At 57.5% G+C, this 121896-nt stretch overlaps 2 protein-coding genes across 4 annotated transcripts; one reads left to right on the top strand and one right to left on the bottom strand.

The window, feature by feature from the left end:
* Nucleotides 1–1058: 1058 nt before the first annotated feature.
* On the top strand, nucleotides 1059–16764 carry Ptp4a3 (protein tyrosine phosphatase 4A3). Of its 3 annotated transcripts, none has more exons than XM_047566888.1 (6): nucleotides 1059–1206; nucleotides 9572–10440; nucleotides 12550–12642; nucleotides 14296–14426; nucleotides 15119–15193; nucleotides 16272–16764. In XM_047566888.1, exons 2-6 carry the CDS (start codon nucleotides 10336–10338, stop codon nucleotides 16387–16389), a joined length of 522 nt encoding a protein of 173 aa, XP_047422844.1. In that variant the 5' UTR covers nucleotides 1059–1206; nucleotides 9572–10335; the 3' UTR covers nucleotides 16390–16764. The 3 variants fall into 3 exon arrangements, with proteins under 3 accessions (XP_047422844.1, XP_047422850.1, XP_047422838.1); XM_047566894.1 differs by lacking the exon at nucleotides 1059–1206 and adding an exon at nucleotides 4241–4396; XM_047566882.1 differs by lacking the exon at nucleotides 1059–1206 and adding an exon at nucleotides 6755–6868.
* A 2424-nt stretch (nucleotides 16765–19188) lies between these two features.
* Nucleotides 19189–87827, bottom strand: LOC124959439 (maestro heat-like repeat family member 5). The gene is made up of 31 exons (XM_047517900.1): nucleotides 87584–87827; nucleotides 82709–82892; nucleotides 69055–69236; nucleotides 68136–68281; nucleotides 67445–67573; nucleotides 63186–63345; nucleotides 62421–62473; nucleotides 56692–56799; nucleotides 56295–56411; nucleotides 55685–55804; nucleotides 54530–54682; nucleotides 53912–54034; nucleotides 52794–52873; nucleotides 51493–51675; nucleotides 50767–50905; nucleotides 49545–49649; nucleotides 48249–48384; nucleotides 47800–47972; nucleotides 45591–45740; nucleotides 44754–44908; nucleotides 32019–32178; nucleotides 30661–30842; nucleotides 25271–25408; nucleotides 24809–24923; nucleotides 23979–24122; nucleotides 21029–21205; nucleotides 20381–20536; nucleotides 19947–20069; nucleotides 19750–19852; nucleotides 19511–19585; nucleotides 19189–19289 (listed from the first exon to the last, which is right to left on the bottom strand). The coding sequence occupies exons 1-31, from the start codon at nucleotides 87825–87827 to the stop codon at nucleotides 19189–19191; spliced, it is 4314 nt and encodes a 1437-aa protein (XP_047373856.1).
* Between the last annotated feature and the right edge of the window lie 34069 nt (nucleotides 87828–121896).

Genomic DNA, 121896 nt, shown 5'->3' with positions numbered 1-121896 from the left:
AAGCTGTCCCTGGCCTCCAGGCCATTGGCCATTTGTGCATAATGATCCTCGGAGATTTGAAGCTTCCACTGGAGTGATACAAAAGGGATTGGGTGTGGCCTTGCTTCTGGTGGGTCATCCAGACAGACTTGCTTCATGACAAGGGGAGGTTCATGAAGGGGAGGGTTGCAAGAGGTGGTCCAGCAAGAGGAAAGGCCAGGTGGCAGAGTGTCATTGTGCCTGGCAGGGGCCTTACGTGCCCTGAGGGGCAGAGAGGTGGAAGGGCTGGGCATTAAGGAGGGCTTCAGGCACTGACCAAGGTGCTAGGGAGCCTGGTCCAGGGCCCTTGGGAGAGGCCTCTATCTGGGGTGGACTGTGGGCAGTGGGCAGGCAGCATGTAGGGAGACAGGCCGTGTGGCTGGGGTGCCCTTGCAGGGGTGGTGCAGTTATAGGGCAGCTGCTGTCTTGGTGACAGGGGCGAGGCCAGGTCTGCAGCTGGGAGTAGTCCTGTGGACTCCTTGGTGGCCCCTCTGCTCCAGGGAGCACAGTTCTGGGGCTGGCCTGGTCTGAGATACCTCGCCCCAGGATCTCCCTGCTTCAGGCGACTGGGCCCCATCCTGATGGGAGGAGCGAGAGGCTGGTGGAGGCAGGAACACCCCCTTCCCCGCTGGTGGGGTTCCCACTTCCCACGGAAGGAACTCGGTGAGAGCTGGGGGAGGCGGTGGGCCTGGGTCTGGCGGGAGAGCAGCCCTGCCATCTCTTCTTTCACAGAGGAAGTGCTGTCCCCAGGATGAACTGCGAACGCCAGAGTGGGCTTGGGGCCAAACCCAGGCTGCTGCCTGCAAGGGCGATCCCTGGCCCCTGAGAGTTTCTCGGTGGGAGTGGTGGGGTGCAGTGAGTTCCTCGCAGGGGGTACCGGCCCCGGCCCGGGCCCTGTTCCCAGCGGCAGCCGGTGGGGCCGGCGACCCTGGGCTGCGCACGCCCTGCAGGGGCCGCGGTGGTGGGGCGGGGTTGTCCAGCCCCTGGGGCCGCCCCGCGCCCCGCCCCGCGTGGGAGGGGCTCTGTAGCCTCGCCAGGGTGCCCGCGGGGCCCTGGGACCCCGCGTCCCAACCTGGCTCGGGCCGCCCCGATCCTGGGGACTGCCCTGCCTGCGCCCTCCCGCCCCGGCCTTTGCCGCGGAGGCATAAAGCCGGCGCAGCGCTGGTTGGAGCGCAAAGGAGCGGCCGGGTGAGTGTCGCCGCCTGGTGGACCTGGGTAGGGGCGGACCCCGGCGGGCGCCGGCTGCCAGGCAGGAGCCCGCGTGGCCCGGGCCTCAGGTTTTGCCAGGAGCGGGCGGGGAGGGCGCCGCCCTGGTGGCTGGAGGGGAACCGTCTCCGTCCCGAAGCCGGGCTGGCCGCGCTGCGGAGCCTCTGCGTTGTGCAGCCCTTTGCTTGCTGTGAGGAGCCCAAGCCTCGCCCCACCTGGCACCGGCCTCGGGGGCTGCAGCTGTGTGTCCTGAGCACTGAGGCTCCACTTCGCCAGCTGCACGTGGGAGGTGGGACGGGACCCGTGGTAGCTCAGGGACTGGGCTTTCGTGGGTGGGGTCCAGCCTGGCTCTTCTGCACTTCGGGCAGTTCCTGGCCCCATGGTCTCTCCCTGGTCACTGTCCCTTCACTAAGGGAGGTGCTGTGAACAACCACTCCGGTACAGCTGCTATGAAGGGGCTGTCCTGGGTCACCCTGGTCACGGTTTACACATGAAGGCTCCTGGGACTAAACCGGCCTGGATCTGGAGTTGGCATGGTCATCAAGTGAGGGGCTGGCTGTGACCACGCCCTCTGCAGCTGGGTCGTGGCCCCCACAGCCCCAGAGGCTGGTGAGCCCTCTTTCCAGGGTGGCTCAGCAGGGGTGAGAGCTGCAGACCCCTCCCGCCTCCAGTCAATGGACTCCTTAGGACGCTTGACCTGTTGGGCTTTAGGCTCTGTGGAGGTGCTGGGTAAGGGGGAGGAATATTCACCATGCTTTATGGCACTGCTGTCACCGTGGGTAAGAGGTGGTTCCCTCCGAGGTCCTGCAGTGTGGCTGGCTTTCCAGGTTGGTCATAGCTGTGTGCGGAGCGAGAGCCCCTGGGCTCCGAGTGGCTCAGCATCCTGCAGCGGCCTTGGGGCCTGGCTGCTCTGCACCTCCTGGTGCATTTGAAACCTCCCCGGGTCTGCATTCTGGGCAGAGGAGGCTGCGTGATTCACTGGGTGGGAGAGAGGAAGGACATGGGTGTGGAACCTGATGGCCAGGTCTCAGCAGCCCTACCCTCCGTGGGCCGCCGTGTCAGAGGGGCCTCCTCAGTCTTGACGGCGGTGGAGATGTTTGCGGGTCACTGCAGTCATGGAGACACGGGGCAGGAGGGCCTCTGTGAGCGGCCATCAGGGCAGACACTGGTGTGTGCGGTTGTTTTGGACTCTGGAAAGTCTGTGTGTCCTCCACATGCCTGGGGTGTGGGCCCACTGTCTGCCTGAAGACCACCTCCTCAGAGAGGTCCCATGAATCTCCCCTCCTGTGGTGACTTTCTGCGGTCCAGCCTTCCCTCTGCTGACGTCCCTCGCCTGGTGACTGTGGGTCTCCCACTGACCTCCACCTGGCCATGTTCCCTGAGGTGGGTCATGGCCGTTCACTCACCCCTGACTCCAGCCAGTGACCACGTGGGCCTGGAGCCCAGAGGTGCTCAATAGGTGAACACGGGAGTGGGACTTGGTGGGGGAGGCGGAGGTGCAGGCGCGGAGGTCACATGCAGGCTACTGGGAACAGGGCCCTGGCTTCGTCTTAAGTGTGCAGGGCTGTGTCTGGGCCTCTAGGTAGAGAGAACAGGGTGCCTGGAGAGGTGAGTCCTATGACCCTTTCTTGCCTTCTCACTGAGGGGCACTGAGCCAGGCTGAAAAGCCCAAATTTGGTTTTATAGGCCACAGGGAGCCATGGAAGGCATGTGAGCAGTGGTAGAGCCAGAGCCACCATCTATCTGCAGCCCTGGTCCAGGCTTTACTCTGTGGGCGGTGGCTTGCTGGGTGGGCTGGCAGAGGACATGGGCCCTTGATCCCCTATCTGGTGTGGACTGGAAGTGGCAAGCGTACTTACCAAACCCAGCTTGACCTGCCCTTGGCAGCACGGGCACATGGGTGCACGTCTTGATACCTGCCTTGGTGGGAGGGCTGGTCGGCTGAGTGCATGGACTTCTGATGACTCCAAGAGCGAGTTTCTGTGCACATCACGTTGTACAGATGAGGAAACAGAATTGGAGAGGACCTGTGGTTAGGCGGGCTCTCCCTGGGGAGAGCTGTTTGAAGCACATGGAAGAAATGGGTCCTGGTAGGGCCACAGGCCGGAGGCAGGAGGGGCTGCGCAGGAGCCACAGGAGTGCCAGGCCAGCGGGCAGGGAAGCTGACCCTGCAGCGGGGTGAGGGTGGGGTCAGCGGAGGCCCTGGACTCCAGCTGGAGCCATGTAGCCCTGTGAGGGGCGCACTGGTCCAAAGCCACCTTCTAACCCTGCACGGCAGGCTGGGAAATGGAGGCATGGGTGGAGTGGGGTCTCAGCCGAGCCAGCCCCAGGGCCTGGCTCTGTGGGAGTCTGGGGCACAGGAGGGCTGGGCAGGCTCCCATTAGTCCTGTCCCCTTCCTTTCCTGCCTCTGCCACGCTCAGCCGTGCACCTGGGATGGAGCTCAACACGAATGGAACGGGATGAATGGAGGAACGCTCCCTCCCCGGGGTCCTGAGGCCTGGGACAGGAGCAGGGGTGACTGGAGGGAGCAGAAGACGCCCCACCAGTGCTGACCTTGGGGAGGGCAGGGGGCAGGTGGGAGTGGGATGTCCTGGTCAGTGGTGGATGGTTGTCTCTACTAGGGGTCAGGTTCACCTGATGCCACTGGAGGCCAGGGAGGTGCAGGGTGGCCTGGCAGGGCCTGAGAGGCCACAGGTTTGAGACCCATGGTAACTGGGCCTCACCAGCTGCTTATCCCGATGCTCTGTGCTGGCCTAAGGATAGCCGGTGGGGCCCAGTGGCCTTGCCCGTGATTAAGCTGGGTGCCCATCTGCCTGCCTGCCCACAGGAGTGACAGTTGCTTCCCTGGTCTGGTGGAGGAGTGGTGTCTGGGCAGTGCTGGTGGCTGGTGACACTGAGGGTGGCCTTGGGGAGGGGTCCCCTTGGTTGGCAAGTCAGTGCTATGCCCCACTGAGCACTGCTAAAATACATGTGTGACTGTCCTTGCAGCCGGCAGGTCTCAAGGTCCTTGCAGGGAAGACAGGTGCCTGTCCCCGGGGAAACCCAGGCTGGCTCCCAGCAACTGTTCCCAGGTCACAGCGCAGGCATCCCATGACCAGCTGGCACCACTGTGGAGGTGGCTTCCTCACTGGCAGTGTCTCCATCTGTAGAGGAAGCCAGGGACCCAAGAGGGTGAGTGCACAGGGAATCGGGGTGGCAGGTCAGGCCCTGGTGGTGTGGCTCCAGGCATCAGGAGCATGCCCATCTGGCCCTCTGGCCAGCTCTTCCCTGACCACCTGCCCTACGGCGCACCTGCCAGTGGGGTTTCTGTGCAGGGGCTTCCTGCAGCCCCATGCCAGCCTTGGTCCCCGGGAGCACACCGATAACTTGGGAGCTGTCTGAAGGCAGAAGCCTCAGACCTGCCAATGAGTAGGGAGCGCTCTGTCCCAGGAGGTGTGCAAGCTGGGGTTGGGTGGTGTGGGCGACCTTTGAGACCTTCAGACCTTGAGCACTGAGATCCTGTGATGGATTCTGGACGTTTCCCCGATCTGGACCTCTGTCCAGAACGTCGGGTCATTTTTCCCTCCACAAATAAGCGGGAGCCCTCTTGGTGCCAGGGCCTGTGTGGGCGGTGAGAGGTGGGGTGGAACTAAGGACCTCTCTGCCCCTCCTGTTAGGCCGTCTCCTGGGACTGGGACATAGTGCTCTAAAAGGCCTGAGGCCAAGGGAGAGGGCACAGCAGGGGGAGGGGGCAGAGCCTGATCAGTGAGGGCGCCATGCTGCAGGATGCAGGGCCTGGGCCCTTCCTGGGGGTGGGTGGGGGCTGGCCTGCTTGGGTCTCCCCTCCTGGCCCCCAGCCGCGGGCAGACTTGGGCTCGCTCTGGGAGGGTTCCAGGAACGGCTCCTGCCACGATATAAATAGACTTCTCCGAAAGGCTTGGTGCTATGCCAGCTGAGCAGGTGCCCCCCCAGGCCTGGCCAGAGGCCCCCAGGCAAGGGGTGGGGCACAAGGTGGGGACAGCATGCCCGCCATATCTGCAGCCCTAGCAGCACGGTGGACACTGTGGTCACAGCCCTGAGAACTCACTGGACCTGTCTTTCACTAAGAGAGCCCTTGTCCAGTGAGGAAACGAGGGGCAGGCAGCGTGCCCTGTGTTCTCTCAGAGGGCTGGGGCCAGAGGAGCAAGGCCTGGAGCCAGCTCTGGTCCTTCTGCCTCCTGGCTGGGTCACTTGGGCAAGTCTGCTGTTTGGTTGATACAGTGTGGCCAGTGTTGGTACCTGCAGGTGAGGGCAGTGGCTGGCATAGTGTCCCACAGAAAATGGTCAAGGTAGGAGATGGGGGGCAGTGAGTGCCCAGGGCTGACCTGTCCCTGCCTTGGGGCCTCCCCAAGAGATGCTGTGGCAGTGGAGAGCTGAGAGCCAGCTGTGGGAGTCAGAAGCCAAGGCCTGCCTCTGTGCTTAGTGAACCCAGGAGGCCGGGAGCCCTTGCCAGGAGTGCTCAGCCCAGGGACTCCTGAGCTGGTGGGCAGTGCTGCCTGGCTGGGTGGGGGCCGTCCAGCTTGGACACAGCCACCCACCCACTGACTGCTCACCCAGATGGGGGTGGCAGGAGCCTGAGTTGCAGGCCCGGCTGATGGGATGCTCTCTGGGCGGAGGGTGCTGGGCGGAGCGCCTGGGGAATGGTGTCCACTGGGCCCTGGTCAGCCTTCCCTGCCCAGCCCCTCCTCCTTGCGCTGACTGTTGATTGCAGGGGCCAGGCTGTCTGTCTGGGAGCCAGGCTGGGAGCAGGGTTCCCAGCAAGGCAAGGCCTCTGGGGACCTGCGTGCTGGGGGCTACACACGCCCTGTTCCACATCCATCTGAGGGCCTCTGGGGGCCAGGGCAGGCATGGTGTTGACCATGATGCTAGGCTCCACTCTGGGGCCCAGAGTCTTGGAGCACATGAGTTCTTGGCTGCGGTGCTCTTGGAGGCAAAGCCAGGACCCTGTTGCGGGGAGCCGGCGGGGAACCCAGGGTAGGGTTTTGGGGGGCATCTGCACAGAACCTGGAGATGGGTGGGGCACGGAGACAGCTCCCTGCTGAATCTTGCCTGCCTGGTGTGACCCTGAGACGCTCCCAGGATCTGTGCCACAGGTTCCTTAGCCATAAGCTGGGGTGCTGGTGGTGAGTGGCCAGCCCGCAGGGAGCGGTAGTGCGCGGCACACGGTGGGTGCTATGGATGAGTAGTCTCTGGGTGTACACCTGGAGGGCAGGGCAGGGACCTGCGAGGTTGGGAGGCCGTGGGCCTGGCCAGTTTCTCCGGTCCCTCCAGAAGGGGACCCTGTGCAGCCCTCCTCTGCTGGGAATCCTTGCTGGCTGATGGGGCCACCGGAGCCCGAGGTTCCAGCGAGGCGCTGGCGCCACACCTAGGCTTCCGCTTCCCGCGCCGGCTGGCCCTTTGTCCTCCGCGGGCGGGGGCCGCAGCTATCTTTAGGCGGCAGGTGCGCAGAGGCGGGAGCCGGGTCGCCGGCGGGTCACCGCCCCCCACGTGACCCGGGCGCTATAAATAGCGGGCGGCAGCCGGGCCTCCGCCCGAGCCGGCGCCACTGCAGGAGGGCGCCCGCGCGGGTCTGGGCGCCGCTCCGCGGCCCTGCGCATGGAGGCGGCGGCTCGCCAGCGGGCGCGGGTGAGCGGTGGGGCGGGCGGCGGGACCCCGGCCCTCCGAGACCCCAGTCCCGCCCAGAGAACCAGGCGATCGCGGCTCCGCAGGCGGAAAAGCTCCTGGACTTGCCCTCGCCCATGACCCCCTGGGCCTCCTGGGCACCCTGGCCTGCTCAGCCTTGTCCAGGATGAGGCCCCACGTCTCTCGGGCCCACCCTCAGTATCACACAGGTCCCATGTGTGCAGGGACCCCTGAAGCCTGATAGATTCAAACTCAGTAAGGCTGTTCTACCTGAGTGAAGTGGTTGCTTCCTGAACCTCAGGCTTCTCTTCCCTGTGCTGGGCTTTAGTGCTTTGCGTCCTAGACTTGAGGCTGAGAAAACCCAATTAGCTGGGCACCTAGACTACCCAGGCCCCAGGAATGTCCTTCCATCTCTCCCTGGCCTCTTTCCTCATCTGGCAAACAAGGACAAAGATGGGCCTCCTGTAGAGTGTCTTGGAAAGATAGCAGTTCTGGAAGCGTAGCAGAGGGCTCAGGGGCGCTGAGCAGGTCCCAGGAAAGAGAGGACCAGAGGGAAGGAGGGCTTGTGCTCAGCAGGGCTCCTGGGCCTGGGTGGAGGCAGGGTGGGTGTGGTGGCTGGGCCAGCAGAGAGGCTCTGGTGGAGGCTGGTGCACAGCCACTTGGCACAGAGGTGGTCCGTGCCTTAGCAGAGGGCAACTGAGGCTCGGCCATGGGTGTGCTTCCTGCCGGTCCCCGGGGGGGTCCTGCCTCTGCCAGATCTGGAGTTACTGGCACTGGCGGGTGGTAGGTGGGCTGTGGCTGCCCACATGGGGCCGCAGGCCTTGGGTCAGTCCTGCTGGGGGCTGCAGGGTTCTGATGGCCAGTTGCCCCTTCCTTCAGGTCCCCTGAGCCTTTGCTCTCACACATGACCAGAGGATGTGGCTGGGGTGTGTCCCCCAGGCAGGACTGGGCCAGGTGGTTGCCCGGGCAGGGAACTGCACCTCACTGCCCTGCTCTATCTGTGTGTGGGGCCGAGTGACTTGTGTGGCAAGAAACCAGTCCAGTCTGGTCCAACCTGGACCTGGACCAGTGACCCCATCCTAGCCTGGACTCTGACCCCCGGCCCCTGGCCCAGCCCAGCCCAGTGCAACCCCTGATCCTGTAGACCTGGGACACTGAACCCTGCAGTGCTGGGCAGCTCATGCCTTCCGCCCAGAGACCCCAGCCCTGAGTGCCTGAGGGGTCTGGGCTGCGGAGCAGGCCAGGGGCTGCTGTTCAGGGTCTCCGGTACTCAGCCGCTGAGGGTGCTCCAGGCCTGCCCCGGGGAGAGGCCCTGGACTCTGTGGCCTCTTTGGCCTTTCCCCTCCTTTCCTGTTGCCAACAGGAGTGTGACTCGGCACACACGTGTCCCAGGGGCCCCGTTTGTGTGAGGTTGCAACAGCGCGTCCCTCGCTTGGCTTAGGATGGATGCTTGCTCTGAGGGTGCACGCTGGCACTGCCTGAACCAGGACGGGTTCCTTCTTGCTGCCTTGCCCGCTTCTGGGGTTGCTTCTCCCACAGTTTTGATCCTCCTGGGGCCCAGGTGAGGGGCAGGGTGAGAGTCCCAGCTCCTGCCTTGAGCCTGGGAGTGTGGGACCCCTGCGCCCGGGCGTGGAGGGGCGAGGAGTCTGCACCCCTCCCGTGCAGCCAGAGTTCCGGACAGTAAGGCTGTGCCCACAGCCTGGGCAGACGTGGCAGAGTGACGCTTCTGAGTCCAGGTCCCAGGCTGGACTCGTGCTGCACTCAGCCTGAGGCTCCGGGGGCCCAGTCTGCCGGGTGGGCTGGGGAAGAGGTGCTGGGTGGGGGCAGAGGTAAGAGGCAGGTTGTGTGGCCGGAGGACTCTGCCCGCCGAGGGGCCTGTGAGGGCCCTTTTCTTGGGCGAGGCAGAGGCCATGGGTAGGTAAGCATGGTGGGGCGGATGTGGCTGGAGGGTTCTGCTAACCACAGGTCACAGCCAGAGGCTCTGTGCAGGACCTTGTTTGGCTCCTCACTGTGAGATGGGGCAGCTGAGGCTGAGAGGCCATTGACAGGCCTGGGGGGTGGGAGGGAGCTAGGTGCCCCTGGGGACCTCTAGCCTAGGCGTCTGGAGCTGTTAGACCCTGAGCGTTGTGCTGGCTTCGTGTCCCCCAGCAGTACCCTTCCCCACAGTGTGACCCCACACCTGGCCACCTGGGCTGTCACCAGTGTGGTATGGGCCTGGCCACTGGCCCTTTGGCCTGGGGTCTGGCCTGCTCTCAGAGTGCCTGCAGCAGAGCTTGTTTACCCGCTGTGCCTGGCTGGCCCTAAGACCGCCCGGGGTGGAGACGGCAGGAATCCTGAGGGGCGACCGAGGTAGCTCATGGCCTTGATGGCCTACCCCCGCCACTGAACCCCGCACACCCACTGTGTCCTGCCATCGTCCCCTCTGGAACCATCTGGGCTGCAGCATTCACCAGTGGCCGGCAATCCCGGGAGGAGACCACAGCTGCTCTGGGGTGGGGCGTGGTCTCTGTTGCACAGGTGGACCTGTGACCCACCCAGTGTGCTTCTGGGCCTTTTCTGCTTTCCTCCCTCCCCATGTTCTCCACCCTGTCCTGGCGTGTGGTTGCACTGTCACCCCAGGGCCCTGGCAGGAGCTATCCTTTCCCGTGTCCTCACACAGGGAAACCGAGGCCTGAGGAGAACTCTCATCCTTCCTCTCCTCCCCAGACCTTCCCTGCAGGGGCCTAGCCTGTGCTGATGGAGAGGCCCTCGGGAGTCAGCTCTGTGTCCTGCCGTGCCCAGAGTCACCACCAGGCCTGCCGCTGAGGAGCCCCTGCTCTGGCCCCCACCGCTGCCCCTGCCTTCCCATGGCCTGTGCTGCCAGGCCTGGGGCCATTGCTGCCGCCTGAGCCCCCTGCCTGCCTCCAGGATTCGCTGTGCCCCAATGGGGTAACGTGACAGAGGCCCCGCACACCAGGAGCTGCCACCCCCACCCCGGGGCTGCTGGAGCTGGTTCAGTCCAAGTTCATTGACCTTTGGTCCTTGGGAGTTTGGGGCCACCTTTGAGCGAGGGGGCTCTTCACCACCCACGGATGCAGAGCGTCCCCAGCGTCGGCACAGTGCCGGACGCTGCCCGCAGCCGGACTCACCGGGGGTTTCGACAGCGTGCCGAGTGTTTGGTGGTGGTGGTGATTTTTGCCCCCTTATGATCCGGCTCTGAGACTCAGGGGTGTGGAGTTGCCTGTTTACTTTGGGGGTGTTTGGTTCCTCTTATTTTTTAAGGACTGGGCTTTCTCTTTTTTAATTATCCACGTACTGGGAGCTTCCTTCCTCCTGGAGTGTTTGCACAATATTTGTGCTGGACGTGGGGTTTTTAAGAAATCCTTTATTTCTCTCAGACAAGTACAGGGATCTCATCCTGCCTTGCATTGGGGGCTGGTGGGGCTTCTCTGGTGGGCGTCCTGGCCCTCTGTCCCTCCTGGGGAGGAGGCATGGCGCGCATGAACCGGCCCGCCCCTGTGGAGGTGAGCTACAGGAACATGCGCTTCCTCATCACGCACAACCCCACCAACGCCACCCTCAGCACCTTCATCCAGGTGAGTGGGCCGGGGTGGGTGGTGGGCAGGTGTTAGGGAGCCTGGCCAGCTGCGCCCAGAGGTGTGGACAGGCCAGAGCTGGAGGATGGACTGTGGCCGTCAGCACCGTTATGGGACCTGGAGGGGTTTATAAGGGTGTTCTGGGCTTGGGTGTGAGGCGTTGGGCCAGCTGGGTTCCCGGGGGGACACAGGGTGGGTTAGGGTAAGGGCTCTGAGCAAGGGACATCACCTCATCTAGAGCTGAGCTGGCCATGGGAGGAAGGGACCACTGCACCCTGGAGTGAGACGGGCAGAGGTGCCCACTGCCCAACCCTAGTGTTTGTGCTTAGGTGTGTCCGTGGGCCCTGTCCTGGGAACTGATTCCGGAGCCGTCAGCATAGCCTCCTGGAGGAGCCTGGCCTCTGCAGGACTCCCTGCTGCGTGCAGACCCAGGGCCTTTCCTACAGGAACATACAGGGCTGTTTATGAAGCCTGTCACTGTGCAAGGCTTTCTGCATACCTCGGTCTCAGTCCTTCCCTTTGTGACATGAGAGGAGCTCTGATAGGCTTGTCATAATCAAATAGGGATATGGGTGCGAGAGAGCATTAGAAATTAGAGGGAGGCCGTGGATACCCTGCCTTCAGGGACACTGGGCTCGGACCCTGAGCAAGGTGCCCTGTAGAGGATGGCTGCCCCTCTCACAGCTGAGACCCTGAGATCATGGCAGGGTCTGGGGAAGAACTGGTAAGTGCTACACTGAGAGTTACTAGGGTGAGGGCTCAGTATGTGAGCAGGACAAGGGCTCAGCATGTGAGCAGGTTGAAGGCTCAGTGTGTGAGCAGGACCAGGGCTCAGCATGTGAGCAGGTTGAAGGCTCAGTGTGTCATGTCAGTGGGACCAGGGCTCAGAATATGGGCAGGATGAGGACTCAGTGTGTGAGTGGGACCAGGGCTTAGCATATGGGCAGGATGAAGACTCAGTGTGTGAGTGGGACCAGGGCTCAATGTGTGAGTGGGACCAGGGCTCAATGTGTGAGCAGGACGAGGACTGTGTGTGTGAGTGGGACCAGGGCTCAGTGAGTGGGACCAGGGCTCAATGTGTGAGCAGGACGAGGACTGAGTGTGTGAGTGGGACCAGGGCTCAGTGAGTGGGACCAGGGCCCAGTGCGTGAGCAGGATGAGGGCTGAGTGTATGGGCGGGACCAGGGCTTAGTGTGTGAGCAGGTTGAAGACCCCATGTGTGGCCAGAAGCACAGCTATGTGTGATCATGGTCACAGTGTGATCAGGGCACAGTGTGAGACCAGGATAATGGTTTGGAGGGTGATCAGGTGAGCTGGGTAGTGGCTTCCTTCACTGAAGTTGTACCTGTGGCCTTTGAGGCCAGCATCCTCTTCTACTTCTTGTGTTCTCAGAATAGTTGGGTCCAGGACTTGCTGTGTCTGGTGTCCCCATCGCATGACCAGCAAAGTCCAGTGATTCCTTACCACTCCCAAAATATCTTCTGGGAGCAGGTGGGGAGGGTGTTGGCCTTGCGTGTGGCCCTGGATATAAATACCCATGCCTGGCTCTGAGCTGCCGTGGCCTCTTCGCCGGCTGTGCGGTCTTCCCCGCTGGTGTGCAGGGCCTGGCTCCCCTCCTGCCTGCTCTCAGGCGCCTGGTGCTGAAGCCGGCCTCTCCCTGCACTGGACCTGTCCCTGCAGCCCAGGCTGGAGGGCTGCTCACATGTGGGCTGGAGGTCCTGCTCTGCTAGGGGAAACCAGCAGGTCTGCCTGGGATGTGGGGCCTTGCTGGTGAGATCAGGGGTCCTGAGCTCCAGAGGGGACGCTAATGTTCAGGGGCTGTGGTGCAGCTGCTGGGCATGGGTCACAGTGAGTGTGGATGGGAATGCCTTCCCTCCCCAGGGAGCCAAGGGACCCGTGACTGGAAGCATCAGGAAAGGCCACCTTCCAGTCACTGAACCTCAGAGTCCACCCCCTGTCCACCTCCTGTCTTGCTGGGGGACCCAGCCCCACTCTGGGTCTAAGGGAACACAGCCCTGCAAGGGGACCCCAGGGAGTGCAGTGCTGCCCTGGTCAAGGGGTCCTGGGTCCTGAGCCCCGCAGCCCCTGCCCATCTCCTCCTCCCGCCAGGACCTGAAGAAGTACGGGGCCACCACTGTGGTGCGTGTGTGCGAGGTGACCTATGACAAGGCCACACTGGAGAAGGATGGCATCACTGTGATGGTGAGGACCGTGTGGTGCTGGGGCATGGGGCTGCCATGGGGCAGGGCCGGTGGTGGCTTTGGTGTCCTCAGTAAGGGCTGGCACGCGGCCTCTAGGGAGCTCCCCGGGTTGTTTATGCCTCAGCCACAGGCATGCGGGCACCTGGAGGGAGGCCAGGCTGTTGGGACACGTGCCCTTGAGGAGGGGGGCTGGCGGGTCCCAGCAGCCCCACACGTTGCAGCCCCTGCAGCCCCTGCTGCCCGAGAGGCGTGCGGATCCCTGGTCACATGATCAGGTTGCTCCTGCCTGCAAAAGCGCTGCCAGGGGCTGACCTGAGCCCAGCGGCCTGTCTGGGAGGATGGGGCCTCAGCCCTGAGGGGAGACAAGGCCCCGCAGGCTCCTGCCCAGGCTCCCCAGCAGCTGGGCTCCTCTGCCGGGGCCTGTCCCGGGGCCTCGTCTCGGCTGCCCACTACCTGGTGCTGGGCCCTGGAGGGACCTCTGCAGAGACAGCGCTCGGGCTGTTTCCTGGCTTCTGAAGCCCTGGAGATCCAGCTAGCTGGAGGCTCTGGCCACCCTGCTGCCATGGGCCTGTGGGTGGCCTGCAGGGCCGTGTCCCGGAGCCAGTCCTGGCGGTCACCCCAGCCTGGTGGACAGCAGCTCCCGGGAGCAGGGCCTCCCCTCCTGGTGCAGGCCTGCCCCGTGCCACAGCCTCCTGTCCTCAGCCAGCCTTCCCGGGGTCTCTCCCTCACGAGAGCACCAACATTGACAGGCGTGGCTGTGCGTGGGGCCTGCCACTTGGAGATCCGAGTGGCGGGAAGTCGCACTGTGGGTCAGACGGGTGTGGACTGAAGTCCGCTGCTGCCCTGCCTCACCACGGGACCCTGCAGCGTCCTTTCTGTGCACAAGGTGGCTGAGCACCAGCCCCTAGCACAGGGTGCCGGCCCTGCCCCCAGCAGGAGGGGATCTGGGTCAGACTTCGACAGCCACTGCTCTGGGGGCCTCCGGGAGTTGCCCTGCCTGGCTGTGGTGGTGGGCGAGATGGCCCTGAGGGCCACCTTCCAGCAGCCCCAGTGAGCCCATGTGGCTTCACCCTGGCACCAGTGGGGGCCGGCCCTTGGCCTGGGCACCTCACCTGGGCGCTCACCTCAATGTCCATGCCCCAGCTCACCGTAGGGCGCCGGGCTCTGGCTTCAGCCCAGGGTGCTGGGGATGGCGGGAAGCAGCCCTGGTCTTCCTCAGCAGAGGGAACTCCGGGAGTGGCACCAGAAATGGGCCTCCGGCCAGCCTTCTCTCCCTTCCATCCACCTGTTGCCCTGGGGCTGGGGGTGGGCAGGCATGCGGCTGCACACTCCTGTGCTGCTGCAGGGGACGGAACTCCTTGGCCTGTAACCCTGGGCCTCTTGGGTTGCCACTGGAACACAGGTTGCCCCAGGACCATGGGGCACAGGGCCATGGGGCTCCCAGGAGGGTGTACTCAGGGGTGTGGGGGCCCAGGGCAGCTTCCTGGAGGAGGGGTCAGTGCATGGTAGGTTCTTGCGGCCCTGATGGGTCCCTCCATGTGCCTCACGAGCTGCCATCCTTCTCCCTGTCCCCCCCTTGGCAGGCAGCCTGAGCCCCGGGCCGCCTGGCCACCCGCTCCAGGCCTGTCCTCATGGCTGTCTCCCTTGTCTGCAGGACTGGCCTTTTGACGATGGGGCGCCCCCGCCTGGCAAGGTGGTGGAGGACTGGCTCAGCCTGCTGAAGGCCAAGTTCCTTGGTGACCCAGGCAGCTGTGTGGCCGTGCACTGTGTAGCGGGCCTGGGACGGTGAGCAGCGGGCAGGGCTCACGGCACCAGGGGTGCTCTGAGTCTCAGCCTGAGCTTGAAATCTTACAGTCTGACTGTCGGACTTTCCGATATGGGCCACGACCATGTGACCTTCCCAGAGGGTGGATGCCCCAATTCCTCTTACAGCCTGGCAGGGAGGAAGTCCTTCTCAGAGTCTGACCTGACTCCCTCCTGCTGTGGTCGAAACTGTCCCTGCACCTGTGCAGGGAGAAGAGCTGCCACCTCACCCCTCCCTAGTTACGAAGACATCTCCTCTTAACGGGGCTGTAGGACTCTTCTTGAAGGAGGTATAGCAGCCTGGATTGGATTGAAATGACGCAGGCACAGGGCTCAGAGGCCGGACCCCGATTGGGGTAGAGAACCAGTGTGCCAAGCTTGTAGCCCAGGTCGGATCTGAGCTCGGCACTTCACTTGTGCTTTCTAGCTTGACCTCTGCCCACATGCTTTACATGCCTGAGGCACAGAGAGTTCGTCTGAATTACCTGAGGTTGCACAGTAGATGGGAGGGGCCTGGATTTGGACCCAGGCGCTTCAGCTGTTCTGAGTCTATGCCCTCCATGGGAGCTTAGGGTACCCCTCTCGGTCCCCCATGCCCTATCTCCAGCAGGCAGCCTGTCGGGGAGGCCGGGGTGCAGAGGCTCAGATAACCCCAGCCCTCTGTCTGCCCGCAGGGCTCCCGTTCTGGTGGCGCTGGCCCTCATTGAGAGCGGAATGAAATATGAAGATGCCATCCAGTTCATCCGGCAGTGAGTGGCCTGCTGTGGGGACGTGGTGGCAGCACTGGGATCCTGGCTGCCCCGGGCGAGGGCTGGCCTGTGGCGCGAACTCTCCCCCCCTGGGGTTCGCTGATGGGATCCCTTGGCCTTAGGCCACATGGGCCGGCATGGGCCATGTGGGTCCCCCTGAGCTGGCTCTGGACAGTCGGGGGCCAGGCCCTGCAGCAGTGACCTGTGTGTCTGCTCTATTCCCCGCCTGCCACAGTGGAGGGACACAGCTGGGGCTGTAGTGCAGTGCCCACCTCCTGTGCTGGCAGACACGTCTCCTTGTGCCCCAGCACCCCTCACTGTTCGGAGATGGACCCCAGGAAGTGGGTCCTGCCTCAGTGGGAAACAGCCCAGGCCTCCCGCAGTGCCCACTTACCCCAGGGACACCGGCACATGCTGGTGTCTGAGCTGCCCTGGGACCTGGCCCATGGTCCTGGCCACCCCTGTCCTCCCAGGGTCCAGCTGCCCCCAACCTGTTGTCCTTTGCTTGGCCCCTCTCTGCCCTCCTTGGAGGTTTACAAGCCAGCTGCTTGTGGCTTGGTGGCTTCCCCTGGAGGGCTGCCCGCTCAGCCAGGCAGGGGTGCGGTGTTCAACGTGCACACACTCTTGGTGGGGTGCTCTCAGCTGCCCCGTGCCTGCCGTCAGAGCACGGCCACCTCTTCCCAGGCAGCTGCTTACCACCGTCACCACCCCTTGGGTGCACGCAAGTGCCTGGGCCTGCAGGGGTCCTTAGGGGGCTGGACACAGGCCCCCTGCACACACCCATGCACAAGGGCACGTGCTCAGGCACTCAGTGGGCACACTGCATGGGCACTCACGTACACACGCACTGGTGTTCTCGCCCTGTGCACTAGTGCCCCCAGGGCCTGGCTGCCAGGGCCAGAGCCAGCCTTGCCGAGCCCTCCTTGCCCACGCCTGCTGAGCCCAGCTGCATGGTGCAGGACAGGAGGGCTCTGCTGCCATGGGGACCACACCAACCCACTGACCTGTGGGCCCAGGCTCCCTAGGGTGCAGGCAGGTGGCCAGGCAGACCCGATGACCTTTCTGTCCCTTCTCCCAGGAAGCGCCGTGGGGCCATCAACAGCAAGCAGCTCACCTACCTGGAGAAGTACAGGCCTAAACAGAGGCTGCGCTTCAAAGACCCCCACACACCCAAGACCAGATGCTGCGTCATGTAGCTCAGGACTTCACCAGGCTGGGGCTCCTGTCCTGACAGCCTCTGCCCGCCTTTCTCCCTGTGCCTCTGCCTGCCTGTGTCCAGGGAGTCCGATGGCCCCATGGCCCTCGCTTTCCCCCGTCTCAGTGTCTGCCCCGTGCCCTCTCCCGTGCCCTGGGGCTGCCACTCTGAGGCCCCCGTCCCTGGACCTCCCTCCAGCACCTCCCCACCACCCCTGCCTCAGCTCCCCTCCGCCCTGCCTTTTGTGGGGCTGGTGAACTTTTGAAGCACTGGCCTGGCCTCTGCGGCGGCACTCACCTGTGCTCAGCACTTAAGTTATTGGATTCCGGGGTGGTCGGTGCTCTGGACACTCAAAGGCAATAAAGAGCGAGTCGCAGCTGTGTGTGGAGTGAGCCTGGGACCAGGTGGGGGTGGGCGGAGGCCGAGGGGTCCTGGGAAGCCGTGTCCCACGGTGCCCCTGCTGGTCGTGCTGGGCCTTGCACCCTGGCTTGGGCCTGCTGCCCTCAGTTACCAGGGAGCAGAGGCTGGGGGCGCTGCCTGGGTATGCTTCTGGGGTGGGGCACCAGTGTTTCCTTCTGAAGAACTTGGTGGCGTTCGCTTGGCAGTTCTTTAGGCCCCATGCCCCGTGGGGCAGCCTCGCTGTCCCACCCCAGCCAGGTGTCTGTGGCTAAGCCCAGGCCCAGAGAAGGGAGCCCAGCAGAGGGTGCCGGGGGCACTGGCACTGTGGCTGCCCCGGGGCGGGTGGAGGGAGGCTCCATGCCCAGCTGGGGGAGGCGAGGGGGCCAGCGAGGTGGGCGGGGCCTGCCGCCTGGGCCTCCGGTGGTGCTCGGTGGTGCTCCTGCCTTCTGCACGGAGGCTCCCGAGCTGGGGGCTGGCCTTCCCCGGGCTGGGGAGGCGAGTAGGGAAGACACCGCCGTGATGCTGCCCAGGGCCTTTGCCGATCCCAGGTCACCCCATCTGCATCTGCTGCCCTCCCTGCCTGGCCTTTCCCTCCTCAGGGTCCCTGCCTGACCTGCCCTCCTCCTGCCCCGTACCCACTCTGGGATAGGTCTCCCAGAAATCTGTCCCCAGGAGGGCCAGCGTGTGCCTAGGTGGCGCAGAGCGGTGCTCATTGCCGTGTGGGTGCCCTATACTCAGAGTAGAGCCCAGGTGTCCTGGCAGGGCCCGCACCTCTTCTGGGCCTGGCAGGAGGTTCCAGGGGCTGCAGGCCCCACTCCTTCATCCTCTGGCGGCTCTGCCGCTTGGCATTGAACTGCTCTCACCATGGGTGCCATGATGCAGCACCTACTGTATGCCAAGTTCTGAAGGCCTGCTTGTCCCCCGCAACCTGGCAGTGCCCACCCTTTTCCAGAGGAGGGACACATTCAGAGCCCCAGGGACCCGTCTAGTTCCTGTTGGCTCCAGAAGCCCACTCAGTCCAGGCCCGCCCAACCCCACCGTCTCCCTAAGCAGGATTTCCCAGAAGGCCAGGTGTGCCCTGGGGAGCTGCAGGGCAGCCGAGCAGGCAGCCAGCAGGCCCACCCCCGAGGGACACTGCTGACTTGCTGAGGGGCCTGCTGCTCCCGCAACCCACCAGGCTGCAGCCATGGGGACCCTCCCTGGCCAGGGGCTCAAGCAGAGAAGGGCTCAGAGAAGGGTAGGTGCCTGTGAAGTCGGGGGACGAGATGGGGCTGCGGCCTGCTGTCCCTGGGCTCCTGGTAAAGTGGGGCCAGCAGCTCTACCAGGTGGCTCTTCTCTTTCTTTGAACATGGGTGTGAACTCAACTACATCTGTGGCCCATTTGGGACGGTCACTGTATTCTTTCAAATTTTGGGCCTCTACTCAGGCCCTGAGCAGCACAGCTCTTCTTGGGCACAGGCGAGTGGGGCAGAGGACAGGCTGCAAACCCGCCTGGAGCCAGGTGGGGGTTCAGCTGGGGAGGGGCTGGGCTGGGCTCCCTGCAGCAGGGGCTCCTTCTCCTGACTTGGCATGGTGTGTGGAGGCAGGGGAGGTACCGTTGAGGGCAGGGGTGTGCGGGTGGGCCCGGAGGGGCAGGTGGGCAGCCGCAGCTGATCTGGCAGGGGATCCTGAGAGCCTGCGTGTGAGGCCCCAGGAAGAGCGCTGGACCCACAGGCAAGGGACAGGTCTTATCTTCCCCTTTCACACATGGGGAAACTGAGGCTGGGGAGGAAGGGCCTGGATGAAAGAGGTGGGGTCTCCAGAGGCTGTCTGGGAGTCGGGGGTCCTCCTCTGGATTCAGCCCTCTAAGAGGGTCTTGGAGGGAAGGTCTTCTGACCCATTTTACAGAAGGAACAACCAAGGCTCGGAGAGACAAGGCCTTTGCTTCAGGCTGCGTCCCTCATCCAGTGCTAGCTGGGCTCCCTGGGGAGGTATGACTTGGGGTCTGGCCGACCCTGACCGGACTTAGCAGCAGGGAGGCGGGGAGACCTTGGCCCCAGCTGAGGGAGGCTGACCAGGAGGCCTTCTGCACCATCGGCTGGGCAGGGGGGCAGCCGTGGGTGCCATGGGAACCTGAGGGCTGAGCTGCCCACGCAGGGCCCTCTCGTGCCCAGGACTCCTGGGATCAGGTCGCGGGGAGCGGCTCTTTGCAGGGTCTGTCACAGACCTCCCGGTTTGGCCCTGCCCCCGAGTCCTGCCAGCGTGCCCTGGGGTTTGGCCACGGTGGAGGCCCCTGGGATGAGAGCCGGGAGCCACAGGGTAATGCCGCTTTGTTGAATCTAGACCTTTCTTTCAAATGAAAAGCGTTATGCAACCAAGCTCTGTGGGATGGGGGCTCGCGCCATGTGGCAGGAGGTGCTGGTCACTGCTGGCGTCCCTCCGACACCTCCCGAAGGAAGGAGAGCTGCCTGCTGGCAAATTCCCGGACGCCAGGCTCTGGGTCCTTCTTGAGGTCTTCGAAAGCTCCAGGAAAGAAGGGGCACGTCAGCTGCCCCCTGGCCTGGCAGCAGCCCTCCTTGCACCAGCGGGCAGGTCACCCCCCTGCCTGTCCCCAGAGGGTCCCGCCCACTCCGGGAGCCTGTGTCCTGTGGGGCTGTGGGGTGGGAAGGGCCACTGCAGCCGGGAGGCAGGGTTGGGGGATCTGCTCTGGAGGCCTGGCACGGGGTGGGGCAGGGGCTGCTTACTGCAGAACAGCAGGTTGGTGTCCACCTCGCTCACCATCCGGGACACGGCCTGGGGGTGGTAGATGATGGTGTAACCTGTGCAAGATGGGGTGCAGCTGGCCAGAGGCTGGGCCGTCTCCTGGGCCAGACCCACTGCCCCTCCTCCCCCCAGGCCCTCCCTGCCCTTCCTCTCCTGTGGGGGGGTCAGGGCTGGGGGCCAGGGCGGGCCTGGGTGGCCGGCCTGGCCGCCCTCTGCCCACCTATGAAGAGTGCAGCCCAGGTCTTCATGTGCTGGTGGTGGCTGTGCAGGTAGCTGAGGGCCTGCGCCAGGTGGATGCTGAACTCCTCGGAGCTGCTGCGCATCTGCCAGGAGACCCTCCGTCACCACCCGGGCCACTCCGGCCCTGCCCGCCCCAGCCTGCCCCAGCCCTCAGCAAGAGGCTGCTTCCGGCCTCACCAGGCAGGTCCAGAGGAAGTGGCGGGCGCTGAGGCCGCGCTCCCAGGCCAGTGTGCAGAAGAGCGTGTGGCGTGGCCGCCACCCCAGCAGCAGGGCGCAGCGGTAGAAGGCGAACTTGGCCTGCTGTGGGACAGCCAGGGAGGTTGGGCCCTTCCTCCCCAGGTGGGCAGCGGGGGCAGAGGGCCGCTGGACCGTGTGCAGCTGTCTCAGGGCATCGGGGCTCCATCCACATCCCAGCAGGTGCAGTGTGCAACCTGGGTCCTGCCACTGACCGGGCTCTGGGGCCCGCGGGGAGGGGAGTGCTCGGTCCTGCCCGCGGTCAGCGCAGCTGGGGCGTGCGTGTGCCTGCGTGTGAGGCGGGAGGGCGGCCTGGGAGGGCAGAGTGGGTGGCCTGGGGCCCCTGGCCCTCGTCTCGCCTGGGGGCGGGCACTGACCGTGACGACCTTCGGGCACGTGTCCTTCAGGTGCAGCAGCAGGGGCACCATGCTCTGGTACACCTGGGTTCGGAGGCCGCTCAGCTCCCTGCCCACCATGGTTGCCACCAAGTCCCCAAACAGAGCCATGGCTGCCGCTCGAATCCTGTCCCGCTCCTGCAAGGCGGAGGCTCAGCGGGGTCCCGCTCTTCCCGACTCGGGAGCCCCCCATTTGGTTTCCTCAGTGGGCCTTTCAGCCAGGTGGGGCGGCCCCACCCCCAGACGAGGCTCCAGGCAGGGGTGCGCCTCCCTCTGGGCCGCGTCCAGCGCTGCTGGGCCTCCCCCTTAGGCCGGGCCTTGGCCTTGTCCCAGGCGGTCCTCTCACAGCCACAGTTGCAGCCTGAGAGCCAAGAGTGTGGCCGGGGGTGGGCTCGTCCCTCTTCCCACTGAAGGGAAGCCTGTGCTAGACACGGTGGCATGTCATCAGGTTGGGAGGCTGTGGTCCCGAGGGAGGGTGGGTGGGAAGACTGGACTTGGTGCCAGTCCGCCTGCAGGCTGGGCACAGAGGAGCAGCTGCCCTGGGCCAGCTCTCCATGTCCATAATCACAGGGCAGCTGGGTCCTGGGAGCCCAGCGAGAGGCACCCCACCCTGCCTTGCCCCCCACTCACATCGTCGAAGAAGGAGCGAGCGTTGATGGCCACGCTGAGGCTCTGGGCGCCTGCACCCTGAGAGCCCAGGCGGTGCAGCACCTCAGACACGGTGCCCATGATGTCCACCACCACAGACTCGCTGTTCTGGAAGAAGCCATTGAGGAAGGGCGGCAGCTGCCCTCGGAGCAGCCTTCCCTGCGGGCGGTGGGGCAAGGGGGCTGTGGGTGCAGGGCCCAGCCTGCCCTGCCTGGGCTCCGCACAGGGGCCCTGTTCTCCCACTAGCTCTGCCCTGGTTGTGGGTGGCTCAGCTGGGACCCCCTGCTCCGCCTACAGGAGCCCTGTGGCTCTGCACAGGACTCCCCTCTTGGAGTCTCCTGGGGTCCTCATGGTGCTGAGGGAGAGGTGGACACAGAGGCCTCAGCACTAGTTGGGCCCCAGCTCCTGCCTCCTCCCTGTCCTGGGGCCACCCTTTCCCTCAGCACCCACCCTGCCTTCACCCCCATTTCCAGCCTCGCTTCAGGCCAGTTGGGATGTGGGGCTGGACCAGGAAGAGTCCCATCAGGTGCCCATGCTGAAACCACTGGATTTTGTGTGCACCAGGTGGCGGTTTCAGAACTTCCATGTTGCCAGTGACTGATTATGTTCCATTTCTACCCTTTCTTTAAAGATTTTAAATTCTTTTCCAGCTGATTCTGTCTGCTCCCCTCGTGTGCAGTGCCTTCCTGGATTCTCTAAGTGAATTGTCAGAAAACCACGCAATGTCTCTGTCCGGGCCCTTATCCTGACATGTGTGCAAACCAGGGTGATTTTTTTACGACTTTAAAATGAGTTCTAAGCAAACTTTGCTGGCTTCCTGACCTCTGTTTGGTTTTGAAATACTAAATTCACTTTCGCCAAGTGAGTTATGTGATGTCAACACACTTGCTGGGCACCTATGATTGTAACGGGTGGGAGGCTTGGGATTACAGGCAGCCTGGAATTCCCATGGAAAGGGCCAGGAAGGAAACAGAGTTGCACAATGTGTGTGTGCCTGCTCCGGCCACCTGCCTCCACCTGTCCCCTCCTGGGCCACTGCCCCTGGGTCTGCCTGCCCCGCCCTTGCCGTGGCTGCTGTGGAGGAACGTCCCTCCTCCCTCGGACCCAGCCCTGCTGGTCTAGCAGGCCCTGGTCTGCCTTCTCCATTCCCCACAGAGCCCTGCCCACCGCTGGGGTTGAAGGCCTACGGAGACTTCCCACGCTTTGCCTCCCTGGGAGGAGAGCTGGAGAACGTGCAGAGATAACAGCGCTGATGGGTCAGTCAGTGAGAGGATGAGGCAGCAAGCATAATGGATTGCGCGAACGAGGAAATAAGTCATGCGTCAAAGGGAGGACCCAAGGAACAGATGGATGGGTGGGTGCATGGATGGGCGGATGGGTGGACAGCAAGCACTAGGTAGTCTCCATCTGCCATTATTAGGCACCTGCTGTGTGTCATGTGAAGTGTGAAGGGCTTCGCCAACTATGGTGACCCTAATGGAGGTTTCCTCTTAACCCCATGGGACCTAAGGGTGTAGCAGAATTGGAGTGAAGTAGGCCCGTGGTCAAATGGCTTTGGGATCTTGTCATGGCTTGGATATGAGGTGCCCCCAGAGCTCATGTGTGAGACAAGGAAGGAATGTTCAGAGGTGGAAGATCAGATCATGAGAGCTGTGACCTAATCAGTGGATCAGCCCACAGACATGGATCAGTAATTCGGACAGACTGCTGTGCTGGGTGGTAAGAGGTGGGGCGTGGTGGAGGAGGTGGGTCGCTGGGGCATGACTTTGGGGTGTGTCTTGTCTCTGGCACCTGGGCCTCTCTCTGCTTCCTGGCTGCCATGAGCTGACAGCTTTCCATGGTGCTCTTTCCCACCTCAGGCCTAGAGCAATGGAGCCAGCTGGCCATGGACTGAGCCTCTGAAACTGAGCCCAAATAAACCTCCCTCCTCTAAGTTGTTCTTGCCAGGTGTTTTGGTCTCAGTGAAGAAACGCTGACTAACCAAGATCTCTTTGGAAAGTTTCCCTTCTCTGGCTTCCTGTGACCACACTCTCCCCCCGGAAGCCCTGAAGAACCTCACGTTCCTGACGGCCTTCCCTGAAAGCACCAGTGGGCACAGGACGAGGCCTCCACAAGCCTCTGGGGTGAACCAGGTAAAGCAAAGCCCCCGCCCTTCCAGATCACGAGAGAATGACTTTGTCCACTTCAGCACTTTTACCAGATGGGGTCAGCCCCTGGCAGGGCCCATGCTGGGCCATAAGGACACTGGTGCTTCTTGTGACAGCAGATGACTTGAGGGCTCTCCACAGACTGGCATTAGTCTGCAGCCACCCATGGCCTGCCTACCATACCAAGCAGGTCTTACTTCCACGCCCATTCTACAGATGTGAACTCTGAGGCCCGAGAGCCGGACTTGCCAGCTCCAGTCTGGAGTGTCTGGAGTGAGTCCTGGTCCAGGGTCTCAACTCTTCATACTGTGCCCCCAAACCTGCAGCAATGCCAGGGGTTCACTGCCTGAACTGGGGCTGGAGACAGGTAGGGCCTCCCCACGGTAGAGCTGCAGACCTGCTCTCCTCGGCTGCTCACTGGGAGTGGTGGGTTGCTACGGCGATGGGTGGACATGGTTGGGAGTGGAGAAGGTAAGTCAGCGGTAGATCTGGGGGCTTATCCACAGGACACTCAGGGGATGGTCTCCCTGGGCCAGGCTTGACTTCTCAGAGAGGCCTGGGGTGCGCAACAGGATTTGTCTCTTCTCAGTGTGGAGACCACCCTGTCCCTGGGGAAGAAACACTGTCCCCTCTCAAAACCCTGGCCCTTTCTGCTGATGAGGAAACTGCGGGTCAGAGAGGAGGAGTCAGGGTCCCAAGTCGCACTATTGGAAGTGACAGAGTCAGGCTTCTGACCCAGTGGGCCTTGCCCACCCCTGGTGACCATGCCCTCAGTGTGTCCTTACCTTCTCTGGGTGGAAGAGGATGTTTCCAAGGCCCTGCAGGCTAGCCACACGGACCTCAGGGCTGTCATCCCGGAGGCCCTGAGCCAGCAGGGTCAGGGCAGATTGCTTGGGCAGCACTTCCAGCAGGACAGGGCTGTAGAGGAACTGGGGGCCCAGGGGGAAGGGAGTCAGGTCTGGCACCCTCTGCATCCAGCTCTGGGGCCAGTGTCTGGGGAGGGCTTCGGGAGGCTGATTGGCCAGTGTTCCCTGGGTATCCTGGTCAACAAGTACTTGGATCTACCTGTCCCACCCCGGGGAAGCAGACCCGGGGGGCAGGGCCTTGCCTGAGCTCACGCAGCAAGGCTGACTTGCAGCAGTGGCCGGCTCGTGGGGCACTGGTGGCAGGGCTCCGGTGGAAGGTGCCAGACCTTCCTGCTGTTGGGCTGGGTGCTGGTGCAAGGCTTTGGCCAGGTGTCAGTTATGGAAGCGAGCCCCCACCCCAGTGCTGCCACTGCCCAGAGCCCACAGTCCCAGACCTGGCTGAGCCCGGTCCTGGGCAGGGACCCGAGACACACCAGGCTGGCATTTGAGTGTGGGTCTACCCGTTGCCCTTCTACTCTGCAGGGGTCTTTGTAGGGAGGGAGGAGGGAGAGACAGGTCCCTCGAAGCCAAGGGCTGAGGGGCTGAGGGGTGGGGGGCCCTGCGAGGAGCCCCAGCGTGCAGACACCCTGCAGAGCTGGAGCTGAGGACAGGTGTGAGAGCTCTCTGGACGGCTTCCCCAGTCAGGCCCGGGTCTGGTGGGGGTCCTGCTGGAGTTGAGGCTGCCAGGTGAGGAGGCTGGGCCTCACTACCTCAGTGAGGACAAGGATGGCCGCCTTCCTCTCTCGCTCCTCCTGGCTCTGCACGCGGCGCAGCAGCCAGCTCAGCACTGCCTTGATCTGCCAGCAGCAGTTCTGCACCATGGCCCTGGGGGCAGGCCTGGGCTGTGGTCACTGCCCGAAGCCCACCATCCCCCACCCAAGCCAGCTGGGGCCAGGAGCCTCCTGACATGAGTGTGCGTGCACCTGAGTGTCCCCCTCCCTTTGAACCTCCACTGCCCACTTTGTGCCAGGCCTTGGGGGAAGCTGGCGCTGACAGCCCTCGCCCAGGGTCTCAGGCCAGGGCAGGGCAAGGACGCTTGCACCACAGGCTCAAGTGACTGCGGAACTGTGGTGTGCGAATGGGAGGGTCCTGCTCTTAGGCAGCCCTGGGGCTGCTGGTGGCTCGGAAGGCACAGGCCCTTCCCCACGGTCTGTGTGCCCGCACCCTGGTACCTGGCAAGGAGGCCCACGCCCTGTGCGTAGGTGTGGATGGAGGTGAAGTGCTCCCAGGCGCCCTGCAGCTCAAGATGGGCAAAGTCATGCCAGTGTCCCGTGGTGGACAGTAGACTCTTGAGTGCCTCCAGTGATGTGCTGTGGCCAAGCAGAGGCGTCAGGGCCACGTAGGCCCACAGCCATCACTGGGCCCGTCCTGCCCTGGGGAGGTGCCCAGCCACCCCTGGTGAAAAGGCAACTCCCCGCTGGCTGGCTCCAGCCCCTGCCACCAGTGAGGTCCCCTGCCCCACAGGGTCCTGCCCTTCTCTAACAGTGCTGGAGCCAGGATGTGGCAGGGGCTGTGCCAGGCACGGGGATGTGTCAGGGCCCAGCCAATCTGGTCAGAGGCTGGAGGGGTCCTTTGTGGGGGAAGGGAGCAGGCTCTCAGGAGGGTGGTCTTGATTTGGAGCACAGCACTGGTGAGTGCCTTGAAGGTCCTGGACTCACCCCTCCGGGGGTTCCTACAACGTACGCAGGGCAGAGCTCAGAGGACAGGTCTGGAGGAGGCTGCAGGGCCATCTCAGGCTCTACCGTATTCTAAGTTGCAGGGTGGGGAGTGTCCTGGCCAAGCCTCGGGGACATTTAAGTATGGGTGAAGGACACTGAGGGGTAACATCTCAGGAGGAGGGCATGCGGGCACTGTGGAAGCCCAGAGAGGCTCACTTCCAGCCTGATCGTCTCTGTCTGGGGCAGGGCAGGCCAGGTGGCACGGCCCACAGGTGCGTGGCCTGGCCGTGTGTTCATCAGCACATGGTGCTGTGCTGTCCACTGTCCCACTCCTTCCATAGAGGAGGAGGCACTTCCAGAAAGGCGAGGCGCCCTGTCCAGGTCACTGAGCAAGGCAACGGCAGCAGAAGGGCAGCCACGTCAGGCCTCTGGCTCCAGGCCTGCACAGTGTCGTCATGGTCACAGGGACAGGGCTGCACCCGGTGCCGTACACACATAGCACCTGAACGCAGGAGGGGGTCTGGGACTGAAGGCCCACGACGCACAAGCAGCGGCTTGCTGGCCGTCTCCACGGGGCTGGCCACCACATCAGCCCAACGTGGGAGCACGCCCGGGAGGGGGCCTGCCAGCTCGGAGCAGGCACACCTCTGGGCACGTTCGCAGAGCCAAGTGTCAGAGGATGAAATGGCACTCAGAAGTCCCTGGTGGTGCCAGCCAGATGCCAGCTGGCTTGTCACCTTGCCGCAAGCTCTATCACTGAAGAGGGGCAGCATTTTCTAGGTCACTGGTCCCAGCCACAATGTGAGGTGATTTTCAGGAGAAAGACGTGGAGGGGTGTTTCCGTCCCCCAGAGGCTCCAAGAGCTTCTGCTTCTGGGGCACCTTGGGCGACCCCATTGCTTGTCCTTTGTAATTGCTTTGTCCCTGACCACAGCAGGGCCTCTGGGAAGATGCCTGTCAGTCAATATGAGCACCCTTGGGAGTCCCCGCCCATCTATGGGGGTCACACCCCTCTGGGGGTTCCTATAACTGAAAACCCTTCCCAGGCTGGACTCCTGGGGAGGGGTGACACATGTCATCTGAAATCCGTGCGCAGCCCCAAGCCTGGTGGGGAGCAGCCCTGGAGTCCACGCAGGTGTGGCAGGAGCCCCTCCCTTCCTGCTGGCCCTTCATCTGGCCCCCCGCATCCCAGTGATGTCCTCCTCCCACAGCGTCCCCTTCCCTGCTCTCCCGAGGACAAAGGCTCCTCAGAAAGAGGTGGCCAAGCCTGCGTGCTTCCCGAGGGCCGGCGGGCAGCAGCCTCCGCCAGCCCAGCCCTGCCCCCTCCTCTTTTCCTGTTGTACTTTTGTGGTGAAATACGTATCACATAAAATTTGCCATTGTAATATTTTAAGTGTAAATTCCGTAGCATTAAGCACGGTCATGATATTGTGTAGCCATCACCGCCATCTGTCCACCTCCAGAACCCTTTGCTCTTCCCAGACTGAAGCTCCGTCCCCATGGACCCTACCCGCTCCCTCCCCTGACGCCCAACACTGCCTGTCCCCGTGGATGTGACTCCTAGGGACCACAGAGGTGGCCTCCTGTGCTTGGCTGACATCCTCCAGGTCCACCTGTGTTGCCCATGCTGGAATGTCCCTCCTTCTCGGGTCTGCGCGGGATCCGTGGCGGGGGACCACGTTGTGTTGGCTGCCTCCATCCACCATGGGCACTGGCTCCTCCACTCCTGGCCCGTGAGCAGCGTTGGCAAAGCGCAGGAGCTACGGCGTCTATCCGAGTCCCTGCTTCCCGTGCCCCCAGGTGTAGAGTAGGAGGGGGTCTGCTGGTTCCTAGGGTAGCTCCAAGTTTAACTGAGGAATCCGCGACATCGTGCGTGCCCACCAAGCACCAGGGGCCCCGCTGCCCGCATTCTTGCCGACACCTGTTCCTTTATTTGCTTTTCAGTAGCAGTGGTCCTGATGGTGGTGACGTCCTGATGGTGGTGACGTCCTGATGGTGGTGATGTCCTGATGGTGGTGACGTTGCTCCTCTTCTTTTATCAAAGGCCTTTCTTTGCTCGATTGGCCCAGTCGGACAGAGGCAGACACTGAGGACCAGAGGAGGACCAAATGATGGGGAGTGTGTTAGTCAGGGTTCTCTAGAAGAACAGAATCAACAGGAAGCATGACTATAAAAAGGGGGTTTATTAGACTGGCTTCCACCACCAGAAGCTGGACAGTCCACAGGGGCCATCCACAGGCTAGACAGCTGGAAGAACCAGTAGCTACGCAGTCCAAGATACTGATGCCTCAGAACAAGAGGGATCAAGGATGCCACCCCAGTCCAAGACCAAAGGCTTCTGGAAGCTCCCTGGAGAATCAATGGCAGAGTCTGATATTCTCAGGCGATTGGATCGCAGTAGCAATCGAGAACCCGTTCAAGAAGAATCAAGCTTGCATCTGCATCTGCTTCCTTGTTCTTCCAACTTTTATTCCATCCAAGCCTCCAGCCTATTGGACGGTGCTGCCCACGCTTAGGGAGGGTCTCCACACGCCAATCATTCCTGGACACGCCCTCACTGACCCACACAGAAGCCTCTTAATCACAGGCCTCTCTTAATCCAATCAGGTTACAATTCAAATTAACATTACAGAAATGAGTTGCCACATGACAGCTAGCGACTCAACCGTAATGGAGAGGGGAGAGGAGCAGGAACTCCGTAGGGCAGGCTGGGCACTGGCTAGAGGCGGAACCAGCCGAGAACTGAACGGCGCAGGTCTTTGTTAGGAAGCCAGGAGGGGTCCCCTGCCAGGAGAAGAGCGCCCTGCCCGAGGCCCCACTTGCTGGGCCCAGGGTCCAGCCCCACAGAGCAGGAATCAGGAACTGTAGAGGAGCTGCCTCGAGGTTTGCTGGCTGCCATTCAGTGTCTCCCGCTGAGCCCCAGCAGGGCACCTATGGTCGGTGGCCACACGGCAGAGGGTGCTCCCTCTTCTGCACGCTGCACAGGCAACACATGTCAGAGCCTGGACTGCGCTGTACCCAGGGGACGCCACCCACCCTCTGAGGCCAGGGAGTGGCTCTAGTCTCCCCACTGCCCCTGCCACTCTCTGGCATCCCTGAAGGCATGGTCACTGACTGGCGCCCGCGTCTGGGCCTCTTCAGGATAGTCCCTGCGAGGCAGTTTTCCTCTCAGAAAGGGAGGCCAGGCTCTTCCCAGCTCCAGAGGCCAGGAAGCCAGCCCGGCCCACTGGGCCTCCAACATTCCCCTGACCAAGGGTGGGTTCAGGGTGGGCCTGTGACCCGAGTGGGCCAAGGCATGGACTCTGCCCAGGGTGAGAGTCCATGTTTCTTGTCCTGTGGCTACGGGACACCTCCTCTGCTGGGGAAGACCCGCCCATAGAGGCCATTAGGGGAAAGCAGAACTGAGGCAGAGAGGGACAGGACTGTGGCGGCTTGAGATCTCTGTCCAAGAAGGCTTGAGCAGAAAGCACCCACAGCCCCAAGAGACAGAATCCCTGGGATAAGGGAGCCTGAGGGGGACAGGTGTCCCTGGTGTATGGGGAGCCCCAAGGGGGACAGGTGTCCCTGGTGTATGGGGATTCTCATGAGGGACAGGTGTCCCTGGTGTATGGGGATTCTCATGAGGGACAGGTGTCCCTGGTGTATGGGGATTCTCATGAGGGACAGGTGTCCCTGGTGTATGGGGATTCTCATGAGGGACAGGTGTCCCTGGTGTATGGGGAGCCCCAAGGGGGACGGGTGTCCCTGGTGTATGGGGATTCTCATGAGGGACAGGTGTCCCTGGTGTATGGGGATTCTCATGAGACAGGTGTCCCTGGTGTGTGGTGATTCTCATGAGGGACAGGTGTCCCTGGTGTATGGGGATTCTCATGAGGGACAGGTGTCCCCGGTGTATGGTGATTCTCATGAGGGACAGGTGTCCCTGGTGTATGGGGATTCTCATGAGGGACAGGTGTCCCTGGTGTATGGTGATTCTCATGAGGGACAGGTGTCCCTGGTGTATGGGGAGCCCCAAGGGGGACGGGTGTCCCTGGTATATGGGGAGCCCCAAGGGGGACGGGTGTCCCTGGTATATGGGGAGCCCCAACGGGGACAGGTGTCCCTGGTGTATGGTGATTCTCATGAGGGACAAGTGTCCCTGGTGTATGGGGAACCCCAAGGGGGACGGGTGTCCCTGGGTGACACAGACAGCCCTGGTGTCTAGAGAGATGGGCACCCCTGCCCTCCAGGATCTCCCATTCTTGGTGTGGGAGCAGGAAACCAGGAAGCGAGGCAGAGACCTCAGGTGCTGGATGGCGAGGGTGCTGAGGAGGGAGGGGGACTGGGCAGGGCTCCTGAGGTGGCGGGCGGAGGTCCTTTCTCCCAGCCCTCCGTGCTCTGGGATGAGGACGTTTTATTAACTTATTAGGGAAGATTCATGTGTTTTGCATGGTTGATGAGAATAAAAAGGAACTCCACGCGCATCCTAATTCAGAGGCAGTAGGAGAGGAAGTGGCGGTTTCTCACGGAGTGCCTTGGGGAGGGCTGTTAAACTGACAAACTGTGCCAAGCACATCATAAGACACACAAACGCAGAGGCGGCCCGCAGTGTTTAAGGCTGGCTCATGGATTTCTGGAGATGTGAGCTGGTGCAGAGGGAGGCTGAGACAGCGAGCGCTGCCGTGCCTGGCACACGGCCTGCCCCTCCACACACCTCTCTTCACCGGGCGGGGTTCCCTAGCTGGCTCAGAGAGGGCGTGGCCCTGAGACACCCTGGTTTTGGACTTGGGCCTTGGGCGCCTGAGCTGTTCCATTCCTGTGGTCTTAAGCCTCTGGCGCCTAGTTCCTCCGCCCCAGGACACTATTCCCTGACTGCCCCCCAGCCCTGTGCTGCTGTACCTGCCACCAGGTACTCGGAGGTCTTACCTCTGGGGGCTGGGCATGGATGCCTCCTGGGCCTGCTGTCCCCGCTGGGGCTCGGCGGCCAGGTTCAGCTCCAGGGTGTAGTGCACCTGTGTGAGGAGGGCGAGGAGCAGCTGCGGGTAGGCCTCCCGCACGGCCTTCTTGAACTCTCGTGCGAACTGTAGCTCCAGGAGCGTGTTCATAGCCTGTTGGGACAGGAGGGCCCGAGCTCCAGACCAGTCCCTCCCGCGGCCTGGCCCTCTCTGCGGCTCAGGCACTGCTGGGCTGGCCTCCCCGCTGCTCCACAGCCTCCGCCCTGTCATGCCTGGGCTGCTGCCCTTCGCCTGCAGCCTCCCACCGCGCCCAGGGCTGCCTCCGTCCCACCTTGGACCACACCGTCCGCCCTCTGCACTTGGGATGGTCCGGTGGGTCTGGCCCTGAGGGGGTCCTGCACTCTTTTCTCAGTGCCAAGTCTGCACACAGCAGGGGCCTCATGGGTGAAAGCGGGGCATCAACTTGAAGGCAGCGTCTGAAAACCGCCCCCGGCCCCAAGGCCTGCCTGCCTGCAGGGGCGTGTGGTCCAGAGTTCTGGGTTAGGGGCAGTGCCGAGCAGAGGTGGCAGGGGTGGGGCAGGGGTGGGGTACTCAGGGTGCAGGGTGGCTGCTCTGCTTGGGGCTGGCATTCGCCTAGGGCTGTGAGTGCCAGGATTGGGGTGGGGGTCTCCCCAGCCACCCATGAGCAGGCCGTCACGTCCCCGCGGCATGCAGCTGCTTATCTAGGGCCTGTCTTATAGGGAGGGGCAGCTCTGTGGTCCGCTTTTGGGGCTCTGCCCTGTCTGGAAAGTTCCAGAGTATGGCTGCTATCTTGCCAGAGTCCAGCCAAGGGAGCAGGTGTGGCTGCCTCAGGGAGCGAGTGCCCTGTCCCTGGGGGTGTGCAAGCAGGGTCCGAGAGAGCTGGGGGCTCCTGCAGGAGGCAGCCTCTAAGATGCCTCCAGACTCATGGTCCCCAGAGCCCCAGTGTGGTGGAAGGGCTTCGCGTCCCCACCCTTCCCCTCTGCCTGCGGCCTGCCCCAGGCCCCGCTCCAGGATGGCCTCCACGTGAGCAGTCCTGGTGCACGCAAATGGAATCCCCTTACCAGCCCTGCAGAGGAGACGCTCCTGTTCTGATTCACAGCTAGGGCCAGAGCCCTGGGCAAGAAGTGGGGAGCTGGGCCTGGGGCCCAGGGTCTGTAGGGTTAGCCCCTGGGCTGGGCCGCCCTGCAGGCCCTTTTCCCCCAGGCCAGGGCTGGGCTGCATTTCTGCAGCCGGGATGTGGGGCTCCCCACCACCCTGTGCCCTGACCGGGTACCCTCCTGAAGCCAGGGCCTGGGGTTTCAGACTCACCGCCAGCGAGCGCAGGTAGGTCTTCTCCTTGGGGTTGGGACTGCTGTTGATTGCTCTGGCGGGCAGGGGCCGCTCCTGCAGCCAGGCCAGCAGCATGGCCAGCACCAGGCGGCTCACGGGCTGCTCAGCCCCCAAGGCCCTCCACAGGCGGAAGGCATGGCTGTGGGCAGAGAGGGCTATGAGGGCCCGCGTGCCTGCAGGGAGCCCAGGGTGAAGGTCGAGGGAGCTTCCAGCCTGTGTGGTGTCCTCATGCCCATTTGCAGATGGGGACACTGAAGCTGGAGAGGCGGCTTGCCCTGACCAAGGCCCCATCCAGTTACTGGGAGCTGGGCCTGGCGGGCACTGCCCTTCCCACTGGTCCAAGGGTGTGGCCTGGAGGAGGGTGGGAACGTCAGGCTAGCTGGGGCTGTTCTGAGAGTCCACAACCACGATGGCCTGGTTTCCTGCCCCCTCTCTGAGCCTGGTTGGGTGGAAGAGTCCCAATGGGGCAGGGACTGGGAGTGCACAGTAGCCCCTACCCCAGCATTAAGATAGACCCAAGGTAGGTGGCTCCTGAGGCCCTAGGGAAGCTGCCACAGTTCTGGCTTGCCCTTGATGGTGGCCACAACAGCTCAGAGGACTCCAGAAGGCTCTGAAGCATGGCCGCCACCTGGGTCTTTGATGTCAGAAGAGTCTGGCTCAAGTCCCTGTTCCGCCCTGGCTGACTGTGCGACCTTGGCCACATCCTTGCCCGGTAGGATGTGGGGAGCCTGCAGGAGCACAGGTTTCGGGGAAGGTCAGGGTGTGGTCCTGGCGTGTTTCATTTGGGGTCTGCCATCATGTGCTCAGGGACAGACTGGGGCTGGTGTGAAGGCTGGGCAGGGTCAGCACTAGAGGACATGAAGAGCCCTGGGAAGGGGTGTGAGCACTGAAGATGAGGTCTGAGGTCACCCCGCAGTCCCAGGGCCAGGGAGCCAGGTGAGGCAGGGCCAGCAGAGGAGGTCACCCCACAGTCCCAGGGCCAGGGAGCCAGGATGAGGCAGGGCCAGCAGAGGAGGTCACCCCACAGTCCCAGGGCCAGGGAGCCAGGATGAGGCAGGGCCAGCAGAGGAGGTCACCCCACAGTCCCAGGGCCAGGGAGCCAGGTGAGGCAGGGGCCAGCAGAGGAGGTCACCCCACAGTCCCAGGGCCAGGGAGCCAGGATGAGGCAGGGCCAGCAGAGGAGGTCACCCCACAGTCCCAGGGCCAGGGAGCCAGGTGAGGCAGGGCCAGCAGAGGAGAGCACGCAGGAGTGGCAGGGAGGGGGCAGGTGACCCAGGCGGCTGGGCTCCTGGTAGCTGGGAGAACAAGCAGAGCATGACTGCCACACAAGATCCTGCTGACAGTTCTTGGGAGTGGACAGAGGCCGACCACCGGGCTTGGCAACCTGAGGCTGCTTCTGGCCGCAGGGGAGGGCTTTGCTGCAGCCGCAGGTTTAACTGGAGCCGCCAGTCCAGAGCAGAGACAGACCACCACCAAGCCATCAAAGGACGCAGGGCCCCAACAGGCATTTCTGCTCAGAAGATGTGATCGGCCGAGGGGCACTTGGACGCTTGCCATCAGTCACCAGCAAGTGCAAGTGGAAACCCCACGCGTTACTTCACACCCATGAGGATGGCCCTCGTCCAAGAGATGGAACCTAACAGACGCTGATGAGGATGGGGAGCGCTTGGTACCCTTGCACTGCTGGCGAGAGGGAGGAGCACAGCACCATGGAAACCAGGCAGCGGCTCCGCAGGAAGTTACAGGACTGCCACATGGCCAGCACTCCGCTGCCAGGGCCGTGCCCAGGTGGTTCAGAGGGGACTCGGACCCATACAGCGCCCCCAGGCTCCTGCCAGGAGTGGCTACAGGATCTGCCTTGAATGCAGGTCTGGGGGTCCGTCCCTGGGGTGGGCGGCAGAGCACGCCCCCGTGCATCTGCCTCTGCCCCTGTGTCCCCCGTACAGTGTGGATGCTGCGTGAATATCATACTGCGTTCTTCAGGGATTCAAGAGAGGGTCTGCACACGCTCAGGACAGACGCAGCGTTCCTGGAAGAATACCGTGGGCCTGTGGACGCGGAGCCCAAGGACGCAGGCCAAGGCCAAAGCAGCAGTGTCCACAATGGCCCAAAGGGGAGACCACTAGGTGTCCACTATCACAGATGACCACAGATGGAGCGAAGTTCTGATATGCTTCAGTAGGACGAACCCTGAGGACACAAAGCCCAGGGGGAGTCCAGACCCCAAAGGAGACACATGCGCACCTCTGAAATTCCCAGGGGGCAAATCCACCAAGATGGAGTAGCTCAGAGGCTCCCGGCTGGGGAGAAGGATGGGAGGTGCTTCCTGGAGCGGGCGGAGGTGGTGCCTGGGGAGTCCCTCTTGGATGGCTACGGAGATTCCACTTAGAGCGATGCTATGGAATTAGTAGTGACAGTTGTGCAACCTTGCAAATGTAATTAATGCCACTGAGCTGTACCCTTAAGAGTGGTTAAATGGCAAATTTTTATGTCATATATAATTAGCATGACTAAAATAATTCATGATGTCATATACCAAAACCATTGAATTGTATACTTTAAACAGGCAAATCATTTAGTTTGTGAATTTTATTTGTGGTGTGTGTGTGTGCGCGTATGTGGTGCTGGGGTTGAACCCAGGACTTCGTGCATGTTAGGCAAGCACTCTACCCGAGCTATAGCCATAGCCTATGAGTTACATCTTATTAAATCTGTTTAAAAAAGGAATGGCACAGTGGTGCATGCTTGTAATCCCAATGGCTTGGGAGGCTGAGCCAGGAGGATTGCAAGTTGGAGGACAGCCACAGCAGCTTAGTGAGGCCCTAAGAAACTTGGTGAGACCCTGTTACAAAATAAAAAATAAAAAGGCCTAGGGACATGGCTCCCTAGCTAAGCACCCTTGGGTTCAAGCCCTGGTATTAACCAGGAGGTTCCAGTCATAGTAATGGACACTGCATGACTCGAGTCAGTGCCTCCCTTGCAAACAGCTAAAAAGCCTGGGGGAAGAAAGTCAAGGGTCCTGAAAGCACCAGAGAGAATGGGACTGTGACGTGCCATGAGCGCAAGCTGCGCAGAGTGTTCGAAGACCTCAGGATGTAGGGAGCCGGGAGCCACTGAGGCCCCGAGGATGCGCGGCTGTTCTGGAAAGTCAGGTCCTTCCACAGCCTTATGGGATGAAGGGCAGAGACTGAAGCCCAGAGGTGGATAAGCCCAGCAGGTGGCCTACCACCACTTCCAAGTGATGCTGGACTGGTGGAGGAAGCGTGGGTGAATGTCAACCAGGTACGAATTGCCTGGGGCTTCAGGGGATCTCGAGTCCCCTGAAAGGTTAAAGGTGATCTTCAGCTGTAATGTCCTTAGGTGAATTATTCCTAGAACTCTTTTCCCCAAAAGAACGTCTAAGTCTGCCATCAAATAATCAGACCCAGGAGGAAGCAAGACTCCAAGGGTGACATACAGCAAGGATAGGTAAGACTGTTATGTTTTGGATATGGGATGTCCCCCCACCTTCCTATGATCAATACAGGAATATTTGGAGGTGACGTGATCGACTGTGTGAGCTGTAACCTAATCAGTCCTTCCTAGTTTGAATGGACTAGCTGGGTAGTAACTGTAGGCAGGTGGGGCATGGTTAGAGGAGGTCAATAACAGGGGAAAGTCCTGGAAGCAGGCCTCTTCCCTGTAGTCTTGTACCCTCCTGTGTCTCCTTCCTAGTCACCATGAGTGGAACAGAGCTCCTCCACCTCTCCCTTCCATCATGTTCTGCCTCACCTTGGGCTCAAAGCAATGGACTTGACCAACATGGACCAAATCTCTGGAACGATGAGCAAAAATAGACTTATCCTCCTCTAAGTAGTTCTTGTCAGGTATTTTGGTCACAATGACAAAAAGCTGACTAACACAGAAATTGGTACCAGGAGGTAGAGCTGTTGACTAACAAACCATCTGGTTCAGAAGCCTTTGGAAAAAGTTTGCTGGAAGAGCTAGGAAAAGTCTGGAGATGCAGGCTATAGAAGCCTCAGAATGTTGTAAGCAGAGCTTTATGGGCAATTCTCATGAGGACTCTGGTGAGAGCTCAGGATACCCAAATGCTGAGAGGAATGCAGAGAGACTACATGCTCATAAGATTTCAGAGCAGAAACATAATTCTATTGAGAACTGGACTAGAAGTCACCCATGTTATAGTCAGGCCAAGAATTTGGCTACATTTGTCCATGCCGTGGGTGAGGATGAATTTAAAGTTGGCAAGCTAATTTATCTGAAGGAGGAAATTTCAAGGTTACACAGCATTCAGGTGGTGGCACTGGGGTTGCTGGCAGGTTTTAGTCAGGTTTGCTGTGAGAATAAGGAGCAGAAAGTAGAACTGAAGGACTTTAAACACTTGTAGTTTGCCCAGAAAACTGGGGCCCAGGAAGGAATGGTTGCTAAGGAGATTAGAACCACTAAAGAGATGCTAAGTACTTTGTACAGAGACAATAAGATAGTTTGAGGGCATCTCAGAAATTTGCAAGATCATACTCATTACAGACTCAAGGATGTAAAAGGGCTAATTCCTTGAGAAGAGATTGTGGGGCACTCTGCTCGCACAGGGAGGCCTAGGAGGTTGTTTCACCATGCTCAGTCACCCAGACACTGAGACCACTGTAGATCTGATCCCATAGGTCCAGTTGCTGCTTGAGCTGGCAGCAGACCTTGGCATCATCCACGTGGTGCTGGTTCTTCAGGAAAGCAGGATCCTAGAGTTAGAGGGTCATAAAGACTTCCACTGAGATTTCAAAGGCAGGCATGGGAAGCCAGGCAAAGTGTGGCAGGGTCAGAGTTCTTGCAGGCTGCCCCTGAAAGGTGATGCATGAAGCTGTGGAGGTGAAGCTGAGACTAGAATGGATACCCCCAAATTAAGAGATGCCAGTAATATGGAATGTCTGCTGAGTTAAAATTGCTGGCTGCAGAGTGAGCCAAGCTAAAAGAGAGGCCAAAGGACTGGGGCTAACCAAGCCCTTTGGAAATCATATTTCACCACCATAAACCCCAGAGGCTGGAAGTGGAGCTACAGAAAATGTTTGCCTGGCTGGGTTAAGGTATTGCTTTGGCCCCATCCTTTTTTTCTATGTCTCTATTCCTCCCTTTTGAAGTGGGAATGTTTACTCTGTGCCATTATATATTGGATGTAACTTGATTTTGATTTTTCACAGGGGCTCACAGCCAAGAGTTGCTTTGAGTCTCAGGGGAGACTTTGGAATTGGACTTTTGGGCAGTGCTGGAACTAGTAAGACTATATAGGAACATTTGGAGAGGGACTAAATGCATTTTGCATTGTGCGGCAGACAAGAGCTTTTGGGGGCCAGGGTGGGATATAATGGTTTGGATATGAGGCACCCTCCCAAACTCCTGTGTTAATGCAGGAATACTCAGAAGAGAATGATTGAATTGTGAGAGTGGTAATCTGATCAGTTCATCCTAGTTTAAATGGGCTAATTGGACGGAAACTGTAGATAGGTAGGGTACAGCTGGAGGAGGTGGGTCACTGGGGGTGTGCCTTGAATGGTTCATCTTTCTTTTGCCTTTTTCTGTTTCATGGTCACAACAAACAAAGCAGCTACCCTCCATCACATCCTTCCATCATGATGTCCCTTCCTGTCTCACTTTGGGCCCAGAGCAATGGACTCTTGGGCAAGCATGGACTCAACCTCTGAAACCATAAGCCAAAATAAATGTTTCCTCCTTTTTCTTGGGTATTTTGGTCACAGTGACAAAAAGTTGAATAACAAAAGATGACCATACAATAACTAAGAGGCTAGACTGATCAGCGGTGGACTATAAAGCAAGTATTCACTATGAAACAAAAAGAGCAGCTTAAGTACATCTTCAGGGAACAGGAACCTGTAAGGCAGATTATGAGCAAATTAGAGAAAGAACCAAATTGAAATCTTAGAATTAAAAAACACCAGGTCTGAAGTTCTAAGTTCAATGAAAAAGTTTAACATAGGGTTAGATATGGATTAAAGAGAACTTGTGAACAAACCAAGCAATAACAAACAATCCCCTCAAACCAGAAGAAAGCAAAATAAAGAGTACTGTATAAAGACTAAGACACACGGTGCATCAAAGAGCAAGTAAGATCCGGCTTTTCAAGAGCCACAATGGAGGGAACAGAAGGACGTGACCTTGTTAGGTTGGAAGAAAGTCATGCAGTCCCCTAGGGATGCACTCTAAGACCCTCAGTGGATGCCTAAGACTGCAAGCAGTACTGAATCATACGGAGACTATGTTTTTTTCTCACACTATCTACATACCTATCATAAAGATTAATTTATAAATTAGGCACAATAATTAATAAAATAGAGCAATTTTATTAACATACTGTTATGTAAATATGATGTCTTTCTATCTAAAAATAGCTTTCTGCAACCTGTGAGAGGTACAATACGTCCACACTGAGCCAAGGAGAAATGAATGGAGGGGCATCAAGACATAGTGCTAGGCTACTGCATGCACGAGAGTCACCTGAACATGGCACTGGAATCCATAACAGGTTCACCTGAACATGGCACTATAATCCATAACGGTGGTTGTCTGAACACAGCCTGTAATCTAGTAACAGTCACTGCAATAATCAAGATGGCAGCAGAGTGACTTCTGGGCAGATAGTGTGTACAGCGTGGGTACTCTGGACACAGGGATGGCTCACGTTCTGGCCCGTGAGACAGTGTGAGACTTCATCACACCACATAGAACTGTTCCTGATTTAAATCTTATGATTGTTTATCTCTGGAACATTCCAATTAATATTTTTGGACGGTGTTGGACCATGGTAACTGGAGCCATGGGTAAGGGGAGACTATTATAACTGCCAACCTGGAATTCTGCACCTAGCAATAACGTCCTTTAGGACTGAGGGAAAAATAAGGACATTTTCAGACAAAAGCTGAGAGTACTTGCTAGTGACAGACCCAAACTAAAGGACGTGCCTCAGGCTGGAGACAGATGGCTTGAGTTCCAATGAGGAGCGAAGAGTGAAGAAAGAAGTAAAATGTCGGCAGCTCTGAGTGAATATCGATGTGTGAGACTTCCAACAACATGGCATTAAAATAAACAGCGAAGGCATTACATTGGAGTGTCTCAATTCATTTGGGGATTTTGGAAGTTCTGTTTCTTCGTATGGAAAGAGAGAAAAGATGGTAAATTTCATACCAAACATTGACAGTTATGTTACATGTAAATAGAATAAGCACTGCAATTACAGACAAAGATTGGCTACAAATACTGTTTACAAAAAGATGGGTCTCATACTGAAGAATAAAGTAAAAGCATGAGAAAAAGCATGTCATCAATACTGACAAAAAGACACTGGAGTGGCTAGATTAGTGTTAGAATAAGCTCATTACTAGACAACGTGGGCTCTAAAATACTATGTTAATATCAGGCAGGTGGAAAAGTCTCCAAAGAATGCCAACATGACACCTTTTATATGAAAGCAAAAAATAAATTCATATGAAATTAGAAAAAAAATAAAATCCTTTGAGGAATATTTATGCAATAAAACTCTGCAAAGGAAAGGTGAACCTTAAAGGGGTGAGCAGGGGCTGGAATCCAGTGGTGGAGATGTCCCTGTCTTTAAAAGTAGGATGTGACCCAGACCCTAAGTTTTCATGTGACCGACGGGTTCATTCATCCACATAGGTCCTTACTAGATTGTCATAATCACTAATCTAAGTAAGCAGCTAAGTTAGAATTACTAACTAAGTAAATACCTAAGTAATAATAAAGAACTTAGTTATTAACAACTAGGTAACTTGGTAAATAACTCAATTACTGTCTATGCAGAGACCAATGATCATGGTGTGTTCCAGATGAAGGGTGATGTTTAATCTGGTTTTGTGCAATTGCAATGGAGCTGTAATCAAATAAAAACAGCAGCTGAAGAGGAAGAGAGAGGAGGGAAGTTTGGCAACTGATTCTAAGAGTTCCCTAGAAATGCAAAAGGCAGAGAGTGGCCAGGGCAATTCTGAGGCAGATGGGGTGGAAGGTGAGGACATCTGCATTGTAGAAGACCTGGTGCTTATTCCTGTGACCGACTACCAAGTTGTGGGAATGAACCCTGGCCTGGGCACAGACAAGGGGACCCCTGTGAGAGTGCAGAGGGACCAGGAGCGTCTTGGCCTCAGGCACTTGACTCCTGAGGAACGGTGAGGACGGAGCTTCTGAGGACCCAGGGGAGCTGGGAGCCCTACCTCCCATCTATTAAGGTGGGAAGCAAGTGGAGCTGGATGGTCTGAATGTGTCCTCCTGGAGGTGGAAATGGAGGGCTCACCCAGATGCCTGTGTGCAGTGACTGCCATCACTGGCATTCAGGATGGAAGCCACACAGCAGGAGAGATGAATGAACTCAACATGGATAACGCTGGAGGAGAACAGCAAGCTGAGAAGGAGAACATGGGGAGTATACTTTATGCAACCCTGGGACACATCCCACCATGATGTCCCATACATAAAGACTTTCCAGGTTGGGTCCAATGGAGGTCTCCACAGGGAGCCAGCCCACGTGTGGTTTAAGGGTGACTAAGCAGTGAGCAAGCACACTAGTGGCCTGGGGGAGGGACAGTGAGGATCCTCTGTGTGTCACTCAGCATGATGTAGGGAGGAGGGGCTCCCCTGACTGTCTGAACCACAAAACCCATTTTGGCGTCCAAATTCATACCACCCATGTGGCCCCCAAAACCTCAAGCAGAGACTTACACTTAAAGTGGTCTCAACTTGACGGTGCCCAGGCAACAGGCAGAAGCCGATACAGATGTAGTTGTAAGTCACCCTGACGAGACACACTCTGATTTCATAGATGTGAACGTGTGAAAAATGTGCTTAGAATTGAGAAATAAGACAGAGATTCCAATTCAAGTAAAATGGAACTATGAACTTCAGGGTGACTGAAGACACACTGTTGCCTGTGTCTCTGCCTCCCAAAGTCTCCTTGAAAAACAAGAAGGCAAAAGTAAAGCCATACAGAGACTATGACCCCAGTGTAGATGCAGAGAGTGCCCAAACTTCAACGTCCCTGTAAGTAAGAGAGGAGAATGCTAGTCCAGTGTGCAAACTCAGCCTGTCCCATCCCTCCACCCCAAGGCTGTGTGGCAAAGGTGGACAGAGAGCAATGATGGGAAAGAGAAGACAGCAAGCAACAGGGGTTGAGGTTGAGCTAGATCACCTTTAGAAGACTAATCTACCCTAAGTGGATTAATACTAAAAAAAAAAAAAAAAAAAAGTGTCCCAGGAACTCAAAGCACCAGCCGCAGGAAGGAACTTAACAGTATACCCAGTCTGAAGGCCAGTCTTCAATATCACAGTTTTGAGGAGAAAAAGGCAAAAACAAACAGAAAAACCAAAACAACCCAAACCAAGAATCAAAACCAGGAGAAATATCCTTTGGAAACCAGGTGGTGGAAAGGAAATCAGGAAGAGGGAGGAATGCAGGGTCTTGCAGAGAAAAGGGAACCCCAAAACCGAAGCACACATAACCCCTTTGCAAACCACAACACGTCTATTAAATCATCTGGCCTTTGCTATACTGACAGAAGAGGGTGCCATTGACTTGAAATACTATAAAACACTCCACTAGCACAAGCGTAAATGGGAACAAAATGAGCAAATCTGCAGAGCTATTGCAAAACCAAAAATCAACACTTATAAAATGAAGAAATTCCCCCTGAAGAACAATTATGATACAAAAGAATCCCTGAAGACACTCATTCCAAATGTAGTTAAATATGCTCAAACAAGCATTTAAATAGATCAAAAACCACCTTGAATCATAAATTCAAAGAAGGACAAAAAACTTCAATTAGAACTGAAAAGAGCATTGATTGAATTCAGTAAAGAAATGGAAGAAATTGAAAAAATTATCTCAGAATAAAAAAAAATGGTGTTCATGAGAGATAAGACTCAAAAGAAATTTAATAAGAGACATTTAGGAAAGGCAGAATAGCAACTAAGACGATGACCGTGAATTTATGGAAGAAGTAAAAGGGGCAGAGAGACAGTGGTAGAACTCTAACACAGGAAGGAGTAGCATTTGTGTTGCGTGAGTCCCTGAGGAAGAGCAGCAACAGTGGGTAGAGCTACATTGAAAGTCATAAGCATGAAAACTTTCCAGAAATAACAGCAACAACACAGAATTCTGAATTACAGAGTCCAAGGATGCTCTAGGTACCTGGGAAAATTAGCCCAGAATGATTAACAGACATTTACTCACAAAATAATTAGATTTCAAAAGATAAAGAAAAAATCCTTCAGGTCTCCAGGCCAAAAGATCAAATAACTTAGGAAGGCAAAAAATTGTCATCAGACTTTTAAAAAAACAATGTGAGGCAGCAACACAATAGTACTTAAAATACTAGCTGATGGCAAGGGTGAGCCAATGGTCTTATACCCAGTCAATCTGCCCTTCAAAGCACAACTTTCAGCATAGGAGGACATGGAAAGCTCTGAAGTCAGGTGCCTTTCTTGAGGAATCTATCGAGGAATGAACTTTGCCAAATTATAAGATGACCAGAAAACATCAGCATAGGGATACGTGTGAGTGTGGTGTACACACACTGAAGATGAACGTTGAGGGGGGTGGGCAAACTGGGTGCAAATGCTACACACTTTGATGAAGAGCAAATGATAAAAAGGGAAGCAGAGGGAGGTACAAAGAGAAAAATGGAATAATATCACTGATAGTTGTATAGAAACTGGGTGGGAGTTAATGCATGTCAAATAAAGATGAATAAGTCAGATATTAAAAGGTCAAATAATAAAATAGGGAACTTGGGGCATTAAAATAGGTTAGGAGGGCTGGAGTGTAGCTCAGTGGTGGAATGCACGTTTAGCATGCATGAGGTCTTGGGTTCAGTCCCAGCACGCACACACACAAAAGAATAAAAATAAAATAATAGTTAGGCACACAAAAGTAACAACTGGAATGAAATTACAACACTTCCTAAACTAAAACAAGAATACACATCTCATAAAAAATCAATATATCAAATAAAACACAACTACAAAATGTTATGACACACTGATCAACCATATCAATGAATATCACCCATTAAAAAAGATTTTCAGTTTGGGTCACAATACCAAACCACATGCTGTATATATAAGATGCATACCTAAAACTAAGGAATTCTGAAAGGGCTAAATAAAGGGTGGGCAAAGGTATACCAGGCAAGAGGAATAGAAATGAAAGCTGGGGTAGTGATCCTGATAGCAGACAGAGTGGAATCCGAGTCCCCAAAGCACTTGACAGGATAGAGCAGAGCACCTTTACTGTTAAGGGTCACGATTCATAATTAGGATATAACACTTATGAACATGCATGCACCAAATAACACAGCAAGGTCAGTAACTTGAGGAGCTGGAAGGACGCAGAAACACACGAATATTCCTTTAGTCAGCCTTCAACACACTCTCAGCCCAGGCAGATCCAGTGGGCAGAAAGGAGGCAGGATGTGGAGGATGTAGACAACATGATCAACAGGATTAGCCTGTGGATGCATAGCCGACCCTACCCCAGGGGACAGAAAATGCACTTTCTTTTTGAGGACCACGGAACACTCACAAAAGCAGTTTATAGGATCAGTAAACTCTATGAGGTAGAAGAATTACAGATAACTCTGATCACAGTGCAATAAAGCTGGAGGTTACTGACAAAAAACTAAAAGGTGCTTCCACACGGGTATCAGCAATCTTCCTAGAAAGCACTGTTGGGTGCTGGGAGCTTGTGACCTCTCCTCTGCTGGCTCCTGCATGTCCAGTGAAGAGGGAAGCGAGGTGAGCTGCTCAGGGGAAGGAGTTGGGTGTGTGCAGGGAGGGAGGTAATGCTGGATATAGTGGAACTCCATCAGGGACCAAGGTGAGGCCAGGGGAGGGGCTGTGAGGAGGTGGGCACTGTGGTGGTTACAGGTTCTGGAAGGCGGAGGCTTGTTGGTACCCAAGGGCGGAGCTGTAAAGCTGGGAGATGTTGGGGTGAGGGGAAGAGTCTTCAACTTGGAGATGACCAAGTTGAGGCCAGGATCATGGGAGTGGTAGCTGAGGGAGGATGAGGGCAGTATTGCCAGGACAGAGGAGACCCAGGAAGAAGTTGGGAGGGAAGAGTAGAACCCCACAGTCATGGCAGGAGTCTCATGAGAAGGTGTCCCTGACCAGGAGCTATACACTGATCGTGGCCCAGGGCAGGCGTGTGGTGGATGGGTAGCGGGTGGTATGGACTGAGGATATGGGACTCAGAACTGGGACTTCAGGAGGAGGGGCCATGCAACAAGGACCCTAGCCCCCTCCAGACCCAGGGGTCACGCACTGTGGGAGAGAAGCCAGCCCTGCTTCAGAGGGCTGTGGTGGCTGCCGGGGGTCTTGGAAAAGCAGGAAGAGAATGTCTGAAGATGAAGGTGAGACAGAGGGGTCTTTGCTAGTGGACAGCGAGGTTTGGGGTTTTCCCAGGAGCACACGGGGTCTTGGATACTCTCTCCACCAGGCGAAGGGCGGCGAGGCTGGGCAGGGTGTTTGGTAGGAATGTGGACAGGTGGTGAGCAGAGCTTTCCGTGTCCAACCCAGGAGGGCCAGTGCTCCCTCCCATGCCTACCCCGTGGGCTCCCTGGGGGTTGTGAGGGCACAGACAGGAGGGCACAGGCAGGACCCCTGCTGCAGGCAGTGGGGTGGCGAGGTGGGGTGGCCAGGCACCTGTCCAAGGGCATGGAGAAGTCCAGGAAGGCGGCCACCAGCTCCGGGGTGTGGTTCCGGGCCAGCAGGGTGATGGCGTGCAGGGCGTTTTCTTTGGCTTGGGGGATGCGGACAGAACAGAGGCGCAGGTGGATGCCCCGGCCCATGTTGGCGACCTGTGGGGAGGGAGAGGTCACACGGGGAGCCCTGCCTGGGAACCTGAGAGGAGGCACAGCCGTCCCTGGGGCAACTGGTCTTAAGGGAGACAGCCCACTCCCTGGGGGCCTTCGAGGGCGTGTACTCCCCTCAGTGTCTGGCAGTCACTGCAGAGTCCAGGTCTCCACCCCTCATCTTGCCCAAAACACACTGCTCTGGTGTGGACTGCTCTGTGCCTGCAGTGTCCTGACCCTTTTGCTCTTGGGGCCTGTTATGCATCTGTGGAGGCTCAGCTCCAACATCAAGCCCATAAGACCTGGTATCAGTTGTCCTCGGGCTGGGGCTGCCCCCTTTTCCCTCTGGGTCCACCCTCTGCCTTTGTATCTACTGGCCATCCTATCTACTTCTGCCCATGTGACCCATCAGATGGAGAGCTCCTTGAGGGTCTGACTGCTCCTCCTCCCCGTTGTCACCTGAGGGCACACAGCAGGGTCCAATCAATGCACGTCTGCTCCATAACCTGCAGCCGCCTCTGGGTCCCACACACTCACTGTTCCCTCATGCATTCATTCTATTGGCTGCTGCACAGGGTGGGCTCTGGGCTTCCCTATTGGACCCAAGCTCCGGGTTCCTGCCTTGGCCGGGTGGGTGCCCCTGCATACTGACTGATGCCCAGCCCTGGGTGGTACCCCAACCCCTCACGGTCTCCAGCTTGGCCCCGTGCTGGTGGATGACAGCAAGCAGCAGCTCAGCGGCTGCCTGCACACGGAAGGGACTGGAGGAGCCCAGGCCACTGATGGCCGTCCAGATGAGGTCCGTCACCTCTGCCATCAAAAGATGCCTCATGAGCTCCTGTGGGAATGGAGAGGCCATCACCTGGGCCCTGTGTCTGGGCACCTGCTTCCCCCACTCTGCCTTTACCTTTGTCCTTTGTCTAGCCCCCACACCAGACATTTGCAGTTAACTGCTTCCACAATCTGCCCGCACCAACTATAACCCAGGGCACAGGAATGGAGAGCAGATCTCCTCCCCTCCTCTGCCTGCCTTTGCCCCCTTGAGCATCATCATCCGCTGGCCTCAGCCCAGAGGGGTGCTCCCCACGGCCAGGCTCCAGTTCTCAGAGAGAAACTGAACTTCAGAGCTGTGGAGGACCTCTGAGGTCACCTGGACCAAGTCCCGGGCCTAGCGAGGTGTACGGGCCACCCTCAGTTAGCTACAGGGTGGGGATGGTAGGGCCAGGCTGGGTCTGGAACCCAAGCCCATGTAGAGCCTCAAGATCCAGCTCTGCTGGCCACCTGTGTTCTCCCAGAGCTCCTCTAAAGGTCGAGGAGGATGGGCTTACCTCTGCAAGCAGACTATGACTGCTGCTCAGAGGGATGAAGGGGCTCTCAGGGAAATGCAAGGTGGAAAGTATGATCCCTGCTCCATAGCCTCCTGGAAGGTCGAGCTGGGTCAGGTCACTGCACAGGCAGAACCTTCTAGAATGACTTAGAACATCGCTACTCAACATAGTAGCCACCAGCCACCCATAGCTAATTAAATCTATGATATATTCAAATCTATCTAAATTTAAACTATTAAAATCAATCTTCAATTCCTTAGTAGCACCACACACATTTCAGGTGCTCACTAGCTATATGTGGCCAGTGGCTGTCTTGGACAGCACAAGCATAGAACATGTCCAATCTCCCAGAAGGCTCGGGTGGGAATGGTGATTAGACTCTGAGAGTCATAGGATATACAGCCTCAGGGTTGACAAAGACTTTGAGGTATCATGCTTTTAATTAGGGCATACATGTGAGGCGGAGGTAGCAGAGGGTAGAGGAAGTGGTGGTGATGAGGATGGTGTGGGGTCATAGCAATGGTGGTGGTGGTAGTGATGGTGGTGATAATGGTGATAATGGTGATAATGGTGATGGTGATGATGGTGGTGATGATGGTGATTATGGTGATGGTGATGATGGTGCTGGTGGTGGTGATGGTGATGATATTGATAATGGTGATGGTGATGATGGTGATGATGGTGGTGATGATGGTGCTGGTGGTGGTGATGGTGATATTGGTGATAATGGTGATAATGGTGATGGTGATGATGATGGTGGTGGTGGTGATAATGGTGATGATACTGATAATGGTGATGGTGATGATGGTGATGATGGTGGTGATGGTGATGGTGGAGACTCTACCCTCCTTGCCCTGCCTCTGTCCTGGCTCAGGTTCTCTGGTATAAACTGCAGTCAAGCCAGATTTTCCTCCCTCTGGCATGGACAACTAACATGTTAGCCTCAGGCCTTTGGATTTTCTGTACTAAAACGATGGGCCTCCGTGCTCAGATAGCTCATGACAGCTGCTGAGAGCACGAGTTCTGGACTAAGCCCTGCTGGGTGCTGAGCGCCCCAGGTGCCCCTTCTTCATCTGGTTCAACCTGGATGGTGTTTATTAGAGGTCAGCCCCACCCACAGGCCTCAGTGAGACCCCAACTTCGACCTGAAGGGTTCAGGGTCTAATAGGACTCACAATGGTGCCAGTTCCAGTGGTCTTTGTAAGCAGGGTTCAATCCCAATGTGGACAACAAGTCACCTGCTCACGGACTTCCTGAAGGAGCCTCTGAGGCCCTGCCCAGTCAATGCCAGCACCCTGCTCACACCTATGCCTCAGGATGCGTGTCTTCTGAGGACAGTACAGTTCAAATGGTGACAGGAGGGAACATTGGAACAGACCAGGGAAGATGTGTGGACTCTGAGAAGGACCATGGCGGGCCGAGAAGCCCACTATGGCAGGCGTCGATGCAGCGGGTTCTACTTCAGCAGCACAGGACACAGGGTGAGTCCCCCACTCCGCTCCCACCAGACACTGGTCCACTCTACATGCCCCTATGCTGCAAGACCTGCCCAGACTCCAGGGCTCTGACCTTGAGGGCTTGGGAGCTGTCCAGGTGGAAGATGCCATCCTTTGGGGATGCCAGCTCCTGGGGGTCCAGGGGAGTGGCTTTCTGGTCTCCGCTGCTCCAGAGGGGGGCTCCGTCTGCACTGGGCTGGGAGAACTCCTTGGGGGTCAGTGATTCCACCTGCAAAGGTTCTCCTGCTGGCCAGGAGCAGAGCAGGGTCAGGTAGGGCAAAGGGGGGCCCAGGCCTAGGTTGCACAGGGTGGGAGTTAGGGTGGGCTTGTTACACGTGAAGGGGGCCAGGCCTGTCACCTGGGTTTGGAGGTGGGGGCAAGGGCATTCCAGGGCTATGGCTGGGATCAGGGTTGGGTGTGGGGTAGATAGGGGAAGAGGGTGAGTTCAGAGTGCTGCTGTGAGTCCACTGAGCCCGTGGTTGGGGTGGAATTGGTGTGCCTTGGTGGCCCGTGTAGGCTCACCTTTTTGGCGCATCAGGAGCTGGTAGAGATGGCCCACCCCTTCCAGGCTGGTGCGCTGGGTGGCCCTATCCGGGTCCTGGCACAGAATCCCCAGCATGCCCACTAGCTGCCCGATGCGTTTGAAGCCCTCCTTTGGCTGTGTCGAGAGTGCGGGGGAACCACTGAAGGCAGGACCCAGCCACTGAGTCCCCAGTCGGCCATGCAGGCATGCCAGCCCAGCCAGAGGGTCAGAAGGATCCCCTTGGACTGCGGCCAGGCAGGCTAGGGAACAGGCAAAATAAAGGGGCTGCCAGAAATCTTAGCCATCAAGAGAGACAAGATGTTAAAGTCATAGTGAAAAATCAGAGTGAACACAAAGAACACAGTGTGACGACCTCAAGGGAAGGCAGGATCTGACCCTGTCGGACCCCAGTCCCGGTCCTGGTTCCCACGAAACTTCATTGACAACAACAGGCGGCCAGCCCGTGGACGTCGTCACATTAATCACGTAGCCCATCAATCACATTAAAGTAGAGCTAATCCTGATTGTGGAGTCTCGCACTCCTGGAGGGCCCACTTGCCTTGCCCTGGGGTCAGTCCTGTGGGGTGAACTTGGGTTTTGAGCAAACTGAAGCCACTTCAACCCCCTCCTCTAGGACTGCAGTGACCTTTCCCTGGTGGCACAACACTTGCCCCCTGCAGTCTCCCTGCCTTGGGGTGGGCAGCAGCCTCCTGAGGTTCCCAGCCTCCTAACGTTAATGCTGACTCTGGGGTACAGGCAGAAGCTCCAACCTCAGGTGTGTCAACTTCACTCGTCCCCAGATCCCAGGGACCACCAAAGGGTGGAGGCCCCCTGGATGAACGCAGTGGTGTGGGGGCGTTCCACGCTACACCCGAGCCCCCTGCAGGCGCAGGCTTGGAGTTCACCAGGCTTTTCACAACCTGCAGCTCCAAAGAGCAGCCACTTCCACTCATTTCACAGGTGAGGAGTGAAGGTCAGGCCTCAGAGGGCATGGACAGGAGTGGCCTCTGGGCCCGGGTCAGTGTCCTCTGGGTTCAGAGCCCAGCGGAGCAACCTTGCCCAGGGCCCCTTTTCCCCAGCCTGTTTCTTCAAGGATAAAGGGGACATTGCCTGGGCTGCCCGCTGTCATTGGGCACCGTGGGGGTTTGGAGATGACGCGCTGGCCAGGAGGTATGGGTGTGGACCCTTGAGACCTGCCAGAGATCCCCTGCAGGTTGCAGGGTCCCTGGGCTCTGGAGCGGGGCGTCCGGGACCAGAGGCCCAGCTGCAGAGGGCATTTGGGACCTGGTACTCACATCTAGGCAGAGCTGGTGGTTCAGGAATTTGAGGAGCGTCGCGCAGCTGTGCACAGCCCGCTGTCGCTCATGCGCCTTCTCTGAAGCCAGCCAGACATACAGGTGCTGCGGAATGGGCGGGGTCAAGGGCCGATCTGCAGCCCGGAGGAGGACCCCGCCCACCACCGGACGTGGCCTCACCCGGGCTCAGGCCCCGCCCTCAGCCCTCGCCCTCGGCTGGACCCCTAGGGGCTCAGTCTTTCCCAGACCTCCGCAGAGCCTCGCCAGTCCTTTGGCTCCTAGGACCCTCGCCCTGGGAGTGGTCATTTTCCCTCGCGGGAAGCCCTCGGGGCTCCTGTTTCTTAACCTGCTGTGTGCCCCAACCCCTTTCTAGAGCCTGCTGTCCCACGCTTGGGCTGTGAGCGGAGATCACAGCGGGTGCTGGGCATCTGGGCACAGCTACGGCTGTGCTGGCTGGTCTTGAGCCACATGGGCCTGTCTGGTGAGGCGCAGTGTGCTGAGTCGGAGCTCTGAAGAGGGTGAGGAGACGGGGCCACACAGCAATGGCCTGGGGAAGCTTTATGACTTCTGCTGGTGGCAGCCCCCAGCCCTCTGGCACACCCAGGGGATGTCATGCTACTTGCTGGGCAGGCGGCACCTCCTCCCACCTACCTCTCACTCCTGCCTTCTGCCTGTGCTTCCAGGCTGGGAGACCCTGTTCACCTCTACCCCAGCTTCTTGCCCAGGCCCCAGTCCTGAGGGTGCTGCCCTGCTGACCTGACCCTCGCTGACCCCACCTTACTGCCCGCTCCCCACCGTGAGAAAGCCTCCACTGACCAGCTGAGCACATCATGCCCCTCCTGTGCCCCTGTGCCCTCTGCTTGGGTCCCTTTCCTGGCCAGGGACTCCTAGTCCTCATTCAGTGCTCCTTGGTGAAGGCCCACTGGTCCCGACCTCTGATCATTTGGGCCAGCCCCACCCCTGGGTTGTCACTGTCCCTTGACTGGTCTCCCTCTTGACCAGGCAGGACTCCTGGAGGGCAAGTGCAGGTGGGAGCCAGGATGAGGCCAGGGGAAGTTCCCTGGGGGTGCATTTCCTCCCAGACCCCACCCCAGGCTATCCCGGCTGCTCCTCCCTCCCCTCCACGTGATGCCCGAGTGTGGGTAGCCCCCGCCATCCAGGCCCGCTTCCTCCGAGCTGCCCTCCTCGGAGCTCCCAGCCCAGGTCTGCCCAGGCAGCTCACCGATAGTAGAAAGTGCAGCTCCTCGGCCGTGGGGCTCTGGGTGATGAAACTCTGCAACACGCAGTCCAGTGCCTCTGTGGTCTGACTGTACAGGAGCTGCATGCGAGGGGAGGCGTGGAGGGCCCAGGCCTGCCAGCCCCTGGGGCCCCGCTGCCTGCATATGCCCAGACCTGGTGGTGGCCAGGTGGCCGAGCAATGGCCGGAGTCCCCCTGCAGGGGCAGCCTCTATTTAATAGAACCGAGGAAGGGGTGGTGAGGGGGCCGGGTGCTGAGCCGTCCTAGAGCAACCCTCCAGCTTGGTGGGCGAGGCCTGAGGCAGCATGGCCAGGCTAAGTAACTATGTGGTGAGACCCAGCCTGTCCCTCGGGGAAGGCTGCTCCGGGCGTTGTAGGCCTTGGTGGCTGAGTTGGGACTCTTGGGCTCCTGCAAGGCTGGGGAGCTCATCCTTTAGAGAGAGGCAATCTCCCTTCCTAACTCCACCATGGCGCTGGCCATCGGGGCCCTGCAGCGGGGTCAGTGCTGGAGTAGTCAGCCTCCTCCATGCTGGTCTCAGGATCATCAGGGAAGCTGTCATATCACTATTACAGGGTTCCCCCCCATAGCCACACACACCCAGTATCTCGTTTCAGTCGCTTGGGTTGAAGACCACCAGTTCTATTATCCCATTTCACAGGTGGTAAAATGGAGGCCTAGTGCAGTTAGGAGGCTGCCAGGAGCCCCAGGGACCCTCTTCCCCAGCCTATCTGCTGGGCCTGCCATTGCAAGGGCCTCACCTGTATGTTGGGTGGCTCCAGAAAGAGGCAGGTGTGCTTCTCCAGGGCATCCAGAAGCGGCAGAGAGAACACGCTGCGGAGGCAGGTGGAGAGGAGCCGTGATTTCCTGTTCAGGTCCATGGGTGGTCTCAGCCTACTGTTGGGAGACAGAGGGCAAGAGCCTGAGGAGCCCTCAGGGAGCCCGGAGCAGCTGCCCCTCGTGGGACAAGGGATCCCCTGGATCTCCTCCGACACTGTGGACCTTATAGCTTTCTGCCTCTAACAGAGACTTGTGCACACCTGCCGCCCTGGTCCCTTGCTGGTCCTCTAGCCACCCAGGCGCGTGCCAGCCACAGGGCCATTGCACTTGCTGTCCGGCAGCCATGTGCAGGGCTCTCTCACCCCCGCGGGGCTTTGCTCAGGTCTCTTCTGGGCAGCCGCATGCAGCCTCAGGCTGTGTCCTGGAGGCTGAAGAGCCCCTGGCTCGCTGGATGCTCAGGCAAGTCAGTCGATCATTGGCCCAGCGTTGAGGCGCAGCCCTCAGCCCGAGGATTGGACCCCCTCCCCGTCCGCACTTTGTCAGCGGACATGGTGGTCTGGGTACTGACGGTCCGTCCCCAAGGGTACGCTCTCAGGGACAGGGGCGCTCCCTGCTGACTCAGCTCCCTGCTGTTCCCAGAGCCCAGACCGTGCCCGAGGCACATGAGGGGCTCATGCTCACAGGAGGCTGTGCACAAGGGCTTGAGAGTCAGGCAGCCCGTGGAGGTGGCTGAAATCCCGCCTCGCGGGGACGTCCCCCGGCTCCACCTTCCACCTTTCCCGGGGGCCGTTTGGGCCACCTGGTGCCTGACTGTCCCTGCAGCCCAGAGCAGGCAGCTCTGGATTCCTCGGGTCCCACTTCCTAAGCATCTCCACCCAGTCAGGACAGGGACACCAGGTGCACCCTCGCCCACCTGTGGGTGGGGCACTCAGTGGGGATCTGCCTTGCTGGTCCTGGACCCCGAGCTCCCGGACTCTGCCTGGACCCTTTCCTGGAGGCTGGCTGGGTCTAGGCTGCTTCCTTTGGCACTCCCTTGCCTTCTAGGTCCTGTCCACCCTGGGGTCTTGCCTGAATAGGAGCTGTGACTGTGAGTATCTGGGGGTCAGCTCCCCCAGGGAGTGGCTGTGCCCAGAGCAGATGCCCCAGCCTGTGTGGGCCGCCCCCTCCACGGCCTGCACTGGCTCAGGCCCAGGCAGGACCAAGGCCAGGCGGGAGCTGCAGGGCTGGGAGCCTACCAGAGGCTGCAGACGATGTTGAGGGCCTGCCGTCTGCTCTCCGTATACAGCGCGTCCTGGGGTTCCTTCTCCATCAAGACCTGCAAGTCTCCAGGTGAGGCCCGAGCACGTGGGTGAGGCCTGCCCGCCTTTGACACCAGGTCCCTGCTCAGCCTCCGTGCTCAGTGCCTGAGTTCCATGTCCCTGGCCCTCACCAGGGCATGGAGCACGGTGACTGAATGCCACTGCCTGTGGCACGTGTGTCACATGGAGCCAGGTGGGCAGGACCAGGTGGGCAGGACCAGGTGGACAGAGCTAGGAGGGCAGGGCCAGGTGGGTAGAGCCAGGTGGACACAGCCAGGTAGACAGGGCCAGGTGGGCAGGACCAGGTGGGCAGGACCAGGTGGACAGAGCTAGGCGGGCAGGGCCAGTTGGGTAGAGCCAGGTGGACAGAGCCAGGTAGACAGGGCCAGGTGGGCAGAGCTAGGTGGGTAGGACCAGGTGGACAGAGCTAGGAGGACAGGACCAGGTGGGCAGAGCTAGGTGGGCAGAGCCAGGTGGGCAGAGCTAAGTGGGCAGGGCCAGTGGGTAGAACCAGGTGGACACAGCCAGGTAGACAGGGCCAGGTGGACAGAGCTAGGAGGGCAAGGCCAGGTGGGTAGGGCCAGGTGGACAGGGCTAGGTGGGCAGGGCCAGGCAGGTAGAGCCAGGTGGAAGGGCTAGGTGGGCAGGGCCAGGTGGGCAGAGCTCGCTGTCTGAGCATGGCAGCAGGGGAGCTGGGCTGTCCTCCTTGTGCCACGGTGGGTTCTTGCCCTGGCGCCACTGCCCTGTTACGTGTGCATGTCCCCTGCTGCCCTGGAGGCTCCATGGGACCCCGGGGACTGGTTTGGGCCCCAGCAGGTCAGCTGGTGCAGAATGGATGGGGCTGGCCCTTTTGGGCTTTGGTGGTGCCGCCTGCATGGGGCTGTGCCTGGCCAACTCCGGGTCTCTGTAAGAGCAGGTGACGGGGACGTGGAGTGTTTCCGGGTGTAAAAGCCTGTGCGGGCTTGAACGTGCTCTGGAGACCCGCCCCCACGCTTCTCCGGCAGTGGCTGCGGGCGCTGGTCTGAGGGAGGCCTCTGCCAGGGCCTGGTACGCACCACCAGACACTCGAGCAGCTCCGAGGTCTGGGAGAACTCGTAGCTGTGTGCACCCTCGTTCCGGCTGATGGCCCCCATCAGCATCAGGGTGGCAGTGAGGAAGCTCTGCTTCAGGTTCTCATCCTGCATGGGACCAGGCCCAGGACAAAGGGGACGGGTCAGGAAGAGGGCCCAGGAGCATGCCGGAGTCAGCAAGGGGAGAGGCCCATGTCTTAGAGGCCATGAAGTCCCTGCTAAAAGGGTGAAGCAGAGGCCACCAGCTGGGTGCCACATGGGGTTGTCTCTGGGAGGGGGCTGTGATTTTGTGTAAGAAAGTGAGTGAGGTGACAACATTTGAACCAGGACGGGGCCTGTGGGAGGTTCTGGGTCATGGTGGCCACCCAGTGGACACCTGGGCACTGCGGCCTAGTTGGAGGCCTTTGGTACAGAGCAGAGGGAGAGATGTTGCCCTGGCCTCTCCACATGCCCCACCCCCAAAGTAGCCGAGGGAGTGGGTGGGCTCTTTCCCAGAGTGTGGAGGATGGTGGAGGAGGAGCGGGGACGGCAGCCAGGGGCAGGGCCTGGCGGGAATTCCCGATTCTTGGCCTGGGAAGGCCCAGCGAGCAGCCCTGCCCATACCCAGGAGCTGTAGCGGAAGTAGAAGATCATCCGGGACAAGATGTTGTCCACCCACGGGAGGATGTGGGCCTTGGCGCTGGCCGCCACCTGACCGTAGGCGAGCAGGATGGTGCTGCTGGCCCACTTCCAGCGCAGGTCCTCTGAGCTCGGGCCCTGGCACGTGGGGGAAGATAGGGTGCTCAGGCCGCTGGGCCTCTCCTCTGGGCAGGTGCTGAGGAGGGACCCCGCCCAGCAGGCTGGGGAAGCAGCTATCCTGAGGGTGGTGGGCTTCTGCCTATCTCGGGAAGACAGGGAACGTGGAATGGTCTGGAGGCTGCGCCGCATGAGGCCACCGAGGCTGCACGCAGGCGGTTTGGCTCTGCTGGAAGCGGCCAGAGTCCAGGCCCTCATCGTGTCCCTCTGTGGTGGCCCCTTCCTCTCCCCAGGAGCCCAGGGCCTGCCCCTCCTCCTGCTGGATGGGGCTGCGTCTAGCACGCTGCAGCCCCGGGCTGCGGGGGCCTGGAGGGTCTGCCTAACCAAAGAACGGAGCATGGTGCGTGGCTCTTCCTCTGGTGAGACCCAGAAAGTGCCCCGCGGGCCCCTCCTGGGCGTCACCTGAGGACCCTTGGGAGCCCCTGCTCTCAGTGCTTCTCTGAGGGCTGGAGACAAGGCTCCAGTCTACTCTGCCACTTGCCAGCTGAGGACCCCAAAGAGGCCGCTGGCCTTCGCTGGGCTGCCCGGGGTAACTGAGCAGACCCGAGGGAGTGGAGGCCCCTCCCCACCTTTTCCCGAGGGCTGCCCTGGGAACAGGTCATGGGGTGTGGTGAGGACAGGCAGGTGCTGCAGGCCACTTTCCTGGGCCGTCCCTGCCTGCCTCTCAGCCTCAAGCTGGCAGCCACTGCCACAGCACGGCTGGGCGTGGCATTGCTTGAGTGCCCGTGGTGTGCCGGGTGCCAGGCTGCCTGTCCCTCAGCTCATCTCCCCCCAGGCCAGGTAGGGAGGGACGGTGTTCAGGAGGAGGAAGCTGAGGCCCAGGGGTTCATGCTGGAGGTGGGACTGGAGTCAGGCCCACGCTCCTGGCCCTGCCATGCCCCAGGAGCCCCTGCTTGGAGGCTTTGGCCTTCGCAGAGAGTGGAGGCTCATGGCCCCACCCTGTGCCGAGGCCCGAGCTGGTACCTTCAGGGAGAAGCTGTGCAGGCTCCACTTGATGGGCCCACTCCGCCCAAACTGGTCCAGGATGGCCCAGACGTCATTCAGGTGGCGGCTGGCGGCCAGCCCCACAGTTAGTGCAATGCCCTGTGGAGGGGGGACCCCGACGTCACAGGACGAGAACCGGCCCCTCCCCTGGCCCACGGGAACAGGACGGGACTCATCGCGATCACAGGGCATCCTGTTCCCAGCTGCATGCGCTTCAGAACACGTGACTTGGCCTGACCTCTGGGGACATCTCTGAAGGGTCTGGCCGGTGGAATGAAGGGAGGTGGGAGGCAGAGGGGAGCCCTGGAGACGGTGTCCCTCCTGCCAACTCTCAGTAGGCCTGACGGGCGGGAACGAAGAGACAGAGATGTGTGGGCTGAAGGAAGAGAACCCCAGCTGTGAGCAAGATCAGGGCTTGGCCCAGGACTGGGTCAGGGCTCAGCCTGCCCAGCTCTCAGGGCTAAGCCTGTGACAGGGTCCAGGACTCAGTGCAGGCAGGGCCACGGCAGCTGCGAACAGTTCAGTGTGAGAGCAAGGTCAGGGTTTCAGCAGGGTGGTGGCTCAGCCAGCAGGCGGCCTGGGTCCTCACCTCCCTCTGCTTGGGCCACTGGTGGGAGGTCTCCAGGAGGGACTGTAGGTGTGTCCTGACCGTGGCGCTGTCCTCCTCAGCCTGGAGGATCATCCCGTAGTAGGTGAACAGGAAGGTCTGGAGGAGAGGGTGCACCCTATCTGGACTGGACCCGCCTGGCCGACTGCCTCCTCCACTGAGCAGCCTCCCTGGCATGCCGCTGCCTCTACAGAGCCCTCGCCATGTGACCTGGGGCTGCCCACCCCTGCCTGGCACTGCAGCAGGATGAGGCATTTAGTCCTGCTGCCCAGGCCTGTCCCCGTTTCTTTGCATTCACCAGTTTCCTTGGAGGACCTGTGTGTCCAGTGGACAGTGCCTGTGTGGTGGGGGTGGGGCTTCCTGGGGGAGCAGGGCCCACCTTCTCTGGTAGCTGTTCCTGCTGGGTCCGGCTGGGCTTGGTGAGGGCCCATAGCAGCTCCTTGGACCACACATCTGTGTTCAGGAACGGGACCGACTTGACAGCTATCTGTGAGCAGACAGGGTGGGCAGGGCTAGATTTTCCTTCCCTCTGAGAGCTGGGGCTCTGCCAGCCTGCCCAGCCCGCCGGCAGCCCTAAGCTCCAAAACCCTAAAGACACTGCCATGAGATTAGTCTTGCCATCCCGAGAGCTGGGCGATTAGATCTGCAGGTTGTTTTTTTTTTTCCTTAAAGATTTTGGAAATATTAATAAAAAATTAATATCAACATCAATTAAAGCTTAAAATATCATACGTTTCCCCCAATAACTCTAGTTTTAGGAATTTATCCTGAAGACGTAATTTGCCATCCAGTGAGCACATGGGGAAATAAATGTCTTGTTGGGCAGAAGATAAGCTTAGAGCGCCCCCTGCAGGTGAGCTCTCCTCAGCCCTCGCTGGTGTGGATCCTTTGATCCCTGAAATGGAGATTGCTCCCCACTAGTGGTAGAATCTTGCTCCACTTCTGGCTCACTTGCTGGATGCAGGGGTGCAGCATATCCTGGGTGGCTGTTATGGTTGAGGTATGCGGTATCCCCCAAAAGCTCACATGAGAGACAGTGCAAGAAAGTCCAGGGGGGAAATGATTAGGTCACCACAGCCACAACATAATCGGGGGCTGATCCAGTGATGTGGACTAGCTGGTGGTAGCTGCAGCCGGCCCAGTGTGGCTGGAGGAGTAGGTCACTGACGTGGGGTTTATATTTTACCCCTGGTGAGCACAGCTCTGGCTCAGCTTCCTGGTTGCCACGCTCTGAGCCTCTTCCCTCCACCACATGTCTTTCCACCATGATGTTCTGCCTCCCCTTGGGTCCAGAGCAGTGGAGTCAGCTGACCGTGGACTGAACCTCTGAAACCATGAGATGAAATAAACTTTCCCTCTTCTAAGTTTTTCTTGTCGGGTCTTCTGTTCACAGTGATGCAAAAGCTGACTGAAACATGGCTCTCTTGCCTGTACGACAGGTGACTACAAAATATTTAGGAGACTCTGGCCACTGGGAAGTCCTCGGGTTCCACAGAAGTGCCAGGGGCTCCTGTCAGCACTACTTTCTATACATCTACTACTGTAAGTACCAACACCCAGGTCCTTGTCTACAATTTAAGTTCTGAAACTCGGAAACCATGCCCACCCCAGAGCTCTGCAGTAACTTCACTGGGTGGCAAAAACTGACCCAAACTGATGCAACATGATTCTCAGGAGTCAATGTGAGTATTTGTCATCTTTGTGGCACAGATCTCAATGTATCTGATCTTCATCGGCCCCAGACCCTGCTCTGGGTATCTATGGAATATACAGAATGGACACTGAAAAATCTGAAATGTTCTGAATTTTGAAATACATCTGTTCCCAAGCTTTTTAATTTTTAATATTTTTAAGTATTTGAAAAATCAAGTCTTTCTTGAATTGCAGTAAAATGCACCGGTCTTCAGTGCAAGGCTTGAGGGATCTGAGCAAACAGACCCATGTCATTTGCATGCCATTGAGATGTGGGGCCTGTGCTTCCAACCCGGAGAGCCCACTGGTGCTCCTTCCTAGGAAATCTCTATCACCACCAGTTTTTGACTTGTCCCACTCAGATCAGTCTTCCCTTTTCTGGAAAAAAGGAATCGTATCTATTCTGTTTTGATTTTCAGCTTTTCCCTGCTTCTGCTTGGTCTGGGTGTGACGCGCTCTTTCCTCCCGGTTTCCCCTGGTGGATGCTCAGGTGGCTGCTTTCAGATTTCTGAGTGGGGTGTTGCTCCACCCCCCAGGTTGCCTGGGCTTAGAGGCTGCACCAAGTAAGGCTGCAGGAACTTCCTGCGATGAGGAAATCTGTGTACCAGGCCTCCCCATTTATTGGGTACAATTCCTACAAGTGGACTTGCTGAGTGATGGATGCCAGGTTCCTAAAGAGACAGCACCATGGCCCAGGCCCACCGCAGGGTTCCGGCCACCCTGTTCTTGCCAGCATGGGTGACCTCATGTTTTTGTTTGAACTCTCCAGGGTGTGTGACAACTGCCGGCTCCCCGAGGACCACGCTGTGCATCGTTCCTTTGTCAGGGTCATTCTGTGGCTTCCTTTGGGAAGCACCTGTTTGAATCTTGCCCATTTAAAGAGCTGAGCGGTGGGCTTTCTTCCTGCCGAGTTGCAGATGATCTTCCCCTCTCTGCGCAGTCCCTTGTTGGATGTGCCTCTGTGCGTATTTCCCCCATGTCGGTGGTCCCCCTTTGCTTTTCTTAGTGGTATTGTTGATAAGCGGAAGTTTCTATGGTAATGAAATCCAACTTGTCAATTCTTTATATTACTGCTTTCTGAATCACAGGACATATTTACCTACCCCTTGTTGGCAAGGTTTATTCTCCTGTTTTCTTCTAGATACTTTTTAGTTTGGGTTTTACATTTAGATGTTGGTTCCAATTAATTTTTGAAAGTGGTTTAAGGAAGGCAATAAAGTTCATTTTGCCCTCATAAACAGGCAACTGGTCTTGACCCTTGTTCAAGACTTCCCTTTCCTTGTTGAACTGATTTGGCACCCTTAAAAGCCACCGGAGTGTGAGCGTGGTTTTACATGGATTTCCCATGTTATTTATTTGTTTCACCTGAGCCAGTGTCTCACCTTTCTCGTTCCTGTGCCTTAGAGCAAATGATTTTTTACTATGGTTTTAGTCTTTTACAAAATCTGGAAATCAAGCAGTGGGATTCTTGTAACTTTGTTTTTTGAAATGATTATTTTGGCTACTCTAGGTCCTTTGAAATTTCCACATAAAAATTTAACCTACAGATTATATTTAATTCTACAACAAAGCCTTTGGAACTTTTATTGGCTTTTTAAAAATTAATTTTTCATATCAATTTTGGGAGACTTGAGATCTTAACATTACTTTTCTTATTCATGAGCACCATACATCTCCATTAAAAACTTACTTTCTGTAATACTTTGTCAAGATCTTGCACATATTTTGTTAAACTTATATTTCAGTCTTTCATATCTTTTGTGCTGCTGTGCCATTTAAAAAAATCCATTTCCAATTATTTGTTTCGAATAAATTGCAAATTCAATTGACTTCTGTATGTTAATCTTATATCCTGAGATGTTGCTAAATTCAATTATAAGTAATTGTCAGTTATTTTAGAGTCTGTAAGATTTTCTGTGTGTGCAACCATGTTTGTCTGGAAAGCAAGACAGTTTTACCCTTTCAATTGCAATCTGTACGTCTTCTCTTCTTTTTCTTACCTTATTGCATTGGTTAGCAACTGCAGTGCAACGCTGATGATGTGGAGACACTGGACATCTTTGCCCTCTTCCTCCTGATCTTAGCAGGGAAATGTCAGTCTTTGTCAGGAAGTGCGTTTGCTATAGATTTAGAAGCCTTTTCAAGTTGGGTGATTTATTTTTACTCATGGTTCATTGAGAGCTTTTTAACCATGTCAAATGCTTTTTCTTCATAATTCTTCATATGATCATGATTTTTCTAGTTTATTCTGTGGATATTTTGAATTACATTTATTGTTTTTAAAACATTAAGTTGACCTTGTGTCTCTCAAATAAACCCTGCTTGATCATGGTGTGTTATCCTTTTATTCAGTATGTTAATGTTTTGTTAAAGGCTTTGTATATATTTTCTTGGAAAATGGTCTGTAGTTTTATTTCTTATGTCTTTGGTTTCAGTATTGTGGATTTGCTAGCTTCATGGAATGACTTGGGAAGAGTTCCTTCTTCCTCTATTTCCTTGAAATAATTTGTGTAGAATTGGTATTATTTTTTTCTTAACTACTGATAGAATTCACCAAGGAAGTGTCTGGGCTGGGAGTTTTCTTTGTGGGAATGAAACAAAGGGGAGACCTGAAAAAAACTATCGGCTCTTAGTTCCTGAGTGGACCCTCTGGACTTCACCTCCTCATAGTCACTTGCTTTTAGTTGATTCTAGATGACATCTCTGATGTGAGGGTCATGATGTAACAGTTGTGAAGTTCGATCCAGTTGCTTTCCCCATGCTTCATCCCATAAATAGCCCCAAACCCTATCATCAGGTGGGTGACTTTCAGACTTGCTCTCCCATCTCCAGGCTCCTGGCTGCCTGGTGAATAAACTCTTTCTCTTTAGTAATATTCTTCAGTGTTTGACACAGTGCATGTAAGGCAACGTGGGTGTGGCTTGGTAACTGGAAGGTTTTAAATTATAACACCAGTTTATTTAGTACATATAGGACTACACAGATTTTCTGTTTCTTCTAATGTCTATTTGGTAATTTGTATTTTTCAGGGAATTTGTCAGTTTCATCTAATTGGTCTAATTTACTGGAAACTTATTTCATTATTGTCCTCGAATATCTGAAGGGTTTATGATGTTCCTTATTTTATTCTGAAACTGACATTATGTGATTTTTCTCTTGATCAGTCTATTGAGGCAGTTATTAATTTGTTGATCTTTTTGATGAACTTATTATTGGTTTTATTTGCTCTCTGTTGTTTGACCTCTTTTTAGTTCTTTAATTTATGGTTTAGTTTTATTATTTTCTCCCTTCCACTTACTTTGGGTTTAATTTGCTTTTTTGGTAGTTTGTTAAAATGAAGATTTAAATAATTAATTTTATATCTTTCTTCTATTCTAATATAGGCTTTAAAATATAAATTTCCTTCAAAGCATGGCTTTTTGTCATATTTCACAAATGTTCCTGTGTTGTGTTTTCATTATCATTTAGTTAAAAATATTTTCTAGTTTTCTTGCAATTTGTCCTTTGACCTGTGGATTATTTAGAAATGTGTTGTTTAATTTCTAAGCATTTGGAGTTTTTCCAGATACCTTTTAGTATTGACCTCTAATTTATGTTTTGGTCCAAGAAAGTACTGTTTGATTTCAGTCCTTTTAAATTCATTGAAACTTGATATATGCCCAGCGTGTGGCTGGCTGGGTGGATGTTCTATGTGCTTTTGAAAGGAATGTCAATTAGATCAATTCGGTTAATTGTGTTGTCCAGGTCCTCTGCTTCCCTAGTGACTTTCTGTGTTCTGTTCCATCAATCACTTGCGTTCGGCTGCTGTGACAGGCTCCCTGTGTGGGCCCCGTGGAGACGCCTCGTGGTGATTAGTGCCCAGTCTTCCCAGCCGTCCTTTGAGCAGGGACTTCTGCCCCACCTGAGGAACAGAGAGGCCAAGGCGGCCCCCGGCCGTGCCGCTGTGGTTGGTTGAACATGAGCCCAGTCCTGCCCTGGCCCTGCTCTCGTGCGTGAGAGGTGGGGCTGCCCTGACGCCACCTCTTGGCGGTGACACCCTCGGTGCCCCCCAGTCTGTTTTCCCCTTTCAGCTCTGGCCGCTGCCTCCTCTCTGATCCCTGCCCCATCGTGGATCCAGCTCCTGGGACGAGTGGAGGGCCTGCGGGTGCCCACGCCTGCCAGGCACCTGGGGGCTGAGGCTCCGTCCCAACTCTGGCCAAGCCCTCCCTGCCCCGGTCGGTCTTCATTTGCTCATCTGTGAAGTGGGGACCTCCCCGGCACCTGCTCCTCCCTGTTCCCCTCGGTCCCTCCCCCGCCCCTCCCCCTCCCTCCCCCTCTGGGACGACAGCTGTGCCCTCCACCTACCCTCCACCTTGCCCGGCTGCCCCTCCTGCTGGTGTCCCCACCAGGCCCAGGCCCAGTCAGGCTCCCGCCTACCTGGGCCAGCAGCTCTTCCCAGCGCGCCCTGTCTTCTTTGTTCAGAAGCTCCTCTGTGGGAAGGAGGGTGGGCTGCAGGTCTGGGCTCCTGGCCAGGGCTGGCCCCTGGCCCTGTGTCCTCCAGACACTGCCTGAGTCAGGGGGACACTGTCCTGCCTCTGCCTGACCTGGCTCCAGGGAATGGGGGAGGCAACAGCAGGGACATGAGCCAGAACTAGAAATGGTCAGTGTTCAGAGAGCTGGAATCATGGCCCTGGCTCCTTGCTGTGCGACCTCACACAGGCCATGTCCTTCTCTGAGCCTCAGGCTCTGTGGGGACTGGAGGGACTCCTCTGAGCAGGGTCTTTTAGGGTATGAAGTTCCTTCAAGAGTGGGAAAATAAGACTCAGGGAGTCCTGTGAGGTTTTGAAAATACCACCTCAGGGGTAGGGGCTGCTTCGGAGGCTCCTCAGGTGCACAGGGACCTCCAGAGACCTTGCAGTTCTAGAGTGGGAGCACAAGGCCAGGCCAAGCTGGTCCTGCCTGGTCCCAGGCCTGGTCCCGGGAGCCTCGTGTCTCCTCCCTGCTGCCCGGGACCCTTGCACAACTGGCTCTCCTCCAATTCCTCACTTGAGTCGTGGCTCACACCAGTGCCTCCTGGGTGCTGGGGCACAGCGCCTGGTGCCACCCACCTGGGCCTACCTCACTGTCACAGGGTCGCTGTGCCTCCCCTCAGATCTGCCTCCACACCCCGCCCACCCCGCCCCTCCTGCAGTCAGGACGTACTGTGGGAGGACAGGACGCCCATCACATAGAGGAGGCTGCGGTGCGGGAAGACGCCCGTCAGGAGCTCCGTCTCCAGGTGCTGGGCCACCTCCAGCCACGAGTGCCGGCAGAGGGCCACCAGCACGTCACTGGCTGCATTCTGGTATATGTCTTCCAGCTCCTGGGTGGGGAGGGCGGGAAGTCAGGCCAGGCTGCAGAGAGCCTGGCATCACCTGGGGTCTGTCTGATAGACAGGGCAGCTCTTATCAAACCATTTTTGGGAATAGAAACTGGAGGCCGACAATAGCCAAGGTAATCCTTAGCAAGAAGAGTGAAGCAGGGGGCATCACAATCCAGACCTCAAACTATACTACCGACCTATAGTGATAAAAACAGCACGGTACTGGCACCAAAACAGACAAGAAGACCAATGGTACAGAATAGAAGACACAGAGACACACCCACATAAGTACAGTTGTCTCACACTAGACGAAGGCACCAAAAACATACACTGGAGAAAAAAGAGCCTCTTCAACAAATGGTGCTGGGAAAACTGGAAATCCACGTGTAGCAGAATGAAATTAGACCCCTATCCCTCACCCTGCACAAAACTCAACTCAAAGTGAATCAAGGATTAGGCATTAGAAGAGAGACCCTGTGCCTAATAGAAGAAAAAGTAGGCCCAACTCTCCAACATGTTGGCCTAGGACCTGACTTCCTTAACAAGAGTCCTAAAGCACAAAAAGTAAAATCAAGAATCAATAAATGGGATGCTATCAAATTAGAAATCTTCACAGCAAAGAAAACAAGAATGTGAAGAGAGAGCCTACAGAGTGGGAGAAAATCTTTACCACGTGCACCTCAGATACAGCACTAATCTCCAAGATATATAAAGAACCCAAAAAACTTAACACCCAAAAAAAAAAAAAACCCAGTTGATAAAGAGCTAAGGAACTGACCAGACACTTCACAGAAGAAGAAATATAGTCGATCAAGAAACATGAACAAATGTTCATCATCTCTAGCGATTAGAGAGATGCAAATCCAAAACCACACTGAGGGGCTGGGGCTGGGGCTCAGTGGCAGAGCACTTGCCTTGCATGTGTGAGTCACTGGCTCAATCCTCAGCATCACGTCAAAATAAACAAAGAAATAAAGGTCCACCTACAACTGCAAAAAAAAATTAAAAAAAAAAAAAAAAAAAAAGACACTGAGATTTCATCTCACCCCAGTCAGAATGGCAATCATTAAGATTACAAGTAACAACAAATGTTGGCGAGGATGTGGGGAAAAGGCACACTCATACGCTGCTGGTGGGAATGAAGATTGGTGCAGCCACTCTGGAAAGCAGTATGGAGATTCCTCAGAAAACTTGCAATGGAACCACCATTTGACCCAGCTATTTCACATATACCCAAAGGACTTAAAATCAGCAAACTACAGTGATGTAGCAGCTCAATTCACAATAGCTAAGCTATGGAACCAACCTAGGTGCCTTTCAACAGATGAATGGATAAAGAAAATGTGGTACATATACACAATGGAATATTATTCAGCCATAAAGAAGAATGAAATTATTGCATTTGCCAGTAAATGGATGGAACTGGAGACAATCATGCTAAGTGAAATAAGTCAATCTCCAAAACCAAAGGCCAAATGTTCTCTCTGATTTGCAGATGCTGACTCAATAGATGTGGGGGAATGGAGATGCACTGGATTGGATGGGGAGGGGGTATGGGAATGAGTAGGACATCACTTTCCTATGTTCTTGTATGAATCCCTGACCAGTGAAACTCCACGTCATGTACAATTACAAAGATGGGAAGTCAGACTCCATGCGTGCGTGCTATGTCAAGATACACTCTACTGTCACGTATAACTAAAAAGAACGAATTAAGAAAAAGAAGAAAGGGGAGGCTCTGGGAATGGAGGCGAGCCGCCTGCACAGGCTCTGGACTCTGGGGCGCCCCCGGCCCTCGGAGCCTGGAGTGAGCAGTGCTGCCTGCAGGGGTCCAGTCCCACTTGCCCTCTGTCCAAGTCCTAGCCTGTTTCTAAGGCCCACTCCCAGGCATGTGAGGACAGTGTCACATCCTGTCACTGTCACATGAGTCCAGAACCCAGGCTGAGCTCCTGCCAGACTCTCCGCCTGCAGAGCGGGCCTGTGGACTGCTGCAGGCCCCCGGGCTGCCGAGGCCAGCCTCAGGCAGAAAGGAGCCGCGGTGCCCTGGAGCCGCTCTGGGTGCTCCGCTGGCTGTGGGCTCTTCAGGCCTCACCCCTGCGCCGGGCTGCGGGATTCTGCTCGCCTGCCTTCTGCAGCGGCTTTGGTGTGAGGCAGGGGCAGTGGAGACCCTGCCTTTGGTGGCATCTGAAGGCCAAGGCGTCCGAGGTGCGCCCCCTGCCCTCCTGCCGGGCCGTCTGGAGCAGCCTGGGAAACCCAGAGGCCATTGCAGTTCATGGAAAGCGCGGGCTTCCAGGGCTTCCCGTTCAGAGGGCGGAGTGGGTCTGACTGCTTCCAAACAAAACAGAACTCATTTAAAACGACGTGCAGGAGGTGACAGCCACCGCGCTCTGGGAGCTGCACGCAGACAGACAAGGGCACTGAGGTCCAGGAGCTCGGCCAGCAGCAGGAGCGGCCAGGAGCCCAGCCCCGCCTTGCACAGACCCGGGCCAGGCGTGCAGTGGGGCTGCACTCTGGCGCAAAGAGCCGCGAGTGCCCAAGGGAAGCAGGCCACGCAGAGGGACTGGCGCCAGGGAGCCTCTGGACCTCCGTGGCCACACAGAGGGTTGGAGGACGAAGGGACCACCATGTACAGTCCAGGCCAAAAGGGACACAGAGGTTTCTAGAAACACGCAGCTCATGGTTTACCTCTCAAGTATCTTTCTGAGGAAGCGGCTGGAGCTGAAGTCCCCTACTGAGGACCCGGGGAATGTGGTGGCTCAGAACGCGTTACGTCCACGCACGGGGTGGCAGAATAGTGATCATAATGCGCCCGTGAGAAATAAGTTTGAAAGGTCGCCACCGGAACAGTTAAAGGCATTTGTAAGAAGTGACATGTATCTTTGCCCGTAGAAACGGATTTGGTCTACGGTGGGGGAGAGTGAGCTGGGGAGGAGGGAGATGTGGGCAGCAGGAAGGAGCGTCCCCTCACCTGGAAGGGCGACGGGAGTCCCAGGGAAAGCAGACCCCAGGACGATGCCCAGCACTGCCCCAGAAGGGGTCTTGTCCATCTGAGGCCAGACCCTGGCCTGAGCTGTCCTGCATGTGCGGGGTCCTCCTGCTGCCTCAGCACTTTATGATGACCGGAGCCACGTACTTCTAAGCAGACCCCGCACGCCACAGGAGCAAGGTCGCTCGCACACGCGTACGTGTGAACATTTAAAAGAGGAGAACCGGGTGGACGCGGCCCTGGGCCTACTTCACCCCGTCCTTCCTGCGTGCTTCTCACGGCTGCCAGGACGCAGCTACTGTCTACTCTGGGCTTTTAGGGCGGGCCGTTCCCACACTCAGCCTCTCTCTGTCCTTTGAAATGGCCATAAGCTCCTCTTCAGAGGCGTCTCAAGCCTGTCTCCAGACCGTGCTGCCTCTGACGGCTCTTCCCTGTGGCCTCTCCGTGAGTCTGCAGGACAGCCAGTCCTCCACATCCCGGAGGAGGGCCCAGGTCTCATGGCACTTACGTTACCCTTCCCCTCGCCATGACCTGGCCTGTCCCGTTCCCTTCGTGGCCTGGGGTCGCCTTGCGTTGCCCTTACGTCCGCAGGCCTGCAGGCATGGTTCCCGCCTGGCCAGGCCTCCTGGGGCCCTGCGTAGCCCACGCACCTCAGGCCCCTGGGTTTGGGAGTCGTGTTGAACACCATTGCCCAGTGGTGGTGGCCACCTGTGCCGTGGGCACAACACCTGGGGTGAGGGCCTAGTCGTGGCTTGGGCAGTGCCTGGCCTTGCCGGCTGTCACTCTTCTCTGGCCACCACTCATCTTGTGTGTGAGAGGACCCCACCATGAGGTAGCCACCGAGGGACGGTCAGGGAGGTGGTGGACAGGGCATCTCAGAGCCCAGCTCAAGAAGAGACCTCCAAAGGAAGAAAGCGGAGCTGCCGTCTCGCTGCCTCAGCCCTAGACTGCACGGGCGTGTCCCTCTGAAGGGCCAGTGGTGAGAGCGCAGGACGGGACAGACACTGTCTGGAGGGTCACAAGACCCAGTCCACCGCGTCACTGGGATCCCGGGGAGCCTGGGGCATCCCCAAAGCCCCTGGGGCGACCCATTTGCGGGGGAGGGAGACCCACCGTGGACTTGGTCATGTTCTCCAGGGCCAGCTTCATGAAGCGCCTCTTCCAGGTCTGCTCCAGGGTGTCACTGACTCCAATGACATTCTTCAGGACCTGGAACAGCCGGAACTTGTGCCGGCTGGAGAGCTGCGGAAGCAGAGGGGAGGCTGGACGACGGGGCCTGGTCAAGCTTGAGATGCTAGCAGCAGCACACGGGGAGGGAGGCAGAGGGAAGGGCCAGGCCTGGCTGCGAGCCGCCCTGCCCTCAGCAACTCTCTAGGAAATGCCGGCTGCGTGCAGGCCCCGAACCGAGGGCCGCGGGAGGAAATCGCCCCATCCTTAGGGAATTGCTATGGGATGAAAATAAACTCCGTCTTCAATGTCAGAGCATCCATTGATGTGCTAGGGCAGATCCCCAGCCCCTGCCTGGCCCCTCCGTCCATCTCTGCCCCCACTGGTTCTCTGACTCAGGCAGAGAACCCTTCACTAGGCCTTAGCTCCCCCACCCGCAGGGCCCAGAGATCTGCCCCACAGGAGTGTTCTGGGGGTGACACGCGTCCATTTCCTCCTCCCTCCTCAGCCCCTTCAGCGAAGGAGGACGCTGAGACTTGCCACGAATGAGGCGGCCCCTCTACGTAGGATGAGAGTGTGAGCCCACCTTGGTCTAGCCACCCCGACCTGCCTGCCCCAGGGGCCCAAGCGTGCCCACCTCTGGGTTGTCTGTGAAGTAGTCATGGATGGTTTCCATCACCAGGTTGGGGGACCCCTCAGCCATGTTCTTGACCTTCTTGATGATGTACTTCAGGTGCAGGGGGTCGGAGCTGTTGATGTCCCGGAGCATCTTGAAGCAGATGGCTGAAGTTGGCGAGAAGGGTGTGAGGGCGGGTGGGCCCTGGGCTCACCGCGTGGCAGCAGGGCTGGCTGGGCAGGGGAAGTAGGTCTGGGGACGCGGGAGGAGCTGCAAGCCAGGAAGACGCCATGCACTGGGAGGTACTGGGCCTCCCAGCCTGCGTCCCCTTGTGCACTCATGCGTACTGCCACCGTTCACTGACCCGCCCGCCCTTCCATCCACTCACCCATCATCCACTTATCTGCCCATCTACCCACGTGTTCATCCCTATGTTTATCCATCGACCCATCTGTCTATCCTGTACACTCATCTACCCGTGCACCCACTCACGTGCCCGTGAACGCACCCTCTGCCCACTGTTCATCCACACACAAATGGACCCGTCCATCCGTCCATCTACCCGTCTATCTTAAACTCATTCCTCCGTCCTTCTCTCCTTCTGTCCATCCAGTCACCCAGCTGGGTGTTTGAGACCGAGGGGAAGACATCCCAGGGAGAGGGCCGGGCCACGCCGAGGTTCTGGGGTGTGAAGGGGACGGGAGGGGAAGGGGCGTTGGGTGCACCAGAGGCTTGAGGAAGCCAAGGGCAGGAGCAGGCTCCCTGCCGAGAGCGCGAGTGTGCAGCCCCTTGCCGTCTGAGACTCTGGAGAGGACTCCCTCCAGCCCTCACCCTCAGGCCAGCTTCCAGTGGAGGGATGTGGTGGGGCTGGCTGGACAGCGACCCCGGCTGTGGACCCCCCGCCGCCCGGCCCTGGCCGAGTCCCAGGGCTGGTGATCACCCGCATTGTAGGCCTCCTCCATGAACATCCTGTGCTCCTGGGGCAGCAGCGCCGCCTCACTGCTCCTGGACTTGCAGAGCAGGATCGTGGTGTGCTGTGCCTGCTGACCCCTGCCGGCATGGTCCTGAGGGGCCTTCCTGCAAGCTGGCTCCTTTGTGGGTCTTGAGACGTGGGAGGAGATTCTGGAATGGAAGGGGACCTGGGCTGAGCAGCTGTGCCCACGCGTGTGCCCACGCGTGTGCTCACGCTGCAAGTGAGTCGACGCCGGCACGGCCGAGTCGGGTCTTCCCCTGTGTCTTTCCTTGCATTCAGTGGCCTGGCTGAGCTCTGGGAGGAGGTGGAGGCTTGAGGCCTCAGGACACTATTGGTAAACAGAGTCACCGGTGGGCCTGGGGGGGGTCTGGCTTCCTGGCAGTTTCTAGTGACAGAAAGGCTGGTGGATGTGGGAGGGTTCGGGCGTCCCACCCCCAGCTCTGGCTCTGCACTGACTTGGGTGACCGGTCTCTTCAGGATGGACGGGAGACTTCCCCGGTAGCCGTTCTCCCCGCTGAGGACTCTGAGGTGAGGGGAGCTTTATGGTGGGTGAGCAGGAGCGAGGGCAGACGTGGGCCCCTTCAGGCTGGTGTTTATCTCTCCTCCTCGCCCCCTGCTTCTGTTCTCCTGCTCATGTGGGAAAGGATCCCCCCGGACACTGGTCGCACAAAGGTCTCAAGAGACAGCGTCCCTGCCTCTGGGGTGGCGCACAATCCTGGCTCCCCCGACCCCCCAGTGGGAGCCCTAAGGAAGGTGAGGCTGCTGCCCCCACTTGAGACCCCACTTGCTTGCTTACTCTGTCCCCACCTCCAGGTGCCTCCCAGGGGGCAGGCTGTTGGTGGCCCGGGTCACATCAATGCGCAAGATGGACGGTCAGCAGATTAGATGGGGACATTCTGCAGCTCGTGAGAAGCTGCTGGCCACTTCATGTTGTGTGCATCCACCGTCCCACCACATGAGTGTGTGTCAGGTTGTACCACGCAGCCTCCTCCTGCGGGTCCCTGTTCCACACAGAGGGAAACCCGGACTGAAAACAGCATGTCGGACACAGAAGCTCCCCACCAAGCTGGAGGCACCAGGCCCTGCTCTGCTCCTGCCTTAAACAAATCAGAAATCGTCAAAACACGCAAACTCACGGCTGTCAGACTTCACACAATGGCGGCACAGAACAGGGATTCCCGAGAGATGGGAAGCCTGCAAGGAGCTCAGATTGCCACAGCTAGCCGCCAGGACAGGTTCCTGCTCCCAGCACAGGGAGAGGGAACCAACGGAGCCACAGCCTCTGTGAGAGGAGGAACTGGAGGTGACTGAAGGCTGACGTGACTTGAGCTTCAGGAAGAGCCATGGGAGAGAGCAGCCCAGAGGGAGAGGGTTCAGGAGAGCTGCAGAAACCCACCCTCTTACCTGCACTGTGCACGGGTGGAAAAGCACCACCCAGCAAGCACAGGGAGCCAGGCCTGCGCTCAGCCAGCGTTGACAAGAGTTCCCTTCTCCATCAACCATGCTAGAAAGCCCCGAAGCCCATAGGGCATTCGTAGGGTATTCTGGATGGTAACTCAGTGCTGGGAGAAAATCAGCCCTAAACAAGGATGCTCTAGCTTTCCCTACCGAAGCTCGAACGGCAAGCCTCAGAAGGACCAAACTGTTTTCGATAATTTAATTGTGTTCCAGAACAAAGCTCAAGAATATTCAAAGGATATCCAGTACCCTACAAGGTAAAATTCACGGTGTCCGTCTTCTGATTAAAATCCTCCAGATATGCAGAGAAGCAGGGAGGTATGACCCAAGATGAAGGCAAACATCAATTGATTCAAAGCAACATAGAAATGGTGGAATTAGTAGACGGGACTTTAAAACAGTCACGATCATGTTCAAGTGGGTGAGTGAAAGAAGCAGGCTGAGCGAGGCGTGGAAAGCAGAGAAGACAGACACTCTTCAGATTGAGAGAAGGACAGATGACTCGATCGGGAGAGGAGACACTGGAAGGAAAGATCAGTAAACTTGAAGATCGATCGGAAAAAACCCAAGTGAAACACAAACAGAACACGGACTGGAAAAACAGGACCACAGCGTGGTGTGCGCTGGGACAACCCGGAGGCCACGGCGCGCGTGCCACCTGTCTCCACAGGCGAGGGAGCGGCAGAGAACGCATCTGAAGACATGACATCCGGATATTTCTCCAAACTTGATGGCAAGCACAAGAAAGTGAAGAAAGAAACACCAGATCACATAAGAGCAAAATCGTGTTCAAACAATGGTAAGAGGAGATCTTTAAAAAGCCGAAGAAGAAAGCATGTAAGGAGTAAGGACGGCAGAGCCCTGTTAGAAACCAGGCAGCGGGAAGGCGGTGGCGCGGCGTTACAAAGCTCCTTGTGGAAAGCCCCACTAACCTGTCAGGCCAGCACACTCTGCCCGGGGAAAGTGTCTTTAAAACTCCACGTGAGGCAAAAGCCTTGCCACACGCAAAGCCCGTGGCAATGTGTCCCCAGGAGACCTGCACTGAAGATGGCGCTGGAGGGAGACTTCAGGCCGGAGGGGAAGTCAGGTGGAGCGGCACCACAGTGGAACGCTGAGAACCGCCAGGGCACAGGAAACAGAAAACGTGGGGTTTCAGTTTTTAAATTTCAGGTGAAAATAATAATGTATTGTGGGTTTATGAAAATATAGAAATAAAACACACAGCAGCAATAGCACAAGGCCGCAGGGAGTTAAAATGAGATGTTCAAGATTCTTGGCCTCTGAGTAAAGCGGAGCAATCTGACTGGAAGGTAGGCTGAGGTAAGCTGGCACCGTGTTCTGGCTGCACAGTGACAAGAAGCAAAGCAACGGAATGGAAACAGAGCAGTCACAGAGGACACAGACAAAGACTGAACCACATCTGCAGTCACACTGAATATGAGTGACTTAAACACCACCATCTAACAGCAGAGGTCGAGTAGATGCTGCCTATAAGAATATGTCACAAGTAGACACCAGCTGATGAAAAATAAAGGGATGGAAAAAGATATACCATGCTAACATCCATCTAACAAAAACTGGCATTGCTATGCTAATGTCAAACTGTATCTTAGACACATGTATCGGACAATCCATTCATAATGATAAGGGAGTCATCTGTCAAGAGGCCTACTTCGCTCAATAGAGCATTTATGAAGGAAAAATACATAAGAAGCAGAAGTTTAAATATGATAAAAGGTTAAGCCTTTCAGCATTGAATGAAAAAGTAAAAGAAAAGCCCGTACTTCATGAAATGAATGTGAAACTCCTTTGGCTAAGGGACTGATAATGTGACCAATATAATCAGATTACAATTGAATGACATTACAGTTGTTCATGCATCTCACCACAGAACTTCCAAACACCTAAAGCAAAGAGCACAGAACTACAAGGAGAAATGGCAGATCAGTGATCACAGTGAGGACATCAATGCTGTTCTCAACAACTGACAGAGAGAGTGGAGAGAACCAGCAAGGAGCCAGGAGGTCTGCAGAGCCCTCTTACCCCATGCAGCCTCGCTGGTGCGAATAGAACTCCGCCCAGCTGGAGACTCGTTCTTTGCAAACACATGTGGCACATTTGCCAAGATAGGTCATATTCTGGACCATAAAAGGTTTCAAGAAGTTTAAAAGGATTCAAATCAAACAAAATCTGGTTTCCCACCATGATGGAATTTAATTAGAAATCAATAGCAGAGATAGATGGGAAGACCGTGGGGATTTGGATACTAAATAACACACTTTCAAATAATCCATACGTGAAGAAGAAATCAAAAGGGAGAGTAAAAAGTCATCTGAGTGGAATGAAAATGAAAACACAGCATGCCAAAGTGCCTTGGAGGGAAACTTATAGTATTAAGCCTGTGTTTTAAAAAAGAATAAAAGTCGAAATCATTGACCTAGGATTCCACCTACAAAACTTAAAATAGCAAATTAAACCCAAGGAAAGAAAATAATAAAAAGTAGAGCAGAAATCAATAAAACAGAATGAAAAAACAGAGAGTCAGTGAAACCCAAAGCTGGTTCTAGGGACTGGGGTTGTGGCTCAGTGGTCCAGGCTTCCTGGCACGTGTGAAGCACGGCTTTGAGCCTCAGCACCACATAAAAATAAGTAAACAAAAGAAAGGTATTGTGTCCATCTACAACTAAAAGGATTTTTTAAAAAGCTGGTTCTTAGAAAAGAAGACTACACTGATAAACATTTGGCAGGAGTTTTGGGGGCAAAAAAAAAGAGAAGTATCAAATTATTAACATCAGTGATAAGAGGGGTGCATCATTACAGGCACCACAGACGTTAATAGGGTAGTAAGAAAATATTATGAGCAACTCTATGCCAATAAACTTGCCAATTGAAACAAAATAGACAGATTTCTTAAAACCAAAAAATAACAAGCTTATCCAGGAATTAAATAAGAATAGCCCTATACCTACTATAAAATTAATTTGTAGTTAAAAATCTTGCCACAAGGGCTGGGGAGATAGCTCAGCTGGTAGAGTGCTTGCCTTGCAAGCACAAGGCCCTGAGTTCGATCCCCAGTACCACAAAAAAAAAAAAAAAAAAAAAAAAAAAAAATCTTGCCACAAAGAAAACTTCAGGTTCAGATTCTTCTTTAATTTTATCAAGCATTTTAGGAAGAAATAATACGAATGCCAAACTCTTTCAGAAAATTGAAGAAAAGGGTACATGTCCCAAACATTATTCTGACACCCAAACCATACAATGATATTACAAATAAAGAAAAGTACATCCTAATACCCTCCATTAATGGACACAAAATAATCCAAAATACAGACATACACTCATTCATCATGTCCAAGTGGGGTTTCTCTGGGGAATCCAAGGCTGACTGAGGGTTTGAAAATCAATTAGTGTAATTCACCATATTGACAGACTAATGAAGAAAATTATATAATCATCTCAATAAGTGCAGAGAAAGCATTTGACAAAATCCAACATCTAATCACAATAAAAACAAAAACTAAGGGAACTCCTTCAACTTGATAAAGGGCATCTGTAAAAGTCCTACAGTTGTGTACTTACAGGTGAAAGACCTAATGCTTCCCAACATGATTGAAATTGAGGCGAGGATTTCTGCTGTTACCACTCCTATTCAACATTGTAATGTAGTGTTCTCACAGAGCAAAAAGTCAAGAAACAGATAATAGAAGGAATGGAGTCTGGAAAGGAAGAGACAAACTCTTGGTAAAAAACATTATTATCTAAGTAGAAAGTCCCACAGAATCTACAAAAAGTTACTAGAACTAAAACATGACTGAACCTTCTCCAAAATAGACCATAGTTTAGACCACAAAGCATCTCTTAGTAAATATATAAAAATCATTAAATTTCTTGAATCTTTTCAGATTATAATGGAACAAAATTAGAAATCAACAGGACCAAATCCTTCAAAAAATATATAAACACATGGAGATTGAATAATACTCTTTTGAATGGTGAATGGGAGATAGACGAAATCAAGGGAGGAATTAAAAAATTCTTAGACTCAAATGAGAATAGTGCTTCCACATGCTAGAAACTCTGAGACACTATGAAGGCAGTTCTAAGTATAGCTATGAATGCCTACATAAGAAAATCAGAATGATCCCAAATAAATTATCTAATGATGCATCTCAAGGCCCTTGAAAAAGAGCAAATCAAATCCAAAACCAGTAGAAGGAAGAAAATGATTAGGATTACAGTCAAAATCAATGAATTTGAGAATTATAAAAATACAGTTTCAATAAAACAAAGAGTTGGTTCTTTGAAAAGATAAACAAGATTGAAAAGCCTTTAGCCAAACTAACCAAAATAAAAAGGGAGAAAAACCAAATTAATAAATTAAAGATGAAAAAAGATCACCACAGACATCTCAGAATCCCAGTGTATCATTAGGAACAATTTGAAAACTAATACTCCAATAAATTGGAAAATCTAGAAGAAATGGATACATTTCTAGACAAATAGAATCTGCAAAACTGAATTAAGATGACATTGAAAACAAACAGTCCAATAACTTCTAGTGAGAAACAAGCAGTAATAAAAAACCTTCCAACAAACAAGAGTTGAGGACCAGGTGAATTCTCACCTGAATTCTACCAAACCTATAAAGAAGAACTAATGCCAATACTTCTCAAATTATTCTATGAAATAGAAAGGGATGGAAGACTTCCAAATTCATTCTATGAAGCCAGTACTACACTCTTACAAAACCAGATAAGGACTCATCAAGGAAAGAAAACTACAGACCATTATCCCCCATGAACTTAGATGAAAAATTCCTTAATAAAATATTAGCAAATCATGTTCAATAACATATTAGAAAGATTGTACACCACGACCAAATTGGTTTTATTCCAGAGATGCAAGGATGCCTTAATATTTGCATATCAATAGATGGAATTCATCATGTTAACAGAATTAAGGACAATAATTACTTAGAATTCTCAATAGAAAGGCCTTTGGCAAAAGTTATTACCCAATCATGATAAAAAAGATACTGAAGAAACTAAGGAGAGGAGCCTACCTCAACTTCATAAAGTCCATATATGAAAAATCCAAAGCCAAACTCATAGTAAAAGTGGGAAAAATCTGGAACATAGTAAAGTCTGGGAGAAGACAAGGATGTCTACTCTCACCACTCCTATTTAATATAGTGCTAGAAATTCTAGCCAGAACAATTAGGCAAGAGAAGGTTAAAAAAAGGATAAAAATACTAAAGAAAGAAGTCAAATTATCACTGTTTCAGATGATAAGACCCTATACGTAGAAGATCCCAAAACTCCACCAAAAGACTACAAGAGCTAATCAACAAATTTGTTGAAGTACCAGTACAAAATCAATATACAAAACTCAATAGCTTTCCTATATACTAACAATGAATCTGCTAAGAAAGAAGTCAGGAAAACAGTTCCATTCATAATAGCCTGAAAGAAAAAGATGCCTAGGAATAAATCTAACCAAGGAGGTGAAAGATCTTTACAACAAAAACTGTGAACCATTGAAGAAATAAATTGAAGAAAGTCTCAGGAGATGGAAGGACCTCCCATGTTCATGGATAGACAGAATTAACATTGTTAAAATGACCATACTACCAAAAGAAATAAACAGATTCAATGCAATCCCCATCAAAATACCAATGACATTCTTCACAGAACTAAAAAAAAAAAAAAAAAATTCGTCCTAAGATTTATTTGGTAGAATAAAAGACCCAGAATAGCCAAGGCAACTTTGAGACAAAAAAGCAATGCTGGAGGCACCACAATAACTGACTTCAAATTATACTACAGAGCTATAGTCGCAAAAAAACATGGTCCTGATATAAAAACCGGTGGTACAGAATAGGAGACACAAAGACAAGCACATGCAGATACAGTCATCTGATCCTTGACAAAGGTGCCCCAAAGATATAATGGAGAAAAGGCAACCTTTTTAACAAATGGTGCTGGGACAACTGGTTATCCATATGTAGAAGAATGAAACTACGCCCTTATGGCTCACTGTGCACAAAAATCAACTCAAAATGAATCAAAGACTTCAGAATTAGACCAGAAACTATGCAACTCCAGCTTTTAAATACAGACAATGACTTTCTCAAAAGGATCACTAAAGTTCAGGAAATAGTGCCAAGGGTTAATAAATGGGACAGCATCAAATTAAAAAGCTTCTGCACAGCAAAGGAAATGATTAGAAAAGTGAAGAGAGAAACCACAGAATTAGAGAAAGTCTTTGCTAGCTACTCTTCTCACAAAGAATTAATACCTAGAATTTATAAAGAACTCAAAAAACTTTGAACCAAAAAATCAAATAATTCAATTAATAAATGGGCAAATGAATTAACAAACACTTCTTAAAAGAAGAAATTCAAGTGGCCAACAATACAAGAAAAAATGTTCAACATCATTGGCAATCAGGGAAATGCAAATCAAAACTTCACTGAGATTTCATCTACACCAGTGAGCCTGGCAGTCATCAAGAATAAAAACAACAACAAATTCTACACTGTTGGAGGGACTGTAAATTAGTACACTATGGAAATTAGCATTGAGACTCATCAAAAAACTAGGCCTGGAACCACCATATGAATCAGCTGTACCAATTCTTGGTATTTTCCCTGAAAAATTAAAGTCACCTTACTACATTGATAGATGCAAACCCATGTTTACATAGCAGCACAATTCACAATAGCCAAACTATGGACACGAGCACAGGTGTCCATCAATGGATGGATCATGAAGAAAACGTGGTATACATACGATGGAGTTTTATTCAGTCATGAATAAAATTATGAAATGAAATTATGAATGAAATTATGGCATTTGCAAGAAAGTGGATGGAACTAGAGACCATCATGTTAAGCAAAATAGGTCAAACTCAGAAGGTTAAGCGTTGTATGTCTTCTCTCATATGCAGAAGCTAGAGATGAAAAAGGAAAACAAAGTTGGGGAGGATTTCTTAAAAATCAAAGGGAGATCAGTAAAGGAAAAGGACCAAGAAGTGGGAGTCTGGGAGGGAGTGGGAATACTGGGGAGTGATATCGGCCAAATTAAAAAAAAAATGCCTGTAATGCCAGTGGCTTGGGAGGCTGAGGCAGGAGGATCATGAGTTCAAAGCCAGCCTCAGCAAGTTAGCGAGGCTCTAAGCCACTCAGTGAGAACTTGTCTCTAACAAAATACAAAAATGGGGCTGGGGATGCTCAGTGGTTAAGTGCCCCTGGGTTCAACTCCCAGTATCAAAACAAAATGACAAAAAAAGAATCTATGAAAAAGTTACTAGAACTAAAAAGTTAGTTCAGAAAATTTGTAAGTTTTGTCAATGTACAAAAATTAGTCATATTTTTATATATTAGCAATGAGCTATTGGGAACTGAAATAAAAATGATGTACAATAGAACTGAAGAAATCATGAAATACTTAGGTATAAATCTAACAAAGTTTGTATATTTGTATAGTATATTGTAAACTGCAAAATATTGATGAAAGAAACCAAGAAGACTTTAAAAAGTGGAGAGACATACCATGTTCATGAATTGGAATGCTTGATATTTTTAAAACATCAATTTAAAAATTATATAAATATTTGATGCAATTCCAATTAAAATCCATATATATATATATATATATATATAAACAATGCATGAACAGTTTCTAAAATTTATATGGAAAGAAAAAAAAAGCAGTCAAAATGATTTTGAAGAGGGAAAATTGGAGGACTGACTTCAATCAGTCTTTACAAATTTCAACACTTATCACAAAGCTATGTAATCAAGGTAGGGTTGGTTATACCGATGAAAGCACAGAAGTATAAGTAAATGGGATAAAACATGGTGTCTAGGAGAAGATTCACACATGTAAGGACAGTTGAGTTATATAAAGGTGTAAACGCAATTCAATTAATAAAGGATAGCCGATTCAGCATATGGTGCTACGATGATTGGATATATCCATACAAAAATAACCCACAGCCCACACTTCACACCATATGCAAAAGTTAACTAAAAATAGGACATGATGGAGATAAAAGTAAAACCCAAACTTCTGAAACTTCTAGAAGAAAATATAGGAGAAAAATCTTCTTGAACTTCATGACTTGAATGAGATAAAGATTTCTTAGATGTGACATGGAAAGCGCTACTACCCATAGGAGAAAAACTCAGGGACTCGATTTAATAAAGATTAAGAACTGCTTTTGGAAAGCTATCCAGAATGAAAGACGAGCTGCAAACATGGAGGGAATAGTTGCAAATCACACTGTGTTAAGGGGCTCTGTCCAGACTACACCAAGAGCTCTGTCAACCAAACCAAAGAAACACATATGCAACCTGATGAAACAGGCAGAAGATTTGAACAGACGTCCCCCAGGGGAGACAAACAGGTGGGAAACACACATGGAGAGTGCTCAGCGACTTCTCATGAGGTGAAGAAATCAAAGCTGCAGCGGGACATCACACACATTAGCAAGAAGGGCTGAAATCAGGGAAAATGGAAAGGCCAAGTGTTGGTGGGACACAGAGACCGACCTGCACACCAGGCCGCCCTGCCTCACAGGGCTCCACCTGTCCCACCCCAGGCAGGTGCTCTGTGGACCACAACTCCCACTCCCACAAGCATTATTCACTACAGCTGAAAGCCAGCAGAATCCAAATGCCTTGGCCAGGTGAAGGCAGGAACAGCCGCAGAACGGGACGCGGCAGGAAAAGGGGGTATCGCCCATGGATGCGCAAGGCTGTGGTGCGCAGGGTCAGGGGGCAGCAGGGACCCCAGAGCTACTACTGCTGGCATGCATGTGTCAAAGCTTGCGGAGCTGTGCCCTCTACGGTGACTTTGTCATATGTAAATTGCGCAGTGATGAGGGAAAGAGGATGTGTGAGCACAGGGCGGTGGCGCTCTGAGCTCTTTCCCGCTGCTCCCGGAGCTGTGCACACCGCCAGGCATGCGTCTGCCTCAGGGCCTTTGTGCTGGCCTCTCCAGCAGTTGCGGACAGTCTTCCCCAGAGAGCTGCTTGGCCCCGGCCGTCGCCTCCTCCAAGCCTCTGCCCAGGTGTTCCCTCTTGATGAACTTACCTGCAGTCACAGTCACCCCCTGACTTTTTCTGTCACTTTTCACCAGGTGGCAGTGGATGATCCCTGCTGCTGTGCCTATGGTTCCGCGGCTGGGCGCACCCTGGAGTGGAAATCCCAGGGCAGGGATCCCTAACCCTCGTCCCACGCCAACAGTGCCTGGCACACAGTACTTGTGGGAGGAGCAGAGGACTCGATGGCAGAGTGAGGTAGCCAAGGCAACCCCCAGCCCATCCTTCTCTTCGGAAGAAGCTGCCATGGCCCTTCCAGCTCACCAGGGTCCTGGTGGGCTGTCCCCTGCTGCTAGCTGCCCAAGTACCTGGGTGACCTCTGGGCTTGGCTTTGCTGACCCCTCCTCCCCTCTCCTTTCTCCTCATTCCCAGGACGTGTAACTCCTGCACATCTGGGCTTCGGTGACCTGTCCTGATGGTCCCAGGGTCCACGGAAGCATTTGCCAAGTCTGGGAGCCGAGAAGGGAGGGGCATCTGACCTGAGGGGGTGTGGGGGCCACGTCTCCACAGTCCCTGCTATGGACTGAATTGTGTGCCCCTCCTGAACCCATACCAGCCTCCAATGCAATGGCCTTTGAGGTGGGGCCTTTGGGGGTGCTTGGGTTCAGGGAGGTCACGGGGGTGGGACATCATGGTGGTATTAGTGGCCTCGTAAGAAGAGACACTGGAGAGTTTGCTCTCTCCCCAGCAGCAAGAAGGGGGCTGTAGGCAAGCCAGGAAGTGGCCCTCAGCAGAAGCCCATGGCCTGCACCTTGGCCTTGAACTTCCTGCCTCCAGAGCCAAGACAAACATCTGTGGTTGAAGCCACCCTGGCCTTAGTGCGTGGCTGGGGCACTGAGTAGACTAGGGCTGTCCCCAGCCTTCCGCAGTGCCTACCTTCATTCAGTCTGTATTTAGTGAGTGCCAACTGTGTGCAGGTGCCCGTCCAGGGTCTGGGGACAGTTAGTGAACACCCCCTTTCCCATGGTGGGCTCACATCCCGGGGAAGAGGAGACAGGAACAGAGAGAAGCCATGGACAACATTGGCTGGATGTGACATTGGAAGATTCCGGAGTGGAAAGGGACTGACCAAGCCATGGGTCAGCTTGAAGAGCCAGGTCAGGAAGGCCCTGCCAAGGACATGCCATCTGGGTAAGGCCGTCCCCTGGGGACAGTGTGTGACGAATGACAGCACTTGGGATTGGTGCAGCTCCCCCAGACGCATACCTTGTCCCCTCAGGACTGCACACAGCTGCCTGTGGGCCTGACCCTGGCCCATCAGTGCCGAGGGAGACACAAGTTCAGAACTGACCCTGACTCCACAGCCTAGATCTGGGAGGCCCTGTGTTCTGACATTTCTTGGGATTCCGGAGAAGAGGCAGCTCTGGGAGGCCCCCCAGCCTGCCACCTCCATGAGGCCAGCACACACTTTACCCTCTTGGGAGCCTTCAGAGACCACCAGTCCCTTCTGCTGAGGAGAGATGGCCTTCCAGGAGGCAGTTGTGGGCTGGCCTCCCTTGGCCATGGAGGCTATTAGTGTGGGCCACAGGCGCATGTGAGGCTTGTACCTTGCCCACTTCAAACCTGTGTCACAACCTGCGTGGCCTCCATTCTTAAAAATAGGAAAATGACAGAAGCACCCCATTAGCAGACTCCTGCTGAGGGAGCTGAGCCGTGGCCCAGGTGACAGGTCTGGCCACATGCTAATGGACAGCGGTGCAGAACCTGGAAGGCCAGGCACAGCCAGTCCTCTGGAGCAGCCACACCCGCAACCCTCCTCTGGGACCCATGGGGTAGGCAACCCTTAGACAGTAGAACTACCCGATGCCCCCAGGGAGGGGGTGACCGCCTGGGCCAGGGGGTCAGAGGAGGCTGAGGAGGGACCTGCCAGGCCCGGAGGATGCAGCTGCCCCATCCGCCTGGGAACTCCGGGGCCTGAAGTCCTAGACAAGCCATCCTCTCTTCATGTTCCTGTCTCCACAGGAAACTGCCCACCATATCCTCTCCCTTCTGCCCAGCGGGACTCAGCACCCAGAGAAGCAGTGGCCAGCCTGCCTGTCTGTCCTTCCATCCACTCACCCCCTCACAGTCTCAGCTGACCCTTCCCTTCCCTGCCTCTGGGCCTCACAAGCCATCCGCCAGCTGCCAGGATGGCAAGGACAGAGCCTGTGCTTCAGTCCAGGCCCCGTCCCTCCTGGCCTCTCCACCGGTGGGGTAGCAGTACCCTGGCCCACCCAAGTCCCTTCCCAGCCACTCCTGGTGGCAGGAGCCCCAGCACAGGCTGGGGTCCATCCCAGCTGCTTCCTTGGAGCCGCTTTCCCAGAAGGTGGAGACCCCAAGCTCCCACGTGCCCCTGGGCGCTGAGCTGACCTGGGGTTGAGGGGCATGGCTGAGGACATCCCACCAGCCACTGCGCGGCTGTGCGGTCTTTCAGAGTGCTGCCTGTCCATGGCCAGGGTGCAGTTTGGAGACCCACTGAGCCCAGCCACCAGCTCTGCTCACATCTGTCGGAGCAGCCTTATCTCTGGGAACGGCACCTGCCCCGCCCTGGCCAGCCCTGACCTCACCCTGAGGTCACAATGGCTCCAGGGCCAGCACTGTTGAGGCGAGGCTGTTGTGTGTGCACCTGTGTGCTCACCTCTGGGCACCTTCAGGTGGACCTGTGTCCCCACAGAGGCCTTGGGCCTGTCCCTTCCTTCTCTGGGCCTCAGTCATCCCCTATGAGACCTGGGGACTCAACTTGGTCATTCCTTTGCTGGACCAAGGTCCCTGTGCTGATGGCAGGTCCAGGGACGGAGCGGTGCCTTTGAGGCCTTGTTCTGAGGACTCGAGGTACTCGACTCCCGGCTGGGATCCTCTCCTACTACCAGAACAGGCAGCAAGGACGGCCTGGGGCTCAGAGTGGGAGCAGGGCAGGACGGCTCCCTGGAATCAAGTCCAGCCACTCTCTACTGACCCTGTGACCTGGAGCCGGCCACTCAGCCTCTGCCCCTTGCTTTCCCATCTGCTGAAGGGAAGTGGAGCCGCCCAGCTCCTGGACTGCACTGGGGTCAGTGAGACGCTCCACTGAGGTCAGTACCTGGCAGGCGTGGAGACCTGGGATTCCAGCACCCGCATCATGGGCAAACCAGGTCGCTCGTGCCCCAGCCCGAGGGCATCTCGGCAAAAGAGGAGAAAACGCCGTCGCCACCGGCGGAAGGACACGAAGCCTAGGCGCCCGGCCTCCAGGCGTGCTGGACTCGGCTGCAGGAGGCGCCGCGTGCCTGTGCGGCCAGGGAGCAGCCGCAGCCGGCCAGGAACCTGTCTGCCTGGACACCCTGGACGCCCATCCTGTCCTCTGAGCACGGTGGGTGACTGTTAAAATAAATCCACTCACAAAGGAGGATCCCTGGGCGCTGACCCTGCAGAGCTGCCGAGCAGGCACCGGGGGGCCTGGCCAGCCCCAGGGCCTGCCTCAGTTCCCAGGGCCCTGCATGGCCCCTGGTGGCCTTTTGTTCAGTGGCGTTGGGCAGGGGTGTGCTGGCGCCAGCCATGACAGGATTGCAAGACTGGTTCCTGAATTTTCAAGAACAGCGGTAGAAACCTTCAACAGGCCACCCCAGCCTCATCGCCGCCCGTCCCCGTGCCGTCTGTGCTGTCGAGGTCACTCCTGTCCGTCACACCTGTGTGGGCAGGACGGATATAATGGTGGCTTCCCACATTCCTCCAATGCCGTTACACGGTGTCGCACAGAGACTTGAAACCAGCGGCCGTGGCGCTCACACCAAAGAAGCTGGCAGAGCCAAACCCTGGGTGACCGATTGGGCAAGGTGGCTCCTGGCCTCAGGAGTGCAGAATTGCAGCCAGGAAGGAGGCTGTGGCGCTAGAAGTGAAGCCCCCTTGGGGTGGCCACGACCCTCCTAGGACTTGAGAGGGAAGCACGTTGCAGGGAGGCCGAGCCCAAGAGGAATGAGCCCTTGGAGCTTTGCAGGTCCTGCCCCAGATCTTCCGAGGCCCAGTGGGCCTTCATGGCTCCCAGACTCACTCACACCTGGACTGTGGAGGACAGGTGAGGCCACCTTGTTTCCTTAAGAGGGCACATTTCAGAGTAAGGAGAGTTCCCAGCAGGTCACAGGCAGGTGCAATGCCACTAGGCAGAAGGGCCACCAAGCTTCCATTTATGGGGTGTCCCCAAATAGGCTGGAGCAGGCGAAGGCTTCTAGCCTGAGCAGGCCAGGGACACAGGTCAGGGTCACTGTCTTACCACATGTGAAAACAGCAGATGACGGCCTTGGCTGGCTCAGCTGCGCGCCTGTCTTTCTGGAATCTCTGGCGTCAGTGAGCACCACCAACCTCTTCCAGACACACAGTCCCTGCCTGGTGACCACCCCCTCCTCACATCAGCCTGATGGTCAGACATGTTTGCTGGCCTGGGATTAGGGTGAAGCTGGAGGGGGCCGTAAGCTGGCTGAGGTGCCACGGTCAGTGGGAGAAGCAGGGCTTAGGCACAGGCTCCCACAGAGGTCCGAGGTGAGGAGGCGGCGGCTGGACCATGTGGCCCTCCCAGCAGGTCCAGCCAGGAGCCGCGGAGAGACCTTACCACCCTGCATCGGTGTCTCAACTGTCTGCTGCCCAGCTTCCCTGAGCAGCCAGCAGATGGTGCTGTGGGGCCAGACAGGACCCTGGTGGGAGGGGGCCTAGGACCCAGCAGAGCCTGCGCCCCAGCTCTCAAGGCTGCAGCGACCTGCTCTCCCCAGCTGCACTCCCTCCAGCCAGGGACCAGCAGGGGACATCCTGGATAGGGGACCTGGCATCCTGCAGCCTTAGGCTGGGCCTGGAGGTCTGGACACTGGTCCCACTGCCACACCTTTGCACAGGCCAACCTTTAGCAGGAGGGGCCTGACCCAGGCCAGGGCAGCCCTCTTACCCTCACCCCAGGCCCTCCCCAACTCCTGGGTCCCCAGGCTTAGGCGGTCCACTCTCCAGACTTTGTTTGGGCACTGCCTTCCTCCTGGAACCTGCCATCCTCCTAAGGAAACTCCTTGCGCTTCCCTGTTTGCCTCTGGAGACCCCAACCCAGGCCACCTTGAAGCCACCCACAATTTCTCTGGGCACCCATAAGTGCTATTCTTTCATGTTATCTTATTTTTTGTATTGGGGATTGAACTCAGGGCCCTCAACCACTGAGCCACATCCACAGTCCCTTTTTGTATTTTATTTAGAGACAGGGTATCACTGAGTTCCTTAGTGCCTTGCTGATTTGCTGAGGCTGGCTTTGAACTCACGATCCTCCTGCCTCAGCCTTCCGAGCTGCTGGGATTACAGGTGTGCGCCACTGTGGCCGGCTCATAGTGTTATTCTTGCTGTGCTTCCTGCAGCTGTGCGGGGCCTGCCTGGAAGGTGGGATGGTGGAGGCTGTGGTGTGGACTGGAGGTGACAAGTGGGCATTGGCAGGTACCTGTGCCCTCTGCCAGCTGGGTGCCACTCCAGCTCCTCCCTTCCCAGGGGCACAAGCATCCAGTTGACCAACCGGCATCCTCCCCAAGACTTAATACTAACACAGGAAACTGTCAAACTCCTAGAGGAAAACAGAGGGGAAGAGCTGCTTGACATTGATCTTGGCAATGGTTTTTTGGATATGAAACCAAAAGCACAGGCGGAAAAAGCAAAAATAGACATGTGAGACAACATGGATCTGAAATGCTTCTGCACGGCAAGGGAAACAACAACAAAGCGAAAAGGCTGCCTCTGGCTGGGGAAGGTGTTTGCAAACCTGTCCCTGAGGAAGGGTTAACAGCCAGGTAGATTAAGGGACCACTGGGCCCAATGGTGGGCACGGCCGAGCCCCACGGAAACCGAGCAAAGGACTCGAGCAGACATTTCTGCAAAGGAGAGAGACGAATGGCCAGTGGGCACGTGGGAGGCGCTCCGTGTTCATTGGGAAACCACGAGGACCGTCGGCTCACGCCCCTCAGATGCCACTCCCAGAAGGCCAGGCGACAGGGACGTGGAGGAAGAGAGCCTTTGCACCTTGTTGTGAGAATGTAAAATGGTGCAGCTGATACAGAAAACAGTGTGGAGGTTTCTCAAAAAATTAAAAATAGAAATGCCATCGAATCCAACAATCTCACTTCTGGGTATACATCTGAAAGGACTGAAATCGGAATCTCCAAGAGAAGAGTGGCCTGTGTCCCCTGCAGCACGGTTCAGGTAGCCGGCTCGGAACTGGCCTCCGTGTCCAGTAGTGGGGATGCACTAAGGAAGTGCTGCGGAGCATCACCAGCCCTAACACCAAGGCCCAGGCTTGCCAGCACGAAGAACCTGGAGGACGGCTGAGTGGGACTAGCTGGCTGCAGTGGGCAAACTCAGCCTGGCCCCCCTCGCATGAGCAATCCAAAGCCACGGAAGTCGCGTGTCACTGCAGATCTCAGGCCCCCGGCGGCTCTAGGCCTCCTGCTGCCTCTGTCTCTGGTGAGGCCCCAACAGGGACCTGGGCTCCCACTCCGGCTCCAGCACTTCCTGGTGGAGGGTTTTCCTGTCCTGTCTCAGCCTTGCTGTCCTCAGTGCCTGGGGACAGAGACCTGTGGGGTGGGAGAGGCAGAGGTGTGCTGGGAGCCAGCCCTCAAGGCTGGGAGCCCATCATGACCAGGGTGGGTTCCAGTTTCATTCCATTGCCTCGTCCCTTCTCAAAGGCACCTTGATTTTCTTGTTAACCTCTGGTAGGCTGTTTTCAGTCCCATTTTACAGAGGGGAAGATGGGCTCAGGGAGGCCATGTGTTTGCTCAGCCCCAGCGAGCGAGGGTCCACCCAGAGCCCCAGCCTCCCCTAGGTCTCTCCTGTGCCCAGATTGGCTGAAGGTGGTGGGAAGGGGTGGGCTCATCTGGAGAGGGGCTGCAGCCCTCTCATGTGGCTGAGTGGACCCTGGCCACCAGTCTGGCCCAGAGGAGGTGGTGCAGAGCTGCCTAAGGGGCTCCCAGGGGCGAGAAGATGGGCGACGGCAGGGTCCTCCCGTGGCACCCTGGGCCTGCCTCCCTCTCTCTCCTCCTTGCTCCCACACCTGAGTGTGGCCTGAGCCGAGGATGCTGGAGTGAGTCACATGGTTCAATCATTGGCTATGGGGGTCCTGGACCAAAGATGGGAGCTGTGTGTGGGCTAGTGCACGTGGGAGCCCACGGGAGCAATGGAGGGACCAGACCCAATGGGGCAACTTCCGACGGGAGGGGCAGCCAGGCCTGTGGGCTCTGGGTGGAGCAGGCCAGGAGAGTTCCATGAGGGCGCAGCGAGAACAGGACCTGCAGGATAGGCGTGCTTGTCTGCAGAGGAGGGGAGGCACTGCAGAGGCCATTCACAGGTGTGGAGATGCAGGAACGCAGAGGCCAAGGTGGTGGGCAGGCCCTGTTGGGCCCCTTTCTCCCATAACTCACCCCTTCCCCACGCCAGACGGGTGGCCGCTCTAACAAACAGCCCCAGGCAGCACTGTGGGAGCCCAGTCTTGCCCTCAGGGTGGACCGAGGCTGGGTCTTCTCTCCGAGGGGCCCCAGGGCCAGAGCTAAAAGCACCAACTCGCCTCTTTCTGAGGTCACCTCTGGCCACCGGACCTGCTTGCAGCCTGGTCATGGGGAGCAGTGGACCTCCAGGAGTGCCCTGCACTCATAATAGGTCACTGGGAGGCGCCCCAGTGCTCCTGGCTGAGCCCTGGCGCCCGCCAGGCACCCTCATGGGCTTTTCTCCCTTCTGTCTCACGTCCTTGCTACCCTGCCAGTGCTTGTGCCCAGTTTGGGGGAACCTGAACCCCCATGGGCTTAATCTACCCAAGTATGGGCACTGCTGGCGTTGATGAAGTGGGGAGCTGCTGACCTGGGCTCCCTGGGTCCTGGGACCCTCATGGGATGCCCAGGTTTGGGGCAGGCTGACCAGCACTAGATGAAAGCCTTGGCTGCCCTGTGGGCATGCACAGCCTGGAAACCAGACCTACCTGAGCCAAGGAAAGAAGGGTATGGGGCCCTGAACCTGGGTGGGTGGGTGGGGCTGGGCCTGGAGGCCTCTGAGGCCGGGTGGGTCTTGATGGTCTCTGAGCAGAAGCAGGTAAGCTGGGCGGACCGGGAGCTCCTGCTGGGTGTGCGAGGAGGGAAGAGGATGAGCAGCTGGCCTGAGAGGAGCCCTGCAGAGGGCAGGGAGGGCAGGGCTGCCCACAGAGAGCTCAGTGCCCCTGAGGCCATGGTGCCCTCTGACCCCTGCTTGCCCCGCTTCTGGGGGGGGCCCTTTAAATGGAAGGTTCTCTCCTCCTAGAAGTCCCCTCCCAGTTTCCTGGGCAGCCAGATAAACAGAAGCCTCACCCCTGCTGCTGACATGGCTTCCCCGTGCTCTGGGGACCTCAGCCCCACAGGCCTGCCCATTCCCCCAGTCGCCACTCCAGGTGAGACGCGTGGGGGAGGAGGCAGGGTGGGGGTGGGGACACTGGCACCTGGGGTCTGAGAATGTGGGAGGAGGAAGAGGCGTCCACCCACTCCTCCAGCAGGGGGTCTCTGCCAAGTCACAGGACAGTGCAGCAGGACCTGGCCAGGGCGGGGCACCCACCTTACCTGCTCAGGTCTCCTCCTCACTTCCCAGAACCCACCCCCCTCCCCAGCAGTGCTCCCAGGGGAGGGGGCTGCTTCTCTTCCAGCCCTGGAAGCCTGAGGCCTAGAGAGGCAGGGCTCTCTTTGCTGCCCCTCCCTGAGGACCTCTAGATATCAGGCCCCAGCCTACAGGGGAGGGCCACCACCCACCCCCAGACCCGCTGCTCACTGGCCCCACCTCTCTGTCGCGGCCCTGAGGCTCTTGTCCCTGCCCACCTTCCTCGATCCGGCCAGCCTCATCTGCACCAGGCTGCACTCCCGCTGCCTGGTCTTGGGGCTCCTGCCCAGCCCCGGGCCCTGGAGGCCCTCCAGCCACCTTTGCTTCTACCCTCTACCCTGAGGCATCCGGCTCTGCCTCTCCAGGCACGTGCTCCTTTTCCTGTACCTGTCTGGCAAATCCCCAATGGCCACCCACCTTGCCTGTGCCCACGCAGCTGGCAGAGCGGGGCTCTCACCTTCCGTTCCCGACTGCCAGTCTGCAGGGCTCCTCTGCTGGGCGGGCTCCCTGCCTGGCCTTGTCTGCCCAGCCTCCCTCTCCTAGCAACAGCCTGGTGCTGCCTCTCCGGGCCCCTTCTCAGCACAGCCCCTCCGTCCTCCTGTCTCCCTGAGAAACTGAAGCCATCAGAGGAAGACTCAGGCCCCCACCCTGGACGCCCCGGCTCTGCCCACCCTGCCTGCTCCCTGCAAGGCCAACTTCCCACGGTCCTGGCTCCCCTCTGCACGCCTGCCTTGGCCGGCTCCCCCCTTGTGGCCTGTCCTCTCTACTCAGTTCCCGTCCACATGAAATCGCCCTGCCATGCATCCTTGCTCTTGACCTTACTTCCTTCTTAGCAGCTGCCCTATTTCTCTGCTCCCCATTTATAGCAAAACTCCTTGAAAAGGTTGCCATCCTGGCTGCCTCCAGATCGCCCCCCATTTGCTCTTGAACCCACTCTAATTAGGCTTCAATTTCTAGCACTTCCCTAATGCAGCTCTGGTCAAGGTCACTCATGACCTCCCACTGCTAAATCTGAGGTCAGATCTCAGGCCTCATTTGACGTCACCCATTGGCAGCACATGACTCAGCTCCCTCTGGTTTCAGAACCCCATGCTCCTGCACCACTGCCCCCTCCGCGTCCTCTTGCTGGCTCCCGCCCCTGACCTGAGGAGGACAGAGGGCCCAGGCTCTTCCCTTGTCAGGTCACTCACTTGGTGATCTCACCCACTTCCACGACAGTAAATGCCCTCTCCCGGTGTCGTCTCCAGCCTGGGCTCAAAGAGGCCACTTTCCTCTGCACCTCTTCCCTTGCTTGTCTAGGGACACCAACCTGTCCAAGTCTAAGCTCCACTCCCCTGGACAACCTGCTCCTCCCCTAGCACCCATCTCAGTAAATGGTGCCACTTCTTTAGGCTGAGGCCCCATGTCCTCTTGACTCACACCCTGCTCCACATCCCACGCTCGGAGGTCTAGCTGGTTCCTGCTTCAAGACAATTCAGCATCTGAGCACTCTCAGTACTGCCCGCCCCTCCCACCTGGACTGCTGCCCTGCCTCTGCCATCCTGACCCCTCCACCCATTTGCAGGACAACCGCCAGACCCACTGGTGAAGTGCAAGTCGTCCTCTTGTGCCCAGGGCTGTGATGACCGGCCAGCACAGTGCCCTTCTCCCCTCCTTGGGACCCCATCTGCAATGCCCTTCTCCAGAGCTTTTCCCACCCACAGCCCCTCCTCCAACGTCCCCCTCCACTGGCTGGTGCTGAGTGGCAGTTCAGGTCATTGGAGGCCTGCAGAGAGGAGGGGCCAGCAGACAGGACCGCCTGTGAGGGGCGGAGCTCCAGGCCTGCCTTGCAGATGCTGTCCATGGTGCTGAGAGTGACAGACCCTGAGCCACCTGGGCCAGGGCTCAGGCCCCACTCAGCCTGGTGGAGTGGTTCCCCACCCACCCCTGTTGGAGACTCCTGGCACAGTCCCGCGATGCTGTCCCAGCTGCCGACTCAGGAACGTATCTTCCAGTTCTGGAACAGTTGGCTAGTGCCATCTCATTTGTGACGCAGCAGAATGGGCTTGGTTGCTACCGTCTTCTAGCAGGGGAAACAGGCTCACAGAAGGTAGTGCAGTCTCTCAAGGGCAGAAAGGAGGACCTCCCCCCAGTCTGCTGACTGCATCAGAGTGTGCAAAACCTGAGCCCACATTGCTTGTGGCTGCAGCTGGTGCCTAGAGCAGAGTCTAGTGCTCAGGAAGGATCTGTGTGGATGGGAGAGTCGGAATCGGAGGCTCTGGAGTCAGGTGTGGCATAGTGGAATGTGACTGCCAGCCCAGGGGTCCTGACTTAGTCTCCTGTGTGACTCTCTGCGCCTGGACCTTTGCCAGCAAAAAGGTGGAATCCTGTCAGCTTCCTAGAGCCCATGACTGGAGCTGTGTTGGGTTTCATCCATCCATCGCCCAGGTCATCTGTCCTGGGAGTGGCCTGATCTTTGTCCTGAGTCTAGCTCAGGATCATGATGTCCTCTCCACTGGGCTTTGTGTTCCAGGAGGGCCCAGGGCTACCTTGGCCACTGAGCGGACAACTGAGAGAAAGAACGAAGGGTCTCTCCTGTCATGGACACAATAGCCCCACAGCGTGTGGACCACAGCCAGTGTCCCGGGCTGCCATCTGGAGATCATGGGTGGGCTTCAAGGGTGGCGAGCACCAAGCCTCCTCAAGTGTTGTGTGCATGCACATGGTACTCTCTGAGAGTGGGTCCTGGGGTTCACAGATCCCATGGGATTCACTTGGGACTCTCATAAAGCCACAGAGATCTAGACCTGCTACTGGGATAGGACCCAAACCTTCCAACTAGACTCTCCATGGGGGGAGGTTCCAGGGTCAGACACCAAGGCTGCGAAGACGACTGTCAGGCTCCTCCCACCTCCATCTACAAGGCCTGGATTTGTCCCCACCTCCTCCTCACCTGGGCTGGCCTGATCTCCAGGCAGGACCCTCAGAGTCCACTCTCTGTGTTCAAAGTAGCCAGGGCAAACTTTCACTTGAGTGACCACTTCACCTGCTGCCCCAAAAGCCACTGCCTGCAGGTTGGACCCAACATCCTGTGCCTGCTTGGAGTCCCTGCATGGTCAGACTGGCCAAACTAGCCTCCTCTCCACCAGGAACCTTCTGTACAAATAACAGTGGCATAGACTGTTCCATGCCCACAGGACCCTCCTGCCCTTCGTGGTTCACTGTGCTGTTTCCCTGGGGGGATGCCGGACCCATTGTGTGGCCCTCACCTGGGCCAACCGCAAGGTCTGCCTTTCCACCTCCTGGGGCGGCTCCTTCCAGATTCTCCCGCCTCTGCGCCCGGCCTCTCCCTCAGCTCCATCTGCTGCACCTCAGTCACTGCTCGGCCTGGCCTCGCGTGGCGGAGCTGCAGGGACGCGCCCGCGCTCACTGTCTCCGCTCCCGCCCCAGGTCCCGCCGCGCCCCAGGAGCCCCGTTTCCCGGACATCTACGGCGGGGACGCGCAGCTCTGGGAGGCGCACTTCCGCGGCATCGGGCGCGCCTACCGCGCGCTGGGCAAGGAGGACGACTTCGCCATCCGCGTGCTCACCGAGGACTTCACGCTGCCCTTCCCGTTCGCCTGGCCACCTGGGCCCGACCCCGCCCGCGGGCCACTCTTCTACGACCCGCAGGACCGCGCGGGCTTCGACTTCCTGCTGCGGGGCCCGGGCGCACAGCCTCCCGCGCTGCTGCGGCCCCTCCACGCCACGGCGCAGGCGGCGGCGCGCAAGCGGCGCCTGGAGCAGCTGGCGCTCAGCTACGCCAGCGCGGGCGCCGGCCAGCCCTCTGGCCTCGTGCTGCTGGCGCCCGGCCCCGCCGCCTTCCCGCCCGAGTCCGGCCGCCCCGGCTGGGCTAGCCCCCGCGGCCCGCGGGAGTGAATAAAGAGTGCTTTCCGCGCACACCTGGACAGGCACTGTCCCAGCTGCGCCCGCCCCGGGAGGCGGGGTGGGGCGGGCACCAGATGGCTGCATCCCAGCCGCGACCAGGCCAGGCGGGGCGGGTGAGCAGTGCGCGGTGGGACGGGAAACCCGCGCGTGACTCTCAAACGCGGGGAGAGTGAAAGGGCCCATTGGAAATGGTCCCCGGGCAGGCTGGCCCGCAGGGAAGAGGACTGTGGTGAGGTGTGTGCGCAGGGGCCAGCCCTCCGCCCCCAGTGCCCACCTTTGGGATCTCCAATAGGATCTGTTGTGGGTAGATGTTAGGCCAATTTCCCGTTTCCATGACAGCGCTTGGGGATGGTGGGGGAGGACCGGAACGCTTTCACTTGGCCCTTTCTCAGGCCTGCAGGTTCCCTGCTACCCTGCCCCTGCTCTGGAGAGAGGGTCCCTCCTTGCCAGGCAGAGATAATTCACAGATCCTGGAATGCATGGGTGGCCAGGTCTCCATCCTGGGTGCTTTTCCCTCTGCTGGTTACAAGCCACAGGCAGGGGCCTGTGTACTCCGGGTGGCTGGAGGCAGGAACTGATGACCCTGTCTGTAGCTTCGTCCTCTGACCTGCAGGACAACAAGCAGGAAGGCCCGTGGCTTGTAGGGCAGGACAGGCTGCTTACTGCTTGGAGAGTGTGGATTCCAGGTGTGTGGGTGAACCCAGGACTGGAGGCCCTGCCTCACTCAAGGGCGGATGGAATTGAAGCTGTTTCTTTTCTTTCTTGGAATCCAGGAGTTGTAGTTATTTATAGCTTCCTGTGGGGGTGAGGGAAGATTCTTCCAAACCGTTGCTTGGTTTTGCTGGAGAACTAGTTTGAGAGGGAATGCTCATCTCTGGAGGAGGAGCAGGCCTGGGGCTGAGGAAGAGGGGTCTCCTGCTTCTCCTCCTCCGCTGTTACCGACCCCAGCTGAGACCCCAGCCCCCGCTCTGGGCTCCTTTCCACCTGTGGATCCGTCTCTTCAATTCTCTAGAGATGCCCAAACAGTTCCGTTGTAATGGTGTCCATGCACTTGATTCCCAATGGGCCAGCAGCAAGAATGGCATCACGAATCACAGGTCCTGTGCTGCAAACCACCTGGGCTCCCAGAAGCAGCCCCCCAACTTGGATTTGAGTGCAAGTGCTTTATTTGGAAGGTCTTCCTTGGAAACAGGCTGGGCAGTGAGACAGGCAGGGAAGGAAGCAATGACGGGGAGGCACAGCAGGTCACCTGTGGGCAGGGCAGCGGGAAGCCAGCCCCACTGGGGCCCAGGAGAGGGCGGGGCCTCGCAGCCAGACCTCCTCGGGACAGGAAGCGAGTGTGATCACTAGTGCCCTGCCACCAAGGCGAGGGCCACCCAGGGACAGCAGCTCTGTGGCAGGCCAGCTGGCCTCAAGGGGCTGGAGCACACACTTCTTCGAGGACAGTGTGGTGCGAGTGGGCGCTTAGAAGCATAACCAACTGACAGAGCAATTTTGTGGCTGTAGAGTATAACAGCAAAAATTTGGGGTTTGCACTTTGTATTTCATTTTTTCTAGAAAATTACTCTTAAAGTTGTTCGCAAAGGCATGGGTCTGTGACAGATTGGAAACAAAACCCTTGGTCCTTTACCACCACTGGTGAGAGAAGCACTGGTCCAGGGCACCAAGACTCCGAGTGTCAGATAGAACAAAGAACAAACGTGCTGTGAAGAACAGGAATAGGTGGGTCCCAACTTCAAACAGCCTCATGGAGAAGGTGACTGACTGGGAGGATAAGGACATGCAGCCATGTGGATTCAGGGGAGGGTGCTCAGGCAGAGGGGTGGCATGGACAAAGCCTTTGTGAGTCAAAGAACCTGAACCAAGTGTCTGTGGGGCTAGAGCAGATTGAGCAAGTGGATTATCAGACTCTTCCTCCCAGCTTAAAGCCTGAGAGGAACTGGATGGGTCAGGAAACTGGAATGTCTACAAATGACACAAGCTTCAGGGAAAGTTTGATCCAGGGGTTCAGGATTGTCACAGAAGCCATGCCTTCCATCAGGTTGGTCTTGCCCTCAGACTGGCTTCCACAGCAGTGGGAACATGACTGGAATACGTCCCACCTTTAGTCTCCCTGGCCTCTGAGAAGGTTTCCATGAGCTGTCTCAGGAGGAGCAGCGCATATTCTGCTAGCCCCAGGAGCTACCTGCTTGACTGGTTCGTGCAGGTGGATCACAGGCCTATTCCTGACCTGACTGCCATGCCTGAGTATCCTGCTTTGCCCAGTGTAGGGCTGGGTGGCCTGAGCAAACCCCTGTGGCGAGAGGGCAGGAGGACCTTGGTTGTGACAGTAAGGCCCAGAACACCATGGTGGCCACGGGCAGGGAGGATGGGAAGCCTACAGTGTCTACAGAGCCAGGAGGTTGGAGCGCTTGGCTTCTGGGTGGATATCGCCTCAGACGCTGCTCATGGGGAGCGACGAGGTCTGAGCTGGCCACAGGGTGGGGTCTCTGGCTTTGCGTGAGCTCAGGCCAGCTCTGGGCTGCGTCTGTTGGGAGGTGTGTGTTCAGAGAGAGGCCTTCCTCCAGCCTCAGGGAGCTGTCCCGTGGGGGAGGGAGGGCTTCACAACAGCCCCTGCTCATTGCTCCTGGCCGAGAGCTGGGCCACACTCCCGGCGTCCCTCCGCCTCCCTCCTACACCGGCGCCAGGAAGCCCTGGCACTTCCCTTTCTTCTGCGGTTGCTGGGGTGCTCACAGTGCATGTGTTCTGACTCCTCTGTCACGGCTTTCGGGTCACTTGCTCCCCTGGCCCCCAGCATTGTTGCTTCCTGCAGCTGCCTGGCTTTCAAGTCTCCTGATGCCTGGACTGTGGGCATAGTAATGAGACTTCAAATCATTTTTGGAAATTGGAGGGAGGCCCTTCCTTGTCAGTCACAGATCCTGGCTCTGGGTGGTGACACTGTACCATCCTTCCTTCTGACTAGGCAGAGGACTCTGCCATCTTTTCCAAGCAAACCCAAGCTGGAATACTGTGGCTACTGCATTGAGGGCTGGCTGTGTGACATTGGGTCCTTGTGTCCCCCGTGTTGGCAAATGACTGCTGCCCAGGTTTCAGAGAACAATAGAACTGGGCTTGAGCCCTGGGCCCTCCACTCACTGACTCCATAACCCTCAGCCACCAAGACTTCTTTTAGGGCTTCTGAGTCCTTAGAGCACAGTGGTTCCTGGGGTTGTGGGAGATGCTGTGGGTGAGGCCCCAGGCCTGCTGGGACAGTGAGATCCCAGCAGATAGAGGACAGTAGTTTCCACAACTGTCCACTCTGCCTCCTCTGGCAGGCTGGTCTTGCTGCTAGCTGGGGCTCTAGAGCCATCGGCTTCTCCCCAACACCTGATGTCCCCCAGGCTCAGGTTGAGGGTGGTGGAGTCAGAAGCGGCTGTCTCCTCCTGTTAGCAACCATGTGGCCTTGGACAAGCCTCTTGGCCCCACTGAGGATGGTCTGCCCTCTGTTAACTCCATGAGCTGGGCCATGGGCTGGCCACCTGCCACTCTGGGCTTTGTAAACAGTGGCCATCGCTAGCCCCCTTGTCTTTGCCTGGGCCTTGAGAGAGGAGAGTCACCTGCAGTGTCCTGTTCATCCTCCTGGCACCTGGTCACCTGTCCTTCCCTGGCTGAGCCTCAGAAGCCCCGGCCTTGACCACGTCTCACCCTGGCCGAGCAGCGCTGCAGGGCCCACGGTCCTGTGGGACTGCATGCAGCAGGTGCTTAGCTAACACTTCCTGAATGTGCCCTGTGACCCGGGCATTTCGTCTGCAGTGTGGAGGGGCTGGGGAACCCTGGCAGGGCTGGGGAGGGAGGGAGCGCGGGAGGCCGGTGTGGATGCAGAGGCCCGACCTCGCAGCTGCCCCAGGTAACTTCCCGTCCTTTGGTATTCGAAGGAGACAGATCCCCTTTTGATAACTGAGCTGCTGGGAACAGGGGTCGGGACCCCCCTCAGTTTCCTCGGGACGAACTCTGAGGAGCGATGAGGATGTTTAATTAATTGCAATTACAATCTTCAAAGGAAGCCCAGGGTTGAAAGTTGTTCCTAATTACTGTGTTATGATGTTGATCGGCTCCCCAAATTGATTGTGTTAGACTTTCTGATGGAGGATTAATTGAGTTGCTAGGAGGACGTACTTGAAGTCCCTCCCCGGCCTTTGGTGGAAAGCTGTGTTCATCTTCGGGCCAGCTGCAGGGCTGGAACGAGGGCAGGGGCTGCGCATGGGCGGCACAGCTGTCAGACCAAGACCCTGGTGCCAAGGTGCTGGGTCTGGTGTGGCTGGCCAGATGGGCTCTGTGCAGTCCACAGCAGTCCAGTGTCCTGCTCCCCTCTGGGCTCCCCAGGTGGGGCTGCGCCTCCACCCCAAGGTTGGGTGGGGTTGGCAGGGGACCATTGCTGGCCAATGAGACATGGGGACAGGTGACACCTGTCTCTTCTGGGCCAAAGCCTGGTAGCCATACGGAGTCCCCCTTCCCTCTGCCACGGTGACGGGCTAGACTGCCCGAGTCCTGGGTTGGCACAGTGGCCCTACGGCAGGCGTGAGCAGCAAGCCCGCGAGACTTTGGAGTTGCTCCCCTGCAGTGTGCCGAGGGCCTGGCAGGCCGGGCTGCCCAAACATGGGGGCCAAGACACATGGTCTGCGGGCCCCAGCCAGAGGGTCAGCAGGTGCCACCGGGCATCGGCCCAGCTGGGGCCCATCTGACTGGTCATGGTGTGCAGCTGGCCCTGCCCCACCCTGGGCTCCTCGCAGTGCTGCAGGCATGGATGCGTGGCTTCCTTTGGCTGTGCCTCAGTTTCCTCTTCTGTAAAGCAGGAGGCTGTGAGCCTGGGAGGCAGGGTGTGGCCGCAGGGAGGAAGAGTCAGCATGACTCCCTCCTGTCCCTGGGCTTCCTGGAGGACGGTGTCCCTCTGTAGAATCCCTTCAGGGCGCGGCCAGGAGCCCCGTCCAAGTGCTCCGCGGTCAGACTTCTTGGCAGGCTTGGGGGGTCTGAGCAGAGTCCTCAGAGGAAGGAGGGCTGGACACACTGTGGCAGGGGTCTCCCAGGTGGGAGGGAGCGGCAAAGGCAGGTGCGAGTGCAGTCAAACCTGGGCCAAGGTGCGCAGGAGCCTGGCTGAGGGCCTCCCTCCTGACCTGGGCGCAGGGCAGTGATCTCATTAGCGCGTTAGAACGAGCCTTCCCAAGGGGCTCTCACCCCGGGGACATCGGGCTCTCAGAGACGCTGTGTGTCTTCAGCATGAAGCGCAGATACGCAGGCAGTATCTGTGGGAATAAAACTTCATGGGGACAAATTAGGGGAAACGTGTCTACAGGGCTGCTTAGGGAGGGAGGAGGGGGCAGGAGCAAGGCACGGCACGAGGAAGGGACAGGAGCAAGGCACGGCACGCTGGCCTGGAGGAGCCCCGCTGCCCTGGGCTGGAGGCAGGGCGGGAGGCTGGGGCTGATGCAGCCGTCCAGCTGAGCCTGGGGGATCTGCTGGGCAGGGAAGGGGCGGAGCTGGAGGTGGTGGAGAGGGGAACGACTGGGGTCTCTTGGAGGTGCAGCCAGTGGGGTTTCCTGAAAGTTACAGTGGACTCAGAGGGAGGGAGGAGTCAGGCACTCAAGTTTGGCCAGTGCTGTGAGGAGTCTGGCTCTGAGGCACTGGGTGGAGGCTGCTCCTGGAGGCTGCAGGGAAAGCTGGGGACACAGGCTCAGTGAGGACGGAGGGCCCCTGTGCTGGCGGCTGAGGTGCTTGGATGACCGCAGGAGAGGTGCCCTTGGAGCATCTGATCTTGGCAGGACATTGACATCTCATTTGTGAAATGGCCCAGGGTGGGTTCTTATCTTCGGAGGAGGGAGAGGAACTGTCTTGGTAGGAATTTCTGAACCCCATTTCAGGCCCAAGTGGCTGGGCTGTTGCTGGGGTGATGAGTGCTCCCCCAACCCCTTAATCACTGAGCACTAATGAGCCCCTGAAATTAAATTTAAGAAAAGGAGCTGACAACAGGGTATCCCATCTCAATGCTCACGGATCTGGAGAGGAACAGGAATCTCAGGAGGGCTGGGGTGGGGAGAGGTGGCTCATTACAGGCTGGGCAGTTTCTGCCCCGCTGGGGAGAGAGAGATGCTCTGGTCTCCTCTAGGCCCCACCAGAGGGGAGAATTGACCCCCAGGGATTGTAGGAGCAAGCCCCAGTCCCAGACCAGATGGGCCACTGTCTTGCATTTTCTGGTTGAGGAAGCTGAGACTGCTGTGATGACAGGCAGGTCCTGGTGCTGACCGCTGGGCTCCCAGTGACTGCACTGTGTCTGGCCACACTCCCCAGCCTCTGAGTCCCAGTCTCCCCGCTGTGAATTGAGGGGCAGGGCCCCTCGGAGGAGCCTTCTGTGGATGACCAGATGCTCATCCTCAGCGCTGGCCAGCTCTCCTGCTGCTGAGGGTGTGGGTCTGCATGCTCTAGTGCCAGGGTCTGTGGCTGCCAAGGAGCCACCCCGGTGGGCCTCAGCCCTCTGCCCCAGCCCACCATCCATCACTTGGCCCAGTCCCGGGCTGAAAGTACTGGAAAGGCCCGGCGCAGGGCGCATTCTTCCACAGCCCCAGTGTGCCGCCGTGGCCGCCCCTGCCGCCGCCCCTGCACTTCCGCAGCGGACTTCCACATTAATCACAGCTAATTGCCACCGGAGCCGTTTATGTCAAGAGCCATTATTCCCGGGAATAAAGAGAAATGAAAGACGGTTTCCTTTGAGGAAGCCCGAGTGGCCTGAGGAGGAGGAGGGCAGCCCCTCAGGTGCCCAACTTCTTGAGCAGCTCCAGGGTGCGGATGACGGATCGGCAGCCCCTGGCCTCGCTGAGCATTCAGTGAAATGAGCACATCCATCATGTCCGCGCCTTTTCCTAAAGTCGTCGTGAGTTTCCTTGAAACCACGGAGTTTTTTATTCATCTTTCCTTCTTTTGGCAACGACAGCTGGGAGTCAGTTGACGCTTTCTGAATGCTGCCTTTGGCTCCTGGGGAAGTGGCCGGGGAAGGGACCCTGGGCGCCTCAAGCCAGGACGGGCTCCAGCCTCGGCCTCGGCAGGCCAGTGGCCTGGCAGGCCCTCAGGCGGTCCTGGGGAGCGCAGGGCCGTCTGGGAGGCGAGCGCTGGGCTCGTATGGTCAGTGTTACCCTGTGGGCTCTGGGTTGGCTCCCTGGCAGGACCCGAGGACAGGAGGTAGAGTCTCTGCAAGCGTGACGGTCAGCACTTCCCCGGCAGCTTGGACTTGTCTCCTGGCCATCTGGGTATCGCGCCCAATGTCTGCTAGTGCTGCAGCCACACGTGAGGGGAGCAAGGGACGTGAGAACAACCGCCGTGTGGAGTGCCAAGCGCCGCAGGTGCACACCGGTGCACACGTGTGCATATGTGATGCCATGTGTGTGTGCAGGTGTACCACATGTGCATGTGTGTGAGTGTGCACGAGGGTCTGTGGCTGTGCACACGTGTGCATGAGTGTCCGCGGGTGCTGGTGCCAGTGCCCACTGTCTCTTGTACATGGATAACACAAGGAGTTCTAGAAGCTCCATGGTGCCTGGCAACCTCTTGGCCTCGGCGGCTCTGTCATTTCCCACCCACTTGACTGAGGGGATGCTGGGGCCGGGGGCTGTAGGGGGCTTACCCAGGGCTTCCACCGTGAGCACCAGTCCAGCTGGGCTGTGACCTGGGTTTGCTGACCTCAAGTGCTGCTGCTCCTGGGCCCCTGCGGTCTCCTAATCCCTTTGCTCTGGCAGGTCTCCCTGAGTCTCCAGCCTCCTTGCCCTCAGGGTGACTCACTGTCCACCTCAGAGGTGGCAGACAGGCTCCATGCTGTGCTCAGTGAGCTGTGGACAAGGGTCCCACGGTGACTCCTCAGCCCCGCTGGACACGTGCCCTGATTGATGGGTGACATCTGCTGGTGGCCTGGGAGGCCTGTGTCCATGGAGTCGGCTTCGTCTTGACCTTCCCTTGGCCGGGATGCCTGGGGCAGGGAGCTGGCCTAGAGGCAGAGGAGGACAGGAGGGGGTCTGTGGGGAGTGGGGGGAGGAGGAGCAGAGGAAGGGACAGGGCAAGAGACCCAGGGAGGGTCCCACTGGGCCCTCTCCTCTAGGCAGGAGTCCACATCTGGGGCAGAGCTGGGCTTGAGTCCTCTACTCACCCCACTGGCCCTGCAGCCCTGACCAGCAGTTCTGGAGCCTAGAGAGCCAGCAGATGTGGTCACAACACAAAACTTCCGCCACCCCACCAGGGCACCTGTCTGGACCCCAGAGGCAGCTCAGAGGTCCTGCGTGCCCCATCCCGGAGGACCCGGGTGGACCCGGTAGTGTTCATTGTGCCTTTGCAAAACACCCTCCACATGTCCCTCCTCAGCCTCCAGGCTGCTGGGTGGGCTCCTGCCCCAATGCATGGGGCCCCAGGGAAGGTGTCCTTTGGTGGACACCCTGAGTAAGACAGTCACAGCCCAGTCCCAGCCCTGGCTGCACTGACCGTGAGCTGCCCAGCCCCTTCGTTCCTGCCTGCTCCCATCAGAACCCCGCAGGCTCACTCTCCGAGTCTCCCCTCTTTGGCCTCCTGCCTCCACACCTCCGTCCTCCTCTGTGGGGTGGGGGAGGGGCGAGGATTGCGGGCCTGCGAAGGACGCCCGGGTCGCCCGGGGAGCTGGGTGGACGGCCCTCCAGGTCCCAGGGTACTGGCCCACCTCCACCACACTTCAGAGTCTGGGCAAAGGACCAGATGGTGTTTTGAGCATTTTAATAAGAGCTATTTGCAGTGTTGCTGCCATAAAAAAAATTCCTGCTTAATGAGCAAATGCACGTTGGTAGCGAGTTAAAGGCGCTTGGATGTTTTAAATATTATGTACGTCGTGTTCATGTTAACAAACCTGATTTTTAATTACACCTTCCCCTGCCGCCTGGCTGGGCTGAGAGTAGGGAGAGGGAGAAAAACAACCAGGCAAAACAAGTGTGGCTTGCCGTCAGAAGTGACAGCCGGTTCCTCTGGATGTCCCCTTTGCAGACACTGCACTGACAGCCAGCTCGAATACAGGGCTGGGCAGGGGTGTGGGAAGGTTCCACCCTGGCTAACCCTCATTTCCCAGTCACAGGATGCTGCTGACCCTGCTGCAACAGTGAGCCTAATCCTGGTCATGAACTGAGCCCCATCCCTGCTCCTAGGCTGAGCCCTGATCCCAGTCACATACTGATCCTGGTCATGAACTAAGACATGATTTCAGCTGGGCCCTAGGACTTGAGTCATAGGCTGAGTCATTAGACACAGATTGGACCTCCACTCTGGGTGTAAACTTAGCCCAGTTCCTGGTCATGATCTGGGCCTTGATTCCAGCCATGGCCTAAGCCTCAGTCATGTCCACAGACTAAGTCCTCCAACCTGCATGGATGCGCTCAGCTCCCTTGGCTGGCGCCTCTACTGGGAGGCAAATGTGGTGAGCCTGAGCTTGCAGGAGCACCTTGTGGGCCTCAGGGCAAGTGGGCTGGGCTGGGCTGGCAGATGGCTGGGACCTGGCTCCTGGATTTCCAATCACCAAGTGTACTGTGGAGATGCCTCTTCCCCCATGCTCAGTCCAAAAGATATGGCCACTTCCCAGTGAGGACCCCCCAAGGACCGGGCGGTCTGGCAGAGCTGGGAGTGGGTGGGCGAGACCATCATGCCCTCTGCTACAGATCCTCCCAGCACACTACAGTCCTTGTCAGCCCTTCCCCAGGAGTCTTGGGAGACCTTCAGTCCTTTCCTGTGGAGGAGACCCAGGATAAGGCCCAGCCGACAGGGGAGAATGAAGGCCACGTCCACCTCCTTTCACAGATGAAAAAGGGTGGCTCTGGGAGGCGAAGGGATTGCCTGGGGGTCACACGGCGGGTGTGTGGCAGGCTTTCTGGTTCCAAGGCTGCGGACAGACAAATGTAGTGACACCACATTCTCAGCAGAGCCTCTTGGGGTGTGCGGGTGCTTGTGGAGGCCCACCTGGGAGTGACCTGTCTTCCCTGGGGACAGGCAGTATACGCACAGAGGTGGTGATGGTGCTGTGTCCTGCCTCCAGCCCAGCCCAGTCCAGCTCAGGGAGGCTGGCCTCCCCTGTGTCTAGAGCGGAGGGAAAGTTGAGGGCCATGAGCTGAGGCCAGCTGGCTGGCTCCTGCTGCCTGCCTGTGCGCGCAGTCTTTGTCCTCTCCTCTGCTGGGCCTCATGGTGGGCGCTGCAGTCCTGTGCACGGCTTAGGCTTCTCCACCAAGAGGGCTGAAAGTTTCCCAAGATCCGATTAAAAGTTTTTCCCAGACTCCCTGGGAAGAGCCCTGATTGGTCCTTGTTAGGTCATGTGCTCTCGGCCTGGACCAATCGGCTGCTGTTGGATCAGCAGGTTGCTGTGATTGGTGGCTCTGCTGGGGCCCTGTGTTTGGGTGCTGCCTGCCCAGCAGGCCAACTACCTGGGCCTGGGCAACACAGAGTGACATTCATTCCTGTCATCAAGAGGATGTGTTGGGATTGTGACAGTGTTGGGACTGTGGGCATTCCAGGGGTCCTTATTGTTGTAATCTGCCACTCTCGTTTTGTGGCAATAGCCACAAATATTGAATTAATGACAACATTATGCAAATTGTGTATTTTAGTGTCATGTTTATGAGTTTTTGCTCCAAGGTAAACTGCAGTAATCGGGGCAATGGACTCTTTAATAAGTCCCTTATTTACATTTTTCAAAAGTCATGCTGGCTTGTGAGGTGGGACAGTAGAGAGCCTTCAGCGCCCTCATCAGTGGTCCGAGCTGGCCCTGTCCTCCCAGGGGTTGGCCTCTTGGTGTGTTTCTGTTTCACTGCAGTGGACTGTGAGAAGTCGGAAGTCTGGTGGTCCATTTTCGGATACAGCATTCAGCCTTAATTGGGCCGTAAGATCCAATCACAGCCACTGTAACTACAGCCCTTTGCTTTGCCCTCTGCAACTTTAAGATTAGCTAATTGCGTAGATGGTGACCCCAGCTCCTTCTGTCGGGGCCAGGGCAGCACTGCATTGGGGATAAAGCAGGCGCCTGCCCGCCCAGGGGTGCTTGCCTGCCTTGGAAGCTCGCCCTCTGCAGAGGTAACGTCGGCCTTGCTGAGCTGCTTCCTGCTTTGATTCCTTGGGCACCCATGGGTTTCTAATAAGATGAAGCTGCAGTGGCCCTTCTGTGTTCAGGAACCTTCAATGGCTCCTGAGGACCAGGGTAGGAAGCTAACATTCCTGAACTGGACCTGAGGTCCTCCCCTGCCCTTCAGAATGTCCCAGGTCCCCCTTTTTCTGGGGTGTCTTTTCTTCCCTCCAGGGAACATTGGTGACTTGCTTTTGTTTGCCAGATGAATGCTTGACGGAACCAGTGGCTTCTCTGGCCTTTCCCCTAGCATGTGACTGCAGGCTTCTGGCACCCTGGAACCTGAGGGTCCCGGGTTGGTGGCCATCACACTGCTGGAGAGGCCCTGCCCACCCTCCGTGTCCTGGCTCGTACATCCCACTCCCTGGAGTGGAGCGGAGCTGTTCCCTGCGTCCTGCCCTCTCATGCAATCGTAGCCCTAGGGACCCCCTGGGCTGGCTGCAGGTGGGCTGCAAGGTCAAAGCCATTTCAGGAGGATCCTTCCGTGTTGTCTGTCTCTCTCGTCGGGTGTGGCACAGACGGTGCCGAATGCACCACGGGAATGAGCGGAGGTGCGAGTGTGACCCCAGTGTGCTTCCCACTCTGCTGGAGTAGGTGGGGGTCTTCAGGAACAACACCTGCAACGCAGCAGGCTTCCCTTAGGACTGTTTCGGTTTACTTTTTCAGTTCTGAAAATTGAAGCCAGGACCTCACAAGTGCTAGGTGAGTGCTCTACCACTGAGCTGCTCTCTGACGCTTTTTATTTTATACTTTGAGACAGGGTCTGGCCAAGTTGTTGAGGCTGGCCTTGAACTTGTGATCCTCCTGCCTCAGCCTCCTGAGAGGATGGGATCACAGGTGTGTGTCACTGGCTTGTGACTGCTTTTGAAAAAAGCACAGAAGTACTTTTTATTAAATATATCTGCTTGAATTTCTGGTGTGTGGGAACGTTCTGTCCCAGGCAGGTCCTGGCTCTCCTAGAACCCAGAGCTGCCTGCACCCCTTCCCCTGGCACTCCTCGACCCTAGCAGGTGGCTGCACCCCCTCCCCCGCTCCTTCCAGGGAACACCACGACACCTGCTGTACGTGGTGGAGGTGTGGTCCCCAGGAGCTCCTGTGCCACTGAGTTCCAAGCTCAACCAGCGACTGTCCCTGGGGAGAGTGTCAGCCCAGCCCTGGCTGTGCCACTGCCCCCGAGCCCTCTTGGGTCTGGGTCCTGGACGTGCTGTCCAAGATGCCTGCTCTGAGGGCCCCTGCCCCGGGCGAGACTTCCCCAGCTTCTCTCTCTGTCTGGAATGGGGGCCTGCTGTGACTCCACTGGTCTTCATCAGAAGCGGAGCGTCTGTAAGGTGCCAGGTGCCGGCGTTGGTAGAGGTTCCGGACGTGCCCCAGTTCTCGCTGGGAACGAGGCTGCTCCTGTGCACCTTATCCATCTGCTTTGGAGAGGGCGAGGCTGTGGCTCAGGGGACACTGACTCCCCCGGGCTGCACGGTGAGCAAGGATCCCGTGGGGTCCTGCACTCCCTAGATGTGTGGTCCCAAGAAAACACAGATAGTAAAGGCCACACCCATGGAAGCCCCCTTCTGTCTCACTGAGCCGGGGAATAATGAGAGCAAATGTAATAATGAGAGCCAGAATGTCCACTGCATGTCACCTTGAAGGACACTGCACCCTTTTGGTGCACTGGGCTCCAGGGCCAGCAGTGTCCTCTGCAGAAAGCTGCTTTGCTGCATGCACGCCAGGCCAGCTGCTCCTGGGGGCTGGGCACGTGAGCCCACGAAGCAGCTGGTGCTGCAGGCGTCACTGCCTCTGAGCCTGAGCTCCGGAACCCCTCTCTCCGTGGGGCAGAGCTGAGGCCGCTGTGGGAAGGGCACATGTCACCTGTCAGCTGGCCACCACTGGACAACACTGAGAGGCAGAGGCGCTGCTTGGTGGCGCACTGAGGGCTGGAGCCATGGCAGCCCTGGACTCTGGTGTGCTTTTCCAGGACCCCAGTGTCCACAGGCTGCCTGCTGGCGCTCCCTTTGGCTTTCTGCCCCCTACCCGCTGCCCTGGCCCAGCTGGGCTGCCGGCTCCCCTGCTCTGCTGGCCCTCCTAAGCCCGCCCCTGCCTGCAGCGCAGCCCCTTCTCCCTGCTTCTCAGGTGACGCCGCCTGGAACTGGCGTCCTGGCTGCTGTCATGGGCTGCTTTCTGCTGGCCACATGCAGCCACGGGGCTGGGTGGGTGGACGGGGGAGGGGCTGGACTGGAGCACAGGGACAGGGGCCGCAGGGCTGGCTGGCGGGAAGCGTCCATCTGGGGACCTGGGGCCGTGCGGGCCTCAGCCGTGGTGGGAACACCCTGTTCTCCTGAGAGGGTCTCTGCAGCCACTGCCCCAGCCCCTGTGGACTCCAGGTTTCCCACATCGAATGGAGCTCCACGCACGCTTGGCCAGGTCAGGGAGGAGGGGCTGCTCTCCACAGCCCCGTGGGCTGGCCTGACCCCAGATTGGGTGGACAGGGGCCCTGTTCCTCTTGCTGGCCCCCAGGCAGGAGCACGTGGGTTCTGTGCTGCTGTGGCATGGAGGCCAGTTGTGGAGGCCATGGTGTGGAGACCGCCTGCGTGAGTCACAGCACTGTCCCAGCTTCCGATTGACGGGCAGAGTGAACTTGTAACCTCGGTGCTCCCAGCGTGGGCCCTGGGGATTGAGATGGGTCCGTGCCTGAAATCCACCTTCGGGCATGGCCCCTCCTTTCCCACCAGGGGCTTGTCCTGGGTGCCAGAGCTGCCCGGCTGTTTGCTCTCATGCGGAGCATGCTGCACAGAAGTACAAGTCCAGCTCTGGATCTGAGCTGTTGGGAGCTTGTGCGGCTCTGGAGGGGCTGTGCCCCCATGGAGGCTCAGAGCTAGGGCAGCGGTCCTTCCTCCTGTCTACCCTGGCTCCCTCCTGCTGCAGTTCCAACCAACCTCCTCTTCGGAACCTAGTTGGACAGCAAAGAAGGTTGAAGTCATTGGAGGAGTTTCTGCCTGCCTGCAGGAGGAGGGGCTCCTTCCAGGGACCCCTCATGCAGCTGCTGAGGGATGACCAGAGAACAGCAGAGCCCACAAGAGGTGTAGCCCTGCAGCTGCCAGGGCAGGAGGCCTCAGGATCTTTGAGCTGCGTGTCCTGGGAAGGTGGGGTTGAGAACCCGGGCCAGAGAGTGGCCGACACCCCTCACGGCAGAGGGAGCAGTGTGAGCAGTGAGGGAGGTGGCAGCCGGGCACCGGCGGCTCAGGCAGGGTGCCACAGCCCCGGGCAGGGAGCAGCCCCTTCTCCTGGCTCCCAGCCTGGGTGGGGGCCCCGTCCAGGTCTGTAGCCTCCCCAGCCCACAGCGAGCTCCGGGAGGGGTCTCTGGTCTGTGTGTCCTGGCACCGGGCTCAGGGCAGGTGCCAGACACACGGCCACTGGGTGACTGACGGGACTCGTGGAGGCCCGCTGCCCACCTGGGAGCAGGATTCCCTGGCGCCGGGCAGCCCTGTGGCTTGGCAGACCAGCAGCCTGTCGCTCTCCACCAGGTCCCCGGTGGCCTCTGCCGAGGAGGCTACTTCGTGCCTGCTGCCTCCTTGCTGGGTGGGGGGAGTCTGGAAGGTGTCAGAGTGGGGTGTGACGTGGTTCCTGCCGGCTCTCGGAGAGATTCGGTCCCTGTATACGGGGAGCCGCAGGAGTCCAGGGCGGGTCCCCAGGGAGCACAGGTAGGTGGGCGCTTTCCCGGAGGGAGCTCATCTCGGATGTGTCCAGCGGAAGGGCAGGACCTTGCCCTCGCCTGAGAGGCGCTGCGTGAGTCCTCACGTGGCTGGCCCCCCAGGGCCGCTGGCACCCAGTCCCTCTTGGGCGGTGTTCAGGGGTCAGCCTCACCCTGCTGTGCAGGAGCGGGGACAGGGCCAGGGCTGTGGCTCCACCTGGGGTTGCCCCTCTCTGGGTGCGATGAGGACAGCGCATGCGCTGCATTCGCACACGTGCCTCAGGCCGGCCCAACACGCCACGCTCACTCAGGTGTGCACACACAGGAGCAGAGCACACTGGGGCAGTGCCTGGCATGCTCTGTCCCTGGCCAGCCTCTGTGGGCTGGTGGTGGGCTGGGAGGGGCTGCAGTGTCCCCGGCCCCACGGGGCAGGCCTCTGCTCATTCCTCTGTGAGTGGGAGACCCTGCCATTGGCTGTCCAGGGCTGCAGGACAGGTGCTGCAGACTGGGCCTGGGGACCTCCTTCTGCCTTTGTTACTGCACTGAAGTCCCCAAATGCTGACATGTCTTGAGGTACAGGGGTTGGGCCGACCCAGCAATTTGGGACGCAGTTCAGCCTGCAGCACGTTCCTGCCCACGCTGTCCCCACAGGGGTCACAGGGGACAAGGCCCTTTCAAGGCTTAGCTTCTCTAGGTCTGCCACAACTCTGCCTTGGCACGTCCTGCAGGCCTCTGCACCACTGTGGGACTCAGATGCTCCATGCACGCACACCCGCGCACACGCACACACACCCCACAGGCACACGCACCACGCACACGTGCACACACTGTGCACACACTGCACATGCACACACACAGGCACTCCACACATGCACACACTGCATGGACAGCTCCACCCTCACATGCACACACAGGCACCGTGCCCTTTGCCCTTCTTGTCAGGCCTCATACCACGTGTGAGGTCCCAGCTCACGTCACACACTCAGCACATGACACACACTGTGCAGAAGCCACAGCTCTCCTTTGTGTATGCATAGGTGGAGCACGCCCAGGGCCACGCACTTCCCAGGCCCCAGAGGGCACCGGAGCACTGGGCTCTGAGCCGCCCCTTGGAGGGGACGGCCAGCTGCATCCCAGTGAGTCAGGCTCTGAGCCTGAGGCTGTCACCCCAAGGATGCTGCTGGCCTCTCACCCCGTGGCTTCTTCCTGCTTCAGATTTGTTAGAGACGGAGCCTGCCCAGCAGGGCTTACCTCACAGCTCAGACCCAGGGGCACTAGTGGCTATGGACCTGGGGTGGCTGGGCAGGCCCCGGGAACAGCCAGCCTGTGAAGGACCAGCGGCCCCGCAGAGGGAATTTCTCCTCCTGTCCCTTCGTGTTTGATCAGCCAGAGCCGTGCTGGTTTGGGATCCCCTTTGGGGACAGGTGTCCAAGAGGCCCTTTTGGAAGCTACCACATTTGGAAGGAAGTAGCATTTGCCACTGGGCCCCGACCCCATTCACTGCTGGAGGCCACAGTCTGAAAACATACATTTCTAATTAAAATAGAAATTAATCCTCTCCCCAACTATCTGCTATCTCCAGCCGGATGAGCCAAAGTTGTATGCCGCTAATTAATGTTATCACCGGTTAGCTTTATTTACATAAGCAGATATAATTCATGTGGGTTTGCAGGAGCTGATGGGCAAACTGGAAAAAAATTTAAAGTTAAAAAAATTAATTACCTTGGTCCTCCCTCTTGTGCGCTAATCGTGGACTTGCAGGGGCCTCGGCGTCGCTCCCTGCAGCCCGAGGAGAGCTCTCTTTGATGAACTGGGCACTTGTTCCAAATGGAGGGGAAGAGGTGGCCGTGGCCCTGGAGTGGCACTGGGGGATGAGCTGGAGCTGGCCTCAAAGGCCCAGTGGATGTGATAATTATTCACTGTTCCTGGTGTTGGATGTTTTTGTTGCCCAGTTAAATAGATTCTAAATACCGCATTAGGATCATGAAAAGTTGCTGGCACACTAATAAATCACACCGACTGCTCTGGCACTCGCAGGGTTTGTGGGAGGTTTGAGTTTGTGTGGGACGTGAGGTGCCTGCGGGCACTGCCCGGGAGGGTCTGGCCTGACTCCTCCTCCCTCCAGGGAAGAGCTGCCCAATGGAGGCCCGGAGGTCTTCTTCCCCAGGGCTACTGGTGGTCACCCCAGCCCGCCTGCCTCTTACAGCTGTGACGGGAAGACCCCGCTCTTCAGGTCAGCTGCCTGGACCCCTCGGGCGTCACGGTGAGCGCTGTGCTGCTGGGCAGGGACTGTGCAGTTGGTCTCTTGCTCCATGGACGGACGTCTGCTGGACAGCCCTGGGTGCAGCTGCTCTGTGTGTGGCTCTGCCGTTCTGGGTTGGATCGTGGCCTCGACAGGCACATTATCAAGAGCTAACCTGGACCTGGGGATGCCAGTTTATTTTGCAATAGTTTTGGCAGAGTCAGTGAGTTAGTGCTGGAGCTCTGGCGTGGAGTGGGCCTGACCCTCGGGGGCCTGTGCCCTCACAGAAGAGGGCATTCAGACAGACACAGAGAGAGGCAGGGAGAAGACCCTGTGACAGTGGAGCAGACACCCAGGTGATGTGCCCCCAAATGAGGACCATGAGGGTCACCAGCAGCCAGTAGAAGCCTGGAGGGAGGCCTGGGGCAGGGCTTGGAGACAGGTCTGGAGCAGGACAGAGCTGTGGCCCTTCCTCTGGTGGAGAGATGAACAGTTGTCCCTGAGGAACCTCCTGGCCTGGAAGCTCAGGTGACCTGGGCATCAGAGGAGGGCAGGGCGCTGACCACCTCCCTGGGTACCAGGGTGGGCTGGATGGGGTCTCCGAGGTGGATACCTACCTCTCTTGTGGCACACAGGGCTCCCCACAGAGGCTCCTGCCAAGGGTGTGCGGATAGAATGGTGGGCCCGTTCTGTCTCCCAGCCAGGAGGCTCGGGGAGGGGCTCCTGGAAGTGCAGACGGAGAGCCCTGCAGGCAGCCTGCCCCGCGTCCACCCCGTGCGCCCTGCTCCACCTGTCTCTCCCCACGGTCATCTCACACCTTACTGTTGTCCCTCGGCCTGGTGGGCCTCCCACGGCACCCCTAGTCCACCCTGCCACCTCTCCAGGAAGCCGGCCGGCACGGTGCCTGGGGAGGGCCCCCTTCCTCCCACGCACCTCCCTCTGTCCCATGGGGTTACTTCCATCTCTTTTCTTCCCTGCTGACCGTCGGCTCCTTGGGGCCTCCTTATCCCTGGGTCCTCTCAGCTCCACACAGGGCACACCCCACCTGCCCTTGGCAAGACTGCCCCTCCTTGACCTTTGTCTCCTGCCAGTGGAAGGAGACACCCTCCTGCCTCTGCCCCGCAGTCTCCAGGCAACACCACCTTGGGGCCAGGGGCTTCTGCAGACCCTGGGCCGTGAGCGCCACAGCCGCCCCAGAGAGGGCAGGAAGAGGAGCCTGTGAGGCGCAGCCCCACCTCCGCCCGGCGCAGGGAAGAGATGTGCAGTCTGAATTTCCTCCCCCAGAGAGTTCTGGCGTTTTTGCCTCCTTGAATGAGGGACAGGGAGACGCTGAGGGGACTAATCACACAGATCCAGCAGAAGCCTTCATGGAAGGGAGAGGAAGGAGGACCAGCCAGCCAGGAGGTGCCTTCTGCAGCTCCCAGCCTGCCCGCAGCCTCTACTCAGCCGTGGGTGCTGTGGACCCCGCTGCCCCCTGAGCCCCCTCCCAGTGCTCGCGGGTCCCCTCTGGCCCCGCGGCACCCAGGGCCTGGGTGATGAAGCCTCCTGCTGACACATCTGAGAATGCTCCCCAGGCCGCAGGGTGCAGCCCAGCTCTTACTGGGCTCTCACTTCCTCTGCTGGGTGTGGGAAGACCGAGCCACCAGGGGGAAGGAGCGAGCACCCACACAGTGCCCCTCTGAGAAGGCCTCCCGCCTGCCCGTCCTCTCTGCTTCAGGCAGCAGTGCCACTGTGGCTCTTCGTGGTCATGGGTGGCCCACAGTGTCCTCGGTCCCCTCCTGCCTCCCCAGGCTACTGATCTTACTCTGGGCAGAAAGGGTTCCTAAGGAGGCAGCGTGCGGCCCCAGCACCCCTGGATCTGCAGCTCGAGGGCAGAGACGTGAGGGCCGTATCAGGTGGATGAGGGGGCCACAGCTCCTGCGGAGACGCGCCAGGAGCCCCCCTTGGAGATCCCGCTGCCAGCACACTGAGCTCTGCCCCTGGAAACAGTTGACTGAGATATGATCTACGAGTCACACCTTTAGCAAGTCACAGCACAGGTCTGTAGGTTTCAGTGCTTTAATGTTGATTTCAGCACGTTTCGTCACCTCAAAAGGGCCTGTGCCCCCAGCGCCCCTGCTCCCCTGCCTCCCCCGAGCCTGGAAAGCAGCAGCTTCTGTCTGTGGGGCCGCCCGGCCTGTGGTCCTGTGGAAGGGCCCTGCACGTGCCTCCTCTGTCTGGCTCTTGGCAGGTTTGGCTCTCCTGACGTCTGCAACGCCCACCCCTGGGCCCTGCACACACCTTGCGCCTCCCATACTGAGGGGATCTTCGGGAAAGGGGACCCCACCCCCGGCCACTGCAGCCTGTGAAGTGAGCTCAGAAAGCCTTCGGTGGTTAGGATGTTCACTGCTCACAAACTCGACATCTATTCAATGGTGGAAGAAAAGCTCAGAACGACCTGGCTATGGAACACCTGTGGGAACAGGCCTTCTCAAGGAGCACCACCTCGGTTTCCACGGAGCCACTGCCACCTGGCCAGCCTGAGGCACAGACCTCCAGGGGGCCGGGCCCACCAGTGTGTGCGTGGGTGGCAAGGGACCCTCTCCAGGGGGTGTGGAGGAAGGGGGCTGCAGCAGCTGGTGTGTCACAGGTATCTCTGGGGCCCTGGGCGAGTCACTGCTGCTGTGGAGTCTCCCTTGGCTTATCTGAGGAAGGGGAGGAGAGAAGCTGCATCCCTCAGCTGTCACCAGGTACCTGTGGGGTAGAGGTCTAAAGGCCATGGTCTGGGTGTCTCAGCCTCCGTGTGCTCCCATCTGGGATAGAGCCGTATCAGTCAGCTGTGCTAGGCGAGGCTGCGGTAACAAAGAGCCCCAGTCCCAGGCTCCGTTGTTGCCCAAGCAAAACCCACTGTGACAAGGAGACACCACAGAATGGTTGTCTAGTCCACAACTGGGGCTTATTCCCCATGGTCCTAGAGGCTGGGAGGCCAAGGTCAAGGCAGACTCACTGTCTAGTGAGGGTGCTGCCTGCGGGATGGTGAGGGTCTTTCAGGCCCCTTCTCATGGGCACTAACACCCTCCTGAGGGCATTACCTTGTGACCCAGGGGGCCTCCTTGGACCACGCCTTGGGGTCAGGGCTAAACGTGTAAGCTTGGGGACACGCTCAGTCCCTAACAGTTGATGGGGTGGGGATGCTGGCTCCGTGGTCACTCTGGGGCTTGGTGGGCCAGAGAAGCAGCAGCCACATGCAGTGCTGGTGTGGCCTTCTGCCCCAGGGAGGTGGCCACCGCAAAGGGTCTCTGGAGACGTTCTCAGGGTGGACCTGGGGCTCCCTTTCCTTCTTGGGATGCATCTGTGGCCAGGAAGCCAGAGGCTGCTGTGGAGCCCGGCCAGGTGGAAGCCGAGGACAGGCAGACAACGGAGTCAGTGGAGCCAGGGATGCCGATCTCCCAGCGCAGGTCCTCCTGTGGAGCCAGGTAGGTCAGGTGCAGCCTCTGGAGCTGGTCTGACTCCGCGCTCCGCCTCCTGGACACTCCAGCTCCTGCAGTGCTGTGGGGAGGTGGTGGTGGGGGACCTCTGCTCAGAGGGGAGGGGACAGCGGAGCTAGCCGCTGACTCTCCTGTGCCTCACTGCAGGTGACCTGGCCTCTCCCCTCGCGGCCTGCTGGCTGGTGCACTCGGGGACTGCACTCCGTTGGTGTTTGACAAATACTGAGTGGCTGGCTCCCTGTCCTGCAGCCACGTTCCCCAGCACAAGGGGTGGGCTGGGCTGGGAAGGGCCGGAGGGGCTGCCGGTGTGGCCAGCAGGGCTACGGTTCCTCTCCAAAGACTGCTGTTTGGAAGGAGGCGGCTGGGGATCACTTAACGCTCAGGGGCATGGTGAGCGCTCCCTGGGAGACATCAGCAGGCTGCGGTGTGGGCACAGTGAGGCGGGCAGGTTTAGGGGCTCCTGGGCGCTGTGTGGCCACCAGGCTTTGTATTCCCTGTCCCCACAGCAAGGCCCAGTGGGGCTGTGGCCGCAGGAAGGCCCAGGAAGGCAGATTGGGTCCTCCCCTCCCAGGCCCCAGGAGGGCCTGCCCAGCTCCTGCTCCTTGGCCCAGGGGTCCCCAGTTCTGATCCCTCTTTGTTTCCTTTCTGGGGGGTGGTTTCCCCGATCCCCCGTCCCCTGGCCCCCCACAGGTCCCGAGACCCCCAGCCCCAGCTCTGACTGCTGCTCTCCCCAGCACAGCAGCCAGACCCGCCCCCTTCTGACAGGGAAGGAGACCCAAGGGGCCACTGTAAGTGGCCACCGCACTGTCTTCCACGGGGCCTTCCCTGACGCAACCTCGTGGTGTTTCCCTAGGAGACGCAGGCTGCTTCACGTGCTTTCCTCACTCCAGGGGCACCCCACGCAGTTACTCAAAACGAACGGTGGGCCAGTGGTCAAGAGCATGTCCAGCCGGGGGCTTCCACCCTCCTCTGCGGGCGCCTCCCTGCACCTCCCGCCACGCCTGCAGCTGTGCCCCTATGACCACGGCTCCAGTGACTCTGAATTGGGGAGGAGGGGTGCAGCCCCCTGACTGACTAGGCAGGTGCCCTGCCAGTAGGACTGTACACAGGCAGGGGACTGTCGTGAGCTCGCTGGAACTCTGGAGTGGCAACTCTTGAAGAGACTCAGTCAGTCCTTCGGTCATTCGACAAAGGCTTCTCAAGATCTGACTGGGGTCCTGGTCCTCCCGTTGCTTGCTCCAGGCAGCCCTGAGGGCAGACAGTCTCAGCTTCCTGTTTAAAGTTGGCTCAGCCTGATAGAGGTACAAGTGCCCAGTCTTTCTGGATCATTATTAGAAATTTCAAAACAAATTTGCTCCCCTGACTTGAGTCAGACATAAGGTATGGTAACTCCAGCCAATTATGTCCCTGCTCGCTGTCCTCCCTCATCAGCAGAGGTGACTTCCATTCAGTCATATGACCTCCTCGCCCCTTGTCTGAGCTCGTTTTCTGTTGCTGTAACTGAGTACCTGAGATTGGTCTATTTGTAAAGGAAGGAGGTTGAGGTTGGTTTCTGGGTCTGGAAAGTCAAGCTTGGGCAGCTGCATCTGATGAGAGCCTTGAGCTGCCCTGATGCATGGCGGCAGGCGGGGATGTGCAGGACAGGAAGGGCCATGGCACAACCACCACCCTGGAGAGAACGGCCACCCTCCCGACTGAGGCCTCTGCCTGTGGCTCGAGCACCCCTTCCAGGCCAGTGTCCTCCAGGCTGAGAGTCAAGGTCCCAGCAGAGACTTCAGAGACCCGCTCTCGCCACAGCACCCCAGTGAATGGCACATGTATTTCCAGGGTGTGTGTGCAAGGGTGTGGACACGTACACACGAGAGTGAGTGCATGGGTGTGCACCTGTGTGAGCAGCACCTGCGTGAGCACCTGTGTGAACACCTGCATGAGCACCTGCGTGAGCACCTGTGTGAGCAACTGCGTGGGTAGCACCTGAGTGAGACCCTGTGTGAGCACCTGAGTGAGCACCTGTGTGAGCACCTGTGTGAGCAGCACCTGTGTGGGCACCTGTGTGAGCACCTGTGTGGACACCTGCATGAGCACCTGTGTGAGCACCTGTGTGAGCACCTGTGTGGGCACCTGTGTGAGCACCTGTGTGGACACCTGCATGAGCACCTGTGGGAGCACCTGTGTGAGCACCTGTGTGGGCACCTGTGTGAGCACCTGCGTGAGCAGCACCTGCGTGGGCACCTGCGTGGGCACCTGTGTCAGCATGCATGCCCTTGCCGTGTGTGCACATGTGCAGACAAGGGGCTTGCGGGGTCCCAACCCCTGAGCAGACAGCACCGGGCTCAGGCCTGGAGCACGCGGGTCTGGCAGGGTCGGTGAGGCTCCGTGGCAGAAGCGGCCTCTGCTGGCCTAGGGATGTGTGGGCTCAGTACCTGGAGACAGTGGAAGGAAATCCTGGGGCTGGGAGTGGCCCAGGGGCAGGTCACAGGCCTTGCTGTGCTGGATCACGGTGGTGTGCCTGCTGGCCTCTGGGCATGACGCGCACACAGGGCTTCCCTCGCAGGGCCACCGTCCTGGGCCCCCATGGGCGCTGGCCAGCTCCTACGCTATCTGCCAGGCCCACAGGGCTCTTGCCTCTCCTCTTGCAGTCTGTGTCCTGGCGCTGGCCTGTGGGGCCAGCATGGAGGCTCCTGCCCATCTTCAGGTGTGTGTGCTGGCACTGCACAAGGACACGTCCTGCCCACAGGCTGCTGTGGCTGGGAAGGCCGGGTGTCAGGCTGGACATGCAGGACCCGTGGCCCTCAGGTGAGGCTGCCACTTCACAGAGGAGCTGAGCCTGATGGCAGGTCAGGGAGGCTCCTGGGGCAGGAGACCCTGGGGCAGAGGCTCTGAGCCCCGGTTTCCATCCACGGCTCTGGGCAGATGCCCTCAGGCTCCACCGCCTCAGTCAGTGTGAGAGTGGCAGCTGCCTCCGACGCTGCCGCACATCTTTCTGCTCTTCAGGTCTCTTCCGACTAGAGGTCCAGGCTCTGAACTGACCCTGATATCAGTCAGCCCTGGGCCTTCGGCTGGTGAGGGGCTGGTCTCCAGCGTGGACAGAGGTCACAGTACCATAGGAAGGGCCACTGGGGTTGCTGGTCTTGAGCTTGCTCCCTGGGCAAGCTCACTGGGCTGTGGTGAGGAGCCAGCACCCAGCCTGCCTGGTGTCTGTCACTGCTGTGATGCCTCTGTTCCTTGCAGTGGGGACACAGGTGGCCAGGTGGCTGACCTGTCCAGCACCTCAAGGGGATTTTTCTAAGAGCCTGGATAAGATCAGTGCCAGAGCTGGGGTTGCCTGTGTGGATCTCAATGACTGACTTCAATTGCCAGAGTGTGAATAAGCCCAGTGGGAGAAAAACCCTCATCTGGGGAAAGCAGCTAGAAGTTTCCATTTCTATCAGGGCTGGGTGGAAATGGGGGCCCATCTTGTTTCTCTGAGGGGGTGGACTCAGGATTGGGTGCCTCTGCAGCTCCTGTTGCGCAGGACGCCACGGACGGTTCTCGGCTGTATGCCTCTTCCTCCAGGCCCACTCAATCCAAAGGTTCCCACGTCTTGGAAGCCATCCCAACGTCCCTGGGTAAGGCTGATTACTGCCTTTTCTAAAGCGATGTGCTTCAAAAGTAGCCACAAAAGTCTCCTGTATCCCTGACCCTCTGCAGCATGGCCTGGGAGGCAGAGTGTTGTACACCCCTTGCCTCTGGCCTGCCCGTTGGCTTGCTTTGGTCCCTGGGTCAGTGGCAAACAGCACAAAAGAGACTGGAATGTGCCGAGGGTTGGGACTTGCCCAGTCTGTAGCTTGGGGTCCCAGAGACTGTCACTGTGTGTGAGCCCCGGCTGACCTGCAGGGTAATGAGTGCATGGCCAACTGCCCCCAAAGCCTGAGGATGCTGGTCGAATGTCGGCGCGAGGTGAGGCCAGCAGCCTGTGACGCCCGAGGGGCCGGGTGGCCTCCTGTGGAGAATCATGCGACTGAGCCCTGTCCACTTCAGCACCCAAAAGGCAATGGACAGAAGGACGGCTACTTCCGGCACCTCGGCTGCGGGATGGTGGTTACACCACAGGGCTTGTCCACCTGTGTCCCCACAGGGCCTCGCTGAGGCCTGTCTGTTTTGTTGGAGGCTGGTCCATCTCACCAAAGGCCTGTCCATCCATCGGAGGCCTGTCCCGCTCTTGGGGAGCGTGAAGGAAATGACTCGAGGGTGGGGCTCCTGCGGGAGGGTCTTGAATAAAGGGCCTGGGGCCCTGGATCCGCAGGAGGGCATGGCAGGGGTGTGGTGTGATGAGACAGGCGTTTGGGGAAAGCCCCAGCCCCAGTGCGGGCAAGGGACAGGCTGGGTGGGAGCAGAGGGGACTCTGGGGCCCTGAGGCAGGACGGGGTGGCCTGTACACAGAGCAGACACTGCTGTGCTCCCTGGCCACCACGTGGGGTGTCCTGGTCCTGCAAGGCGGCCCTGGGCCGGGCTTCAGAGGGCCCTGCAGGAGGAAGGTTGCAGGGCTTTGTCTCAGTCCGAGTCCCTCCGAGGCTGGAGAGGGAGCCCTTTGGGGCGGACGGCACGGGCAGGCCTGGGGAAGGGTGCAGGTGTGCACTCGTCTGGGGGCGCCTTACGACTCACCCCAGCAGCCCTGGAAGTCGAGGCTGAGGCCGGGCATGAGCTCCCTCTTCAGCCTCCTGGAGGCTCCCTCTGCCTCTTCCTGGGTTGGCAGACTCGTGGCTTCCGTCTCTGCTGTTGTCGTGTGGGGACTTCTCCCAGGGTCTATGTCCATGCTTCTCTGGAGGGCGGTCATCATGGAGGGGTGATTGGGGCCCTCATCCACCCCAATTCAGCACTAGCTTACCAACTCGGTGGCACCTGTAAAGACCCCATTTCCAAGTCAGGCCACACTCATAGGTTCTGGGTCAAGTGGCCCATGGGGACACTCTTCAACCTGGGTCAGGAGCTGGTGCCACAGGGAGGGCGACCTGCAGGGGCGTGGAGTCCTGGCAGCTGCCACCCTGCGGGACAGGCGCCTCAGCCCCAGCAGGTTTTCCGGGAGACAGGCGGGCTGCCTGCCTGCAGCGCGTGGGAGCTGGTAGAGGTCAGTTCCCTGGCACGTCTGGCTGGCCGTGGAAGTGGGTGGGACACTGGTGGGCAGTTGGCTGGAGTGTGTTAGTCTGCCTTTTGTCACTGTGACCAAAATACCTCACCAGAACAACTTAGAGGAGGAAAGAGTCCTTTTGGCTCATGGTTTCAGGGGTTTCAGCCCTTGGTTGGCTGACTCCTCAGCAGAGATATCATGGCAGAAGGGCATGGCGGAAGGGGTGGCAGAGAAACCTGCCCAGCTCATGGAGGCCAAGAAGCAGAGGGAAGGCAGGCCCCAGTGGCCTTCTAGTTGGTCCCACCTCCCGGTCATCCCCTCAGTTCTCCAAGGATGCATCCACCACAGCAGCCAAGGGGCCAGAGCCCTCCCCATGCAGGTCCCTGCCTGCCCCACCTGAGCCTGGCTGCACTGGGGACCCACTTTCAGCACATGAGCCTTCTGAGTGACACTCCAGATCCAAAGCCTGGGGCACTGGGGAGCTCCCTGGGTGCCCCCGCCTGCACTGCTTGTCTTTGGACTCCTCCTTGTCTCTGCCTTGGTGCCCCAGCAGCTGAGTGGAGGGACCATCTGTCCATGGGAAGGATGGGGCTGGGAGCTCCTCCCGGGCCCCTCTCCCCCGACTCACGTGTCCAGCAGGGAGAGCTGCTGTCCTGTTTTTCCAGGAATATTCTTATTCATTGTTCATCTTAGCATTTATTGTTGACATTCCAGAAGAGCCAAACAAGATAAATGTCCCATCTCCATGACCCACAGCCGCTTGCCTCTGCCCGCAGTAAATTCAGTCCAATCTACTCAGCAGCGTCCGGGTGCTGCGATGGGCCTCGGGTGTGTGGGGGCTGGGCCCTGCTTGGAGCGGGGCAGACACAGCTGCTGGCGGGAGATAAGGCTGTGGGACCAGATGCAGTTGTGCCAGCCAGTGAGCGCTGGCCTGCGAGGCCAGGCTCTGGCACCCCCTATCCACGGTGCTCCCTTAAGCTCTGCCACGTGTGGCCATGCCAACCTGTTAGGTCCTGGGGTATCTATGCAACCAGTTCACGGTTCAGTGTCCTGCCAGTGTCACTGCTGCTGTTAGTCTTAACTGTTACCTCTGACCTCAGTTTCTCACCTGTCAGTGGGTATGTCTTAGCCAGGGTTCTCTAGGGAAAGAGAACCAATAACCTGGATGATGGGTAGACGGGTAGGTAGATCAATAGAGGGATGGATGGGTGGATAGATGTGTGGATGGATGGATGGGTGGATGGATGGATGGGTGGATGGATAGATGTGTGGATGGATGGATGGATAGATGTATGGATGGATGGATGGATGGATGGATAGATATGTAGATGGATGGATGGAGGGATAGATGTGTGGATGGTTGGATGGATGGATAGATGTGTGGATGGATAGATGGGTGGATGGATGGAGGGATGGATGGATGGAGGGGTGTGTGAATGGAGGGACGTGTAGATGGATAGAGGGGTGGATGGATAGATGTGTGGATGGATGGATGGGTGAATGGATAGATGTGTGGATGGATGGATGGGTGCGTGAATAGAGAGATGTGTAGATGGTTGGAGGGGTGGATGGATAGATGTGTGAATGGATGGATGGGTGGAAGGATGATTGCATGGGTGGATGGATAGATAGAAAGGTAGACAGGGACATAGAATTTTATTGTGAGAAAGTGGCACAATGACTTGGGGACTGAGAACTCTCACCTGCTGCTATCCATAGGTGGGGCCCAAGAGCTGCTGCTATAGTTCAGTACAAGTTCAAAGGCCTGAGGACCAGGAGCATTGTGTCCAAGTGCAGAAGAAGGTGTGCTCAGCTTCCTCTGCCCACCACTGCGTCCAGGCCCGCCACAGGTTGGACAGCCCAAGCCTGCTGAGTTCTTCTAACCCAGTCTGTGGATTCCAGTGCTGGTCTCTCCAAGGACCCCCACCCAGATGCACCCAAAGGCCGTGTCCTGTCAGCTTCCTTGGCATCCCTTAACCTAATGCCGTGCCACATGAATTAATCACTGGACTGACAGTCGCCTCTGTGGGGGCGTTGCTGGGCCCTGAGAGGTGTCTAAGCTCTCACTGGAAGTGTGAGCTCTGTCAACATGGGTCCGTGTCCTCCCTGTGCCTTGGGCTGGGCACAGGTGCCCTGGCTCCTCTCCGTGGTGGTGATGCTTGCTCTACAACGCCGTGGGTGGTTCGCTTCCTGGTCTTTGCTGGGACCAGGTCTGGGGCTGGGGCACAGACAGGTCCTGTCTTGCATCTTAGATACCACCATCTGGTCTAGGGGTCAGAGAGGGATGGCAGCTGGCATTAGCCCAGTGGTTGGTCTTCAAAGGGCATTTGTACCCATCATTCCCCCTCACTCACCCCACAGCCTCATGGGGCCCACGTCAAGGGGATCTGGCAGAAGCCATGGGGTCAGGCCAAGCAGAGCTCAGTAGAAGAACCTGCTCCTCCGCTGACCAGCCATGTGGCCCAAGGCAGGTTGCTTAACCTCTCTGAGCTTTGGTCTCCCTATCTGTAAGACATTGTGTGATGCTGAAAGGAGGTGGCATGAGCCACAGGCTGGTTGGTGCCTGGTAGGAAACAGATACACAGGTGCAGGCTGCTCCCACAACGGTCCCACATTCTAGTGAAGGAGAGCAGGCTCAGGAAGTGGGAGGTTCACCCACCACTCTTACCACACAAGGGGCTGAAAAGAGATGCCAGCTCCTTCCCAGCATGCAACTCCCGTGTGGTAGCAGGAGATATTGTGCCCAGCAGAAGGAAAGAAGGCCATGGCACAGGCAGTTGGGGAGGGCCTCCTGGGGCGGGGGCCCTGGGAGCAGCTCACAGGAGGACCAGGGCTGGGCTGGGCTGGGTGGGGGAGCCACTCCTTTGCAGGGCAGGGGTGAAGCCCACAGCTGGCTGTGCCCGCAACAGATGCTGGCTCCCTGAGCAGCCGTCTCTGCTGAGCCCCTTTTTCCATGGGGGGAAGCTGAGGCAGGGAGAAGTCGTCACCAGCCTGCTGAGGGGGAGGGGCCAGGCCTGCCCCAGCACCCACCCCAGACCCTGGCCTCTGGCATCTCCCTCGCCCTGGTTCACGTTGGAAGGAGCTGGCAGTCAGGGCAGCGGCAAGGGCTCTTGGCCAGCCTGGAGCTGGACCCGCAGGCGGGCCTTTGCAGGGTCTGGCTCTCACAGCAGGCCACAGTGCCAGACTCAGTAACGGGGCGATGGCTGTAGTGTTGATTTTCCTGCCCCTGCCCCTGAAAGGTCAGCTCTGGTCGGAGGGACAAGTGTCAGCTCAGGTCCCTCCACGTGGCCCAGCTGCACTCTTAGCAGTCCAGGCGGCCATCGTGGTGAGCAGGCTGTAGACTGCTGTCCTTGTGGGAGCCCTCCCTGCCTGCCCGTGCCCAGTCCTGCCAGCCCACCATGCCCGGCTGGAGCGGGCGGGCGGGTGCTGCGCTGCTCTGGCATGGGGCCGGGAAGGGGAGCATCTTCAAGTGCAGATGTCACCTTGGGGGACAGGGAGGCTGTCACTGGGTGCTGATCACAAGCCCGGCTCTGTTCTGAGGGTGTGCAGGGCCAGCGTCCTCTCTGCTCCAGGACGGGGAAGAGAAGCATCGAGAGGAAGGCCTCTTCCTGACTCACAGCAAAGGCAGCTTGAAGACAGACCGTGCTCCCTGGAGCCGTGTCCACATCCAGAGGTGACTGGCAGCCCAGAATGTTCCTTCCAGCAGGGAGGGGCCAGCACCACAAGCTCATTTTCCAGGGGAGAAAGGGGGTCAGCCCAAGGTCACCATAGGAGCAAGGCCAGAATCACCCCTGCCTGGAGGATTCTGGCTCCATGTCCAGCAAGCCCTGTCCCTCAGGGACCTGGGGTCTCTGAGCTTGCACAATGTCTGCGGTAGGAAAGGAGCTGGGGTCCTTGGGGCCTGGTGGGGACGGAGGGTGCAAGCTTGCTCCTGCCATGCGGGCCTGTGTGCTCGCAGTGTGCACACGAGTGTGCGAGTGTGATGCTGTGCCCACCCTCACTCTGGCCCATCTCTCAGCAGGGAGGAGGTCTTTGTCCCTCGCTCCAGGCTTTCTGGCGGGGGAGGTGACCTGCCTGCACCCCTCCAGGCTGGACGCTTATGCCCACAGACACTGCACTGCTTCCAGGGGAAGTG

Source organism: Sciurus carolinensis, chromosome 1, assembly GCF_902686445.1.
Source record: "Sciurus carolinensis chromosome 1, mSciCar1.2, whole genome shotgun sequence".
Lineage (NCBI taxonomy): Eukaryota > Metazoa > Chordata > Mammalia > Rodentia > Sciuridae > Sciurus > Sciurus carolinensis.
This window is presented reverse-complemented; position numbering and strand designations above follow the sequence as displayed.

What these genes read in the sequence shown, in the direction of transcription:
- Ptp4a3 (XM_047566888.1), top strand. Translation starts at nt 10,336, where the DNA reads ATGGCGCGCATGAACCGGCCCGCCCCTGTGGAGGTGAGCTACAGGAAC. An exon ending in AGGATGGCATCACTGTGATG is followed by an intron (nt 12,643 to 14,295) that starts GTGAGGACCGTG and finishes CCTTGTCTGCAG; the next exon opens with GACTGGCCTTTTGACGATGG. An exon ending in GCCATCCAGTTCATCCGGCA is followed by an intron (nt 15,194 to 16,271) that starts GTGAGTGGCCTG and finishes CCCTTCTCCCAG; the next exon opens with GAAGCGCCGTGGGGCCATCA.
- LOC124959439 (XM_047517900.1), bottom strand. Translation starts at nt 87,827, where the DNA reads ATGGCCTCAGGGGCACTGAGCTCTCTGTGGGCAGCCCTGCCCTCCCTG. An exon ending in TGCACAGCTTCTCCCTGAAG is followed by an intron (nt 54,683 to 55,684) that starts GTACCAGCTCGG and finishes CCCACGTGCCAG; the next exon opens with GGCCCGAGCTCAGAGGACCT. An exon ending in CACCAACCTGCTGTTCTGCA is followed by an intron (nt 19,290 to 19,510) that starts GTAAGCAGCCCC and finishes TCTTTCCTGGAG; the next exon opens with CTTTCGAAGACCTCAAGAAG.